General features: G+C 40.4%; 1 protein-coding gene and 3 long non-coding RNA genes across 4 annotated transcripts; 3 read left to right on the top strand and 1 right to left on the bottom strand.

The window, feature by feature from the left end:
• Nucleotides 1-7708: 7708 nt before the first annotated feature.
• LOC140629722 (cullin-4B-like) lies at nt 7709-70704 on the bottom strand. Its single transcript, XM_072819311.1, has 15 exons — nt 70599-70704; nt 68226-68444; nt 64429-64544; nt 51667-51740; nt 50833-50995; nt 50645-50734; nt 49422-49504; nt 48614-48681; nt 46440-46558; nt 28411-28603; nt 27512-27616; nt 26676-26786; nt 8944-9029; nt 8678-8785; nt 7709-7834 (listed from the first exon to the last, which is right to left on the bottom strand). The coding sequence occupies exons 2-15, from the start codon at nt 68428-68430 to the stop codon at nt 7709-7711; spliced, it is 1647 nt and encodes a 548-aa protein (XP_072675412.1). The 5' UTR covers nt 68431-68444; nt 70599-70704.
• A 29-nt stretch (nt 70705-70733) lies between these two features.
• LOC140629724 (uncharacterized) lies at nt 70734-71297 on the top strand. The gene is made up of 2 exons (XR_012027530.1): nt 70734-70770; nt 70937-71297. It is a non-coding gene; the product is annotated as an uncharacterized lncRNA (long non-coding RNA).
• Nucleotides 71298-76933: 5636 nt separating this feature from the next.
• On the top strand, nt 76934-85570 carry LOC140629726 (uncharacterized). Its single transcript, XR_012027532.1, has 3 exons — nt 76934-77081; nt 80085-80185; nt 85326-85570. It is a non-coding gene; the product is annotated as an uncharacterized lncRNA (long non-coding RNA).
• A 23204-nt stretch (nt 85571-108774) lies between these two features.
• On the top strand, nt 108775-122066 carry LOC140629723 (uncharacterized). Its single transcript, XR_012027529.1, has 3 exons — nt 108775-109302; nt 111897-112017; nt 121677-122066. It is a non-coding gene; the product is annotated as an uncharacterized lncRNA (long non-coding RNA).
• The last annotated feature ends 7128 nt before the right edge of the window (nt 122067-129194 follow it).

Here is a 129194-nt window from a genome sequence, read left to right as displayed (position 1 = left end):
CACTGAGCCATCTCGGAGTCCCTAGAACAATATATTCTATAATCCAACAATTCCACTTCTGGGTTTCTATTTGAAAGAAAGGAAATCACTATGTAAAAGAAATCTGTGCACCCTCATGTTCTTTGCAGCACTATTTACAACAGCCATGACATGGAAACAACTTAAGTATATATGAATAGAAAAATGTGTAAGAAAATGAGACAGATTAGATTAAATAGATACACAGATTAGATAGGTTTATGTAGGTATACAGTTTTTATATACATTAATTATACATAGATACAATGTGTATTTATCAATAAGAAAATAAAATTCTACCCTTTCTGACGATGATGGACGGAAGGCATGAGGCTAAGTGAAATAAGTAACAGAAAATCAAACGCCATACGATCTCATGTTTTACATTATACTATGCTAATATATATTCCCATCGGTCTGAGAGCATAAGTGCCCAACTAATATCTCAAAACTAATTCCCATCTGCTCATGAGTGCTAACATCTGGCCTATTTAATATCCCTAACTGAGCTGCCTTAGTGAAGGTGTTTTTCTGCCAAAACAAACCTGTAAAGGCTTTAGAAAGAACTGCGTACTCAAATATACAGATAACTCAAGGAATCAAAGATTCACGTGAACAGTACACGGTCAAAGTATACCAACAAAGCACCAAAACTGATGTCAAAAAATGAATATGAATTCTGACAAATAATTCAGAACAATCCTCTTAACAAAATTTAGTGAACTACAAATAATGAAAGACAACTAAGGGGAATTTAAGAAAACAATGCATGAAAATAATTGCAACAAAGATACAGAAATGACTAAAGACAAAAATTCGACAGTGGAAGAACAGAGTGAGTGAATTCAGTTTAGAGCTTATTCAATAGCTATCTCATTATGCAGAATAAAATTCAGTGAACTTCTGGGGTTATGAGAATCCTAGAAAAAGAGGAGAAAGACAATGTGACAGAAGATATATTTAAAGTAATAAGGACTGAAAACTTCCTAAACTAGACAAAAGAAATGTATGTCCAGACTCATGAGCCCCAAGAGACTCCAAATAGGTTAAACTTTTAAGGAGTAAACTCATTACAATGAAATTATCAAATGTGTAAACCAAAAGAGTTTTGAAAGCAACAAAAGAAAATTCGCTCATCATATACAAAAGTGAGACTACAAGAATATGAGCAGAATTCTCACCAAAACTTTGCAAGCCAGGAGAGAGCAACCTATACAGTAATAAAAAAAAAAAAAAGAAAAAATAAGATCCAATGATATGGTGCATATCAAAAACTGCATTTTAGCTTTCACAGAATGTACAGGAAGAGGTGAAAAGATTTTGCCTAGTTTATATTAATAGCCAATTAATTAATAATTAACAGAAATTAGACAAAATACAGATAAGGCCAAGAATGGACAAAGAAAGGTGATTATATAATGAAAGGGCAATCCAAAAAGAACACAGAAATTTTAAATACATATGCTGTCAACATATGTATTTGACAGAAACTTTAAATACATAAATATATATGCTGTCAACATTGGGGCACTTAATATATAAAGCAATAGTAATAGAACTAAAAGGAGAAATAAATTAAAAAGTGACAAGTTAACAGTTAAGGACTTTCCATACACTATTCTCACGAACAGACCGTTCATCCAGATGCAAAATCAATTAGTAGGGAATGCTGAAAAATACTGTAGACTCAAGGACAAATAGAGCCTTTTTTGGGGACAGATAATATATGCCATTTAAATAATTTTAAAAAGCAGGAAGATAGAAATTCTATCAGGTCTATTTTCTGACCACAATAGTAAGAAATCAGAAATCAGTAACAAAAGGAAAACTTGCAAATATATGGAAGCTACACGACACAATAATGGTTCAAAGATCTTATAAATATACTTACTTGAGACAAATGATAAGGGAAATGAAACTGATGAGTTGTAGCAAAAGCAGTGGTTAAAGGGATTATTTTTACAGCAATAAATATCTACATTTATTGTATTACCTCAAATTCACCTAATTTATATCAAGTAGGAACTAGAAAAGCAAAAACAAACTAAGTCCAAATTAGTAGGAGGAGAGACCTGGTATCAGAGCAGAAATACATGAAAGAGAACAGAAAAAAAAAAAAACATTAACAACACTAAAAGTTGGCTCTTTGAAAAGAAGAAATTTGCAAAACTTTACACAGACTCATCAAGAGAAATGACAAAAAATTATAAAGACAAGACACTACCACAGAAACCACAGAAATTCAAAGATTCGGAAGACTACTATATACAATAATACACCAAAACATTAGATGACCTAGAAAAAATAACTGAATTTCTAAAAATACATAACTTACCATCACAGAAACATAAAAAAATAAAAAACTTGAACACAGCAATTAGTAGTAAAGAGATCGAACAGGTAAATCAAAATCCTTCTACAAAGAAAAATACAGACCCTAACTTCATAAGGGGTAAACTACTTAAAAAATAATACCAACTCTTCTCAAACTCTTATAAATAACTAAGATGAGGGCAGCCCTGGTGGCGCAGCGGTTTAGCACTGCCTGCAGCCCAGGGCGTGATCCTGGAGACCCTGGATCAAGTCCCACGTCGGGCTCTCTGCATTGAAGCCTGCTTCTCCCTCTGCCTGTGTCTCTGCCTCTCATTCTCTCTCTGTGTCTCTCTGAATAAATTAATAAAATCTTAAAAAAATAAAAATAAAAATAAATAAATAAGATGAGGAAACAGTACCAGGTTCATTTCAGTAGGCGAACATTATTACACTCATAATAAGGCAGATAAAGACACTATAAGAAAACAGCAAGATACCTTGAATACATGTGCAAAAATTCTCAAATACTGGGTAAGTGAATTTAACAGAACCTTAAAAAGATCTTCTACCATGACCCAATGGGATTCATCCCCATGATACAAAGGTGAGTCAACATATGCAAAGCTATGTGACATATTACACTAACAGAATGAAAGATACAAATCACATGATCATCTCAATAGTTGCAGAAAAAGCACTTGAAAATAATTCACGTGAATTCATGACAAAAACTCTCAAACAAGTGGTTACAAAATAACATACCTCAACATAATGAAGGCCACAAATGAGAAGCATACAGCCAACATTTAGCTGAACAGCAGAGGTTAGAATTTAATCTTAACTAAATGGTTTCAGCTGCAGGCTTACATATTTTTATTTTCTCCATTTTTCCCACCAATTTTATTTTTTTTCCTGTTTCAAACTCAGCTCCATTCCTCCAACTTCAAGCCATCTACTTATCAATTACCTCAGTCTTCCCTGTTCTTCCCCATTCTCCACTTAAAGCCTGTCCTCTAAATGTCTTCCTATGAAGTTTAGACTTTGGTCCATTAACAGGAGTAGATCCAGCTTTTGTGGCATCGGAATCTTACACAATTTGGAGACCACTCTCAATAAAAATGATTTAATTCGAAATGAAAACTTATACAGCTAAATAACTATGTACTGAAAATGAATAAACATATTTATGGCTGGAAAGTAACATATATGGTGATTACATTATCAAGATTATAACTGATTATGACTTCATAATTTGCATTCACAGCTAAATATTACATTTCTGTTTTTGTATGGTTTTTTTTCTGTGCTTTTATTGGTTTTCCCCAGGTACATATGCATCATCTAGTTTTCAACAGGTGTTATTTCCTTTCAATGTATTAAAAAAAGGCAGAATATAGTCATAACTTTTTAATACCTATAGTTATTCATATTATCCTGAATGCAGGTAAATAGCTTCCAGGGAGTGAGATACTAATGATTAATTCCAGCAAATACTGCACTAGTTCCCTTTTATCCCAACCTTTGTTCATTCTGGGATGAAATTTTGAAAAAGTACGTGTCTGTGCATGAATACACCTGAAAATAATTAAATTATCTGTAATATAGTTCTCAAATTTGGTTATGATGTGAATTTACAAAGTAATTAAGCAGAGCTGTTTTTTTTTTTTTTAACATCATTACGATATGATGAAAAATGCTCCACAATAATGGAAGGTATTTCCCTAATAAAGAATCCATTGTGTATAATTTGCTGAATAACAAAACCAAAAAAAAAAAAAAAAAAAAACAACAAAGAAAGGTCTTAAAATTTTTACTGGGAAACAAGTAACACTTCTGAAAATATGTACTTGCAGAATTTTTAATTTAAAATAGATGTCACGAAATCCCTGGGTGGCTCAGTGGTTGAGCGCCTGCCTTCGGCCCAGGGCATGATCTTGGAGTTCTGGGATTGAGTCCCACATCAGGCTCCCTGCATGGAGCCTGCTTCTCCCTCTGCCTGTGTCTCTGCCTCGCTCTCTGTGTCTCTCATGAATAAATAAATAAAATCTTTAAAGAAAATACGTGTCACATTCAGGTGGGATGCAGGATTTTTACAGCCTGAAATTATTCAGTGTGCTAATATGTGTCCTAATACACTTTCCAAACCCGTAAGCTGCAACATATCAACCTTGAACACTAATACAATATAAAGACTTTGGAAGATAATTATGTGCCAATGGAACATTGTCAAGCATGATAAATGTATCAGTTTGGTGGGAGGTGCTGATCAAGGGAGACTTTGTGACTTCTGTTCAATTTTTCATTAAATCTTACACTGCTGGATTGAAGAGAATGCATGTATAGTTTAATTTCAAATCATTTTAATGAAAAAAGGAGTTATGAAAATATTATAATTTCTCAAATAATGAGAGTCCAACCAGCAAGAAGACTGGTCCTATCTAACTCAATCTGGTATTATCAGCATATAGAATAATTCAGGAAAATATCACAGTCTTTCTTGATTCCCTTTTCCAATTGTATTACAAATGTTAGTGTCACTAATAATTAGCAGTGTTTTCTTTCCTAAGTGAAGGACTTTGAACTGTTAAGAAGATTCACCATAGAAAGCAATTAAAATTTGACTTTTCATTTATTAATTAATATAGATGCTCATGATGAATCCAGAAGAGTAAAATGAAGTGAAAATTGCACATTAGAAATCTCTAATATTAGTGAAATTAGTAAAAATCAGTAAAACGAATTGTATTGTATGTTTGCAGCATGATAGAAGACAAAATGGTTGGAGGCAAATTCTTTATCTTTTCAGGCTTCCTGAAGTGAAAGAAGTATGATTAAGTTTGTCATTTTTAATGACATTTCTGTACTATTTTACTTGTTATCAGGTATACATTGAGTTTCCCATATGTATGTAAGAGCAAGCATAATAATGCATTCATACATATCATATAAAAATTAGTTGTAATTATTCATCCTCTTGTGTAAGTTCTTTCAATAATATTAAATATTCAGATGTAACCTGAGAATTTACATCATCTAGGTCCAACTTTACCTTGGGAAATCAAGTGTATCTTATATTACCCTGAGACCCTTAAGGGTCTAACTATTATCACTCCTGAAATGTAAACATGGTTTACATTTTCCTAGGTTCAAATCAAATGTGAGTTATTGCTTTTCAGCATGGCCTTTCCCAAACTGGCAGAGACAGAATTAAAGACAAAATCTCTCATCATCTCTTAATACTTTGATCACTGAGCCACCATACTCAATTTATACACTTAAGGAATAGATTCAGTCTTCTTTGAAGGTAGAGAGAAACATGTTGGAGATATTTATCTATGGATTGTCAATGCCTGGGGCTTCTATGAAAAGAAAAAAGTGTCACACAGTGAAGTGCTCTGGAGGATATATAAACTTCTTGTGGCTGCTATAAGACTTACCACAAACAGTGGCGCAAAGTGAAACAAGTATATATTCTATCACAGTTCTGAAGGTCCGGAATTCACATGAGTATCACTGGGTAAGAATCAATGTGTGGCAGGGTTATACTCTCTTCAGGGAGTTTACAGTATCCTCCAGCCATTTTCACAATACCATTCCTCTCTCTCTGTCTCTTTCTCTCCGTTTGTGTGTGTGTGTGTGTGCACGCGCGCGTGCACATGCATGTGTGTGTGTCTTGGGAAGGGGGTGAGGGAGAATGGTGTGTGAGTTTGTATGTAACCTTTGGTATGGCATTTAGGGCCCATTCAGATAATCCAGGAGGACTTTCTGGATTACGGATTAAGACTTTACCTCAAGGTCTTTCATCACATCTGCAAAGACCTTTTTCTTCTTTTCATATAAAGAAATGTTACAGTTCCAGAGAATAATAAGATATTATCTTGGGGACCCAATCTTCAACCTACCACCGGGGCAAGAGTTAAAAGTACTGATAAGAAAAGAGAGCCAGCTAATTGCTGTGTCATTATCTCAGAAGTTCAGGCAATGAATGGCATTAAACACACAAGGCAATTAATTGCCTATTTTGTCCCAAATCAATTCCTAAGTCCCAGGCATCAAGAACTGATCTCTGAGAGCTCAGTCAACATTTTTCTTCTTTCCTTCATTTTTTTCATTGCATCAAAAAGTTAATGTGCTACACAATCCAAGGAGCTTTGGTGCTGGTCTTATTTTTTTCCTTTAATCCTAATAGTTTCAATAAAACACTCCACACCCAACTATGTCAGAATAAATTTCACACTGTGCTGATTAAGTGCAAGCTTCCATCAGGCTTGTGAGGTCAGAGTGGTAAATGGCCAGGGCTCTAATAATTACTGATAGTGATTTTGAACGATCAGAGAGCAAAGAGTGTGGTTTAATATCACAGAAATCCAAGAGTGGACAAAAAGGAAATTAAAATTAATGTTTTAAAAGTAATGTTTAAATAAGTAATGTTTTAAAAACTGATTTGGCATCACTTGCCATCAGGGAAATACAAATCAAAACCACAATGAGATTTGACCTCACACCAGTGAGGATGGGGAAAATTAACAAGGCAAGAAACAGCCAATGTTGGAGAGGATGTGGAGAAAGGGGAGCCCTCCTGCACTGTTGGTGGGAGTGTGAAATGGTGCAGCCACTCTGGAAAACTGTGTGGAGGTTCCTCAAAGAGTTAAAAATTGACCTGCCCTATGACCCAGCAATCTTTACCCCAAAGATACAGATGCAATGAAACGCCAGGACACCTGCACCCCGATGTTTCTAGCAGCAATGTCCACAATAGCCAAACTGTGGAAGGAGCCTCGGTGTCCATCAAAAGATGAATGGATAAAGAAGATGTGGTTTATGTATACCATAGAATATTACTCAGCCATTAGAAAGGACAAATACCCACCATTTGCTTCAACGTGGATGGAACTGGAGGGTACTATGCTGAGTGAAGTAAGTCAATCGGAGAAGGACAAACATTATATGTTCTCATTCATTTGGGGAATATAAATAATAATGAAAGGGAATATAAGGGAAGGGAGAAGAAGTGCATGGGAAATATCAGGAAGGGAGACAGAACATAGAGACTCCTAACTCTGGGAAACGAACTAGGGGTGGTGGAAAGGGAGGAGGGCGGGGGGTGGGGGTGAATGGGTGACGGGCACTGAAGGGGGCACTTGACGGGATGATCACTGGGTGTTATTCTGCATGTTGGCAAATTGAACACCAATAAAAAATAAATTTATTATAAAAAAATAACTGATTTCTACAAAAATGATACATGCATCAGCATATTCAAATTCAAACACTTCATCATTAAATAAATGAACTTCCTTCATAAGAAAAATATGTATTAAAATATTCTTTATGAAGATAAAACTATTATTTAAAAGTAAAATGCTATCCTTAAAAATCACTTGCTTACCTTTTTAAATTCAGCTTTAAGAACACAGTGTCCAAGAGTTGACTGCCACTGAAGTTTCCGGCCACTGTGTTTGCTTAAGTAGAAATTTTTGAAATTTTCCTGAAGTCTTTCCATCTGGAGGAAAGAAGTAAAGCATCAGTATTGAAACTTATGCTAGCTATCGTACCAGTGGCAGCCCTAGAGTATTATATTTAAAATTGTATATCACCACCTCACACAGGACTATGTAAGAGACTTTTAGGGAAAGGACTGAGTGAGAAAAATGAGAGCTCTGAAAGTAGAAAACAAACCATTGTTATTTTCTTCTAGTTTATATGTATGTGTTCAATAGCTTACATATGCTCTTACGGAAAATGACAAACATGGTAATATAATTATGAAAAATAAATCCATGTAGAAAGAAAGTAAAGATAATAGCAACTGAGTTGCCAACATTAATAAAAGGGGACCATTAAAAAGATGATGGGTAATTGATTTAGCAGAGAAGAGAAAGCTAAAACCAAAGCTGCATGCTGAAAATTGGTGGTACATGGACACGAATTTCCATGATTACTAAATGGAATGAGTAGAACAATGATGTGCTGAATCCTTTTTCCATCATATATTTACATGATACATGAATAAATAGTTATATTAAAACACTGTAAAGAAAATAGAAGCCAATACCAGTAAAAAGCACAGCCTGAAAGCAGAAGGAAGCCAGGATGATAGATTTAGAATCTCATCTGACTACATAATAACAACAAACTAAACTATTAAATTTCTTGAATACTGAACTGTTTAATCTGGTTGCCAGATTAAATCTCCATCCTAAAACCTGAAAAAATACCTTTCAAAATGGGCAACATTAAAGTGATACTTATATTAACATAAAAAATGGCACAGAAACTTAAAAGGTTACATTAAAACTTATCTGCTACGGGATATATTTATAGTCATAAACAACGAATTTCTTACCTCTGGGGGTAAATGGATCTCCTTAGGGATATAGGTTGGCCAAAAACTTGTCGTCAGAATATTCACAGTCAATTCAATGTTTCCTGGTATATTTTGGTTCTGCATATACTGTAAGAATAAAAGAATGCAATCAAATAAGAATTTAAAAACCCCTACATGGTTATAACTCTGTAATAGAAATTCATTACTAAAAACAACTTGATAAATTAATGATAAATTACTCACTAAAGATATACCCTGCATTCAAAATGAAATTAATTAAATACCTGTTTTAACTGAATCATGGTATCTTTGGAAAGCTCCATGTCTTTAAACATTCCTTGAAGTTTATTAGTGAAAGCAGTTCCACATTCTGTAAAATATTTTAAAACAATTATAGGTGACATTGAGGAATACTATAGATCGGGAACTCTGAGAGCCCAGCTCCCTGAAATATACACTGAGAAACCTTACAGAAGTATCAGAATTATACCTTACCAAAATTCTGAGAGATATTCGAAGGTTCTCATAAACCAACTGATTAACCAGTATAAAGGCAACATAAATTTAAGTATGCAGTATTTTACCTTACTATATTCTATCCAATTTCCTGTCAAAAAGAAATCTTGTGCATCACTGTTTATGGTTCCAATTGAATATCTGGTTCCCAAGAAACTGTATTTGTCTGGACTCAATTCAAGTCTCCCAGAGTAACTAACCCAGGACTCTATCAGAAAGTTCCCCAGAACATTCAAAGATAAATAAATAAGCTCTTCCAGCCTAAACAGAAGTAATGGTTTGGGGCAAAAAAAAAAAAAAAAAGACATGCCAAAAGACTGGGAACAGTAGTCATTTTCAGGAATAAAAAATTTGAGATAGGGGATCCCTGGGTGGCGCAGCAGTTTAGCGCCTGCCTTTGGCCCAGGGCGCGATCCTGGAGACCCGGGATCGAGTCCCACATCGGGCTCCCGGTGCATGGAGCCTGCTTCTCCCTCTGCCTGTGTGTCTGCCTCTCTCTCTCTCTCTCTCTCTCTCTCTGTGACTATCATAAATAAATAAAAATTAAAAAAAAATTGAGATAGAGGCAAGATGGCAGAGGAGTAGGGGTCCTCAACTCACCTGGCCCAACCAACTTACCTAGATAACTTTCCAATCATCCTGAACACCTATGAACTCGACGTGAAATTTAAAGAGAGAATAGCCTGAATGCTACAAAGAGAAGGGTTTTCCCTTCTAGCAAGGTAGAAGGTGGAAAATAATAAAAGAAAAAATGATCAAGTTGGGGGGGGGGTGGTATGTGTGAAGAGTCAGGCTAAAGCCAGGCAACAAAAGCCTCCAAGACAGGAAAGCCCAGCCTTGGAGAAGGAGGAAGTTTAAAATTCCACCCCTGATTCTTCCCAGAAGGAAAAGTGCTTAGCACGGAAATTGGGCAGAATGGCAAGAGGACCAGTGAAGCCTCCAGTTTTCTGAGTCACAATGAGAGAAGGGGCTCCGTGATGGTTCATTCTGGGAAAGTGCACCATAAACTGTGGACAAATCTCGGTAATGGGCTGGAGTGTTTGGCCAGCGGGGCATTTGGGAGAAGCCAGTGGATTAGGAGGGCAGCTCCAGACGGAGGTGTCTGTGCCCTGCTGCGTTTTCGGGAGCCCTGCCACTGGGACCACGATCCCAGCAGCACAGGGCCCCGGATCCCAAAGCACCACGATCCTGCACTCCCCTGGGACAGGCGAAAGCAGGGAGGGCACAGGACAGTGAGGACTTTCCTGAAACCTGGCCCCTGCAGGCTGTGAGATCACTGCACCCACACCATCCCAGGAAGAATCCCAGGAAGACTGGGAGACTGCGGCAGTTAGTGCAGGGAGCTGACTCCAGAGCTGGAATTCTGGCCACCTCCCTTGTTGTTTTCCTCGTGCCTGGGGGGAAAGCACTGCCAGGGAACAGAGGTCTCACAGGGTAAACAGCTCCCACTGAGCCCTGCACCTGGCAGGGGGTGGGGCAGCTCCTCCAGGTGCACACACCTGAGAATCAGCACAGCAGGCATCTCCCCCAGATGACCAGCTGGAAGAAGAGATGGGAAGAGCAAGTTCTTGACCAAGAACTTGATTTCAATTTCTGGTCTCTGAACTCGAAATAATAATCTATGGTGAACGTAGGTCGTGGTTGACATTCTTGACTCAATCCACTCATACAGCCACTCTGCACTGGAAAAATGACTACAAAGAATAATTCACCACGGGAGAATCTGCCACAGAGTTACAGAGTTTGGATTACAATTCGAAGTCAGAAAGCCAATTCACATGCACAATTATAAACTACTTGTAGTTCTTGAAAAAAGCATAAAGGATTCAAGAGACTCCATGACTGCAGAACTTGGATCTAATCAGCAAAATTAAAAATCAATGAAATGAGATGCAATCCAAACTGGAGGTCCAAACGACGAGGGTTAATGAGGTGGAAAAAAGAGTGAGAGACATAGAACACAAGCTGGTGGCAAGGAAGGAAGCTGAGGAAAAAAGAGAAAAACAAGTGAAAGACCATGAGGAAAGTGTAAGGAAAATAAATGACAGCCTCATTAGGAAAAATATACATATAATTGGGGTTCTAGAGAGCACCAACAGGGACAGAGGGCCAGAAAGCATATTTGAATAAATCATAGCTGAGAACTTCCCTAATTTGGGAGAGAAACAGGCATTCAGATCCAGGAGAGAGGGAGGTTCCCCCCAAAATCAATAAAAAACTTTCAACACCCTGACATTTAATAGTGAAACTTGCAAATTCCAAAGATAGAGAGAAAATCCTTAAATCAGCAATAGACAAGAGAATTCTAAGTTATATGGCAATAAATATTAGATTCACAGCATACCACTCCAAAGAGACTTGGAAGGAAAGGAAAGGGCTGGCAAGATATACACAGGGTACTAAATGAGAAGACCATGCAACCAAGAATATGTTATCCAGCAAGGCTCTCATTCAGAATAGAAGGAGAGAGAAAGAATTCTAAGATAGGCAAAAACTGAAAGATTATGTGACCACTGAACCAGCTCTGCAAGAAATATTAAGGGGAACCCTGTAAAAGAAAGAGAAAGCCCAAAGAAATAATCCACAAAAACAGGAATGGAATAGGTATTATGATGAAACTAAATTCTTATCTTTCAGTAGTTGCTCTTAAGGTGAATGGGCTAAATGATCCCATCAAAGGATGCAGGGTTTCAGAATGGAAAAAAGCAAGAAGACCCATCTATTTGCAGTCTACAAGAGACTCATTTGAGACCTAAGGACACCTCCAGCCTGAAAATGAAAGGTTGGAGAACCATGCAACATTCAAATGATCCTCAGAAGAAAGCCGGGGTAGCAATCCTTATATCAAATAAATTAAAGTTTATCCCAAAGCCTGTAGTAAGAGATGAAGAGGGACACCGTTTCATATTTAAAGAGTCTATCCAAAGGAAGACCTAACAGTCATGAAGAGTTATGCCCCTACTGTGGGAGCTAACAAGTACATTAATCAAGTATTAACCAAAAACTACATACTTAGATAATAATACACTAAATAGTAAGAGATATCAACATGGCACTTTCTGCAAATGACAGATATTCTAAGAACATCATCATCAAAGAAACAAGGGCTTTAAGGGCTTTAAAAGATATGCTGGACCAGATAGATTTCACAGATATATACAGAACTTACCATCCAAATGCAAATGAATATACATTCTTCTCAAGTGCACATGAAACTTTCTCCAGAACAGACCACACACTGGGTCACAAATCAGGTCTCAACCAATACCAAAAGACTGGGGTTGTCCCCTACATATTTGCAGAGCACAATGCTCTGAAACTAGAACTCAGTCACAAGAAGAACTCCGGAAGAAACTCAAGTATGTGGAGGTTAACGAGCATCCTACGAAAAGATGAAAGGGTCAACCAGGAAATTAGAGAAGAATTACAAAGATTCATGGAAACTAATGAAAATGAAGATACAATTGTTCAAAATCTTTGGGATACAGCAAAAGTAATCCTAAGAGGGAAATATGTTGCAATATAAGCATCCTTCAAAAAATTGGAAAAACCCAAATACACAAGCTACCTTCCCACCTACAGGAACTGGAGAAAGAATAGCAAATAAAACCTACACCAAGCAGAAGAAGAGAGATAATAAAGATTTGAGCAGGACTCAATGAAACAGAGGCCAGAAAAACTGTAGAACAGATAGGCGAAACCAGGAGTTGGTTCTTTGAAAGAATTAATAGGACAGATAAACCATTAGCCACCCTTATTAAAAATAAAACAAAAGACAATTAATAAAATCATGAATGAGAAAGGAGAGATCACTACCAACACCAGGGAAACACAAATGATTTAAAAAACACAGTATGAGCAGCTATACACCAATAAATTAGGCAATCTAGAAGAAATGGATGCATTTCTGGAAAACCTAAATGACCAAAACTGGAACAAGAGGAAATAGAAAACTTGAACACGCCAATAACCAGCGAGGAAATTGAAGGAGTATCAAAAACCTCCCAAGACACAAAAGTCCAGGCAGGGCCAGATGGATTCCCAGGGGAATTCTATCAAACGTTTAAAGAAGAAATGATACCTATGCTACTAGAGCCGTTCAGAATGATAGAAAGGGACGGAATAGTTCCAAGCTCGTTTTATGAGGCCAGGATCACCTTAACTCCAAAACCAAAGACACCACAAAAAAAAGAGAACTATAGACCAATATCCCAGATGAACATGATGCAAAAACTCTCAACAAGATACTAGCCAATAGGACTCAACAGAACATTAAGAAGATTATTCACCATGCCCAAGTGGGATTAATCCCTGGGATACAAGGCCGGTTCAACACCCATAAAACAATAAAAAAAATCAATCTATAGATCATATCAACAAGAGAAAAAACAAGAATAATATGATCCTCTCAACAGATGCAGAGAAAGCATTTGACAAAATACAGTACCCATTTCGGGAACAAAACGCTTCAGAGTATAGGGATAGAAGTAACATTCTCCAGCATCTTAAAAGTCATCTATGAAAAGCGCACAGCAAATATCATTCTCCATGGGGAAACACTGAGAGCCTTTCCCCTAATATCAGGAACAAGACAGGGATGTCCACTCTCACCACTGCTATCCAACACAATATTAGAAATCCTGGCCTCAGCAATCAGGCAACAAAAAGACATTAAAGGCATTCGAATTGGCAAAGAAGAAGTCAAACTCTCCCTCCTCCCAGATGACATGATACTACTGTACGTAGAAAACCCAAAAGACTCCACCCCAAGATTGCTAGAACTCATACGGCAATTTGGCAGTATGGCAGGATACAAAATCAATCCCCAGAAGTCAGTGGCATTTCTATACACTAACAATGAGACTGAAAGAAGAGAAATTAAGGAATCAATCCAATTGACAATTGCACCCAAAACCGTAAGATACCTAGGAATGAACCTAACCAAAGTGGTAAAGGATCGATACCCTAAAAGCTATAGAGCACTTCTGAAAGAAATTGAGGAAGACACAAAGAGATGGAAACACATTCCATGCTCATGGATTGGCAGAATTAATCTTGTGAAAATGTCAATGTATTACCCAGGGCAATTTACACGTTTAATGCAATCCCTATCAAAATACCATGGACTCTATTCAGAGAGTTAGAACAAATTATTTGAAGATTTGTGTGGAATCAGAAAAGACCCCAAATACCCAGGGGAATTTTAAAAAAGAAAACCATAGGTGGGGCCATCACAATGCCAGATTTCAGGTTGTACTACAAAGCTGTGGTCATCAAGACAGTGTGGTACTGGCACAACAAAAACAGACACATAGGTCAATGGAACAGAATAGAGAATCCAGAAGTGGATCCTCAACTTTATGGTCAACTGATATTCGATAAAGGAGGATAGATTATCCACTGGAAGAAAGACAGTGTCTTCAATAAATGGTGCTGGGAATACTGGACATCCACATGCAGAAGAATGAAACTAGACCACTCTCTTTCACCACACACAAAGATCAACTCAAAATGGATGAAAGATCCAAATGTGAGACAAGATTCCATCAAAATCGTAGAGGAGAACACAGGCAACACCCTTTTTGAATTCGGCCACAGTAACTTCTTACAAGATACACCTATGAAGGCAAAAGAAACAAAAGCAGAAATGAACTATTGGGACTTCATCAAGATAAGAAGCTTTGGCACAGCAAAGGATACAGCAACAAAACGAAAAGACAGCTGACAGAATGGGAGAAGATATTTGCAAATGACATATCAGATAAAGGGCTAGTTTCCAAGATCTATAAAGAACTTACTAAACTCAACACCATAGAAATAAACAACCCAATCATGAAATGGGCAAAAGACATGAACAGAAACCCCACAGAGAAAGACACAGACATGGCCAACACACACATGAGAAAACGCTCTGCATCACTTGCCATCAGGGAAATACAAATCAAAACCACCATGAGATACCACCTCACACCAGTGAGAATGGGGCAAATTAACAAGGCAGGAAACCACAAATGTCGGAGAGGATGTGGAGAAAAGGGAACCCTCTTACACTGTTGGTGGGAATGTGCAACGGTGCAGCCACTCTGGAAAACTGTGTGGAGGTTCCTCAAAGAGTTAAAAACAGACCTGCCCTTAAACCCAGCAATTGCACTGTTGGGGATTTACCCCAAAGATACAGATGCAATGCCATGCCGGGACACCTGCACCCCGATGTTTCTAGCAGCAATGTCCACAACAGCCAAACTGTGGAAGGAGCCTCGTTGTCCATTGAAAGATGAATGGATAAAGAAGATGTGGTTTATGTATACAATGGAATATTACTCAGCCATTAGAAATGACAAATACACAGCATTTGCTTCAACGTGGATGGAACTGGAGGGTATTATGCTGAGTGCAATGAGTCAATCAGAGAAGGACAAACATTATATGTTCTCATTCATTTGGGGAATATAAATAATAGTGAAAGGGAATGGAAGGGAATGGGAGAAGAATTGGGTAGGAAATATCACAAAGGGAGACAGAACATAGGACTCCTAACTCTGGGAAATGAACTAGGGGTGGTGGAAGGGGAGGAGGGCGGGGGTGGGGGTGACTTGGTGGGGGGCACTGACAAGGGCACTTGATGGGATGAGCAATGGGTGTTATTCTGTATGTTGGCAAATTGAACACCAATAAAAAATAAATTTATTATTTTAAAAAAAAAGAAAATGCTCCACATCACCTGCCATCAGGGAAATACATACAAAACCACAAGGAGGTACCACCTCACACCAGTGAGAATGGGAAAAAGTAACAACACAGGAAACCACAAATGTAGTGGAGGATGTGGAGAAAGGGGAACCCTCCTGCACTGTTGGTGGGAATGTGAACTGATGCCACCACTCTGGAAAACTGTGTGGAGGTTCCTCAAAGAGTTAAAAATAGATCTGCCCTACGACCCAGCAAGTGCACTGCTGAGGTTTTACCCCAAAGATACAGATCCAGTGAAACACCAGGACACCTGTACCCTGATGTTTATAGCAGCAATGGCCACAATAGCCAAATGTGGAAGGAGTCCTGGTGTCCGTCAAAAGATGAATGGATAAAGAAGATGTGGTTTACGTATACAATGGAATATTACTCAGTCGTCAGAAACAACAAATACCCACCATTTGCTTCGACGTGGATGGAACTGGAGGATATTATGCTGAGTGAAAATAAGTCAATCGGAGAAGGACAAACATTATATGGTCTCATTCATTTGGGGAATATAAAAAATAGTGAAAGAGAATAAAGGGGAAAGGAGAAAAAATGAGTGGGAAATATCAGAAAGGGAGACAGAACCTGGGAGGCTCCTAACTCTGGGAAAGGAACAAGGGGTGGTGGAAAGGGAGGTGGGCGGGGTGTGGGGTTCCTGTGTGACGTGCGGTGAGAGGGGCACTTGATGGGATGAGCACTGGGTATTATGCTATATGTTGGCAAATTGAACTCCGATAAAAAAAAACAAGAATACATAACTCAGAAACGGGCCCTCAACTCTCGGGTCAACTAATATTTGACAAAGCAGAAAGGAATTTCCCCTGGAAAAAGGACAGTCCCTTCAATAAATGGTGCTTGGAAAATAGGACAGCCATGTGCAGAAGAATGAAACTAGACCATTCTCTTATACCATACACAAAGATTAACTCAAGGTGGATGAAAGATCTAAAAGGAGACCGCAATCCATCAAAATCCTATAGGAGAACACAGGAAACACCCTTTCTGAACTTGCCCACAGCAAGTTCTTGCAAGATACCTCTATGAAGGCAAGGGAAACAGAAGCTAAATGAACTATTGGAACTTCATCAGGATAAAAAGCTTTTGCTCAGGAAAAGAACAATAAACTAAACTAAAAGACAACCTACAGAATGGGAGAAGATATTTGCAAATGACCTATCAGATAAAGGGCTGGTATCCAAGCCCTTATTAAACTCAGCAGCAAAGAAACAAATAATTCAATCATGAAATGGGCGAAAGACATGAACGAAATTTCACCAAGGCAGACATAGACATGGCCAACAAGCACATGAGGAAATGCTCTGCATCGCTTGCCATCAGGGAAATACAAATCAAAACCACAACGCAGTACCACCTCACACCAGTGGGAATGGGGAAAATTAACAAGGCAGGAAACCACAAATGTTGGAGAAGATGTGGAGAAAGGAGAGCCCTCCTGCACTGTTGGTGGGAATGTGAGGTGATACAGCCACTCTGGAAAACTGTGTGGAGGTTCCTCGATGAGTGAAAAACAGAACTACCTCAGCAGCCATGGTGGCTCAGTGGTTTAGCACTGCCTTCACTTCAGGGTGTGATCCTGGAGTCCTGGGAACAAGTCCCAGGTCGGGCTTCCTGCATGGAGGCAGCTTCTCCGTCTACTTGTGTCTCTGCTTCTCTGTTTCTTTCATGAATAAATAAATAAAATCAAAAAAAAAAAAAAAACAAAAAACGAATAGAACTACCCTCTGACCCAGCAATTGCACTACTGGGTATCCCAAAGATACAGATGCAGTGAAACAGCCGGACACCTGCACCCCAATGTTTGTAGCAGCAATGTCCACAATAGCCAAACTGTGGAAAGAGCCTCAGTGTCCGTCGAGGACAAGAATGGATAAAGAAGATGTGCTCTATGTATATAATGGAATATTCCTCAGCCATTAGAAACAACAAATAACCACCATTTGCTTCAACGTGGATAGAAATGGAGGGTGTTATGCTGAGTGCTTAATAATCTGAGAAGGACAAACATTGTATGGTCTCATTCTTACTGGGAACATAAAAAAACTGAAAGAGATTAAAGGGGAAAGGAGAGAAAATAAGTGGGAAGTATCAGTGAGGGTGACAGAACATGAGAGACTCCTAACTCTGGGAAAGAACAAGGGGTGGTGGAAGAGGAGGTGGGCAGGGGGATGGTGACTGGGTGACGGGCACTGATGGGGGCACTTGATGGGATGAGCACTGGTTATTTTATTAGATGTTGGCAAATCGAACTCCAATAAAAATATACAAAAATAATAATAAATAAAACAAGCCATCCCTGCAAGAAATATTAAAGTTGCCTCTTGGAGGGCAAAGCAGAAACAAAATGTTACATAAAACAAGGAAACACCAGAAAAAAGATCTCCAGAACGGAGAAAACAAGCTATACAATGAGAATATACATTTTATATCAATAATGAATTTGAATGTAAGTAAACTAAATGCTTCTATCAAAATACACAGAGTGTTAAAATGATTAAAAAAAAAACAACAAGATCCAACTGTAAACTGTCAATAAGAGACTTGTTTTAGAGCTAAAGACAGCTGCAGATTAAATGTTGGGGGCGGGGGTAAAAATATTTTTCATGCAAATGAAAGTCCAAAGAAAGCTGCAGTAGCCTTACTTCCCCTAGACAAACTAGACTTTATTTGTATGTTTTAAAGATTGATTGATTGATTTTTACCAACAGTGTGTGAGCAAGCAGAAGCAGGGGAAGTGGAAAGCAGAAGGAGAAGCTCTCCACAGAGCAGGGAGCACATGTGCGACTTCTAGGACCTGGAAATCACCACCTTAGCCAAAGGCAGATGTTTAATTCCCTGAGCCACTAACGGTTCCCCCAAACTAGACTTTAAACCAAAGACTGTATTAACAGATGAGGAAGGGCACTATACCAAAATAAAGAGGTCTATCCAACAAAAAGATCTAAAGATTGTAATCATTTATGTCTTCAATGTGGCATGTTAATACATAAAAACATGTTAATATATAATACAATAAATGATTACCATAAAGGTACTCATTAATAATAATACAATAGTAGTAAGGGACTTAAATACCCGACTTACAGCAATGTGGAAACAGCATAAGTTCACCTTGACTAATGGATAAAGATGATGTGAGATATATACATTAAATGGACTGTTAGTCATCAAAAATAATGAAATCTTACCTGTTGCAATGATAGAGAATATAGGGCTAGTCAAAACATGTCAGAGAAAAACAAATGACACATAACTTCACCAAATGTGGGATTGAAGAAACGAAACAGGAGGGCCTGGAATGCTGTGAATCCTCTTCTAAGTAGGAAGATTGCAGCAATACAGGCCTAGCTTAAGAAGTAAGCAAAACAGGGATGTCTAGGTGGCTCACCTAGATGCACCCAGCAATTGCACTACTGGGGATTTACCCCAAAGATAGAGATGCAGTGAAAAACCAAGAAACCTGCACCCCAATGTTTATAGCAGCAATGCACTGAGCATCTGCCTTCGGCTCAGGGCATGATCCTGGAGTCCCAGGATCGAGTCCTGCATCGTGCTCCCTGCACGGATCCTGCTTCTCCCTCTGCCTATGACTTGATTCTCTCTCTCTCTCTCTCTCTCTCTGTGTGTGTGTGTGTGTCTCGTGAATACAGAAGTAAAATAAAAAATAAATATATCCAAAAAAGAAGCAAGCAAAACATAAACCTTCAACCCAACAGGAAGAGAAATAGAAGAAAAAAGATAGTAAGAGGGAGGAAATAAGATCAGAGATGAAATAAATTGAATATTGATTAACAAGGTAACAGAAAAGATCAATGAGTTGGTTCTTTAAAAAATACCAACTGAGGGAAGAAGTAAAATAGCAGAGCAATAGGGGGACCCTAAGATTGCCTTATCCTTTGAACTCAGCTAGATAAGTAGCAAATCATTCCAAACGCAATCTGAATGCTGAGAAAACAAACTGCACAACTGGCGGGGGTGGGGGGGAAGGCCATACTATGAAAAATTAGGACATACAGAGATGAGATTCCAAAGAGAAAAGAATCACAGGAGCTACAGCAGAGAGCCTTGCTCTCAGAGAGAGGATAGAGAAAGAAACAGAAAAAAACAGGGGATACAGATTGCCCCAGAGAAACACTTCCACAAAACCAGGGGAAAATTAGAGCAGATGATTATCGACAGATTTTACAGGCAGGGGAGCAAAAAAGCTGAAGGTTTAGAAGACCACAGCATGTTCCATCGCATATTTCACATCTTCTTAATCCATCTGTTCATGGGCAGCTTAGCTCTTTCCACTGTTTGGCTATTGTGGACACTGGGGTACATATGCCTTCACAAATCACTATTTCTTGTATCCTTTGGAATAAATACCTAATAGTGCAATTGCTGAATACTTCTATTTGTAACGTTTTGAGAAACCTCTATAATGTCTTCCACAATGGTGCACCACTTTGCATTCCCACCAACAGATTCTCCTTTCTCTGCATCCTCACCAACATCCATTGTTTGTTGACTTGTTTATTTTAACCATTCTGACTGGTGTGAGGTGGGATCTCATTGCGGTTTTGATTCGTATTTCCTTGATGGCATGTGATGTGGAGCATTTTCTCATTTGTCTGTTAGCTATCTGGATGTCTTCTCTGGAGACATGTCTCCATGTCTGTTCACATCTTCTGCCCATTTCCTAACTGGATTTTGTATTTTGGGGGTATTGATTTTGAGGAGTTATTTATAAACTCTGGATACTAGCCCTTATTCTGTTATTTCTGGATATCTTCTCCATTCTGTAAGTTGCCTTTTAGTTTTGCTGATCATTTATTTTCCTGTCCAAAAGCTTTTTATCCTGATGAAGTGCCAATAGTACATTTTTGCTTTTGTTTCTCTTGCCTCTGGAGACCGTTCTAGCAGGAAGTTGCTGTGGGGGAGGTCAAAGCGGTTGCTGATCGTGTTTTCTTCTACGATGCTGATGGATGCCGGTCTCACATTTAGGTCTTTCCACCCTTTTTGAATTTCTATTTGTGTATTATATAAAAAGGGGTCCAGCTTCCTTCTTATACGTGTGACTGTCCAATTTCCCCAACATCATTTGTTGAACAGAAGTCTTTTTCCCCATTGGATTTTCTCTTCTGCTTTTTTGAAGATTACTTAAGCACAGATCTGAGGTCCATTTCTAAGTACTCTATTTTATGATCTATGTGTCTGTTTTTATGCCAGTAGCATACTGTCTTGATGATCACAACTTTAACACACAGTTTGAAGTCTGGGATTGTGAGGTCTCCTGCTTTGTTTTTCCTTTTTCAATGTTCCTTTGGCAATTCACAGGGTACTTTCTGGTTCCATACAAATTTTAGGAGTGTTTGTTCTGGGTCTGTGAAAAATGCTGGTGAGGTTCTAATAGAGTTTGCCTTCCATGTGTACGTGGCTACAGCCAGTCACTTAGACACATGTTAACAATATCTGTTCTTCCAATCCATGAGGAAGGAATGTGCTTCCATTTTTTCATGTCTTTCTCAATTGCTTTCATTAGTGTTTTATACTTTTCAGAATCCTGATCTTGACCCTCTTTGGCTAGGTATATTCCTAGGCAGAGCACATGGTTTCTGATGCAACTGGAAATGGGATCAACTCCTTGAATTCATTTTATTGTTGTTGTGCAGACTTCTGTAGTTGAGTTTGTATCCAGCACCTGTGCTGAATTCCTTTCTCAATTCTAGCAATGTTTTTGGTGAAGTCTTTTGGGTTTTCTATATAGCATCATGTTATCTGAAAACAGTGAAAGTCTGACTTCTTTGCCAATGTGAGTGCTTGCCTTTTATTTCCCTTTGCTGTCTGATTGGGTTTTTAAATATATATATTTTATTGGAGTTCGATTTTCCAACATCTAGTATAACACCCAGTGCGCATCCCATCAAGTGCCCCCATCAGTGCCTATCACCCAGTCACCCCATGTCCTTCCCCACTTCCCCTTCCACTACCCCTTGTCCTTTCCCAGAGTTAGAGGAGTCTCTCGTGTTCTGTCACCCTCACTGATATTTCCTATTCATTTTCTCTCCTTTCCCCTTTAATCTCTTTCACTATTTTCTATATTCCCTGTATGAATGAGACCATACAATGTTTGTCCTTCTCCGACTGGCTTATTCACTCAGCAAAATACCATCCAGTTCCACCCACGTTTTGAAGCAAATGGGTATTTGTTGTTTCTAATGGCTGGGGAATATTCCATTGTATACATAGACCACATCTTCTTTATCCATTCATCTTTTGATTGACAACGAGGCTCCTTCCACAGTTTGGCTATTGTGGACATTGCTGCTATAAACATTGGGGTGCAGGTTTTTCACTGCATCTGGGGTAAATCCCCAGCAGTGCAATTGTTGGGTCATAGGGCAGGTCTGTCTTTAACTCTTTGAGGAACCTCCACACAGTTTTCCAGAGTGACTGTACCAGTTCACATTTCCACCAGCAGTGCAGGAGAGATCCCCTTTCTCCACATCCTCTCCAACACTTGTGGTTTCCTGTCTTGTTAATTTTCGCCATTCTCACTGGTGTGAGGTGGTATCTCATTGTGGTTTTGATTTGTATTTCCCTGATGGCAGGTGATGTGGAGCATTTTCTCATGTGCTTGTTGGCCACGTGTAGGTTTTCTATGAAGAAATAAATGTTCATGTCTTCTGCTCTTTTCATGACTGGATTGTTTGTTTCTTCGCCATCGAGTTTAGTAAGTTCTTTATAGATCTTAGATACTAGCCCTTTATCTGATACGTTATTTGCAAATATCTTCTCCCTTTCTGTAGGTTGTCCTTTAGTTTTGTGTGTTGTTTCTTTGGCTGTGCAGAAGCTTTTTATCTTGATGAAGTCTCAATAATTCATTTTTGCTTTTGTTTCTCTTGCCTTCATGGATGTATCTTGCAAGAAGTTGCTGTGGTCGAGTTCAAAAAGGGTTTTGCCTGCGTTCTCCTCTAGGATTCTGATGGAATCTTGTCTCACATTTAGATCTTTCATCCATTTTGAGTTGATCTTTGTGTAGGGTGTAAGAGAGTGGTCTAGTTTCATTCTTCTGCACATGGCTGTCCAATTTTCCCAGCACCATTTATTGAAGAGACTGTCCTCTTTCCAGTGGATATTCTTTCCAGCTTTGTCAAATATTAGTTGACCATGGAGTTGAGGGGCCTTTTCTGGGTTCTCCATTCGATTCCCCTGATATGTGTTGTTGTCTGATTGTTGAGGCTAAGAACTTCCCTTACTATGTTAAACAACACTGCAGAGAGTGGGCATCCCTGTGATGTGTCTGTCCTTTTCCTTAGCACAAAAGGTCTGTTTTCCCCACTAAGGATGATATTACTTGTGGGTCTTTCATATATGGCCTTTATGATGTTGAGGTATGTTCCCTCTATCCCTACATTGTTGAAGGCTTTTATCAAGAAAGGATGTTGTTTTACCTAATGTTTTTTCTGTATCAGTTGAGAGGATCATAAGGTTCTTGTCCTTTCTTTTATTAATGTGCTGTACCGTGTTGATTGATTTGCAGATGCTGAACCATCCTGGTAGCCCAGGAATAAATCCCACTTGGTCATGGTAAGTAATACTTTAAATGTAACCATTTCATCTGATTAGTTACTACCTTGTGAGAATTTCTGCATCATTAGGGATACTGGTCTATAATTCTCTGGTAATGGCTTTTTTATGTACCATAAACTTTGAGCCAGTGCCCTGTCCTAAGAGTAAATGGAGGTCCACACTGTGCCAGATCCATAAATTTGGAGTTATAAAACTCAGGCCCACACTTGAGATAAAACACAGGAAGAAAATGCTGCCTGACAGGTATATAGCTATGGCATAGAGTGAAGGCAAGAATCTGATGGAAATCTGGGACACAAGAGGGAAGAATGTTTGCTTTTCTCTAAGGGATGAGGAGTGGCAGGTAACATCTGCTCCAGGGATGAGAGAGTGGGGTGACACCATTTCCCTTACCCATCAATACTGATCTACTCTCTTGAGCAATACAGCACTCCAGTGGAGGATGGATCCACTTACAAGCCCCACCACCATGTGCTCTGCAGTTTCATTTTTCCTCAGATTGTCTGCATGAGAACCAACAAGGCAAGACCTCAAACAGAAGATGAGAAAAAAAAACCCTTACAAGGACCAAGACTACTGATCACAGACTGCTGCAAGGGGTCAACTCTATTGGAAATAAGATCTAGCCTCTTTTAACAACCAGACCAAAACTCACCTCTTAAGACTGCCACACACTGGACAAGGTCCAAATACTCCCCACTGTAGGTGAAGAGAAATTCTGCGAAGGACTGACCTGAAGGTAGGGGCAGCCAATACACAACAGCACGGTACACATTATGAAACATTTCCTAAAGCATGAAGCCTAAGATAGTATAAGACTCTTCTTAACATAGTACTATTAATTATTAATGGATTATTACTACTATTAAGTTAATATATCACTATTACTTTCAGTACTAAGAATGTAACAGACTTCCACACACACACACACACACACACACACACACACACAAACACGGAGTGGCCTAGACAAAATGGCAAGATGGAGGATTTCACACCAAAGGAAAGAACAGTAAGACTCCACAGCCAGGGATCTAATCAAAACATGTGTGAGTAACATGCCTGAGCAAGAATTTAAAACAATCATAAGGGTACTAGCTGGGCTTGAGAAAAGCATGGAAGACACCAGAGAGTCCCTTCCTAGAGAGATAAAACAATGAAAACAAAAGGTTTAACTTTATAATGATACCACCAAGATCCATTTCATAGAGGAGTCCCAGAAGAAAAAGAGTGGAAAAGGGGCAGAATATTAATTTCATCAGGCAACCTCAGTGGCTCAGTGGTTTGGTGCCGCCTTCAGCCCAGGGTGTGATCCTGGAGATCCGGGATGGAGCCGGATTCTCTCCCTTTTCTCTTCTCCCCCTCTTCCCCTTTCCCTCTCATGATTAAATAAATAAAATCTTTAAAAAAATATTAATTTCATCAATGTACAGCTGAGAACTGCCCTAACCTGGGTAATGAAACAGACATCCAAATCCAGGAAGCACAGAGAAATCCCATCAAATTCAACAAACAATGTACAACACCAACACTTTTTATAGTAAACTTTGCAAAATACAGAGATAATCCAGAGGCAAAAGGGAAAAGAAATACCTAACCGATAAGGCAAGACACTGAAAAAATCAGGTTTGCAGTAGATCTCTCCACAGAAATATTACAGACCAGAAGAAAGTGGCAAATACACACAACATACTAAAGGTGGAAAAACGCAAGTTTTCCCACAACACTGTCATTCAGAATAAAAGTAGAGATAAAGAGTTTTCCAGGAAAAAAAAAAAAAAACGATAGGAGTTCATAACCACTAAACCAACCCTGCAAGAAATTCACAGGGGAATCCTTGAGTGGAGGAAAAAAAAGCCAAAACAAGAAAGAATATCATTAGAAACACCAAATCCACAGGTAACAAAAGGGCACTAAATTCGTATCTATCAATAATCATTCAGAATCTAAGTAGGCTAAATATTTCAATCAAAAGACATAAGATGTCACAATGGATTAAAAAAGAAAAATAAGACCCATCTATATGGCGCCTACAAGAGAGTCATTTTAGATCCAAAGACACCTGCAGATTAAAAGGAAGGAATTTAATGGTTTTCAAAAGGAAGCTAAAGTACTCATCTTTTCCATCAGGCAAACTGGATTTTAAAACAAAAACTGACAGATGAAGAATGGTAGTACATCTTAAGTATCCATGAAGAGGATCTAACAATTGCAAATATTTTTGTGTTCAACATGGGAACAGCCACATATACAAATCAGTTAATCACAAACATAAACTTAATGACTGATAATAATACAATAATAATAATACAGTAGGGGACTTTATATCCCACTCACAATGGACAGATCATCAAAGCAAGAGATCAACAAAGTCTGAGAGCTTTGAATTACACCTTGGACAGGATGTAGTCAACAGACATATTCAGAGCATTCCTATTGCAAGAGAATACACATTCTTCTCAGGTGCACATGGAATATTTTCAAGAATAGATCACATACTGGATCACAAATCGCCCCCGTTCAAGTACAAAAGTTTGAAATCATACCATATATATTTTCAGCCACAATGCTGTGAAACTTGGAGTCAACCACAAGAAAAAAATTGGAAAGATGACAAATACAAGGAGGGTAATGAACATCCTCCTAAATAATGAATGGGTTAACTCGATATTAAAGAAAAAATTGAAAAATACATAGAAACAAATGAAAATGAGAATATGAGAGTCCAAAACATCTGCAATGCAGCAAAGGCAGTCCTAAGAGGGAAGTAGATAGCAATTCAGGCCTGTCTTAAGAAAGAAGAAAAGTCTCAAATGCACAATCTCACCTTGCACCTAAAGGATTTAGAAAAAGAACAGCAAATAAAGCTTAAATCCAGCAGAAGGGAAATAGTACATATTAGAGCAGAAATAAATGATACAGAAACAAGAGAAAAGGTAGAAAGGACAACAAAGTCAGAGCTGGTTCCTTAAAACAAGAAATGAAATTGATAAACTTCTAGCTAAACTTATCAAAAGAAAAGAGAAAGGACCTAAGTAAGTAAAATCATGAACGAAAAGGAGATCACGACCAACACTGAAAGGAAATCATTGTTCTCCATGCAGATTCATGAAACACAGAACCAAAAAAAAAAGACTAAAATAAACAATATACATGTCAAGATACACACCTTGTTTCAGTTTGGACAGCATTGATTTTTCTGCATCAACTGAAGCACTCTTACCAAGCAAGAGACGTCTGGCTAAATCTTTTTTGTAGAAGGCTTCGAAAACATCTTTTCCTGTTTTAAGGAAAAGCACCTGAATGTTAGACTTGGAAAATGCAAAATGATAATACCAGATACCAATGAAATGACATGCTATATCCAATAATATTTGAAAATCATGTAAATATTAACAGCAAGTGAAACTAAACGGTCACACGTTAATGTGATTATATTTATATAAAATATCTGAAAATACATACATCCACATCATGAACAGTCAAATTATTGGTTGCCAGAAACTGAAAGCAAGAAAGTAATGATGAATGACTGCTTAATTTGCAGGGAGTTAGTTTATGATTAAAAAGTTAAAAGCCAGGTAATTGTGATGGCTGCCCAACAATGTGAACATACTTACCATTACTAAATTGTAAACTGTTTTAACTTACCAGTTTTAGAACCATAAAAACTATTCAATTGCAATTTATGTTGGGATTTGCACATAATTCTTTAATTTCTTCTACAAATGCTATTATTGTTTTAAACACTATTTTTAAAAGAATTTATTTATTTGAGAGAGAGAGTAGGCATGAGAGATACAGCCAGAAAACACAAGCAGGGGGAGCAACAGGCAGAAGCAGAAGGAGAACCAGGCTCCCCATTCCAGCAAGGAGTCCAATGCAGGGCTCCATCCCAGGATCCTAGGATCATGACTTGAGCTGAAGGCAGACACTTAACTGACTGAGCCACCCAGGCGCCCTGTTCCAAACTTTTAAATACACATTTTAAACCAGTCTACTCACCATTAATGAACCTAAATAAAACTATTACTTTATCTAGTAATTCTTCAAGTTCTTCATCTGTAGCTTCTTTGTTACCTGCACGAAGTTTTGAATCCACATACTTTGCTAAAATGTAAAAAATAACTTTCTAAGTAATGCTACATTTTCAAATATATACTACAAACAAAAAAAAAATTTCCTTTCAAATAAGTATTTTCCTCCAGAGCAAGGCGCATTTTCATAAAACAGAAAACCAATAATTGAGCTGATGGATAGAGAAATGGAAGGAAAATACGAGAAATAAATATTTCTTCTAAGTGCTTTTAATATTTCTATAACCTCAATGTCCAAATGTTGTAGCCATTTCTTCATACGATATAGTCCCATGTCCCCAATCTATTTTTAAAAATCGCAAAAAAGTAACGTGTTACATAAAACAGATTATATCAATCCCCAAATCTTAAATATTAAGTGATTTATTCATTTCAAAGAACAAGAGAATATCAATTTGACATTTTGTTTCAACTTTCAGAAAGCATGTCAATAAAAAAATTACCTTAAAATATAAAATCATTAGGTTTCTTGTAAGAAAAGCTTTCGTTTATTTTATAAGAAATAAATAAGAACGAGAAAAAGAAGTAGGCCTATCTATAATTTTTTGTTTTATCTACTGATTTAAAAAATGCTGAATTTAAAACAAGCTAAAGGAACAGAAGTTTCTAAAGTGCTAGGTTACTATTAATTAAACAAATGAACAATGCCTTGTGAAAACTAAACCTGAGAAAAATAGTTTATTATAATCACTGATAGTCAATCTTATAATTATGATGAATTAGGAGGTCAAACTGAACTCCCGTCACATATTTAAATGAAATGCAATAAAGAATAAAGTACGTATTTCATAAAATTGAAAACCATACCTAGAAGCTGGGCGGGCTTGTTAGATCTTTTATTTATAAATGTTTCAAAAGCGTCTTTCATAGCAACAATAAACTTCTCATTCTTCAGAAAAGAAGTTGCAATAATAAAATCGATCTTATCTTTAAAATCCAGAAGCTCTTGCACCATTGTTTTATCTTTCACAGGATTAGTAACTATGCTGTTACCAAATTTCTGAAAAATACAATTACCTTAGATGGTGATGATAATTATTATTAAAAATAGCAAGTAAAACAACATAAATTTAACTTCAGTTACAAGACTGAGAATAGCAAATGTGCAGGATAGAAAATATGCAGAAAACATCACAAGGAAAAGATAGCACTAGATAAAAGGTAAGGTGCTCTAGAAATGAAGCCAAGAGAAATAAAGGTAAACTGATTATTTGAGTGGAGAACTATTTTGAAACATATTAGTAATGAAAGTCTATGGTGCCAAAACAATAAATCAAGTAAGGAGTATATTAGAGTCACAGGAATAAATAGAAGAAAATATCGGAAAAAGAAGAAAGCAATTGGGCTCAAAAGGGTTTATTTCATCTCTGTGCATTAAAGAAATGATTAAGCTACCAGAGCTTGTCAGCATCAGATTTTCAGAATTCTGGAATACAATGAGAAACCTACTAAAACCAAAGTGATGCTTACTGAAAAAAGTTGTGAAATAAGACAGTGTGCTATCCTGGGTGTTATTCTGTATGTTAGTAAATTGAACACCAATAAAAAAATAAATTAAAATAAAAAAAAAATAAAAAAAAAAAAGACAGTGTGCTATCATCTCCTCTTCAACTGCTTAAATGGTCTTAAAAGCAGTGAGAGAAAAGCAACTCATCCTGTGCAACAGATCTTCACTAATAATAAAGTCATTAAAAGCTATGATTAAAATGCTGGGTGAAAAAACTGTCACCAAAAGCTCTATAGCCAGAAGAACCTGAATCCTTTAATAGTGAAGGAAAATTAAGAAATTGTGAGATAAGCAACTGCTGAGATAGTTCTTTGCTAACAGACCTGCCCTATGTACTAAAGGGCGGAGACAGTCCAAGACGGTGGGGGAATAGAGGACCTTAGTTTCTTCTGCTCCCAGGAATTCACCTAGATAGCTATTACATCATTCTAAACACCCGCGAACTCAGAAGGAGATCTAAGAAAAGAATTGCTGCAACAAATAGTGAAGTGACCACTTTCTACAAGGTAAGAGGTGAAAAGAAGTGAATCTGAGGCGATATACTAAAAGATAAACTGGGGGCAGCGGAGGAGCTTCGAGAAGCCAGCTGCTGGAAAGGGATATACAGGGGAGTGCAAAATTCCAAGAACCCTGCTGTGGTGGAGACATCGTTGCCTGAAACGTGCTCAGGTGGCGAATGGGGACAGTGTCTTAGATGGGACACTGTGGTCTCAGGATCCCTGGGGTCACAGGAAGAACAGAGGTGCCTGAGTGTGGCAGAATCCCCAGGTGGAATTCACTGGAACAGGGAAGCTGCCTGCAGTCAGCAAACCTATGAGTGGGCTGTCAGTTCATTGCTGCCATGAACAGTGAACGAGGACCTGGTCCAGCAACCACTTTGAAAGCAGGGGGCAAGGGATGCCTGGGTGGCGCAGCGGTTTAGCACCTGACTTTGGCCCAGGGTGCGATCCTGGAGACCCGGGATCGAATCCCACGTCGGGCTCCCGGTACATGGAGCCTGCTTCTCCCTCTGCCTGTGTCTCTGCCTCTCTCTCTGTCTCTGTGTGACTATCATAAACAAATAAAAATTTAAAAAAAAAAAAAGAAAGCAGGGGGCCAGCAAGCACCAGCACCCCAGGGAGACAACCATTGTCCCCAAGAGGAGACCTGCTGGTGCACACCATTAAAGTCTGCAGTGTTTGGAGACTTGAAATGGGATCACGTGCCTGAGATAGAAGAGCTCGGTCACAGGGTGGGTGAGTAAGGAGTGTGGACAGAGATCAGGGAGACAGGAGTGACTGACTGATTTTCCCTGAGGGTGCTCTGAGGAGTGGAGGCTGGAGATGGGGAGGCCTCCATTTTCACTCTCATCCTCTAAAGCTGCGTGGAAAGCCCACAAGAAACAAAAGCCACCTACACCAATTCAGAACTGCTTACTTAGCCTGGCCCCCTAGCAAGGGTGGTCCAAATCTACTCAGAACTAACAGAGCCCTCCCAAGATTATCAGCAAGAACATCCAATCAAGACCAAGTTTACCAATCATTGAGAACTGCAAAACCCAGCACGATAGGAATATAGCATGTAGAATTCATGTTCCTTTTCCCCATAATTCTTCACTCTTTCAATTTTAATTTTTTTCTCTTTCCTTTTCAATTTCTTTACTTCAACACTCTTACATCTTTTTTTAACTCTTATATTCTATCCTTTCATTGTATTTAATTTCATTTTTAGAAGTTTTTCTTTCTTTACTATTTTGGGATGTGTTTTCTAAGACACCAAAATATACACAGGATTCGGTATATTGCTCTGTTCTGTTCACTTGTCTGATTATATTCTTTTTTTAAAAAACTTCCCTTAGATTTTGGGTCTCTTTCTAATTTGTTTATAGTGTTTATTTACATGAGGTCATTGTTGTCATTTTAGAATTCTGTTTCTGGGGATGCCTGGGTGGCGCAGCGTTTTAGCGCCTGCCTTTGGCCCAGGGCGCGATCCTGGAGACCCAGGATCGAATCCCACATCGGGCTCCCGGTGCATGGAGCCTGCTTCTCCCTCTGCCTATGTCTCTGCCTCTCTCTCTCTCTTTCTCTGTGACTATCATAAATAAATAAAAATTAAAAAAAATAAATAGAATTCTGTTTCTGTTCATCTATTCTGCTCCAGACAAAATGACCAGGTGGAGAAACTCACCTCAAAAAAGAGAACAAGAGGCAGTACTGACTGTCAGGGACCTAAGTCAATATGGATGTAAGTAAGATGTCGGAACTGGAGTTCAGAATAACAATTATTAAGATACTAGCTAGGCTTGAAAAGGGCAGAGAAGACATTAGACAATCCTTTTCTGGAGAAAAATAAAACTACAATTTAATCAAGTCAAAATCAAAACGGCTATTAAAGAGATGTAATGAAAAATGTAGATTCTAACTGCTAGGAAAAATGAGGCAGAAGTGAGAATTAGTGATATAGAAGACAAAACAATGAATAATAAAGAAGCTGAGAAAAGAGCAACTACTGGATCAGGAAGGGTGAATTCAAAAGATAAGTGATAAAACAAAACTATATTAAAATAACTGGGACCCTCGAGAAAAAAGACGGGACAGAAGGTATGGGGAGCAAATTATAGCTGAGAACTTCTCTAATCTGGGAAAAGAAATAGACGTCCAAGTCCAGGAGGCACAGAAAACTCCCCCTGACAAAATCAATTTTAAGAAAAGGTCAGCACCCCAACATGGAATAGCGAAGCTGGCAAATTTCAGAGACAGAGAAAATCCTGAAAGAAGCTCAGGATAAGACATTGATAACCTACAAGGGTAAACACATAAGGCTAGCAACAGACCTCTCCACAGACACCTGGCAGGCCAGAAAGGACAGGCATGACATATACAGCATACTGAATGAGAAGAACATGTAGCCAAGAATATTTATCCAGCTAGGATGTCATTCAAAATAGAAGGAGAGAACATGGATGCAAAAATTCTCAACAAGATACTAGCCAATAGGATCCAACAGTACCTTAAGAAAATTATTCACCATGACCAAGAACGATTTATTCCCGGGACACAAGGCTGGTTCAGCACTTGTAAAACAATCAATGTGATTCATCATATCAGCAAGAGAAAAACCAAGAACCATATGATCCTCTCATTAGATGCAGAGAAAGCATTTGACAAAATACAGCATGCATTCCTGATCAAAACTCTTCAGAGTGTAGGGATAGAGGGAACATTCCTCGACATCTTAAAAGCCATCTTCAAAAAGCCCACAGCAAATATCATTCTCAATGGGGAAGCACTGGGAGCCTTTCCCCTAAGATCAGGAACACGACAGTGATGTCCACTCTCACCACTGCTATTGAACATAGTACTGGAAGTCCTAGCCTCAGCAATCAGACAACGAAAGGACATTAAAGGCATTCAAATTGGCAAAGAAGAAGTCAAACTCTCCCTCTTCGCCGATGACATGATACTCTACATAGAAAACCCCAAAGCCTCCACCCCAAGATTGCTAGAAATCCTACAGCAATTTGGTAGCATGGCAGGATACAAAATCAATGCCCAGAAATCAGTGGCATTTCTATACACTAACAATGAGACTGAAGAAAGAGAAATTAAGGAGTCAATCCCATTGTCAATTGCACCCAAAGCATAAGATACCTAGGAATGAACCTAAAAAGAGGTAAAGGATCTATACCCTAAAAGCTATAGAGCACTTCTGAAAGAAATTGAAGAAGATACAAAAAGATGGAAAAATATTCCATGCTCATGGATTGGCAGAATTAATATTGTGAAAATGTCAATGTTACCCAGTGCAATTTACACGTTTATTGCAATCCCTATCAAGATACCATGGACTTTCTTCAGATAGTTGGAAGAAACCATCTTCAGATTTGTGTGGAATCAGAAAGACCCCAAATAGCCAGGGGAATTTTTAAAAAGAAAACCATATCTGGGGGCATCACAATGCCAGATTTCAAGTTGTACTGCAAAGCTGTGGTCATCAAGACAGTGTGGTACTGGCACAAAAACAGACACATAGATCAATGGAATAGAATACAGAACCCAGAAGTGGACCCTCCACTTTATGGTCAACTGATATTCGATAAAGGAGGAAAGACTATCCACTGGAAGAAAGACAGTCTCTTCAATAAATGGTGCTGGGAAAATTGGACATCCACATGCAGAAGAATGAAACTAGACCACTCTCTTTCACCATACACAAAGATCAACGCAAAATGGATGAAAGGTCTAAATGTGAGACAAGATTCCATCAAACTCCTAGAGGAGAACTACTCTAATCTGGGAAAATAAATTGGCATCCAACACCCTTTTGAACACCCTTTTTGAACTCAGCCACAGTAACTTCTTACAAGATACATCCACGAAGGCAAAAGAAAGAAAAGCAAAATGAACTACTGGGACTCCATCAAGATAAGAAGCTTTTGCACAGCAAAGGATACAGTCAACAAGACGAAAAGACAACCTACAGAATGGGAAGCAATATTTGCAAATGACGTAGCAGATAAAGGACTAGTTTCCAAGATCTATAAAGAACTTATTAAACTCAACACCAAGGAAACAAACAACCCCATCATGAAATGGGCAAAAGACATTAACAGAAATCTCACAGAGGAAGACACAGACATGGCCAACAAGCACATGAGAAAATGCTCCGCATCACTTGCCATCAGGGAAATACAAATCAAAACCACAATGAGATACCACCTCACACCAATGAGAACGGGGAAAATTAACAAGGCAGGAAGCCACAAATTTTGGAGAGGATGTGGAGAAAAGGGAACCCTGATACACTGTTGGCGGGAATGTGAAATGGTGTAGCCACTCTGGAAAACTGTGGATGTTCCTCAAAGAGTTAAAAACAGACCTGCCCAACGACCCAGCAATTGCACTGTTGGGGATTTACCTTAAAGATACAGATGCAATGAAATGCCGGGAGGGACACCTGCACCCCGATGTTTCTAGCAGCAATGTCCACAATAGCCAAACTGTGGAAGGAGCCTCAGTGTCCATTGAAAGATGAACAGATAAAAAAAGATGTGGTTTATGTATACAATGGAATATTACTCAGCCATTAGAAATGAGAAATACCCACCATTTGCTTCAACGTGCATTGAACTGGAAGGTATTATGCTGAGTGAAGTAAGTCAATCGGAGAAGGACAAACATTGTATGTTCTCATTCATTTGGGGGATATAAATAATAGTGAAAGGGAATATAAGGGAGGGGAGAAGAAATGTGTGGGAAGTATCAGAAAGGGAGACAGAACTAAAGACTCCTAACTCTGGGAAACGAACTAGGGGTGGTGGAAGGGGAGGACGGCGGGGGGTGGGGGTGACTGGGTGGTGGGCACTGAGGGGTGCACTTGACGGGATGAGCACTGGGTGTTATTCTGTATGTTGGCAAATTGAACACCAATAAAAAATAAATTTATTATAAAAAAATAGAAGGAGAGGTAAAGACCTTCCAGGACAAACAAAATATAAAAGAATTTGTGATCATAAACCAACCCTGCAAGACATAATGAGATCCTCTCAGCAGAAATAGAGTTTGAAAGTAATACAGACCAGAAAAAAACAGAGACAATATACACAGAGAGTGACTTCACAAGTTATACAATGGCACCAAATTTCTATCACTCAACAGTTACTCTGCATGTATATGGGCTAATTGTCCCAATCAAAAGACACAGGGTATCAGACTGGATAAAAAATCAAGATCTATCCCTGTGCTGTCTGCAAGAAACTCATTTAAACCTAAAGACAAACTCCAGATTGAAACTGAGAGGAGGAGGTGGAAAAGCATTTAAATCATGCTAATGGACATCAAAAGAAAAGCTAGTGTAGCAATCCTTATAGCCCACAAATTAGACTGTCAACCAAAGACTGCAGTAAGAATGAGGAAAGGACACTATATCGGAATTAAAACATATATTAAAAACATATATAAAAAAAAGATCTAACAATTCTATATACTTACATCCTTAACATGGGAGAATCCAATTATATAACACAACAATAAGATAAAACACAGTGATAATAATACAATGATAGTAGGGGACTTCAACACCCCTTTAACTGCAACAAACAGATGATCGAAGCAGAAGATCAACAACAAAACAAGGGGCTTCGAATGACACACTGGACCAGATGAAAATCACAGATACATTTAGAGCATTTCACCCTAAAGTAACAATTCACATTCTTCTCAAGTCCATATGCAGCATTCTCCAGAAGAGGCCACATACGGGTCACAAATCAGGTCTCAATGGTACCAAAAAATTGGGATAATTCCCTGCATATTTTCAAATGGCAATGCTTTGACACTTGAGCTCAATCATGAGAAAAAAACCTTGGAAAGAACTCAAATACATGGATGTTAGAAAAAGCATCCTAATGAATGTTGGCAAATCGAACTTCAATTAAAAAAAAAAGGAATGAATGAATTAGTCAACCAGGAAATTAATGAGGAATTTAAAAATTCATGGAAACATGAAAATGAAAACGTAACTGTTCAAAACCTTTGAGATGCAGAAAAGGTAATCCTACTAGGGAAGTACACAGCAATACAAGCCTTTCTCAAGAAAGAACAGCCTTAAATACACATCCTAACCTTATACCTAAAGGAGCTGGAGAAAGAACAGCAAATAAAGCCTAACGCAAGCAGGAAAAGAGAAATCATATAGAGCAGTAATCAATGAAACATAAACCAAAAAACCAGTAGAACAAATCAATGAAACTAAGAGCTGGTTCACTGAAAAAATAAGACTGATAAATCCCTGACTACACTTATCAAAAGAAAAGAGAAAGGGCCCAAATTAGTAAAATCATGAATGCAGGAGGAAATCACAATAAACACCAAGGAAATACAAACAATTTTAAGAACATACAACAAAATTAGGCCATCTGGGGAAACAGATGCATTCCTAGAAACATATAAACTACCAAAACAGAAACAAGAAGAAAGAGAAAAACTGAACAGACCCATTACCAGCAAAGAAATTGAAACAGTCATCAAAAATCTCCCAACAAACAATGGTTCAGGGCTGTATGGCTTCCCAATGGAATCTGAAGAATAATTAATATGTACTGTCCTGAAGCTATTTCAAAATACAGAAATGGAAGGAAAACTTCCAAATTCTATGAGGCCAGCATTATCTTGATCCCAAAAGACACAGACCCAACCAAGAAGGAGGATTACAGACTATATCCCTGATGAACGCTGGGTGATGCCAAAATTCTCACCCAGTTAACAGACAACAGGATCAAGCAGTAATAAAAGGATGGACACCACGACCAAGTGGGATTTATTCCTGGGCTGCAAGGGTGGTTCAACATTCACAAATCAGTCAATCAATGTGATATACTACATCCATAAAAGAAAGGACAAGAGCCATACGGTCCTCTCAGTAGATGCAGAACAAAGGCATTTGACTAAGTACTGCAGTCTTTCTTGATTAAAATTCGACACAGTACAGAGATAGATAAAATATACGTCTGTATCATAGAAGCTAACAACAAAAACCTGAAAGGTAATACCATTCTCAGTGGGGAAAAACTAGAGTTTTTCCTCTAAGGTTAAGAATATGACAGAGATATCCACTTTCACCACGGTTGTTCAACACAGTAAGGGAAGCTCCTAGTCTCAGCAATCAGACAACAAAGAGAAATAAAAGGCATCTGAATTGGCAAAGAAGAAATCAAGCTCTCAATCTTAGCAGACAACAACTTATTTTAAATGGAAAACTCAAAAGACTCCACCTTAAAATGCTTAAACTGATACAGGAATATAACAAGTGGCAGGATATGCAATCAATGCACAGAAATCAGTTGCACTTCTGTACACTAATTAGAAAAAAGAGAAATCAAGTAATGAATCCCATTGACAACTGCATCAAAAACAAAGATACCTAGGAATAAACCTAACCAAAGAAGATAAGGATCTATATCAGGGATGCCTGGATAGCTCAGTGGTTGAGAGTCTGTCTTGGACTCGGTGTGATCCTGGAGGCCCAGGATCCAGTACCACATTGGGCTTCCCATGGGGAGCCTGTTTCTACCTCTGCCTATGACTCTGCCTCTGTGTGTCTCTCATGAATAAATAAAACCTTTTTTTAAAGAAAGGATATATATTCAGCAAACTATAAAACCCTTATGTACTTGAAGGAACTTGAGGAAGACGCAAAAATGGAAAATGTTCGTGGACTGGAAGAATAAATATCGTTAAAGTGTCTACTATGCCACCTAGAGCAATCTATACACTCAATGCAATCTGTATCAAAATAACTTTTCACAGAGCAGGAACAAATAATTCTAAAATTTGTATGGAACCAGGCCAGGCCTGAAGATGGCAGAAGAACAGGGGTCCTCAAATCACCTGGCCCCACCAACTTACTTAGATAACTTTCAAATCATCCTGAACACCTCCAAATTCGACCTGACATTTAAAGGGAGAACAGCTGGAACACTACAAAGAGAAGAGTTTTCAATTCTAGCAAGGTAGGCAGGTGGAAAAAAATAAAATAAAAAAGAATCAAGTGGGGGAGGGGCACCAAGAAGAGGTGGGCTGAAGCCTGGCAGGCAGCAAAAGCCTCCAGGACAGGAAAGCCCTACCCTGGAGAAGGAGGAACTTTAAAAATCCGCACAGATTCTTTCTGGACAGAAAAGTGTTTAGCAGGGCAATTGGGCAGAATGGCAGGAGGGGCAGTGAAGACTCCAATTTTCTAAGTCACTTTCAGAGGAGGGGCTCCTAGGGGGAAAGCAAAACACAAACTGTGGACCATCTGGGTAAAGTGCTGGAGTGTTTAGCTGGAGGGGCATTTGGGAGAAGCCAGTTGGTTAGGTGGGCAGCTCCAGACGGAGGTGTCTGTGTCCTGCTGCCTTCGGGAGCCCTGCCACCAGGAGCACGATCCCAGCAGCACAGGGCCCTGGACCCCAGGGCACCATGCAGACAAAGCCCACGATCCTGCACTCCCCCTGGGACAGGCAGAAGCAGGGAGGGCACAGGACAGAGAGGACTCTCTTGCCAACAGGTGCCCTGCAAGCTGTGCAGATCAGGCCACTGCACACTGAGAGCCTGTGTTAGTTACTGCAGAAAGCTGACTCCAGAGCTGGAATTCTGGCCACCTCCATTGTTGTCTTCCTCCTCGTTTCCCCCTGTGCCTGGGAGAGGCAGCACTGCCAGGGAACAGGGGCCTCACAGGATAAACAGCTTCCACTGAGACTGGCACCCGGCAGGGGGCAGGGCAGCTTCCCCAGATGCATTTATCTGAGAATCAGCACAGCAGGCCCCTCTGCCAGAAGACCAGCTGGAAGAACAGGGGAAGAGCAAGTTCTTGACCAAGCAGAGCTGGAAAGCTCCAGGGGAAGTCGAAGGATTTATAGTATATAGAACTAGAAGATATACCGCCTTTTTTCCTTTTCCAGTACAACGCGTTTTTATATCAGACTAAAAATTTACAAAGTTTTTTCTCTTTTCCCACCTTAACTACAACATTGTACCACCTCTTCATTTTTGTTTCGTCCTTTTTGACTTTCATATCACTATAATTACACGTCTTAGATATATTTTTCCCTTCTAGAGTCCCATCAAAATACTCAGTTCAATTTGGGGAGACACTTGAGATTTCATTTTGTGTGTGTGTGTTTTTTTTTTCTCTGACTCGTTTTGTTCTACAATGGTGGAAATTAATACCTTCTAAAACATGACCAGCATGCACCCAGAACCAAGTGGTATACTGTGATGATTCATTCTGTGAGATTATATTCTCTCTTCATTCCCATTCTGCCCCCCTCTTTTATCTCGTTTATGTTTTGGTGGTCAATGCTGGGGCTTTTACAAGTATTGCTGGTTTATATACATTTGGGACTGAGGATCTTCTAACATACAGAACTTAATATACTCAGAACCAAGAGGATCACCTTCTAGGACCCCTTTTGTAGACTACATTTTCCCTTCACTACAACTTCTTCACCACCACTATCTCCCAGTATTCCTCCTTTTTTTTTCTTTTTTTTTCCACTTTATTTTTTTTCTTTCATTCTTTTTCTTTTTTCTTCTCCTTTGGATACCTGGCCGTTTATTTTCACTACGTCGTTTTAAATTTTGTTTCTCACTTTAGCGGATCTTTTGTTTTATTTTGTTCTGATCTTTGTTTTCATTTTTTGGTCTCTGACCTCGCCAGAATCACCTAGGGTGAAACTTAGGTTGTGGTTGACATGTTTGACTCAGCTGGGTCGTACAGCCACTCTGCACTGATCAAAATGACTAGAAGGAAGAACTCACTGAAAAAGAAAGAATCAGAAACAGTGCTCTCTCCCACACAGAGTTACAGAATATAGATTACAATTTGATGTCAGAAAGCCAATTCAGAAGCACAATTATAAAGCGACTGGTGGCTCTGGAATAAAAGCATAAAGGAGGAATCCAGAGACTTTGTTACTGCAGAATTTAGAACTAATCAGGCCGAAATTGAAAATCAATTAAATGAAATGCAATCCAAACTGGATGCCCTGACTGCTTTGGTTAAGGAGGTGGAGAAAAGAGTTGAGTGACACAGAAGACAAGTCAAGAAAGGAAGGAAGGACAAGGCAAGGAAGGAAGCTGACAAAAAAAGAGAAAAACAATAAGAGACCATGAGGAAAGGCTAAGGGAAATAAATGACAGCCTGACAAGAAAGCATCTACAAATAATTGGGATTCGAGAGAACGCTGAGAGGGACAGAGGTCCAGAAAGCATATCTGAGCAAATCATAGTTGAGAACTGCCTTAATTTGGGGAGAGAAGCAGGCATTCAGATTCAGGAGATAGGTCCCCCCAAAAATTAATAAATCAATTACAACCGCAACATTTAATAGTGAAACCTGCAAATTCCAAACATAAAGAGTAAATCCTTAAAGCAGCAAGAGACAAGACATTTCTAACTTATTTGGGAAGAAAGATCAGATTAACAGCAAACCTCTCCACAGACACCTGGCAGGCCAGAAAGGGTCTATATACACAGGGTACTAAATGAGAAGACCATGCAGCCAAGAATATTTTATCCAGCATTCAGACTCGCATTCAGAATAGAAGGAGAGATAAAAAGCTTCCAAGATAGGCAGAAACTGAAAGAATATGTGACCACCGAACCAACTCTGCAAGAAATGTTAAGGGGGACCCGGTAAAAGAAAGAGGAAGCCCAAAGGAATATTCCACAAAAACAGGGATTAAATAGGTATTACGATGACACTAAATTCATAGCTTTCAGTAGTTACTCTGAAGGTGAATAGGCTAAATGATCCCATCAAAAGACGCAGGGTTTCAGACTGGATAAAAAGCAAGACGCATCTATTTGCTGTCTACAAGAGACTCATTTGACACGTAAGGACAGCTGCAGCCTGAAACTAAAAGGTTGGAGAACCATTTACCATTCAAATGGTCCTCAAAGGAAAGCTGGGGTAGCAATCTTCATATTCGATAAATTTAAAAGTTTATCCCAAAGACTGTAGTAAGAGATGAAGAGGGACACTATGTCATAATAAAGGCTGTATCCAACAAGAGGACCTAACAATCATGAATATTTATGCCCCTTATGTGGGAGCTGCCAAGTATACCAATCAATTAATAACCAAAGGAAAGAAATACATAGATAATAATAATACATGAATAGTAAGAATTTTCAACACAGTGCTTTTAGGAAAAGACGGATGTTCTGAACATCACCAAGGAAATAAGGGCCTTCGATGTTGATAGCAGCAAGGTCCACAATAGCCAAACTGTGGAAGGACCCTCGGTGTCCATCGAAAGATGAATGGATAAAGAAGATGTGGTTTACGTATACAATGGAATATTACTCAGCCGTTAGAAAGGACAAACACCCACCATTTGCTTCGACGTGGAAGGAACTGTAGGGTATTATGCTGAGTGAAATAAGTCAATCGGAGAAGGACAAACACTATATGGTCTCATTCATTTGGGGAATATAAATAATAGTGAAGTGGAATAAAGAGGAAAGGAGATAAAATAAGTGGGAAATATCAGAAAGGGAGACAGAACATGGGAGTCTCCTAACTCTGGGAAACGAACTAGGGGTGGTGGAAGGGGAGGAGGGCGGGGGGTGGGGGTGACTGGGTGGCCGGCACTAAGGTGGGCACTTGATGGGATGAGCACTGGGTGTTATTCTGTATGTTGGCAAATTGAACACCAATAAAAAAATAAATTTATTATTTAAAAAAAAGAAATAAGGGCCTTGAATGATACACTAGACCAAGTAAGGTTTCACAGATACACACAGAATTTTTCATCAAATGTAACTGAATACGCATTCTTCTCAAGTGCACAATGAATTTTCTCCAAAATAGACCATATACTGGGTCACAAACCAGGTCTCAACCGATACCAAAAGAATGGGATTGTACCCTGCATATTTTCACGGCACAATGCTTTGAAACGAGCTCAATCACAAGAAGAAATTTGGGAGAAATTCAAAGACATAGAGGTTAAGGAGCATCATACTAGGGATCCCGGGGTGGCGCAGCAGTTTAGTGCCTGCCTTTGGCCCAGGGCACGATCCTGGAGACCCAGGATCGAATCCCACGTCAGGCTCCTGGTGCAGGGAGCCTGCTTCTCCCTCTGCCTGTGTCTCTGCCTCTGTGTGTGTGTGTGTGTGTGTGTGTGTGTGTGTGTGTGTGACTATCATAAGTAAATAAATAAATACATTTTTTTTAAAAAAAAAAGGAGCATCATACAAAAGATGAATGGGTCAACAAAGAAATTAGAAAAGAATGAAAAAGACTTATGGAAACTAATGAAAATGAAGGTACAACTCTTCAAAAGCTTTGGGATATGGAGAAAGCAGTCCTAGGAAGGAAATACATAAAAATAAAAGCATTCCTCAAAAAATTGGAAAAAACTAAATACACAAGCTAACCTCACACCTAAAACAACTGGAGAGAGAACAGCAAATAAAACCTACACCAAGCAGAAGAAGACAGTTAATGAAGATTCGAGCAGAACTCAATGAAATAGAGACCGGAAGAACTGTACAACAGATCAAAAAAAAACAGGAGTTGGTTCTTTGAAAGAATTAATAAGATAAAACATTAGTCATCCTTTTAAAAAGAAAAAAGACTCAAATTAATAAAATCATGAATGTAAGGGGACAGATCACAACCAATAACCAAGGAAATACAAATGACTTTAAAAACATATTATGAGCAGCTATACGCCAATGAATTAGGCAATCTAGAATAAATAGATGTATTTTTGGAAAACCACAAATTACAAAACTGGAACAGGAAGAAACAGAACCTTAACAGGCCAGTAACCAGCAAGGAAATTGAAGCAGTCATCAAAATCCTCCCAAGACACAAAAGTCCAGGGCCAGATGGCTTCCCAGGAGAATTCTATCAAATGTTTAAAGAAGAAACCATACCTATTCTACTAAAGCTGTTCTGAAAGATAGAAAGCGACGGAATACTCCCAAACTTGTTTTATGAGACCAGCATCACCTTAATTCCAAAACCAGACCAAGACCCAACCAAAACGAATTATAGACTGATATCCCTGATGAACAAGATGCAAAAATTCTCAACAAGATACTAGGCAATAAGATCCAATACTACATTAAGAATTTATACACCATGACCGAGTAGGATTTATCCCCGGGATGCAAGGCTGGTTCAACACTTGTAAAACAATCAACCTGACAGATCACATCAGGGGTAAAAACAACCCTATGATCCTCTCAATAGATGCAGAGATTTGACAAAATATAGCACCCATTTCTGAACAAAAACCTTTCAGAGTATAGGGATAGAAGGAACATTCCTCAACATCTTAAAAGCCATCTACGAAAAGCCCACAGAAAATATCATTCTCAATGGGGAAACACTGGTAGCCTTTCCCCTAAGATCAGGAACATGACAAAGATGTCCACTCTCACCAGTGCTATTCAACATAGTCCTAGCAGTCCTAGCCTCAGTAATCAGACAACAAAAATAAATAAAAGGCATTCAAACTGGCAAAGAGCGAGCTAAACTCTCCCTCTTTGCAGATGACATGATATTGTAAATGGAAAACCCAAAAGACTTCACCCCAAGATTGCTAGAACTCATACAGCAATTCAGCAGTGCGGCAGTATATGAAATCAATGTCCAGAAATCAGTCCCGTTTCTATACACTAACAATGAAACTGAAGAAAGAGAAATTAAGGACTCAATCCCATTCACAATTGCACCCAAAAGCATAAATACCAAGGAAGAACCCTAACCAAAGAGGGAAAGGATCTATACCTTAAAAACTACAGAACATTTCTGAAAGAAACTGAGGAAGACACAGAGATGGAAAAATATTCCATGCTCATGAAAGATCTAAGTGTGAGACAAGATTCCATCAAAATCCTAGAGGAGAACAGAGGCAATACCCTTTCTGAACTCGGCCACAGTAACTTCCTGCAAGATATATCCACGAAGGCAAAAGAAACAGAAACAAAAACGAACTATTGGGACTTCATCAAGGTAAGAAGCTTTGGCGCGGCAAAGCTTACATCAACAAAACTAAAAGACAGCCTACAAAATGGGAGAAGATATTTGCAAATGACCTATCAGATAAAGGGCTAGTTTCCAAGATCTATAAAGAACTTATTAAACTCAACAGCAAAGAAACAAACAATCCAATCATGAAATGGGCAAAAGACATGAACAGAAATCTCATAGAGGAAGACACAGACATGGCCAACACGCACATGAGAAAATGCTCCGCATCACTTGCTATCAGGGAAATACAAATCAAAACCACAATGAGATACCACCTCACACCAGAGAGAATGGGGAAAATTAACAAGACAGGAAACCACAAATGTTGGAGAGGATGCAGGAAAGGGGAACCTTCTTACACTGTTGGTGGGAATGTGAAATGGTGCAGCCACTCTGGAAAACTGTGTGGAGGTTCCTCAAACAGTTAAAAACAGACCTGCCTGACGACCCAGCAATTGCACTGCTGGGGATTTACCCCAAAGATACAGATGCAATGAAACACCGGGACACCCATACCCCGATACTTCTAGCAGCAATGTCTGCAATAGCCAAAATGTGGAAGGAGCCTCGGTGTCCATCGAAAGATGAATGGATAAAGAAGATGTGGTTTATGTATACAATGGAATATTACTCAGCCATTAGAAACAACAAATACCCACCATTTGCTTCAACGTGGATGGAACTGGAGGGTATTATCCTGAGTGAAATAAGTCAATCGGAGAAGGACAAACACTATATGGTCTCATTCATTTGGGGAATATAAATAATAGTGAAAGGGAACAGAAGGGAAGGGAGAAGAAATGGGTAGGGAATATCAGAAAGGGAGACAGAACATGAAGACTCCTAACTCTGGGAAATGAACAGAGTTTGTTCGTTGAGTTTGTTCCACCAGAGAACAAACTGGTGGTCGAAGGGGAGGAGGGCGGGGGGTGGGTGAATGTGTGGCGGGCACTGACGGGGGCACTTGACGGGATGAGCACTGGGTGTTATTCTGTATGTTGGCAAATTGAACACCAATAAAAAATAAATTTAATATTAAAAAAAGAGAAAAAGAAAATCAGAGCCAGAGGCATCACAATGCTGGATTTCAAGTTGTACTACCAAAGCTGTGATCATCAAGACAGTGTGGTAGTGGCACAAAAACAGACACATAGGTCAATGGAACAGAACAGAGAACCCGGAAATAGGCTCTCAACTCTATGGTCCACTAATTTTCAATAGAGCAGGAAAGAATACCCAATTGAAAAGGACAGTCTCTTCAATAAAGGGTGCTGGGAAAATTGGACAGCCATGGGCCGAAGAATGAAACGGCATCATTCTCTTACACCATACACAATGATAAACTCAGAATGGATGAAAGATCTAAATGTGTTACAAGAATCCATCAAAATCCTAGAGGAGAACACAGGCAACACCCGTTTTGAACTTGACCACAGCAACTTCTTACAAGATACATCTATGATACTTCTATGAAGGCAAGGGAAACAAAAGAAAAACAAGCTATTGGGACTTCACCAGGATAAAAAGCTTCTGCACAGCAAAAGAAAACTAAAAGACAACCAAACTAAATGACATATCAGTTAAAAGGGCTAGTATCCAAGATCTATAAAGAACTTACTAACCTCAACACCCAAGAAACAAACAATCCAATCATGAAAGGGGCAGAAGACATGAACAGACATTTCTCCATAGAAGACCTACATATGGCCAGCAAGTGCATGAGGAAATGCTGCACATCACTGGCCAACAGGGAAATACAAATCGAAACCACAATGGGATACCACCTCACACCAGTGAGAATGATGACAACAAGACAGGAAACCACAATGCTGGGGAGGATGTGAGAAATGGGGACCCTCCTGTGTTGCTGGTTGGAATGCAAAGTCGTGCCACCCCTTTGGAAAACAGTATGGCAGCTCCTCAAGAAGTTAAAAATAGAGCTACCGTATAACCCATGCAGCAATTGCATTACTAGTTATTTACCCCAAAGATACAGATGCAGTGAAATGCTGGGACAGCTGCACCCCAATATTTATAGCAGCATTGTGCACAACAGGTAAATTGTGGAAGGAGTCATAATGTCCTTCGACAGATGAATGGATGAAAATGATGTGGTCTATATATCTAACGGAATGTTACTCAACCACCAGAAGAGACAAATACCATTTGCTTTGACCTGGATGGAACTGGAGGGTATTATGCTGAATGAAAAGAGTCAACTGGAGAAGGACAATCATCATATGGTTTCACTCATAGGGCAATGTAAGAAATAGTGAAAGGGATTATCGGGGAAAGGAGAGAAAATGAGTGGGAAAATTTAGAGAGGGTGACAAAACATGAGATTCCTAACTCTGGGAAACAAACAAAGGGTTGCAAAAGGGGAGGTAGGCAGGCGATTGTGTAACTGGGTGTCGGGCACTGAGGAGGGCACTTGAGGGCATAAACACTGAGTATTATAGTATATGTTGTCAAATTGAATTTAAATAAAAAATAATAATTTTTAAAAAAGAAAGCCGCCTTTCTCTCTGCTTCTCTGAGACAATTTATGTTTACGGTCTCTTTCAATAATAATTTGTTGTTATCAAACAAAAGGCCTAAACTCAAATACTATACCATAAATAATGTACCCGTCTTTTCCCTTCAAATGAAAATATTATTGGGGGATTTGGAATTTATGAACTGGGAAAAAAAGAGTTTTAAAAGAACGTTTAAAATATGCTTTATGAATTTCAAGTTAATTAAGGTAAAAAAGCACATTATTAAAGTGGGAAAATAAACCATTAATAATCTGTTATTTTTCAATGATATCTTCTTTAAATAATACCTTTATATAATCAATCCAATGTTGAAGAAGAACTTGAACTCCAAACTCTACCCTACTAAACAGCTGGTAGAGTACAGACAGATCCTCAACCCTGTTTTCATCAAGAAGATAGCTTAAGCCTGAATATTAGAAACATGAAGGCAAAATGAGCAATACAAATATCCTCCTCAAGATATACATTCAGTGAGGCATTATTTTGAGATTAAAATATTTACTTGATCAAAATAGTACGGTACTAAACTTTACAAATGAAAGTAATATCAGTAAGTTTTAAATTAAGTAGTAATTAGAGGATAATGAAAAAAATAATTATGCCTCTGGACTACTACTTTTTTCATTCTTCTAACTGTGGTCTTTATAAACACATTTCAAATTATTACCCCAAAATCTAAATTAAAGAAAAATATAGTAAACAAATTTGTAGGACAGACATTACTAAAAAGAAAAAATTATGAATTTTAATTTATAATTTAAAATGAATAACTGAAAACATTAAATATCTAATTAAGAGGCAGATATTAATTTTCACATGAGAATAAAATGATTCAGTTAGAGATAATTAAGTCCAAAACGATGTTATACGATACGTCCAGATATGTCGACAAATCTACTAATTCAATAAGTAAACGTAAAAACCCCCAAATGCAAAAGAAAAAAGGAATATGTTACTAAAAAGTCATTTATTCAGCATCAGTATCAACATGTTGCTTTTCTGAGCTCATCATTAACAGAATAAGCCCTCACTATTCAGAGAAATTTTCTGCCGACTCGGTTTCCTGGAATTACATGTTCCATACTTAACATATAAATCAATAATTAATAATATAAAGCTTCAAACTTGATCAACATTCTTCGACTTCAAATATTTAAAAATCTGTTTTACATTAGTTCACCTCTCACTTCCCACTAACTTGTTACTCTATATACTTTTTCCCCGTGATTTTGTCAAACTGAGTTTTTTTAGCACCTAATTCTATAAAATTGAGGATGCTTTTTAAAGTTGCTGGATTTTATTCTAAGAGTTGGCAAATGTTATAAATCCTACTGGAAAAGAATAAGGAAGTCCTCCCATTTTGGTAATCAAAAAATTTAAGGAGCAAAATTGATGAAGATGTGGAGATCTAGCTGAGGTCAAAGCACAAGCTGACACCCCACAGAGGACCTGCCTGCCCCTCAGAGATGGGATGTGTTTGACATTTCTCAGGCACTCCTGGCTGCCGTAAAACTAAGGGAAGGAAGGAGCAAATAGTTAATTTTTAGAGATTACAGTCCTATAGACAAGAGTCTCCCTCCATTTACCAGAAGTCTTAGTGACTTAACAAGGAAAAAGCATTCTTAACAATAACCTAGCTTCCAGAAGGAAGCTCCCAACTGTTAATGCTTTACTAGAAGGAAAAACAACCTTACCTTGGCAATGGTAAGGTCTTTGGTAAGTTCTCTTTAGCGTACAAAAATCCTTTTGAAACCTCCTTTTCCTATCTACCCCAAACACACGGTATATAGTCCCAAACACATAGTATATAGTCAGCCACCTCTCACAACCCTGGGGCAGCAGCTCTTTCTGCCTATGAGTCCTGTCCTAGTGCTTTAATAAAGCCACCATTTTTGCTCCAAAGATGTCACAAGAATTCTTTGTTGGTCATTGGCTCCAGACCTTACCCCATATCAAGCCTCACTTATATTCCAAAACTACATCAAACAGAAAAAAAGGTTCAGTATTTGTGTTCTTATTCTATGTTAGATCTCTCTTGTCCAAAAAAAATAGTTAAATTTTAGTTTACATGCACTCACTTTAATAAAGGCTTCTAAAGAAGCATTCACCCTGTATCAAATCTACTTGTTTTGCACCAAGAAGTAAACATTCAATACGTATATGTTAAGCAAATGTTAACCTTATGTGAAGAATGGGAAAATACCAGAAGTAAAGCAAAACATGTGCTCAAGAGCACTTATAATCTAAAATTTTAAAACATCAGGAAGATGTTTTAAAGACTATTTTTAAGAACAGCCAAAAAAACTTTACCACATTACTGTTTTTGAGATGTATGTATACCTTCATTTTATGTATCATTTTAAAGGAAGACATCGCACAGAACACAGAAATTAAAATTACTTAAAAATTGAAAATTATTTTCCTTAATACTATTTAGCTAAACGTATCTATACTTGTTTACCTTTCTGAAGAACTGCTGATAAATGTTCACCTAGAAGTTGCTTTTCTACAATAGCAATCAGTAGCTTCCTGTTTTAAAAATAAAGTTTTACATCACTAAAAGATTCTCATACTGGAGTGATAAAACTGCTTTCCAGAATGCTAGTGCATATATTACTGTTATCAATCTTGATTTCTTGTTCCCACTATAACTTATGCCATAAAATTAAAATTGCTACTGATGGTCTTCAGGAAGACTGAATTTTATTCATAAACTTCTCCTGATTCAATTTAATTTTATTTTAAAATATTTTATTCATTTATTCAGAGAGACATGGAGATGTAGGCAGGGGGAGAAACAGGCTCCCCACAGGGAGCCCAACATGGGACTCGATTCCAGGACCTGAGCCAAAGGCCAACATTCAACCTTTGAGCCACTCAGGTTCCCCTGAACTTCTACGATGAGTTATAATTATCATTACTTAATTGGAGAAAATTAAATAATAGCAGATGTCTATCTAACAAAAAGACCATTCTTTCATCTATAATTCAAAAAGATCAACAACCTATTTTCCAAACTTAGTTTCTTTACTTTGGCTCATCAAAAACTTGAAAAATAAACTTATGAAGAAATTTCTATTTGTCAGGAATTTTCATTACTTTGATACAAATGAAGAAAAGAGGGAGAGAAGAACTTAGCCAAAAAGGGAAATAAATTTATAATTTCATCATATCCCACGGTAATTATTGATGTGTTTAAATAGTTGCAATCTCAAAGCGTAAAAAACATATAATAATCCTATGTGTAATTATACGATATATGTTCTTACTGTGTGTTAAGGCTTAGGTAGGCTCTAACTCTGTCTACTTCTTCTTCTAGGAGATTCTTGATATGGTAAAGACACCCAGGAATCTGAAAAGAATATTTTAAACTTATTATGTCTAAAAATTATAGGACTTAAAGCACAAAAGTTACAAACAAAACAAGCAAGCAAACAAAAACATGTCTGGCCTAAATAAATTTAGTTTGATTAAGACCCAGCTACATCCTCAGTTCATTTCCATATGGCCAGAATACCAAGAATTATAAAACTGAGTTTAATTTGTAACTGGAAACACTGTGGCTTGAAATTTTAATATAACTAAAACAAAACCATACAATACTGGAAGCAAAGGGCTGTCAGAAATGAAAAGAGAAACTGAAAATTCAACAACAGTTGGTGACTTCAAAAGCCAATGACATATATGTAAATCATATATAAGATAAATAATGGCTAAAATGCTAAGACCAGAACCAGCAAAGAAACAGAAGGCTTTAACAAAACTAAACAAACAAGAACTAACAAAACATTTGCAAAACACCACTGAATAATACAATACATGGTCTTCTTAAGTGTATAAGGAACATTCTGCAAGACCCCATCAAACCACAAAACAAGTGAAAATATTTTAAAAGAATGAAATCATACAAAATGTGCTCATTTATTATAATGAAGTGGAAATGGGGGGAAAAAGAAAATTTCAGAAATTCACAAATATGAGGAAATTAAACAAGACATTTCTTAAGAGCGAAAGTAGGACATACTTTACCATGTGAAAAATGAACCTAGAACATACCAAAATTTAAGGACTGCAGCTGACATATGCTGAGTGGGCAACTTATATTTGTAAATAGCTACACTGGAAAAAGAAAGATCTTAAAACAATAAACTAACTCTTTCTGTTGTTTTTAAACCTAATTTTCCGCATAAAGACTGTGGGAAAAGATCAAACTAAACCTGAAGCAAGTAAAGAAAGTAATTGTGAGAATTTAGTGAAACAGAAAGGAGAAAAACAATAGAAAAAAGAAAAATCAGGAACACCAAAAACAGGTTCTTTGAAAGGTCAACAAAATTGACAAACCTTTAGCAAATGCCCAAGAAGAGAAAAAAAATAAGTATTAGCAAGAAAAGTATGTCAACATTTAAATAGGAATTATAAACATGGTTCTCCACCAAGTATTTAATGATCTGTTTTACAGATAACGTTAGAGTTTATAATTGTCTTCAAATACCTCTTTTTTTTGCACCAGCTTCCTTCCCTCTGCTGCATAGAACCTGTTTGTTTCTTCTAGGAATTTATTCTCAAATGATACTTGGTAAATCTAAAATGCAATATATTTTTAAAACTCAGTTAAAACTGATATTTAGAATACCAGATTAGAAATTAGCTGCAAAGTAATAGAAGTTAAGCATTACTTACCTGCAAATCAGAAAGCATACTTAAAAGCCTCTGAATCAGACATCTATCAATCATCTCACCATTTCTTTCTTTTTCAATTAACAGAAGAATTCCATCTATGGTCCTACTCTGAACATTCTGATCACGAATTATATATGATTTAAATAATTCAAGGCCCATGTCCCTGAAACAACAACAAAAAAACCTATCTAAATAAATATATTTTTAAAACTGTAAATTCTAGGGGTCTTTTTGCCATTATACTTTGATGTAATAATGCATTATCCATAGTTCAAAAAATTATACTTTGATGCTGAACTCTATCTACAGTTGGTTAAATTCTTCTACTTTGTCTTTTGATAGTCTGAAGTCAACTAAAATAAACGTAAGATTTCAGAGTATATAAAGACAACTGGATGACATGCATAATTCCATAATTTTTAAAAAATAAATCAAAATTCAGGGTGACTCTAAAACTGTTACACTTGCCTTTAGATTTTTTAGCCTTCATTAGCATAATTTGGTATCAATTTACAACTTCCCAGTGTTTCCATCATAAGTATGAAATATGATTCATTATCTAGAATTAACTTAGAAATAATATGTCTCCTAAACAATTATTAACACTGAGTAATATAATTTTATAATAAATTATCCCATAAGCTATGTTACCATGCGCTCTAACATGATTTTAAACATTTCTAAGTTTCATGATACACATAGAGAAAAACGGGTTTTCAAAATTATATTTGAAAGTTTATAAATTCATCTTATTATGTCTTCTTTCAGTTAGGAGATAAAAAAGTGATCATAAGTCACACATAATAATTTTTCAAGTAATGATTGAATCCTTACCAAATGGAAGACAACATCGAAATTTGAAAAACGTAAGTTCTATCTAGGAACAGAAAGATGTTCCTAATCATGCTCTGTCAGAAATAAAACAAGGTAAAACATTACGTCTGAAAGATTCTGGGGTTAAACTATTATTCATCTAATAAAATCTTAATTCTTAAGAAAAGTACATTATATATAAACATTGCTATCAATCTTTAAATCAAACATAGGCAGCAACATATTTATTCCAGAAAGATAACTTTCCAATTTATCACCCTTTTTCCACATTGCTAGTTTTTAAATAGTAAAGATTAATGGAGATACATAAATAAAATTTATCCACGTAGATTATTCTCACTTTGTAAAAACTGCTAAAATATTAGTTATTAGTAAGAAGTACAGTTTGCTTAACAAATCTTTTTAAAAACTATAGAGGATTAGAAGACTAAGAGCTAGAGTTGTAAAGAGTAAACAAAAAGAAATAAGAAGAATTAACAGGAATATGCACTACGACAAAATCTACGTACAAATATAAAATCTTATGCTTTATATTTGAAGACAAAGTACCAAGGGAATTTTTTACTATGAATACATTGGTTATGTACAAATTAACTGCAATGTAAGCATATACAAGAACAGCAGTTCTCAAACATTCTTATGTCAAGTACCCTCTATATTTTTAAAAATTATTGATGAAATCAAATAATTTTCACTAGTGTGTTATCTAGTAATACTGCACTAGAAAATTCAAATGAGAAACTCTAAGTATTAGTTATATTAATTTCATAATAAAAAGTTAATTTGTTAGGAAATGTTTTTATATTATTTTAAATTTATTTTTTAAATATTTAATTTATTTATGTATTTATGTATGTATGTATGTATGTATGTATTCATTCATGAGAGATACAGAGAGAGAGAGACAGAGACAGAGACACAGGCAGAGGGAGAAGCAGGCTCCATGCAAGGAGCCTGATGTGGGACTCAATCCCGGGTCCCAGGATCACACCCTGGGCTGCAGGCGGCGCTAAACCGCTGCGCCACCAGGGCTGCCCATATTGTTTTAAATTTAAAACAGTAATTGGTGAAAGTATGAGCTTTCACTTATAATATGAATAAATTGGGGGGGTCTAATATAAAGCTTAGTGATCAAAATTAATCACCCATATACTTGAAAAATATCTGAAAGGTACTGAGAATAGATCCTTAAATGCTCTTACTACAAAAAACAAATAGTAATTATGTGAAGTGATGAAGGTATTAATTAGTTAATGCCACTCTGGTAATCATTTTGTAGTATATAAATGTATCATATTATCACATCATACATCTTATACTTGCACAATGTTATGCCTCAATTATATCTAAAAATTTTTTTAAAGAATTTATAATCTAAGAATAAGTAGAGCATTAATAATTTAAACACACCTTTAAAGTATAATACAACCTTATTTATATAAACAGGAGAAACTAAAAGAGAAGAGAAAACCAGAGCGGTATAAAGAGATAACAGCACAGAAGTGATAACATGTGAACTTTATGTAAAGCAGTAGGAATTTTCTAGAAAGTATATTCCAAACTGACTGGTTAAATACCGCATGGAATAATTAACATACAAGTCATGCATGTTTTCCTTGACACACCATCCTTTAATCAGGATCAAAACCACAAAGATATCCTCAATATGGTTTTATAGACTTTTACTTTTGTGGCAATTTTACGGTCACTATAAATAATGTAATTACATTTATAAGATTTTAAAATGTGCTTGTACAACCTTAACATTGTCAATCATTGTATTCATGGATATTCTGTTTCTAGAAAATATGTGTTTTTGCTTTAACTTAAACCATTTACAGCACCTCTCTGCTGATTCCACTTGGAACTCTGCACAAAATATTTCGAATTGTTATAGGAAGAGTTAATTATGAGGTCCAGAGAAACTTGTCATGCGACAGTGCTGTGGGAGATTAAAGGACACTGATAGTTGCAAAGCTCACAGCCTTGATTTTGAGCCAGTTTAAAAAACTCACAGCCAGTTTTTTAAATAAAGGTGAAAAATAGAAAGTTGTGATATGGTAGCCATGTATGACTAACGAGGACATGAGTTAGAACTGGAAATGAGTGAGAATGGATCTTAACTCCAAATACAAAGAATTAAATCAACCAAATATGAAGGGCAATTCATTTAAACAATCAAAGTTCATATCGCCTTCCCTTTCCCTTCCCTTCCCTTACTATCGCCTGTAGTAAGCTACAGAAGAAGCATAGATTAGCTCTTTCTTCTCTTAATGGAGGCAGCCACAGATTTTTCTTTCAGAGTGAGGGGACCCATGTTCAGTTCCTGTTCTGTTTCAGAGGCAGGGATGACCAAGGATATATATGTCAAAACTTATTGAACTGTATAGTCAAGTATCTGTGCCTTATTGTGTATCACATTATACCCCCAAAGAGATGTTTTGTAAAAGAACCATAAAAAAAACAATCAGTCACGAATGAAAAAGGAGAGATCACAACCAATATCAAGGAAATACAAATGATTTTAAAAACATTTTATGAGCAGCTATGTGCCAATAAACTAGGAAATCTAGAAGAAATAGACACGTTTCTGGAAAATCACTAAGTACAGAAACAGGAAGAAACAGAAAACCTGAACAGGCCTATAACCAGGGAGGAAATGAGGCAGTCATCAAAACCTTTTAATCTTTATGTACGAAACTGAGAAATACACTTTTCATTAGTGAAGATTTGAATTCACAGCATTGCTTCTACACATTAAATAAAAATTCAAAACTTATACTAAGAGTATTAACACATTATATTATCTTATACTTACTTTATCATGCCAAAATTAAAAAGCAGCCATAATTTGCATATTTTCATATTCAGATATACATGGAAACATTGATACATTTGAAAATGTCATTTTCAAATATCGTTGAGATATTTAAAATGCCTATTTACCTAATTTAGTATAATTCCCTTTGTTATAGCTCCAATGCCTTTATAGCACAGTCCCTTGTATATTCAAACCTCAAATGACAATTACTAATTTATAGTAGTATTTATTTAGTGAGACTAAATCTGGCATATATATTGTAGCTCTTCTTTAATCTTAAATTTATGTTAAATATTATAGTTGTCTATATCTAAAATATAATATCTCTCTTAAAAAAACCCTTCCTAATTTTATGCACACCAATAAACTAAAACAAATCTTAAAGAACTAAGAATAGACTTCTACCATAAAAGCATTTCCAAGTATGTTTTTAAATAGTGTGAGTTAACGATATTGTTTGATTTTCTTTTAGAGACCACTTAACACATTCCATAGTAGTCCTTTTAGCTAAAAAGTACAGTTTTTATATACTACCATTTGTCTAGCATGATCTTGCCAGCATTTATCCATTTTCTTTAGAAAAGGGCCAGTATCCAAAGAATATATGAGATAATGTTAAGAAAAAGTTTATATTCTAAAACTAACAGAGATCTTGCAAATGCAAGATAAGACTACTAAAAGACAGCATTTGGTAAAACTGAATAATGCTAACCATTAAGTCCAAGCACCCCTCATTTTTAAACAGAACATAAAAATACAAAAACAATATTAACCCCGTATGCCAAGTTAGTATTTTTACTCAGATATCGATATAGAAAATTGGACAAAAGAAGATAAACAACTCAAAGGGGAAAAAAGGATGAATTTCTGCTCTGATGTGCTGTTCACAAAGCTGCTTCAACTGCTTATATAAGTTTGCAGATAAATTGTAGGAGCAAAGGTTTTTAACACTCTGAAAAATTAGAAACATATATGCGTAAGTTGAAAATAACCAAGCTCACTTCTTCTGCGTTTATTGATAAAACTGGCTAGTGATCATGAACTTATTTCTTATGAATATGTAAATGAATAGGAACAGTTTAACATATTAAGGACTATTAAATAATAAAAAACAATCTCAAAATTTATAGTATATGAAGAAAATGTTCTTAAAATTCTTCCATCCAAGTGAGTATATACAAGCCTGTTGTAAGCAGTAATTCTAAGTACCCAGACATTCACCATAATTAACTTTTTAAAATTTAAAATAATTCCATGAAACTAGTTGGCTAAACAGTAAGTTAACCTATATCTTACCTTCGGGAATGTTTAAAAGATAATAATCTTTGTTTAAAATTTAAAAATTAAGAAAGGAATTTAAAATAATGCGTACAATAACAACAACCAATTTTATTTTATTTTTATTAAGTGTGGCTTAAAATGCCTGCAATAAGCAATAAAATAAACCATTTTGCTTATATTAAAATATACCCCACATCACTAGAGTGATGTGACCAAACATGGTATTAAAAAAAAAAAAAAACTCTAAAGAAAAAATTAGGTCAGCAAAACCGTAGAACCAATTTTTTTCAGAGCTCTGGAATTTTACCAAAACCCTTACAATTAAAGGAACATTTAATGAAGAAAAAATCCGGTACATTTCAGTAATAGCGCCTTTTGGTATTAACATAACCCATTTACCACGGTGAAAATCTAATCCAGTATAGTTTAGAAAATCTAATCCAGTATAGTTTACTGGTTATGGTGGGGGGTAAATACAGACTTTGTTCTCAAAGAGCTATAAATGTATTTGACTCTGGAATTTGCCTTTATGCTTTCTGGCTAGAGCTTAGCAACAGAGAACATCACCAGAAACATCAACTTTACAGTAACACAATGGCACTAAATTCGTATCTTTCAATAATTACTCTGTAAATGAATTAAATGATCCAATAAGAGATACGGGGTATGAGGACGCTTTAAAAAAACAAGATCACAATGCCAGATTTCAGGTTGTACTACAAAGCTGCGGTCATCAAGACAGTGAAGTACTGGCACAAAAACAGACACATAGATCAATGGAACAGAATAGAGAATCCAGAAGTGGACCCTCAACTTTACGGTCAACTAATATTGGATAAAGGAGGAAAGACTATCCAAGGGAAGAAAGACAGTCTCTTCAATAAATGGTGCAGGGAAAATTAGACATCCACATGCAGAAGAATGAAACTAGACCACTCTCTTACACCCTACACAAAGATCAACTCAAAATGGATGAAAGATCTAAATGTGAGACAAGATTCCATCAAACTCCTAGAGGAGTACACAGGCAACACCCTTTTTGAACTTGGCCACAGTAACTTCTTGCAAAATACATCCAGGAAGGCAAAAGAAACACAAGCAAAAATGAACTATTGGGACTTCATCAAGATAAGAAGCTTTGGCACGGTAAAGGATACAGTCAACAAACCTCAAAGACAACCTACAGAATGGGAGAAGATATTTGCAAATGACCGATCGGATAAAGGGCTGTTTCCAAGAACTATAAAGAACTTATTAAACTCAACACCAAGGAAACAAACAATCCAATCATGAAATGGGCAAAAGACATGAACAGAAATCTCACAGAGGAAGACACAGACATGGCCAACACGCACATGAAAAAAGTGCTCTGCATCACTTGCCATCAGGGAAATTACATATCAAAACCACAATGAGATACCACCTCACACCAGTGAGAATGGGGAAAATTAACAAGGCAGGAAACCACAAATGTTGGAGAGGATGCGGAGAAAAGGGAACCCTCTTACACTATTGGTGGGAATGTGAACTGGTGCAGCCACTCTGGAAAACTGTGTGGAGGTTCCTCAAAGAGTTAAAAACAGACCTGCCCGACGACCCAGCAATTGCACTGTTGGGGATTTACCCCAAAGATACAGATGCAATGCAACACCGGGACACCCATACCCCGATATTTCTAGCAGCAATGTCCACAATAGCCGAACCGTGGAAGGAGCCTCAGTGTCCATCGAAAGATGAATCGATAAAGAAGATGTGGTTTATGTATACAATGGAATATTACTCAGCCATTAGAAATGACAAATACGCATCATTTGCTTCAACGTGGATGGAACTGTAGGGTATTATGCTGAGTGAAATGAGTCAATCAGAGAAGGACAAACATTATATGTTGTCATTCATTTGGGGAATATAAAGAATAGTGAAAGGGAATAGAACGGAAGGGAGAAGAAATGGGTAGGAAATATCAGAAAGGGAGACAGAACATGAAGACTCCTAACTTTGGGAAACGAACTAGGGGTGGTGGAACGGGAGGAGGGCTGTGGGTGGGGGTGAATGTGTGGCGGGCACTGAGGGGGTCAATGACGGGATGAGTGTCATTTTGTATGTTGGCAAATTGAACACCAACAGAAAATAAATTTATTATTAAAAAAATCAAAAAAGAAAGAAAATGAAGCCATGAAAGGGTAAACTGTTTCTATGATATATGGAAATTTCTTTAATGTCCCTCACAATAAATTCAATAACTTTGCAAAAAAAAAAAAAAGAAGAAGAAGAACTGAGTAGAAGATGCCTAGATGGATAGCAGACAAATCAAAAGACAATCAACATCACTCATTAACAGGGAATACAAATCAAAACTACAATGAGACAGCTCCTCATACCTGTCACAATGGCTAAAATTAACACAAGAAATAATAGGGGCTGGCAAGGATTTGGGAACCAGGAACTCTCTTATGCTGTTGGTAAGAATGCAAACTGGTGCAGGCACTCTGGAAAATACGATGAAGGGTCCTCAAAAGTTATAAATAGAACTAACCTGTGACCCAGCAACTGCACTATTACCCAAAGGTACAATAATACAAATTTTAAGAGGTACCTGCGTTCTGATGTATTATCAACAAAAGCCAAGCTATGGAAAGAGCACAACTATGGAGATGGTCCAAAAGTGCATGGACTGTTGAGTGGATAAACTGGTGTATTTACAATAGAATATTACTTAGTCATCACAACATGAAATCTTGCCATTTGCAACTATGTGGATGGAACTAGAACACACTATGCTAAGTGAAATAACTTCAGAGAAAGACAAATATCATATGATGTCACTCATGTAGAACTTGGGAAACAAAACATATGAAGACGGGGGGGGGGGGGCGGGGGGGGGCGGGATGGGGCAAAAGGTAAGAGGGAAACCGCAATAAGAGACTCTTAGTAATAAAGAAAAAACTGAGAGTTGATGGAAGGAGATGGGTGGCAATGGGCTGGATGACTGATAGCCATTAAGGACAGCACTTGATGTGAGGGGCACTGGTGTATTTAAGTGATGGATCATTGAATTCTACTCCAGAAACCAATATTTCACTGTATGATAATTAACCAAAACTTAATTTTTTAAAACTTTAAAAAAAATTGTGGGGGCATGGGGCAAGATGGCGGAAGAGTAGAGTCCTCAAGTCACCTGTCCCCACCAAATTACCTAGATAACCTTCAAGTCCTGAAAATCTACGAATTCGGCCTGAGATTTAGACAGAACTGTCGGAATGATACAGTGAGAAGAGTTCACGCTTCTATCAAGGTAGGAAGACGCGGGGGGTGGGGGGGGAGGGGGGGAGGAGGGGGTTAAAGAAACCATAGGCATCCGAGGGGGAGGAGCCCCTCGAGGAGCCGGGCTAAGGCCGGGGTGAGTGTCCCCAGGACAGGAAAGCCCCGCCTGGAGAAGCAGGAGCTTCAACAATCTTCCCGGGCGTTAGAGCAGGATCCCTGGAGGGCGGGGATGCCCTCAGGCTCCCTGGGACACTAACAGACACCTGAGCCCCGGGGAGAGCCCCACAACCCGTGGCCGAGCTCCCTAAAGGGCTGCAGCGCGCGCATGGCTGGACCCGGGAGCAGGTCGGAGGGGCTCGGGCGGAGGCTCCGCGGAGGCGGCTGCGCGGCCCGGAAGCAGCACAGGCAGCCGCTCAGGCGGCCGCTCAGGCGGGGGCTCTGCGCGGCTCAGGCGGAGGCTCCGCGCATAGGGGGCTGCGCGGCCCCGGGAGGGGAGGGGAGGGGCGGGGGCGGGGGAGGGGCGGGGGCGGGGGCGGCTTCGGTGGAGGCTTCCAGGATTGGGTCCCAGGTCGGGCTCCCTGCATGGAGCCTGCTTCTCCCTCTATCTGTGTCTCTGCCCCCCCCCCCCCCTCTCTCTCTCTCTCTGTCGCTCATGCATAAATATTTAAAATCTTAAGAAAAAGAAAATATGGCCCATTCTATGAATACAGAAATTAACGAAAGCTACCCACAAGGGAGCAAAGACTTGGACTTACCACAATCAATACATTTTATCATATGCTAAAATGACTTTTATATTTTGGCCAAAAAAAATCCCAAAGGAAACAAGCTAAATCACGTCTCAATGAATGGAGAATTTCAATAAAAATATATCATAAGAACAAGCAAAAACCCAAAGCTGAAAATAACAGCTGAAGTTAAAATCAGCAAACATGAAATTAAGGCCAATTAGAATTATCTGAGGAGGAGTCTGGGGAAATAGGAAAAGCAATAAAGCCTAGGCTATGATAAAGCCTAGCATAATCAAAAGAGTATAATTTTGGAATAAGGACAGGCATACAGCTAAAAAAACCAGAAATACACTATAAATACACACATACATCCATAATTCCACTGGTACTTGGCAAGGATACTAATACCACTCAACAAGAAGAGAATAATCGGTTAAATGAATTGATACCACATGTAAGCAAAGTTGGAACTTTTTCTAACAGTATATATGAATGGAACCCAGATCTAAACAGCATGTGCAATGGAAGAAGGACAGGCAAAGAGGGTGGAAAGTAGAAGAGGAGGAAGAGAATCCTCAACAGATTCTGCCCTGAGCCAGAGCCCAATGTCTCAGAACGTTGAGATTATGACTGAGCTGAAACCAACTGCATATTTTTAAATGGGAAATTTTGTTATGTTAAATTTAATGTCTATTAAGTACTTCATTTTTTATTAAGGTGATATTATTAATATAAGTACTTAATAGACATTTCTCAAAAAAATCAAATATACAAATATCCCAAGCCTATATAAACATATTGAACATCATTAGTCATTTGCGAAATGTAAATCAAACTTCAGTGTGAACTACTTAAAATCCACTCTGATGACTATTATCAACAGAACTAAAAAAAAAAGTGTTGAAAAGGGTGTGGAGAAATTAAAACCTTCATATATATGGACAATACCATGTAAAGTGGTACATCTACTGAGGAACAAATGTTGCGGCTTCTAAACAAGTTAAACATGGAATTATCACATGATTTCTCAATTCTCCTTTAGGTATACACAAATGAATTGAGAACCCCACTCAAACAAGTACACGTACATTTGTGTTCATAAAAGCACTATTTACAACAATCAAAAATGGGATCATAGCTCTATCAAGAGATGAGTGAGTAAATAAATTCTGGCACATCCATATTATGAATTATTATTCAGTCTAATAAAGTATGATGTATACTGTATATGTATGATGTATACTGTATGATGTATAGGTACATGCCACAACATAGCTGAATCTTAAAAACATAATGCCAACTGAAAGAAAACTGACATGAGAGACATACTATTTAACTGCATTTATATGAAATATCCTGAACAAGATAATCCTTAAAAATGAAATTAAAAAATTGAAACCAAATCAGTGTTGGCCACAGGTGGGGAATAAAAATTGAAATGTAACTGTTTAATTTCCATCTGGGTGATAAAAATTAAATTTAGTAAGATACTGCTTATCCAATACAACATTATAAATACGCTATATACCAGTAAAAATGTTAGTATCCAGAATCTATAAACAACTGCACAAAATCAACACCTCAAATATAAACAATCCAGTTAAGTAAGAAACAGATAGAAGAAGACATTTATCCAAGAAAGAAACACAAATGGCCAACAGACATATGGAAAGATTCTAAACGTCACTCCAGCATCAGGGAATACAAATCAAAAACACAATGGTAAGGATGGCTAAAACGAACAACACGGGAAACCACAGGTCCTGACATAGGTGTGGAGAAAGGGGAACCCTCTTACACTGCTGGTGGGAATGCAAACTGCTGCAAACAGTATGGAGGTTTCTCAAGAAGTTAAAAAGAGAGCTACCATATGACCTAGCAACTGCACTCTTAAGCATTTATCCAAAGAATACAAAAATGCTGATTTGAAAAGGCACACATGCACCCCAATCTTTACAGCAGCATTATCAACACTACCCAAACTACAGAGAGAACCCAAATGTACGCCAACAGATGAAAAGACAAAGAAGAAGCGATGTATACCTGTAATGGAATATTATTCCTATCAAAAAGAATGAAATCTTGCCATTTGCAATCATGTGGATGGAACTAAAGAGTATTATACAAAGTGAAACAGGTTAGAGAAAAACAAATTCCATTTATTTCACTTATGTGGAATTTAAGAAACAAAACTGGTCAATACTGGGGAAGGGAAGAGGAAATAAGATAAAAATAGAGAGGAAGACAAATCACGAGAGACTCCTAACTCTGGGAAACAAACTGAGGGTTGCTGGAGGGGAGAGAGGTGGGACGATAAGGGAACTGGGTAATGGGCATTAAGGAGGGCATGTGATGGAAGGAACACTACATATAAGTGATGAATCACTAAATTTTACTTCTTCTGAAACGAGAAAAAGTTAATTTTTTGTTATGTAAATTTCACTTTCAAAAATCTCTTCTCATAAACAGTAGAAAGACAATCCAGAGAATGGTAAAAAAAAAAAAATACTTGCAAACAATATATCTTAAAGTCTAGCATCCAGAATATATCAAGAGCTCATACAATTTAACAAAATGACAAATACAGTTTAATAAAAGGCAGACTTGAAAAACACATTTTCAAACAATCTTCAAAGGACACACACAAGGAGACAAGCTCAGGAGAAGACAGATGTTTCATGTCACTGTCATTCAGAAAATGCAAATCACAATGAGTACCACTCCATGTCTGCTAGGATGTCTACAGTGAAAAAATGTAAAATAACAAGTGTTAGGGACGATGTGGAAAAACTGGATCCTGTACATTCCCTCACAGAGAATGTACAGGAAAGTACTATGGGACAGCCACTGTGAAAAACAATTAGACCATACTTCAAAAACTTAAGTATAGAACTGTGTCATGATTTAGCACTTCCATTTCACCATATAAAACCAAAATAATTGAAAGCCAGCAGTCAAAGAAAATTTTACACGCAAATGCTCACAGAAGACTTATTCACAACAACCCACAATTCAAATGTTCATTACTCGTAAAAAAGATGTGGTGTATCACATAATGAAATGTTATTTACCTATCTATAAGAGGAATGAAGTAGTATAACATGATACAATATAAACAAACCTTGAAAATATATACTGTGTGAAAAAAGGTAGTTCCAAAAGCTTGCCTGTTGCATAATTCCCACTATTCAAAATACCAAGATTAGGTAACTCTCTACATATAGAAAAGAAATTGAGAAGACGGGTGAGGTGGGAATGGAGACTGAATCCTTAATGGGCATGGGCTTCCCCTCTGGGGAATGAAAAAAGTCCTTGAACTAGGGTAGTGCTAGTAATGGCACAACACAGTGAATGTACTTGATGTCACTGAAACGTAAACCTAAAATGATAATATCTTATGTTTGTTTCACTGTAATAAAAAAAGGATAAAAGAATATGTATACTACAAAAACTTCACATTCAAGAGAGTAAGTACAAATACTTAAGTGTACAAGACTTATTGAGAATAAGTAATATCCTATTTATAAAATATACACATATATCTCTAAAAGGATAATTTTCTGACTGTACATATAATATACAGAAGGCATATATGAGTGTAAAACTATTCCACGTGTCCAAAGGAGGAGCTAGAGAAAAAAGAGTGACTGCTTCAAAATTACTTAGGTGCTCTCTATTAGATACTGTTTCAAATGATTTATCTCAATCATACATCATCTTATACCTAACAAAATTACACTGTGCTCTAAATACTACAGTGTTATTATTAGCACTTTAAAATATGAGAAAACTGAGGCCTGAAAGAATAGAATCTCCTGCCAAATGCTTTTATCAGGACTATCAGCTGATAGTGTGGATTAAAGTATTCATATAAAAGAACTGAGGTTCAGCATTTCAAATTGTGCACATAGGAGAATTTAAAACATGAGATCAAGGTATACAACTACCTATAAAACAGATGATTTGAGTAAAAAGGAAAACTAACCAAAAAATGCTAACAGCTTGTAATTTGTAAGAGTCCAGAAAACACAAAGAATGAAGCTAGGATCGTAACAAAAAGAAGGAAATGAATAGTGATTATGTTGTTATAAAAGAGTAAATCAAGTTAAAAAAATTAGTCTGAATAACAGCTCCAAAATTCTACTGTATTCCTTTGAGAAATATTTTTTGGGGGGGGGCTAATGTAAAGTTGTATGGAGAAAAAAGGTAAATATGCTACATAAAACAAAGAAAGAACTACTGGTATTCAACAATGTAGTTATCTTTCTAATATCTATTTATGGGGTAAACTACTTACAAGGTCCTGGATAGTCTTGACGTTCATTCGTCATTCGATGCATTTCTCTCCAATTTTAATAAAAAGCCATTCTAGATTATTTTTAAAGCAAGAGAAACTTACACAAAATCTTGCTAAATTAAACTGAATTAAAATAACCAAAGAATAAGAATATACATAAAGCAGAGTGTACACAGCATAACTGCAGCTAAATAAATCTACCAATTATAAATTCAGAAACTGAACTTCATGATTGCAATCTTCGATGGATTCTCTGATTATAATGCATAATGATAAAATAGATGCAAGCAAATATAATACAATTACTAATATATGTCCTGTCTCCATTACTAGTAATGAGTATTTATATATCCCAAAATAACACACACCTGATAGAGTTCTTCCAAGCTGTACTGAACAGAGGTATTGTTCTGGATAGCCTGCACAGCTTCTTTTAGTTTTTGCCATGCCTCTTCAGTGTAGTTTTCCAGTATCAAGGGTTTATCTAATAAATAAACAAAAGATTATGAATCAAATGTTTAGGAGACAATGGCCAAATACTAACGGTGTCCAAATGATGAAATGTAACATCATCATACACTTAAAACAAATTTATTTTAAACAGGTGTGTGGAGACCACTGAGCAGGTAAAAATGTGTCTCTCCAATAAATAACACTAGGACAACGAGATATCTACATTTAAAGAAATGAAGACAGACTGCTACCTAACATATTCAAAACATAATTCAAAATCAAAGGCCTGACTATAGATATGAAAGAAAAATCTATCAAAATTTTGGTACAAAATATAGGGATAAATATTCATAATCCTGGATCTTGCAATAGATTCATTCTTGACACCACAGTATAAGCAACAAAAGAAAATTTCTTGGAGCTCATTACTCTAAAATGTAAAAATTTTTGTGCACCAAATGAAAAACCAAGAAAGCAAAAATACAACCCTGAGGATATGAGAAAATATTTGCTAACCATACAACCGATAAGTATCAAGCACCTAGAATAAAAACTCTTGCAATTCAACTACAAAAAAAGATAAATGCAATTAATAACTAGGCAAAGAATGTGAAGAGACATTTTCAAGAATTTATACAAATGGCCAAGTAGCATATGAAAACTCAGTCAATATAAGTAAATAGATAAATGTAGGTAAAATTATGATAAACCACTTTACACCTACTAGGAAGCATACGACAAGTTTTTGAGAGAAGGTAGATATATCGGAGCACTTGTACATTTCTGGTGGGAATATAAAATTGTGGGAAACCTTAGCAGTTTTTCAATTAGTTAAACACAAAATTACCATGTAACCTCACAATTCCCTTCTTGCTATACAGCCAGAGAATTAAAACCAGGCATTCATACAAATATTAGACATAAATGTTCATAGCAGCATGAATGTCCATACAATGGAGTTTTATTTAGCCCATAAAAATGAAGCTATCACACATGCCACACAACATGAATGAACTCCAAAAGCACTATACTATGTGAAAGAAGCCAGACACTTACAGAATGATTTCATTTATATGAAACATCCAGAATATGTAATTCCATAGAGACAGAAAGCAAACTGCTGACCATCTGGTAGAGAGGAGATAGGAAAGCAAAAGGAAGGGGCAGGGAAACGATAATGTTTATGCTTATGGGGCTTCAGTTTGAGGTGATTACAAAGGACTAAATGAGAATGATTAAAATTACTTAGTTCAGAATCCGGGATGTCTGGTTGACTCAGTCAGTTAAACATCCGACTCCTGGTTTTAGTTCAGGTCATGATCTCAGGGTCCTGGGATTGAGCCCCACTCAAGCATGCTGAGAATCCAGTCTGCTTCTCTCTCGCTCTCTGCCCCTCCCCTTACTCACTCTTTCATTCATTCTCTTGGTATCTCCCTTCCCCTACCTCAAATAAATAAAATATTTAAAAGAATGTCTCAGGTTTAGACTCAGGTGGTAGTTACATAATATTGTCATTTACTAAACCCACAAGTGTCCATTTTAAAGCAGTTAAAGTCTAATTTTGTGTAAAGTGAATTTCACCTCAGTAAAAATATAAGCGCAGAACTAATAAAAGAGAGTCTACACACTCAGCATGGAGCCCAATGAAGGCCTGAACTGAAGACCCTGAGACCAAGACTTGAGATGACATCAAAAGTCGGTCATCCATCTGACTGAGCCACCCGAGTGCCTCAGGTTTTGTTTTGTTTTGTTTTGCTTTGTTTTTAATCATCACATTCACTCTCAAGAAATTTACTATTATACAAAATTTCCCCTGAAAGAATGAGTTATTTTAAAAGCCTAAAAACCATTATTAATTATATCATGAGAAAAGAAGAGGAAGTGTTGCTTCAAATCTACAAGTTCATATAAAAAAGTCAGCAAAAAAATCAAAAGTCCGTATGATGATACTCAAAACAGTAGAATACTATTTCAATCTTCCAACCCAATGCACTAGAGTATTTTCTAAATTTGTTTTTAGTGTTAAAAATGTGAAACAGAAAGGCATATTTTTTAAATCCTTCATGTAGGAATGTGAAATTAGTCAAAATTATTTAAATAACTTTAAGAGATATTTAATACAGCTAAACCTTAACTATGAAAAAAAAGCAGATCAAATTACTAATATCGACTAATACCGACTAAAAAACGAAAACAAAACAAAAAAAAAACGAAAACAAGAGGTATAGACCAAGGCATTTCAGTTGCTGAAATTTATCCTACAAATATTGAAATATACCAAAAGATATTGGAAGTCCTAATTTTCATTCATTCAACGACGCATGAATATAATATGAATTCATGTTATTTGAAATATTCCTAAAGATTGCTTTTTTACAGTTGCAACAACTGAAAGTCAAACTTCTGCGTAATACACCTAGTAGCATGCACTAGGTTCTAGACAGATAAAACAGAAAACCACTAGGGGGCAAAATATTAAAAACATTTTTGAAAAGTTCTACAGAATGTGGGGTGTTCTACAGAAATTCTGTAATATTTGAGATTTTCCCTACAATCAAGAGTTGTACTTTGTAAGCAGACAAGAAGTGAATATGAGAATTTCTAAACAAACAAAATTCCTCACAGTTAAAGATAGTAACAAGGCTGGAATACATCCTTTAAACTGTATAAACAATGAGAAACCTAATGGGATATCAAAAATGTTGGTTTTTAAAATACAAATGTGGGGATCCCTGGGTGGCTCAGCACTTTGGTGCCTGCCTTTGGCCCAGGGCATGATCCTGGAGTCCCGGGATCAAGTCCCGTGTCGGGCTCCTGGCATGTAGCCTGCTTCTCCCTCCTCCTGTGTCTCTGCCTCTCTCTCTCTCTCTCGCTCTCTCTCTCTCTCTCATAAATAAATAAATCCTTAAAAAATAAATAAAATAAAAAAATACAAATGTAAGGATTTACTTTTAAAAACCTTACGTGAAAAAACTTGATTCAGTAATTGTTGAGTCTCTAATTTTTATATTAATATTTCCTCAAAAATTTTATTTTTTTATTTTTATTCTTTTTAAAGATTTTATTTATTCATTCATGAGAGAGAGAGAGAAAGAGAGAGAGAGGCAGAGACGAAGGCAGAAGGAGAAGTAGGCTCCATGCAGGGTGCCCGACATGGGACTCCATCCTGGGTCTCCAGGATCCCACCCTGGGCTGAAGGCGGTGCCAAACGGCCTAGCCACCGGGGCTGCCCTTCTCAAAAATTTTTAAATGCATAAAATCCATTTATTCTTACTACTAGATCTTATTTATTATTTTATTATTCACATCCAAGTGTATTATTTTTACCACATATTTTATGTCAGCAAATAATTAAATTGTTGCTTTTTTGACTATCTGTGTAAGACCACTTTTCACTATAACACAGATCTAGTCACTAAAAAGATGGGAAACTAATCTACAAAGGTTTGGAAGTCTAGAATGTATTTCAAAATCTAAGAGAGAACTGAAAATGTATTTTAGAGGGAAACAAAAAAGTGAAGCACGGAGCAAATTTCCAAAGGTCACGGGTTACGATTATATCGTGGCTGGGAAAGCAATGTTCCTAAATCTTCTAAAATTTACCTGTGCCACAAAAAATAAAACTTTATCTCTCAGAATTCAAAAATCAAAAAGCAGCAATAGGAAATGTGGAGCTAAAACTGAAATCTTTATAAAATGATCATTATGTTACCTTTAAAGTTTCTGATTACTAATTTCTTGACAGAGCCTGTGCCAAGCTTGACACCGGCAAAACCAGACAGAGTTGTGGAGGCTTCAGTCAAGTCATCTGTGTGATGGTCTGCAGCCACAGAGGGAACTATCAAGTTTCTGTTTTCAAGTTGTTCTTGTTCCTGAGAGGTAGTAGCAGATGATGAGAATGAGTCTTCCTCAGCCATGTTCACATTAAGTCCTGTAAAAAATAAATAAATAAAAATTCCAGTTTATAATTTTGTCTGCTGGATTTAAGAAGTCTGACTTAAGGAAGGAAATTTAGGAACAGCAGGAGATAACAGCAACTTGGATGCTCAGTTAAGTATCTGCCTTTGGCTCTGGTTGTTACCCCAGGGTCTCAGTGTGAAAAAATGAATAACCATCTAAACAAGAGAGAAAAATAATCAAGAGCAAAGTCAAAAAAAAAAAAAAAAAAGGAAGAAGAAGAAGAAAAAGAAAACTGAAACAAGAAGTGGTAATGTAGTAGTAAATGAGAAAATAATCCTGAATATTTTTTAGAGTAACGTGTAGAGGGCATATATGCCAAGGAAAGAACAAAGATCAGAGAACAAGAGAAAACGGGAAGTAAAAAGGTAAAAATAAATAAATACATAAAAAATAAATACATAAATAAAAGAAACTCCAGACAGAAAATGGAAACAGACTCAGAAAGAAAGAAAAGTGCAAGGCACCCATAAATGTAAATTTCAGAACCTGTTGCAACAAAGAGCTACCCTGAGAGGAAAAGAGACAAAGACAAACCATAGGAATGGCTAAAAAATATTAAACAGACAAGAAGAAATGAAGTATAGAAAGTCAGGAAAGGCAGAGCACAAGATTTTTATTTATTGTGTACCATTCAGGTGTTTGGAACACATGAGATATAGGGGTACACAAAAGACACAACGCTCTGGACTCTCATGAAATATTCATCATAAAGGTGCAGAAAATATGGCAAGTCTGAGAGATAAGATGGAAAATGAGAAAATAGTAAAAACTGATGCATGGGCAGAAAGTTGCATCTAGTAAGGGTTTAAAGGCGGGAAACCAGTAGAAGCAGTAAGAAAGGGGGTTGTACAATATGGTGGGGAAAAACCAAAGAGAAAAAAGAATCAGGCAAAGAATATTTACTCACATAATGAGAAAGGCATAAAGAAACTATGATAGAAATGAATATATGGATAAACACGAGAGAAATTCAGGGGAAGAGAGGGAAGCAATGGTGGACGCTAACAAACGTGCAATGTACGAGAAGCTCAACAAGACATTTTTAAAAGCAGGCATGAAGAAATAAAGACATTAACACAAAGAAAATGAAAAGACAAAAGACTCAGAGAATGAAATGCAGGCTATATTTCTGAGGGATAAAAATATGAAAAGTCAAAAAAACAAATAAAATAGTACTTGTGTCATGAAGATACAGAGACACAAGGTAAACATTCTATATTTGTAGAACTCTTTTCCCTAACATAGAAGTAGGGAAAGAATAGAAGTAGGGAAAAACAAAGTACTTCAAGAACTGGAGAGGACACGTATATGAACAAACTAAATGACATCAACAGAAAGAAACCAGTGATGATTACCACATAAAAGCATTAAAATAAAAAACAGGACATCGAAAAATGGAAACAGATGAACATAAAAAAAAAAAAAATGGGTACATAAAAAGTCAGAGATTTAAAACTGGATTAAAAAGAAAACCAAAATGGGGATCCCTGGGTGGCGCAGGTGGCGCAGCGGTTTGGCGCCTGCCTTTGGCCCAGGGCGCGATCCTGGAGACCCGGGATCGAGTCCCACGTCGGGCTCCCGGTGCATGGAGCCTGCTTCTCCCTCTGCCTGTGTCTCTGCCTCTCTCTCTCTCTCTGTGTGACTATCATAAAAATAAATAAATAAATAAATAAAAAACCAAAATGTACAAATAAAAGTAACAACTTGTGTAAATATGAGAGAAACCACACCAAACTGTGGAAACCTAAGAAATACAAAGTGAAATACCCGTATAAACTGCACTAAAGGCACAGCATGGACGGGCAAACTAAGAGTCGAAGACACGCTCAAATCAGATATAATGAAAAACAAACTTGAAAAGGCGCACAATATAGAGAGAGAGGCAAAGAAAAACGGAAAGGAGAAAGGCTGAGAAAAATAGGATGTTCACTCGAAAACGAAAAGATGGAAGCAAGGTCAATAAAGAAAATAAATATTCACATTCTTAAAGAGTCACTTACAAAGCCAACGACAGAAGCCTGTTAACCACTGTGACCTAAAATACCAACAAGTTACTCTCAAGATTAAGGCATAACGAACTAGTAATAATTTACACATTTTGGATGCTGGGGCGCAAAGTACTTGCCTCTCTAAAAGATGGAAAACTACCTCAGCAACGACCGCCGGTGGACTACCCCACGGCCCCACGGTCTCGCGATGCGAGACTTCAACCGGTCTCCACCGGAAATGACGGGAGTCTAAAATCCCATTATGACCGACGGATGGTAAGCAAAGTTTTATCCTGGGCACTGCAAGGGGTAAGAGAGAGGCGCTATAGCCATGTCTATGGAAACATAGCCTACAATTACCAGATCATTAGTCTTGGGGGGAAAAAAAGGAAAGCACCTTGGGGTACATTACTGAGCCCCCAAATGTACACATTTACTTATTTATTATTTTTAAAGATTTGTTTATTTATGATAGACATGGACAGAGAGGCAGAGACACAGGAGCAGGGAGAAGGAGGCCCCACGCAGGGAGCCTGATGGGGGACTCGATCCGGGACTCCAGGATCACGCCCTGGGCCGAAGGCAGACGCTCAGCCACCGAGCCACCCAGGGATCCCCCTCGCACTGACTTATTTAAATGACCAGAAACAGAACAGAAATGTAGTGGAACAGAAATGAATCAATTGCATATCCTAATGCTTCAGCCTCTCCATCCACTGCTTTCTTAGACAGTATCTAACGAAGTTATCAGTGATGATACAGGGAACAATTACCATCTCGCAGCTTAATTAAAGATATAAACTCCTTCACCCTTAAAAAAAAAAAAAAAAAAAGAATTATTCTGATTAGCTTTTATGTGTGTTCTCGAAGTCCTGGTAATTTTGTTATTTAAATTAACCTCTATTAGGACCACAATAAACAGTATGGGTAAACATTGTGAATTTTCATGTACGTGCGTAAATGAAACATTTCATTTCTATTATTAATTCATTTTGCTAGAAAACGTAATTAACATTTTCCCCAGGTGCATCTGAATGCCTGCCAGTAATTGCTACTCTCACCATTTTATATTGCTACTTTGTGTTACTAAATCCTTTAAATCAATGAAAGTTAATGTATCTAAACATAAGTACATATCCACTTATGAAAAAAAAAATTTTTTTACTTTTTTTAAAGATTTTGTTTTTATTTATTCATGAGAGAAATAGAGAGACAGAGAGAGAGAGAGAGAGGCAGAGACACAGGCAGAGGGAGATGCAGGCTCCCCGCAGGGAGCTCGACGGGGGACGCCATCCCTGGACCCCAGGACCCCCGCCCTGGGCCAAAGGCAGGCGCTAAACCGCTCAGCCACCCAGGCAACCCCTTGAAAAAATATTTCAATCAATATATTGTACACCTTAAACCAATATTACACTGTCATGTTAACTAACTGCACTCTAAATAATACCAATTTTTTTTTCTTTCTTTTCACATAACACATACTACTACTCTGTACCTTTGTTGACCTTAAAAATGTTATGGATTATTTTAATTCTCACTCCTACATCCCTTCATAACAGCAAAGGCATTATAGAAAATGTGAGATCATAAAGCTCAGGCCTTTTATCTCTTTTTATTGCCATCTATATTCCCATCCCTCAAAATCTTACTTAGCACAATAAATATTCAATAAGTGAAGTGAATCATGTTTCCAACCTTGAGGAAGATGGAATGAAATACTGACCCTCATATTTCCCAGGGAAAACAAGAGTCAGGTTGAAAAACTTTTGACTTTTTCACCAAGTCCGCCTCAATTTCTGTTAGGCTATTAAATCTCTAAATTGTTAATATTAATGTCCCTTAAGGGAAAGGAGAAAAAATAACTGGGAAATATCAGAAAGGGAGACAGAACATGAAAGACTCTTAACCCTGGGAAACGAACTAGGGGTGGTGGAAGGGGAGGTGGGCGGCGGGGGGTGGGGGGGGGGTGACTTCACAGATCGATACAAAGCATTCCATTCTAATGCAGCAGAGTTTACATTCTTCCTGAATACACACAGGATATTCTCCAGAATAGATCAAATACTGGGTCACAAATCAGGTCTAAATTATACCAAAAGATTGGGATTTTTCCCTGCATATTTTCAGACCACAGTGTTTTGAAATTTTAACTCAATTGATCACAAGAGGAAATTTGGAAGGAACACAAACACTTGGAGGTTAAAGTCCATCCTAGTAAAGAATGAATGGGTTAGCCAGGAAATTAAAGAAGAATTAAAAAGATTCATACAAACTAAGGAGAATGAGAGCACAACTGTACAAAACCTCTGGGATATAGCAGAGGCGTCCCTAAGACGGAAGCACATTTCAACACAAGCCTCTCTCAAAAAAATTAGAAAAATCTCAAATACACAAGCTAACCTTACACCTACCTGTGCTGAAGAAAGAACAACAAATAAAGCCTAACCCAAACAGGAGAAGACAAAGAATCAAGATTAGAGCAGAAATGAGTGAAATAGAAACCAGATCAACACAACCAGGAGATGCTTCTTTGAGAGAATTAATGAGATAGATAGACGCTGAGCCAGAGTAATCAAAAAGAAAAGAGAAAGGACCCAAATTAATAAAATCATGAATGAAAGAGGAGCAATCGTGACCAACACCAAGGAAATACAAATGATTTTAAGAACCTACTGTGAGCAACTACATGCCAACAAAATAAGCAATCTGGAAGAAATAGATGCATTCCTGGAAACTTATAAACTACCAAAATTGAAACAGGAAGAAATAGAAACCCTGCACAGGCCAATAACCAGCAATGAAATCGAAACAGTCATCAGAAAACTCCCAAGAAACAAAAATCCAGGGTCAGATGGCTTCCTAGGAGAATTCTACCAACATTTAAAGAAGAAGTAATACCTATTCTGCTGAAGCTGTTTCAAAAAGTAGAAATGGGAGGAAAATTTCCAAACTCATTCTATGAGGCCAGCATTTCCTTGATACTCAAACCAAAGACCCCATCAAGAAGGAGAATTACAGACCAATATCCCTGATGAACATGGACGTCAACAGTCTCCCCAGGATACTAGCCAATAGGCTCCAATAGAACATTCCAAGGATTATTCACCATGAGCAAATGGGAGTCATTCCTGGGTAAGGATGTGGTTCAGTATTCACAATAAGTCAATGTGATAACTCACATTAATAAGAGAAAGACAAGAACCATAGGATCCTCTCAACTGATGCAGAAAAAGTATTTGACAAAGTACTGCATCATTTCTTGATCAAAACTCTCCACAGTGTGAGGATACCTCAGTATCATAGAAGCCCTCTATGAAAAGCCCACCATAAGTATTATTCTCAAAGTGGAAAAACTGAGAGCTTTTCCCCTAAGGTCAGGAACGTGACAGAGATGCCCACTCTCAGCCCAGTTGTGCAACATAGTGCTAAAAGTCTCAGCCAGTCAGACAACAATCAGACAAGTCAGCAATCAGACAACAAAAAGAAATAAAAGACATTCATGTTGGGCAAAGAAGAAGCAAACTCTCACTCTTTGCACACAACATGATACAGCATATGGAAAACCCATAGGACTCCACCCCAAAACTGCTAGCACTCATACAGCAAAGTGACAGGACACAAAATCAATGCACAGAAATCATTTGGATTTCCATACATTAACAATGAGACAGAAGTCAGAGACTTTAAGGAATTGATCCCATTGACAATTGCTCCAAAACCCATTAGATACCTAGGAACAAACCTAAATAAAGAGGCAAAGGTCCCCTAAAAACTACAGAACACTTCTAAAAGAAATTGAGGATGACGCAAAGAGATGGAAAAACATTCCACACTTACGGATTGGCAGAACAAATGTGAAAAGGTCTGTGCTGCTCAGAGCAATCTACACGTTCAATGCCATCCTTTTCAAAATACCATGGACATTTTTCACAGACTTGGAACAAATTATCCTAAGATTTACATGGAACCAGAAAAGACCCTGACATAGCCAGAGGAATGTTGAAAAAGAAAAACAAAGCTGGTGGCATCACAATGCCTGGCTTCAAGCTGTATTACAAAGCTGTGATCATCCAGACAGTAGGGTAGTGGCACAGAAACAGACACATGGGTCAGTGGAACAGAATAGAGAACCCAGAAATGGACCCTCACTCTATGGCCAACTCATCTTTGACAAAGCAGGAAAGAATATATGATGCCAAAAAGAGAATATTGAACAAATGGTGTTGGGGAAATTGGATAGCCACTTGCAAAAGAACCATTCTCTTACACCAGGCACAAAGATAACCTCAGAATGGTTGAAAGACCTAAATGTGAGACAGAAATCCATCAAAATCCTAGAGAAGGGGATCCCTGGGTGGCGCAGTGGTTTGGCGCCTGCCTTTGGCCCAGGGCGCGATCCCGGAGACCCGGGATCGAATCCCACGTCGGGCTCCCGGTGCATGGAGCCTGCTTCTCCCTCTGCCTGTGTCTCTGCCTCTCTCTCTCTCACTCTCTGTGACTATCATAAATAAATAAAAATTTAAAAAATAAAATCTTTAAAAAAAATCCTAGAGAAGAACAGAGGCAACAACTTTATAAAAAAAATTTTAACGAGGGCATAACGCTTTTTATTTTTTATATAAATTTATTTTTTATTGGTGTTCAATTTGCCAACATATAGAAAAACACCCGGTGCTCATCCTATCAATTGCCCACCTCAGTGCCCATCACCCAGTCACCCCCACCCACCACCCACCTCCCCTTCCACCACCCCTAGTTCGTTTCCCAGTGTTAGTAGTGTTAGTAGTCTCTCATGTTCTGTCTCCCTTTCTGATATTTCCCACTCATTTTTCTCCTTTCCCCTTTATTCCCTTAGTGAAATAGTGAAAACTATTTTTATATTCCCCAAATGAATGAGAACATATAATGTTTGTCCTTCTCCGATTGAATTATTTCACTCAGCATAATACCCTCCAGTTCCATTATGTAGAAGCAAATGGTGGGAATTTGTTGTTTCTAATGGCAGATTAATATTCCATTGTATACATAGACCACATCTTCTTTATGCATTCATCTTTCGATGGACACCGAGGCTCCTTCCACAGTTTGGCTATTGTGGACATTGCTGCTAGAAACATCGGGGTGCAGGTGTCCCCGTGTTTCATTGCATCTGTATCTTTGTGGTAAATCCCTAGCAGTGCAATTGCTGAGTCGTACGGCAGGTCTATTTTTAACTCTTTGAGGAACCTCCACACAGTTTTCCAGAGTGGCTGCACCAGCTCACATTCCCACCAACAGTGCAAGAGGGTTCCCCTTTCTCCACATCCTCTCCAACATTTGTGGTTTCCTGCCTTGTTAATTTTCCCCATTCTCACTGGCGTGAGGTGGTATCACATTGTGGTTTTGATCTGTATTTCCCTTAAGGCCAGTGGTGTGGAGCATTTTCTCATGTGCTTCTTGGCCATGTCTAGGTCTTCCTCACATGTCATTTGCCCATTTCATGATTGGATCGTGTGTTTCTTTGCTGTTGAGTTTAATAAGTTCTTTATAGATCTTGGATACTGGCCCTTTATCTGATATGTCATTTGCAGATATCTTCTCCCCTTCTGTAGATTGTCATTTAGATTTGTGGACTGTTTCTTTTGCTGTGCCAAAGCTTCTTGATGAAGTCCCAATAATTCATTTTTGCTTTTGTTTCTTTTGCCTTCATGGATGTGTCTTGCAAGAAGTTGCTGTGGCCAAGTTCAAAAAGGGTGTTGCCTGTGTTCTCCTCTAGGATTCTGATGGGATCTTGTCTCACATTTAGATATATCATCCATTTTGAGTTTATCTTTGTTGAGAGGATCATATGTTTCTTGTTTTTTCTCTTGCTGATATGATCAATCACATTGATTGTTTTACGAGTTGTTGAACCAGCTTGCATCCCAGGGATAAATCCTACTTGGTCATGGTGAATCATCTTCTTAATGTATTGTTGGATCCTATTGGCTAGTATCTTGTTGAGAATTTTTCCATCCATGTTCATCAGGGATATTGGTCTGTAATTCTCCTTTATGTTGTTGTCTTTGTCTGGTATTGGAGTTAAGTTGATGTTGGCCTCATAGAATGAGTTGGAAGTACTCCATCTCTTTCTATCTTTCCAAACAGCTTTAGTAGAATAGGTGTTGTTTCTTCTTTCAATGTTGATAGAATTTCCCAGGGAAGATGTCTGGCCCTGGAGTTTTGTGTGTTGGGAGGTTTTTGATGACTGCTTCAATTTCCTCCCTGGTTATTGGCCTGTTCAGGTTTTCTATTTCTTCCTGTTCCAGTTTCGGTAGTTTGTGGTTTTCCAGAAATGCATCCATTTCTTCTAGATTGACTAATTTATTGGCATATAGCTGCTCATACGATGTTCTTAAAATTGTTTGTATTTCCTTGGTGTTGGTAGTGATCTTCCTTTCTCATTCATGATTTTATTAATTTGAGTCTTCTCTCTCTTCTTTTTAATAAGGCGGCAGCAACTTTTATGACCTCAGCCACAGCAACTTCTTGCTACACACCTCTCTAAAGCCAAGAGAAACAATAGCAAAAATGAACTTTTGGGATTTCAACGAGATAAAAATCTTCTGCACAACAACAGAAACAGTCAACAAAACTGAAAGGTAACCTACAGGATGGGAGAAGTTATTTGCAGATGACAGATCAGATAGATGGCTAGTATCCAAGATGTACAAAGAACTTGTTAGGGACACCTGGGTGGCTCAGTGGTTGAGCATCTGCCTTTGGCTCAGGGAGTGATCCAGGAGTCCTAGGGTTGAGTCCCACATTGGGCTCCCTGCATGGAGCCTCCCTCTCCCTCTGCCCCTCTCTCTCCCTCTGTGTGTTTGTGTTTGTGTGTGTGTGTGATATGAATAAATAAATAAAATTCTGAAGAAAGGTACTTATCAAACTCAACAGCCCTGAACCAAATAATCCAGTCAGGAAATGGGCAGAAATGAAGAAGACAGGAACAGGCATTTCTGCAAAACAAACAAACAAACAAACAAACAACCGACAGATGGCCAACAGAAACAATGGCCAACAGGTACATGAAACAATGCTCCATTTCACTTGCCTTCAGGGAAATACACATCAAAGGCACAGAGATACACCACTTTATACCAGTGAGAATGGCTGAAGTCAACAGACGGGAAAAATAAATGGTGGCAGAGAATGTGGGGAAAGGAATCCTTTTGCACTGTTTGTGGGAATGCAAGCTGGTGCAGCCACTTGGAGAGCAGTGTGGATATTACTCAAGTTAAAAATGAGCTACCCTACCACCTAGCAATTGCACTACCACTTATTTACCCCAAAGATACAGATGTAGTGATCCAAAGGGGCACGTGCACCCCAGTGTTCATAGCAGCAATGTTCACAATCCAAACTGTGGAAGGAGCCATTATGTCCATTGACAGATGAATGGATAAAGAAGATGTGGTGTGTCAGAGTGTGTATATGTGATATGTAGATGTATATAATGGAATAGTACTCCTCCATCAGAAAGAATGAATACCTCCCACTTACACTGATGTAGATGGACCTGTATGGTATTATGCTAAGTGAAATAGTCATTCAGTGATAACCACTCAGTTATCATATGGTTTCACTCATATGCAGAAGATAAGAAACACTGCAAGTGATTATTGGAGGAGAGGAAACTGAATGGAGAAAAATCAGAGAGGAAGACAGACCATGAGAGACTCTTATTCCTGAGAAGAAAACTGAGGGGTTCCGTAGGGGAGATGAAGGGGGGGGGAGGTAGGGTAACTGGGTGATGGGCACGTGATGTAATGAGCACTGCATGTTATACACAACTGATGAATTCTTGAAAGCTACATCTGAAACTATTGATGTACTATATGTTGGCCAATTGAATTTAAATTTTTTTTTAAAAAGTAATTTCATCTCACACCTGCCTAAATTTCCACAGCCTAAAATTAACTCCACAAGAACAAACAGGTACTGGCATGGATGTGTAGAAAAGCCATATTCAGAATGAAAAGCTAACGTGGAGGTATCTCCCTCTTGGATTTGGATATATACTGCAATACTAATAGTGATTGTAGCAGTATGATACTGGCCCAAAAAACAGACAGCTCAAGAGTACAGAGCCCAGAAATTAGTTCACACTTATATCATCATTTTATGTATGGCAAAGGAGGTAAGAAAATACAGCTCAGAAAGATACTTTCTTCTCTAAGTGGTATTGGGAAAAGTGCGAGGTGCACGCAAAAGAATGAAACTGGGCTATTTTCTTACTCTATACACAAAAATAGAATAAAAATGGATTAAGAAATAAATGTAAGACTGAAAACTATAAAACTCCGCAAGGAAACATAGACTTTAAGCTCTTTGACATTGATCTTAGCGATGTTTTTAGAAAATGTTTTCTCAGGGTAAACAGAAGGAAAAATAAGCAAATGGATGTATCTCAAAACAAAAAGATTTTAACTGAGAGAGACCATCAAAAAGAAAGGATAGAAGGAAGGGAAGGAGGGAGGGAAGGGAGGGAGGGGAGGGAGGGAAAGGAGGAAGGGGGAGGGAGGGAAGGGAGGGAGAGAGGAAGGGAGGGAGGTAGGAGGGAGGAAGGGAGGGAGGATGGAAAGGGGGGGAGGGAGGGAGGGAGGGAGGGAGGGAAGCGGGGAAGGGGGAAGGGAAGGAGGGAGGGAGGGAGGGAGGGAGGGAGGGAGGGAGGGAAGGGAGGGAGGGAGGAAGGCAGACAAGCCAGTGAGCCAAGCTGCCAATAAATGCATAAGTCATTCAGAGATCATAAACACAAAAGCTTGGATCTGAAAGATGCTGTAGACCCAGTGGACCTAGCAGACATTTATAGAACAATCCATTCAACAATAGTGGAATACACATTCTCTTCACGTTGGCATGGAACATTCTCCAAAATAGTTTGTATGAGAGGCCACAAGACAATTCTCAGCAAATTTAAGGAGATTGAGATCATATGAAGCTCCTTTTCTGACCACAAAGCCATGAAATTAGAAATCAATAACAGGAGATAGACCAGGAAATTTACAAGTATGTGGAAAACCAACAATATTTGCCTGAACAACCAGTAAGTCCAAAAAGTACTTATAAGGGACATAGGAAATATGTTTAAACAAATGAAATACCAATAAAGCATGTTTCTATTCTAAACCTAGGGAATGCAGAAAAACAATTCTAGGAAAGAATTTTTCTGCAATAAATACCAATTTTTTAAAGAGAAGATCAATAAGCAACCTGACTTTATACCTCAAGAACCTAGGGACTGAGGGGGGGTACTGGACAGGATGAGCACATCACAGGATGAGTATAGTGTTATACTATATGTTGGCAAGTCAAAATCAAATTTAAAAATATACTAAAAATAAAAATAAAGGCAAGGCAAGAAGGAAAAAGAAGAACCTAGAAAATAAGAAACAATCTAAGACCAAAGTTAGAAGGAAGAAGGTAACAGTATTCAGAAGAAATTAATGAAATGGAGATTGGAACAATAGAATGAACACTGAAATTAAGGGTGTTGTTGTTGTTGTTGTTGTTGTTGTTTGTTGTTTTTAAAACAAAGAAAGTGGAGAAAGAGCTAAGATGATGATGATATAGGACCCTAGGGTTTTCTTATCCTTCTACCACAGGTGGATAACAACCAAATCATCCTAAATACCCTAGTATGGACCTGAAGACAGAAAGAACAAACTCCACAACTGAAGAGCAAGAAGAAGGTACACTGAAGAAGGTGGGAAATGTAGAGACATGGTGTGGGGAAGAAATGCTTCAGTCCCACACACCTGTGATTTGACATGACTGCCCTTCTGTCTGAAACCTCCCTCAGCCCCAGAAAACCAGTGAAGATCCTTGCCCACACCATGTCCCTAAAATCTAGAGTTTTGTTATTATTTTTTGTTTTTAAAAAATATTGTATTTACTTGATTATGAGAGACACACAGAGAGAGAGGTAGAGACACAGAGGGAGGGGAGTTCTGCGGGGAGCCCCATGAAGAACTCAATCTCAGACCCCAGAATCACTCCCTGAGCTGAAGGCAGATGTTCAGCCACTGATCACTCAGGGGTCCCAAACCTAGAATTTTACAAGCCACTATGCTGGGCTGGGGGATGGGATCCAGAGGACACTGTTCTGCTCCTGGAGAGAAGGCAGGCAAAGAGCAACTGGAGCCAGATAGCACAGGAACAGTGATCTGAAAAATACTTGGGACACACAGGAGACAGATAATTTGCTCTCCTTGGAGTGCTTCTCTGAGAGCAGCAAGCACCAGAGATCCATCTCCAAGGACAAAGGAGCTAGCTGGGACCCTTTCCCTCCCCTGTACCTCTGCATAAACACAGAGCCACATACCTCCAGTAAAGCACAATGCCAACGACTGCCTTACTTGCTTATAATAGGTCCCACACCCAAGCACACCAGCAGTATTACCCTTCTGGCTCAAGTTTGCCTCAGTCCCAGTGTGGGAGCCCCTTCCCAGAGGACCAGCAGAAAACTCTGCCCACCCCACGTGTCCTGACCAGACAAATTTGCTGTGTAAAATATCCCCTTTGAACATCCATTGGATAAGAATTTCCAATCTCTCCTGTTCTGTTTTTTTCTACATATAATGCATTGAGAGCTTAATGGGTGTTCTTCTGTAGTTTATTCCTTGTTTCCCTGGATGCTTTTATAAATCTTGATTTATTCTTGCTTTTTAACGTTTCTAATATATGCATTTTGAAGATGGTATTTTCACATTGACATAACAGGGTGTTCTAGTAGATTCACGGACTTCTCTGTTCAATTCTTGTTTTTGGATTTGTAAAGTTTCAGCACTTATTTCTCTAAATGAGTTTTCTGCTTTAACCTCTATCACATCTCCTTTGGGAACACAAAGTTTTCCTTTTGTAAAAATTTTATTTTATGTTTAAATTAAATTTAATTAAAAAGTACTGTTATATTAGCTTCAGAGGTAGGTCTTAATGATTCATCAATTGCATACATTAAAGTACTCTCTTTACTGCCCATCTCTTCAGTTATCCCATCCCCCATCCACCTCCCCCCCTCCAGCAACCCTCAGTTTGTTTCCTAGAGTGCGGCCTGTCTTGGGATTTGCCTCCCTTTCAGAATTTGTTTTACTTTATTTCTCCCTCTGTTTCCCCATGTTCATCTGTTTTGATTCTTAAATTCCACATATGCGTGAAATCATATGATCATATGTCATTCTCAGACTGACTTACACCTCTTAGCATAATGCCCTCTAATTCCATCCACATCATTGCAAATGACAGGATTTCTTTCCTTTCACTGACTGAGTAATATCTCATTGTATATGTATACCACTTCTTCTTTATCCATTCATCTGTCATTGGACATCTGGGTTCTGCTCATAGTTTGGCTATTGTGGATGTTGCTGTAGAAACACTACAGTGCATGTTCCCCTTTCAAAACTCTATGCTTGTACCCTTTGATACCTTAATATTGCAACTGCTGGGTCATAGGGCAGCTCTATTTTTTACTATTTTTGTGGAACTTCCACACTGTTTTCCAGTATGGCTAGACCAGCTTGCAATCCCACCAACCGTGTAAGAGTGTTCCTCCTCTCCACATCCTTGCCAGTGTCTCTTCCTTCATGAATTGTTGATTTGAGACATCCCGTCTCGTGTGAGGTGGTAACTTAACTCACTGGTTTTGATTTGGATTTTCCCAACTGGGAAACTGTTTCTCCTCACTGGGAATGATATTTGCTGCGGGCTTTGCATAGAGGGCTTTTATGATATGGAGGTAGGTTCCTTCCATCCCTAGACTACAGAGAGTTTTTATCAAGAAAGGATGCCGTACATAGTCAGAGGCTTTTTCTACATCGATTGAGAGGATCAATGGTTCCTGTCCTTTCTCTTATTAATGTGGTGTAACACATCGATTGAAATGGAGGTGTTGAGCCACCCTTGCAGCCCAGGAATAAATCTCAGTAGGTCGTGGTGAATAATTCTTTTAAAGTACTGTTGGATCCTTTTGGCTAATATCTTGGTGAGAATTTTTGCATCCATGTTCGTCAGGGTTATTGCTCTGTAATTCTCCTTTGTGGTAGGGTCTTTGGTTTTGGGAGGAAGGCAATGCTTGTCTTCTTGAATGGGCTTGGAAGTAATCCTTCAATTTCTATTTTTTGAGATAGTTTCAGAAGAATGGGTATTAGTTCTTCTTTAAATGTTTGGTGGAATTCCACTGGAAATCCATCTTTTCTTGGACTCATTGGTTGGGAGATTTTTGGTTACTGCTTCAATTTCTTTGCCACTTATGGGTCTGTTTCAGGTTTTCTACTTCTCCCTGTTTCAATTTTGATAGTTTGTATATTTGTAGGCATTTATCAATTTCTTCTAGATCTAATTTGTTGGCATATAATTGCTCATAATATTCTCTTCTAATTGTTTGTGTTTCTTTGGTGTTGGTTGTGATCTCTCCTCTTTCATTATTTTATTAGTTTGGGTCCTTTCTCTTTTCTTTTTTGATAAGTCTGGCTAGGGGTTTATTGAGTATTAGTACTTGTTTCAAAGTAATAACTCCTAGCTTAGTTTATCTGCTCTTGCTTTTCATTTTTTTAAATATTTCTATATCATTGTTTTCTATATCTCTCATCTTTATAATTTATCACTTTTCTGCTGGATTTAGGCTTTATATGAGTTTTCCCATAGCTCCTTTTGGCTAAGTTTAGATTATGTGCTTGAGACTTTTCTTGTTCCTAGAGAATGCCCTATATTGCTATATACTTCCCTCTTAGGACTGCATTTGCTGTATCCCAAAGGTTCTGAACTGTCACATACCCATCTTTATCTGTTTCTATCTACTTTTTAAATTCTTCTGTAACTTCCTGGTTGATCCATTCATTCTTTACTAGGATGCTCTTTAGCATTCTGTATATTTGTGTCCCTTTGAAATTTCTCCTTGTCCTTGACTTTAAGGTTTAAAGCATTGTGGTCTGCAAATACACGTAGTACAATCTCAATATTTTGTACGGGATTGAGAGCTAATTTGTGGCCCAGTATGTGATTTCATCTGGATAATTTTCCATGTGCACTCAAAAAGAATGTGTAGTCCTCTTCTTTATGATGAAATGTTCTGAATATATCTGCAAAGTCCATATGGTCCAATGTGTTATTCAAAGCCTTTGTTTCCTTGTTGACATTCTGCTTAGATGACCTCTCTATTGCTCTGAGTGAATGTTAAAGTCCCATACTATTACTATATTAGTGTCAGTGAGTTTCATTAATTTTGCTATTAATTGGTTTATAAATTTGGCTACCCCCTAATTAGGGACATAAGTGTATTTACAATTGTTACATCTTCTGGTTGGATAGACCTCTTTAGAATGATATAATGTCCTTCTTCATCTCTTACTACAGCCTTTGGTTGAAAGTCTAGTTTGTCCGACACTGCTGTAGCTTTACGTTGATGTCCTTTGCATTATCAAGGTTCTCTACTCCCTCACTTTCAATGTTTCACATTGAAACAAACATTTTGTTTGGGTACAAAATCATTCTCTAGCAAAGAGGCATATTGCTGGGTCTCCTTTTTTTAAAAAAAAAATTCATTCTGAGGGTGCCTGGCTGGCTCAGTCAGCAGAGCATGTGACTCTTCATCTCAGGGTCATGAGACAGGAACAACTTCTTGTGTTGTTTTGAAAGTAGTGACTTTCTGAAGAAGAGATCACGAGTGTCCCGCAGTGCACTGTCCCCTGTTCCAGAACATGACAAATCAGGAGAGAATTGTATGTTAGCTGCTCCCGGCCTACTGTTGTGTCTGAGTGGCTTTTGTGTTCAGTGCCATTGGAGGCAGTGACTTTCTGCCTGTTGTGCACTGTGCTTGTTCGTGGTGCACTGTTCGTAAGACCCAGACAGGCTAGGTCTTGGCAGTCAGGGGGTTCCTTTCGGGCAACTAGGGAGCAGAGTGGTTGTGTTGTCAAAATTCATGCTGGGCCATTAGTCGTTTTTTAAAAAAGATTTTATGTATTTATTCATGGGAGACACAGAGAGAGACAGAGACACAGAGGGAGATGCAGGCTCCCCAGGAGGAGCCCAATGTAGGACTCCATCTCAGGAACACAGGATCACTCCCTGATCCAAAGGTCGACGCTCCACCACCGAGCCACCCAGGCCTCCCTGAGCCATTGGCCCTGTGCTAGATGTCCTGAAGCACACTGTGGCAGCTGGCACCTGAACACAAAGGTGTCTGGTGCGCGGCACCAGGGTATGAGGCCAGCTGCAGCATGGTAGCTGGTCATGGCATGTGTGGCAGCTGTGTGCCCAGCAGAGGGGCATGGTACCCATATGATTTCAACAACATTTGCCCTAACCTCAGGCTGAGGTGCTTTGCATGCTTGCAGTATGCAGTCCCCAGGAGAACTTGGGGATGAAGCACTATCAGCAGGTCAGATAGCCAGCGTCTGTGCAGTCCTTCCCCTGCAGGCATCTCGGTACCTATGTTGCCTAGTGGGAGAGCATAATGGGGCTGCCAGCTCCTTGTTTTTGAAATCAGTTGAACAGATCTATGCCCTGTTTGCCCATGACACTGTGTAAACTGCTTTGTGTATGCTGTCTCTCCATGCAGGGTCTGTCTCCTTAAGCACAGTAACCTAGCTATCACTTGCCCATCCAGCTCTCCCAGTGCCACATCTACCAACCTCCAAATCTCGAGGCTCCCAGTCCCACTGGTTATATGAACTAATGGAATTTAGTCCCTCTGGTGTTTAAAGCCCAATATTATGGGATTATTAATCCCCGTTGAGTCCCCTGGTGGGAGGGTCCATTTCTCTGCCTGCACCTCTTGCGATTCCCTCCCTCCTCCTGCCCGCAGCAACCCCCCCACCACCAACTTTCTGACATCCCTAACCTTTCAGGTGCAACTTCTCCTCTGTATTTCGTTGTGGAGTACACTCTGCCCTGCCAGCCTTCAGACTGCCCTCTGGTTTATGGACTTGGATGCGGGTGACACCTGATTGTAAACATGGGACGCAGTGAACTCGGAAATCCTTCTTGGTAACTTCCCTAAACTGCCCCCATCACCTCATTTAGAATATCACTCCATGAAGAGGCATATTAATTAAGCATGCTGCTAGGACATGATGGCATTGAGGAACCCTCAGTCTTACCTGTGTCTTGCCCACTGTGTCTTGTCGTCTTGTAGACTCTGCCCACTTCCAAAGCACTGTGCCTACGACAGCCCTCATTTGAACCCTAGGGAAGATGGTTTAGAAGGAGTACAACACCCACAAAGAATCACTCCTTATGATAGTATGTAGATTTGAAGGGATACTAAGGTTCAGGCCCCTGTTTGGTAAACAGACAGACAGCCTCTGGGACCTCTTTGGCTTCATGCGCTGAACTTGGCTGAATCCAGGCCCGTGTTGCTGGTGATGACAGCATTAGCTGCGGCTTTGCTGCTTTGTAGCTTTGGTTTATGACCAACAGAAAGACTCACATTGGCCTGTGCATGGAGTAGCAGGAGAATGGGGCCCCTAAAGCCCAAGAGAAACTTCTGTGGAAGAAGGATGGACTTCAGGAACCCTCTGACATGTATATATGGGCCTAGGAGCCAGGATGCCATTTAAGAGGATGTCTGCCTTGGAGAGGATGTGTAGTCAGTGTGATTTGGGGACTTTCAGGTGGAAATTTGGGATATTTTTGGAGGCCCACCCTACCAGGGGTAAGATTAAGAGATATTTGGTAGGAGATATTTACTGTTCATGTTTACTTAGCATACAGTGTTAGGGTTGTTCTCCAAAGTGGAGGTGGAGGGTTCCTACTACAACCTCACCAGCACACTGCAGCTGACACTCACACTGGCACTTGATCACCTACCCGTTACAGCTCTCTGACACCAGTTCCTAACAACACACACTCTCTCCCTCAAATGGACACCCATTCCCATACTGTCTGTCACACGCTCAAACCAACAAACACACACACACTGGCCCTTGGTGAGTGACACGCTTTCCCATACTGGCACTCACTCACTCACTGGTACGGACCCACACGCTCAAACTTACCAGAGGCGCCCGCACCGGCACACGCACACATACGCACACAAACCACCCACACACATGGCTATGGTTACACATACTCGCACATCCTGAAGTACACACTCATACCTTCAAACATACACACATGGGCGCCTGTGTGCCTAACACACACTCCCCTGCTCCTGTCGACATGCATAATCGCATGTACTGCCGGACACATTCATACACGCCAACTGACCCTCACACTCACCTGCTGGAACTGACACACATGCTGATATGCTCCTAGGACACACCTGCTCACTCACCTGTACTGACGCATAGCTTTGCATGTAGCGACAGACCCATTGACATGCTCCTTCCCACACTCTCACTCACCAGCATATACTGAGGCATCACTTAAAGCTACTATCACACCGTCCTACAGGCACAACCACTCGCGAGAACCAACACACACACACACACACGCCTGCCGGCACTTGTGCTGCCTGTTCAGAGAGGCCCACCATAGGAATTGGCAGGCTTATAGGGCTCTGGGGTTCGGCAGCACGTGAATGTACCCCAGCCTCTCGGGTTCTTCATGTTCTTCTCCAGATAGAGAAAGGATTTTGTCTGACCACAGCCCCCCGCCCCATTGCTTCCGGGTCCCTGATTCCCTGACCATGCCCTTGCCTGCCTCTGTCTGCTTATGCCGTTCGTCTGCAATCTAGCAGCTGTGCCTGTGCACAGACATGCACAGCTGTGCCTTCGAAAGTGCCTTGGGCTTGGCGAGTCTCTGCTCTGCCACAGTACCTCTGGGGGGACCTGTGGCTTTAGGTGTAAGAGCTGCTGCCTCTGAGTCTGTGCACCTCTGAAGGAGACCCTGATGGTTTCCTTCGTGACCAGGTGCCTCTCCTGTTCCAACGGGGTACACCACTTATTTTGTTGAGCCCCAAAGAGGCCTCAGAGGACTCAGAAGGCCTTGCAGCGTGCAAGTTGTCTGGCCCATATGTCCCTACAGGGTCCGCACACCCCAACCCCACCCCGAGTCCCCACCCTCCTGGCCCCCACCCTCCACTGTTTTGTGGCCTCAGGCCTAAGAGGTTTGTCTGCTGCTCCCAGCCTGGTCGTCGCCAGGGTTTCAACAATGTGGGGCCCTCCTATGCACCTTCCTCCATTGCTGCCTCATGTCTTTGCTGCCTAAGGTCTTTGCTCACTGGGACAGACTCTCGTGCCACTGTGTTGTTTGTGTTCTCTGTACCCTGCTCCTGTTTGAATCCTTAATAGCCCCAAGGCTTCCCACTGAGGTGTCTGATTCATGACTTGGGGAACACGCTGATTTCTGTGACACCAGTGGGTTATGCTCCCCTTGGCTGGTGACAAGTGGTAGGTAAGGGGGGAACGTGATGGTCATCCCACATGGGCCCGCATCCATCACCTCTCGGAGGTCCTTCTGCCCCTTCATTCTGAAATGTCTCTGCAGACACCTGGCTAATCAAAAACGCTAAGTAGGCAGGGAAAGTATTCCGTACTGCTTGCCCCCCCGCCCCGTGCTGGTTAGGTGTGCACAACCGCGTCATCCTCTGCTTGGGTCCCGCCCCTCCCCACCCCCCACACACACACCAGGTAACCACTGCTCTCCCTTCTGGCTCATTGCGCACCTTTGACACTTTTACCTTCCTTCCACATGGGTGCTCAACTCCAGCACACATCGTTCTGGGGTTGGCTTCTTCTGCTTCAGCACAGTGCTTTACCATAATGACGCTTAACAGGCCTTCTTGAGGGCTCTCCCCACAGAGAGTTCCAGTGAGCGTACTACCCCGGGGGAATGCGGGGTTGCTGCTCTGTGTACTTGTAGTTAGCACAGTGCATGGGGAACCGGCCCCTGTGTGTCTCACATTACTCCATGTATGTTCCTTCGCTTTACTAGATGTAGCTTTGTGTGAGCCGAGCCGAGGAAAATAAATGTACGTCTGCTTGGACGCCCTTGTCTTTCAGCCCACGTAGGCAATGCAGACTACTTCCAAACGCAGGTCCTGCTCTCCTGTTTCTGCCAGTACTTTCTGGGGAGGCGTTAGTTCAGGCCAGCACTTTCAGTTAACCGTCTCACCAAGGCTCTTTTCAGCATGACACAGTCCTTAGCATAGAGGCCCCCTGGGCTCATTCTCTTGCTCCTTGACCTTGCATCTGGTGAGCATTTTCTCAGTCATTCTTGCCCAACATCACCTATGTTCATGTAAGTTAATGTAACGTATATTACAGCATTCTACTTTGAACTTGGTGAACACTCAACCACTGCCTTCTGGCCTCCAGGCATCCCACCAGAAGGTTGTCTCTTCCTCCCGCTGAGGGTCTTCAGAAGGACCTGGCTGAGTTCTGGGTCACTGCTGCCCATGCAGATTCTGAGAGTCGTTCTTTGCCTTTCAGCCAGCTGAGGTGAGCCCGTTGCACAGGGCATCTCTTGGGATGGTAATTCCCTCAGCCAGGAGCACACCGGGGTCCTTGGATGGGCAGACTCAGCGTTTTCCAGAGAATTCGCAAAGCTTCGGCACATTAGGTCTTCACGCACATGCTGCCCTTTCCTCTTTCCCATCCCTTTCTGGCAGTCCTGTTTTCCCAAGTGCTCATCGTAGGCATGAGGTGATCCTGCAGACCTTGGAGGACACGTGCGCTTCATGTCCTTGTCACCTTGTTTCTCCTTCTCATCCTCTTAAAGTCTCGCAGGGGATGGTTCCTATCATTCTCTGTCCTTGGCAATGTTCAGAATTCAGCCTGCGGCCCTCCACCCTGCGGGCCTGCCCTCCCTCTGCCCTGCTAACCTGCCATCCACCATCCCTCCTCTCCACAGTCCCCTCGTGCATCCATGCCCCTCTCTTCCCCTCTTCCCTCCCTCCGTCACTACTATCCTGCTTCCTTCCCCCACCCTCCCTGCCTGCTTCCATCCTCCTCTGTCTCACAGCCTCTTGCCCAGCCTAATCCTCCTCTCCATTCCTCCCACCCTTTCCCTATTTCTCCCTCTCTCTCCAACATCCCCAAACCCCTTCCACTCAGACAAACACACACACACACACACACACACACACACACACACACACAATCAAAATCACTCTTCTGGCTCCCCAAGGTAGTGCTGTTTCAGGTGCAATATTTCCTCAGGACCCTCCTTTCTGGAGGCTGTGTGGGGCACTCTCACAAGAGCTGCATTGGTTTTCATTGTATCAGCACTTCCAGAATCTGGGCTCTCCCAGGGACAGTGTCAGAAATATTCCCATTTGTCTTGCAGGAGTGTGTCAGTTTTCCTCCCCGCAGGCTTCCGCATTTTCGTTGAAATTAGATTTTTATTTAATTGATTAATTTATTTAAGATGTTATTCATTTTATTCATGAGAGATACAGAGAGAAGCAGAGACACAGGCAGAGGGAGAAGCAGGTTCCCACAGGGAGCTCACTGTGGGACTCAACCCTAGAGCCCAGGATCACGCCCTGAGCCAAAGGCAGATCATCAACCACTGAGCCACCCAAGCATCCTGGAAAGCAGATTTTTAAACTAGTGACATTGTGACCCTCAAAAATGGTGCACTGGATCCCAGCTAAGTCCAAATCCCCCAGGCATCCTGGCCCATTCCTTTGAAATGAGGTCCTTCTATGACAAACGTGCTTTCCAGTAACCACGGGGCCTTCCTTGCAACTCACGAGGTGTGCATCCTATGCCTCTACCTTCGCTGCTGCAGCGCACCGTCATGGGCTGTGTAACAGTCCTGAAGGCCCTGAGAACCTCAGAATGGCAAGTGTGCTGCAAATGCTCCCTTTGCCATCCCGCCCGTCGGTGATCCTGCATTCCATGGCCGAACCACTGTAGGAGAACTTGCAGGACAGGGGAGGAACAGAGAGGGCAAAGGTGCTCCTCAGGAAGGTGGATGAAGTGGGCTCTGTGCACCAGGATGCTGGAGGTATATCATAACTGGTAATGACCCAGAGGAGAAGCCTAGTGTGAAAGTCAGACAAGGAAGGAGGAACCCAAGTCTTTCAAAAGGGGCAGACAGAAAAGGAGGTGGTATTAGCCAGTCCTACCATTGGCTTTGAGGACAAGTATCCAGAATGACGCTTTAGGTGACATATCCTGCCCTTTAATTATGCCACTGATATCCAATCGCCAACCTCAGTGGGGTTATGTTACTAGGTTTCTAGGCAGCCCGCTGGCCCATGGACCTTGCTCTGGGTTTGCTCTTCCTAATTTCTGGCCAATTATTTCTTTGCCAGGGGTGCTGGTGGCCTGGAACCTGGGACCAGGGGCTGGGGACGGTGGACAGCAGGGGAGCCTGCGCTGGATGGGGGAGCGTGTCCCTGGATGCCAGATCCTGCCTGGCTGCCTGTGACACCCCCTCCCAGCCGTCCCCACCCTATGCATGTCCAGGAGGGATACACGTGTGCGCAGCGAGGTGCAGTGGCCGGACCACCCCTGAGTGAATCCAGAGCACACCCCCAGGCTCAGTAAGGAAGGGCCTGGTGAGGCTCCTGGATGGCGGGTGGCTGCCGCCGAAGGGACCTCCTAGATATGAAGTCTCTGGTGGCAGCATGTGGTTGGGGGAGTTGATGAGGGGCTATGCCAATAACAACACCGCTCGCCTGCGGCATTAGGCCATGAGCCACTGTGCGGGTGCGAACATTCCGGCCTCGCGCCTCTGCACAGTGCTACGAATGGCAGGGTTCCAGTTGCCAACCTCCCCTTAGTTACCGGGAACCAAGAACTTGCACCTTCAGCTCCTGCGCTCCAAGGGGTCCAGGTGCCACCAAACATTTGACTCGGGATTGGGAAGGGGGCAATGGAGAGCAGGGCAGGGTCCAGGGAATTGGGACCTGCATGAGAATCCTGGCCCTCCTTCTTGGAATTGGGACATCAGGTGACCTGGGCCCAAGGGGTTGTAGCCCCCCAAGGGAGGTTGGGACGCTGCAATCCCTAGGGGTTGGGATGACACAGGAGCCCCAACCAGAAGCCAGGGTCGGAGAGGAGACAGAGGAGGCCCGCCCCAGTGAGGACTTGGTGCCGGAGGTTGAAGAAATAATCAGGGAAATGAACTTGGTGGTAGTGGAGGATACGGAGTCTGCTGAGGAGGTGGTGGAGGATAGAAGTGTACAAGAGGACAAGGAGCTGCAGGCTGAGGAGGGACAGGAACAGGAAGATGGAGATGAAGAGCAGGGTGAGAAGGAAGAGTTTGAGAAGGCTGGGGAGAAGGCTGAGGAGGAGATGAAGGTGGAGGAGCCTGAGAGATGAAGAACACTGAAAAGGAGAAGGAGGGTGAACAAGAAGACAGGAAGAGGACGAACATGAGGAGGAGGTCACATTAGAAAAGAGGGCAGCTGTGGACCCAGCTAAGTTTAAGCGGGAAGTGGCCGATGAAGAAGCTGAGGAGGAGGAAGAGAAGCGGGAAAAGAGCACCAAGGAGGGCATGAGGGAGGAAGGAGGACAAGAGATACAAGAGAAGCTGGAAAGCTCAGAGCATCCGGAGGCAGGTCTGAGTCCCTTGGAGTCCCCCCTGAGGCAAAAGAGGCACTCCGGGGAGATGGAGCCCAGCAATGAAAAAGGCAGGCACTCCCTTACACGGTTCAAATCAGACCCAGTCAGAGATGGCAACATTCCCTGGAACACGAAAGCGCCCATATCGGGGAAACCGTGGCTTCTGGGGCAAAGCTGTATCCTTGATGCTATGTGCAAGAATGCCAGGATGACAGGGCTGTGCAAAGCGGGATGTGAGGAGGGCAGGGGCGCTGTGGGGTATGGGCATCCCTCAGACAGCATTGGTGAAAGCTCCCCGCCCGTCCAGGGGTGGGAGTGGTGACGACACTCATGCCCCGGTGATCGCCACAGCCTTGGGAGCCCCCTTGAGGGTGAGGCAGCGAATGTCAAGTGCACGGGACTACATGCGGTCTGGGTCACTCGTGGGAATGGGAGTAGGGTCTCTGCACTGACCACGGCAACCCACAAAGCCCCTTTTCGCCACGACACACTGCGCAACCAGGGGGCTGAGTGTGCCCACCTCTGACCTGGTCGGCCAGAACCAAGGACATGTGCCATCCTGGGAGCAGCCCACTGTTCCTTGCCGTGCGCGCACAGGCATGTGCAGTGGACAGGGTGCGGGGAGGGGTGTGTCTCGATATACACAGCTCCTGTCCTGTGGCAGTGCTCACATGGGCAGCAGCCCGAGGCCCAGCGGGCCGTGCTCGGTGCAGCCTGTGCGGATGGCCCGGGAGCCGGCGGGAGGGCAGGGGCGCCAAGGCCACGCTGCTGTGCGGGCCTGCGGTGTTGTTCTAGCTCTCGCATCTCCAGCCCCGGAAGGCTCCTAGACCTAAAGCAGTTTGGGAACCACCCCCAGCTGTCAGCCGTGATCAGTGAGCAAGATCTGCGCATGCTTCGCTTCATGACGAACCTGAAGGTCAGGCCCAGGGCGCGGAAGAGGGTCCTGGGTCGGGAGGCGAGAGGCTAGGACACGTGATTGGCAAGCTGAGGCTGCAAGGGGGAGGCCTCAGCACAGAGGTGTCACCACGCTCCCCGGGAACCCCCAACCCCGTCCCCATGTCCCCCATTTGTCGGCAGGTGCAGGAAGTCACCTTTCCCAGTGCCTGCCGCAGGATCCTGCTGTTCTTTGGCAAGAACTCCTACTTCCAGAACGAAGTCCTCGTGAAGGAGTATGTCGTCAGTGCTGCTGGTAAGACAGCTCGGCATGACTGCCTGCCGGCCGGCCTGCCTGCCTGCCTGCCTGCCTGCCGGCCTGCAGGCCTGCCTGGAAGCGGCGGGTGGACGGTGGAACCGGGTTCACCGTGCAGCACCGTCTCACGTGCCCGTTGCCCTGCAGGCTACAGAGCGTCGCACTCCACTCCCATCCAGTGGTCGCAGCACTACGAACGGGAGGCCTACCGCCGCCAGACCCACGACAACGGCCTTAACTTCTTCAACTGGTTCTGTGGCCACCACCTTGCCGGGTCAGGCAGGATCGCTGAGGTGGGGCCCTGTGACAGACTGGGTCAGTGAGCTCGCTGGGTCCCCCAGCTGCTCCGGGTGGGGATGTGAGTCCCGCTCTCTGTTTCTTGCCAGCTCATCATGGATGACCTGTGGCCCAATGTCCTCAAGTACTACGAGAGGAAGAAGGCGCCGGGAGAGGGAAGCCACAGGAGGACAGGTGAGGAGCCGAGGGTGTGGGCGTGGAAAGGGGGGATCTCGGGGGACTTTGGCTGACACACTGAGGCTGCGGGTGGCCCTGACGGGGAGTGACCCCAGGTCAAGTTGGCATCATCCCCCTGAACCCGGGAGGCTGGGGAAGGGCCGTGCCAAAGGGCTCGTGCCTGGGGAAGCTCAAGACATTGGGAAAGGGCTCTGTCATTGCAATGAGCCGTGCCAGAGAAACAAAGCCAGCCGAGCCGCACCGCCTGTGCGAATGGTCCTGGCGGGGCCCTGAACCCCGTCCCCCGGTGCCCGAGTACCGCCGGACGTGTGGGCACGGCCAAGGTGTCCCTGCCGCCCTTGACACCGTGCGTAGGCGAAACTTTGCAACGAGGCGCTAGGCGGGGGTGGAATCACTGCAGCGATCCCCTCAGTCTCCATTGGCGTCCCCTCCGCCGCCCAAAAGGCACACAGAGAACCCTGGCCAGCATGCCGACATTAAGGAGCACGAGTTTGAATTGCGTGGGCGCGTGCGTGGAGGAAACCTAAAGGCAGAACCCCCCGTGCTCGTGGGGGCGCTGCGGGGGCCAGGAGAATCATAGCCATTGGAGCCAGGCCGAGAATCACTCGTGCGTCGGCCCCTTGGCCCAGAGACCATACAGACTTGTGTCATGGCCGCCTGGCTGTCTGTGTCTCTGCGTGTACCTGAGGCCCTGGGTGTTTCTGTCCCTGCCAGGGAGCTTCAAGATGCCGAGATGAATATGAGGCGACGGCACACTTGTCCACAGCCGTCGCACACATACAGATGGATGCCAGCGGTCAACAGGGCTCTCTTGCAGAGGAGATCACTGAGGACAACGCTGTGGTGCTGACACGTCAGACACATGATGGGGCTCCAGGAGCCATGTAACTTTCATTAAAAGTTAGAAACACAAGATCCTGTGTGTGTTTGTGTGTATGCATCTCACTAATCAATCAATCAATCAATCAATAAATAAACAAACGAACGAGAATTTGAGTAAATAAAAATAACCAAGATGAGCTGGGCGTCTGAGTCCGTCTGCCTCTGAAGGAGACCCCAATTCTTTCCTTTCGGGACCCAGTGCCTGTACTGTTGCAACAGGGTGCACTACTTGTTTGGTGGCGGCCCGAGGCGTCCCATATGGTTCCAGTCAAGGAGGGGCAGGGAGCATAGAGGCCTCAGGGACTCAGCAGACCTTGCAGAGCGCACAAGGTCTGGCCCCCGATCCCCCTGAAGGTCCGCACACTCCACACCACCCTGGCTGTGTGGCTGAGGGTGGTGAGTGGCAGGAGAGCCTGTGGTGGATGGGGGACTGTGTCCGTGGGAGCCAGATCCTACCTGGCTCACTTAGGACTGCCTGCCCCATCGTGCAGGTCCAGGAGGGGTACACAACCGCACAGCGTGGCGCAGGGGCCGGGGCACCGCCCAGTGAATGCGGGGCCCTCCCCCAGGCCTAGTAAGGAAGGGCTCCTGCATGGCCTGCCGCCTGCCTCCGGCCAGACTTCCTCGATTGACTGACTGACTGATTGGTTGATTGATTGATTGATTGATTGATTTTTCCATTCATTCATTCATTCATTCATTCATTCATTCATTTTTTGGTAGATGAGTGCTTTTATTTCCAACAACAGAGAAAGAGCAGGTAACCTGAACAGCCACCCTCTATAAAACATAAAAAAATGCAAGGCAGAATCAACCCAAACCCTTGAAATACATACCTGAGACCACAAGGTACTGCATATGGTCGGGATGATTTTCAAAGTACAGACTTGTAAACGCAGTGCAGAAAGTTTCTGTACACCCTTCATCCGTCTCCCTCAGAGGTGAACATCTCCTGACCATGCTCCAATGATAAAAACGAAGAGACCCACATGTGTACACTAGGACTAAACTACAGACGGCACTCAGATTCCGCCAGGTTTTCCAAGGAAGGTGCTTCTTCCGCGGGACACCTGTGTGTGATAGCACATTACACTTAGTTGTCACATGGCTTTCGTTTCCGTGACACTTCTTCTGTCTTTCCTAATTGTTGAAGATGTTGACAATTTTGAAGAATACTAGCAACCGATAATTGTAGACTGTCTCTCAGTTCACGTGTATCTGATGCTTTCTCGTGTGTAGATAGGAGTTGTGCTTTTTGGCTTTTTGGAGTTGTGCTCTTTTTGGGCAAAAACGCCAGGGATGGGAAATTGATCACGTCATACCCTGCTCTGTGCCTCCCAGGCAGACAGCGTGGTCAGCTCTCAAGGCTCTGGACTGAGAAGTCTCCTGATTCTTCCTCCAACGTTCCTCCAACAACGGCACTCATGCCTGTCCCTCCCCCTGAATAGATTTTTTACAAAATCTCTTCCTTTTCTTCAACAACAACACATTTTCACCAATGCCCTAAGTTTCAGTGCGTTATTTATCTTTCGGCCTAGACATGAAGGATGTTATTCAATATGGATAATAGGGGTCATGATCTGAGCCTTGCTCCGGCTCCTCTCGTGGTGGCTGCTGTTCCTTTGCTCCTGGTGTGTACCATCAAGGGAACTTTACACGGCAAGGACTCTCTCCAATCCTCTCTGTGATGCATCTTTAAGGTCCATGCCAGAAAAGCCTTGTTCCGGCTCCTCTCATAGTTCTGGAGTAGAAGGAAACTGAACCACTCTCTTTCAGCATACACAAAGATAAACTCAAAATGGATGAAAGATCTAAACGTGAGAAAAGTTTCCACCAAAATCCTAGAGGAGAATACAGGCAACACCCTTTTTGAACTTGGCTACAGTAACCTCTTGCAAGATACAACCATGAAGGCAAGAGAAACAAAAGCAAAAATGAACTATTGGGACTTCATCAAGATAAGAAGCTTTTGCACAGCAAAGGATACAGGTAATAAAACTAAGATACAATCTACAGAATGGGAGAAGATATTTGCAAATGACCTATCAGATAAAGGGCTAGTTTCCAAGATCTATGAAGAACTTATTAAACTCAACACCAAAGAAACAAACAATCCAATCATGAAATGGGCAAAAGACATGAAGAGAGATCTCACAGAGGAAGACATAGACATGGCCAACATGCACATGAGAAAATGCTCCGCATCACTTGCCATCAGGGACATACAAATCAAAACCACAATGAGATACCTCCTCACAGCAGTGAGAATGGGGAACATTACCAAAGCAGGAAACAGCCAATGTTGGAGAGGATGCGGAGAAAAGCGAACCCTCTTACACTCTTTGTGGGAATGTGAACTGGTGCAGCCACTCTGGAAAACTGTGTGGAGGTTCTTCAAAGAGTTACAAATAGACCTGTCCTCCGACCCAGCAATTGCACTGTTGGAGTTTACCCCAAAGACTCAGATGCAATGAAACGCCGGGACACCAGCACTCCGATGTTTCTAACAGCAATGTGCACAATAGCCAAACTGTGGAAGGAGCCTCAGTGTCCATCGAAAGATGAATGGATAAAGAAGATGTGGTTTATGTATACAATGGAATATTAGTCAGCCATTATAAACGACAAATACTACCCACCATTTGCTTCAACGAGGATGGAACTGGAGGGTATTATGCTGAGTTAAATATGTCAATCAGAGAAGGACAAACAGTGTATGTTCTCATTCATTTGGGGAATTTAAATAATAGTGAAAGGGAATATAAAGGAAGGGAGAAGAAATGTGTGGAAAATATCAGAAAGGGAGATAGAACATAAAGACTCTTAACTCTGGGAAACAAACTAGGGGTGGTGCAAGGGGAGGATGGCGGGGGATGGGAATTAATGGGTGACGGGTTCTGAGGGGGGCACTTGATGGGATGAGCACTGGGTGTTATTCTGTATGTTGGTAAATTGAACACCAATAAAAAATTAAATTATTAAAAAAATAAAAATAAATAAAATAAATAAAAAATAAAAAAATAAAATAAATAAAAAAACCTTGAATCCAAAAAAAATATTATACCTGAATAGACAAAAATGTATATATATGGACTAACTGGTCAGGCAACAAACCTAAGGCTTATTTATAGTTGTCAACCTGGACTACAGTCCTGCATCAGCTCTTGCTCAATCTGTTCTCCACACTGATAGGAGCACATAGAAAATGTATTTGTAGCAAAAAGAAAAAAAAGAAAAAGAAAGAAAATGAAGTTGTCAAAATGGCAAATGTCATGGATCACCATGAGCTGGGGAATTGCAAGTTGCAGCTTGAGTTTGTGCATGAATTACACTAGACTTTTTATCCAAAATGACAGTACAGACATACCTCGGAGATATGGAAGGTTTGGTTCCAGACCACTGCAACAAAATAAATATTACAACAAAGCAAGCCAAGTGAGTTTTTTGGTTTCCCAGGGCACATCAGAGTTATGTTTATGCTTCTAGTCTATTAAGTGTATCATAGAATTATGTCTTTTGTTTTTTTTAAAGATTTATTTATTTATTTATTTATTTATTTATTTATTTATTTATTTATTAATGAAAGACAGAGAGAGAGAAAGAGAGAGAGAGAGAGAGAGAGGCAGAGACACAGGCAGGCGGAGATGCAGGCTCCATGCCAGGAGCCTGATGCGGGACTCGATCCCAGGATCGAGTGGGCCAAAGGGAGGTGCCAAACCTCTGAGCCACCCAGGGATCCCCTTAAAAATAATGTGTGCAACTTAATTTAAACGTGCGTTAGGCTAACAGTCGCTAACTATCGCTGAGTTTTTAGTACGTCACAATCATTAAAAACAGATGACCATAACAAATATAGTAATACTGAAAAAGTTTGAAAGGTTGCACAATTAACAAAATGTGACACACACAGATACATGATGAGCAAATGGTATTGGAAAATTGGTGTGCAAAAGCTTCTTATCTTGATGAAGTCCCAATAGTTCATTTTTGCTTTTCTTTCTTTTGCATTCCTGGATGTATCTTGCAAGAAGTTACTGTGGTGAGTTCAAAAAGGGTGTTGCCTGTGTTCTCCTCTAGGATTTTGATGGAATCTTGTCTCACATTTAGATCTTTCATCCATTTTGAGTTTGTCTTTGTGTATGGTGTAAGAGAAGGGTCCAGTAGTGAAAGGGAATATGAGGGAAGGGAGAAGAAATGTGTGGGAAATATCAGAAAGGGAGACAGAACGTAAAGACTGCTAACTCTGGGAAACGAACTAGGGGTGGTAGAAGGGGAGGAGGGCGGGGGCTGGGAGTGAATGGGTGACGGGCACTGGGGGTTATTCTGTATGTTAGTAAATTGAACACCAATAAAAAATAAATTAAAAAAAAAGAAAATTGGTGCTTGTTAGACATCTCAACACAAGATTGCCAGAAAAGTTCAATTTGTGAGGAACACAATATCTGTAAAGCACAATAAAAAGGAGTGCAATAAAACAAAACCTGCCCATAAAGTATATGAAGTATATGCCTACCTAAATGATCAGAAAGTTGTGGACTCTGATACCTGGCTTCTTCTACCTTAAATGCCAGGAAAATTACAAATTCCGGATCCTTTATCATAAGGTAACACCACATAAATGTCTCAGGTAAGAGACCCAGTTGAATATCACAATTCCATCATATTTTCAATGTTTTCCAAAGCTTTGGAAAGTATGAGTTGGAAGACTGTCCTAAATCTCCCCATGGTAGTAGAATAAGAGTTCAATATCACTACACAAATGCCGGTAACAGTCCAGTCAGAAGTTAACAGTTTAGTCTCAGATGTGCTCAAAAATCACCATGCCAAGGATATGGTAGCTGCCCAGCACGGAGGAGCTTGTGCAATCATTGGAAAATGCAGCTTCTGAATAGATTGGATGAGACAAATAGTGTCTAATTATACCTTTAAAAAGACAAGATAATCACACCCTATTGGCCATTTTATGGGACTGACTTATCTCCAAGATTGGGAAGTTGGTTTAATGAAGTGTGGGAAACTCTACTTGAATTCGTTCTTTTCTGCCTGTTATTCTTGTTCTATCCTATATTCTTCTCTTCCTTTACAGTTCTCTTCCCACCCAAATCTTTTCTCCACAGTCCTTGACTGGATTTTTTAATATGTGGACTTCATGAAGTTTCAGCCAGGAGAACTGTGAGAGATCGGAATATGCCACCCCAAAATATACCACCCTGGCATGAGTACTAGCTTGAATTGAAGGCAATGGAGCAAAGGTAGACATAGGATGAGTTCTCTGGCCTCCCCCATCTGCCTGAAAACAGATCATAAATCTCTTTTGTGATCCTGTCCCTGCCAAGCTGTCACACTTACCCCCGGAGAAGAGCCGGCACTGAAAAAGAGCCTATGTGGGCAAACCTTACTAATGAGCCCTTGTCTACCATGAGTTAACCAATATATTTGCCTTTCCATAACCTGTCACCCTTTGAAGCTCAAAGTCCCTTTCATTTGTCTTGTCACTTTTCTTTAAATTGGATCCTCTTTTGCCCTAATGATGCATAAAAGCCTCCAACCTCAATGGTTTGCTGCTTGTTTTGTTTTTGTTTTGTTTTGTTTTGTTTTGGTTTGGTTTGGTTTGGTTTGGTTTGGTTTTGGTGTGTGTGGGTGGGGGGGGAGAGGAGGTCCTCTTCTCTCTAAAGCTCCCCCTCATGAGATAAACCTTTAACATTAATTAAACCTGTATGCCTTTTCTCCTGCTAATTGTGTGCTGTCAGTTTACTTTGTAAATCTAGACATTGAACAAGAGGATAGAGAAAACATTTTCTTCTCCTACAGGATCAACCAGCCAATCCCATTAAACTAATTAGTTTGGCAAAAAGTCTTCAAAGGTATCAGAGCTTGGTCATCAGGAATCTTGTTTCCTATAAGTATCTGATTAAGAGTACTCAGTGAGGGTATTTTCCATATCTCTCTTGCCACTTTATTTGTGCTCTCTTTCCCACTGGAAATAGTCATTATTGCCTTCAAATCTAATCTCATTAGGGAACAAACTTTAAGAAACATCTTTAAGGTTCTAGTCCTCTATGTCTACACTCATTACCCAAATTTGTATTAGTCAGTCAGAAACACTGTGCTAGTAGGATGTGTTTACGGAAACAAAGAGGGGGTGGGGAGAGAGAGATTTTAAGAATTGGTTCACATGATTGTACAGGCTAGCAAGACTGAAGAGACCAAAATGGTTCACATGATTGTACAGGCTAGCGAGACTGAAGAGACCAAAATCTGTGGGCATGCTGGAGACTGAGGGAAGTCTGCACCCAAAAGTAGCCTGGAGGCAGAATGCCTTCTTCTCTGGGGAACCTCTGCCTTTTTTCTTTAGGCTTTCAGCTGACTAAAGGAGACTTGCTCGTTTAATGGGTGATCATTCAGAGTCTACTGAGGTAAATGTAAAAACTAAAAATGTAAGAAAGGTAAATGTGTAATCATAACCAAAACATTCCTTCACAGCAACATCTAGGCTAGTGTTGATTAAACAGCTGAGTACCATGGCCTCCTCAAGATGACACATAAGATTAACCATGACCACATTCATCTTGATAAGTGAGGTTTATGGAGGAGGTTGACCTGGGAAGAGGATTATGCGACGTGTACTAAAACCTGGTTGGCAGAAGCAAGCCCAGCATGTGGAGAGATTTGCTACAGTAAGATGTCATGAATACAAAGCCAAAGCTGAGTTTCTGGTGGGAGTGTGAGACAAGTCTCTATGTTCTGTCTCCAAAGCCTGTGTGCAATTGCATGATCACTTAAGTACCCCCCTTAGAGAAGCAACAAAAGATTGTGTGTTAACCCCAAAGGTGAAGATGAATTGTAGTTGACTTTTGACACTTTTTTTACTGACTGAGCAGACCTGGTTAGCCAAGTCTGTAACTCCAAGCCATTTAGTACTCATGTCATTGTGAATGCATTTGATTAGGGACCATATCTGGTTAGAGTTGCTGTAATAAAGGGAACATGTTTTTGTTGTTGTTGTTGTTTTTGTTTTGTTTTGTTTTGTTTTTCAACAGCTACTTCCAGTTGTTAGCATGGCTTCAAGTGCAGGACTTACAAAGGAATTGGAGGTTGAGATTTAGGAATCCGTAGCCTTCCTTAACTAAGTGAGCTGTGACAGGCTATAATTTTTTAGTGCCTTGTTTCAATCAGTTCTATGGAGTGTTGACCTTCTGCATCAGTAAGCGAAGGTTCATTGGTCCCGCTGGGTGGAGCCCACCAGTACTGTAGAGCCATAGTTTTACTCCATGAAGTTACCTGCTGGGTGAGTAGGCAAAAAGGGTCAGTTTCATGGATGAACCAGGAGAGACACATGTTTTAGCAAAATCAGGTGCATTTTCATACTTAAGAGGATGATTACTCCTTTAATTAGTCTTTCTTTTTTAAAATAATAAATTTATTTTTTAATTGGTGTTCAATTTGCCAACATACAGAATAACACCCAGTGCTCATCCTGTCAAGTGCCCCCCTCAGTGCCCGTCACCCATTCAACCCCACCGCCCGCTCTCTTCCCCTTCCACCACCCCTAGTTCGTTTCCCAGAGTTAAGAGTCTTTATGTTCTGTCTCCCTTTCTGATATTTCCTACCCATTTCTTCTCCTTTCCCTTCTATTCCCTTACACTATTATTTATATTCCCCAAATGAATGAGAACATATAACGTTTGTCCTTCTCCGATTGACTCATTTCACTCAGCATAATACCCTCCAGTTCCATCCACATTGAAGCAAATGGTACGTATTTTTCATTTCTAATGGCTGAGAAATATTCCATTGTATACATAAACCACATCTTCTTTATCCATTCATCTTTCGATGGACACCGAGGCTCCTTCCACAGTTTGGTATTGTGGACATTGCTGCTAGAAACATCGGGGTGCAGGTGTCCCGGCGTTTCATGGCATCTGTGCCTTTGGGGTAAACCCCACCAGTGCAATTGCTGGGTCGTAGGGCAGGTCTATTTGTAACTCTTTGAAGAACCTCCACACAGTTTTCCAGAGTGGCTGCACCATTTCACATTCCCACCAGCAGTGTAAGAGGGTTCCCCTTTCTCCGCATCCTCTCCAACATTTGTGGTTTCCTGCCTTGTTAATGTTCCCCATTCTCACTGGTATGAGGTGGTATCTCCTTGTGGTTTTGATTTGTATGTCCCTGATGGCAAGTGATGCAGAGCATTTTCTCATGTGCGTGTTGGCCACGTCTATGTCTTCCTCTGTGAGATCTCTCTTCATGTCTTTTGCCCATTTCATGATTGGATTGTTTGTTTCTTTGGTATTGAGTTTAATATGTTCTTTATAGATCTTGGATACTAGCCCTTTATCTGATAAGTCACTTGCAAATATCTTCTCCCATTCTGTAGATTGTCTTTTCATTTTGTGGACTGTTTCTTTGGCTTTGCAAAACCTTCTTATCTTGATGAAGTCCCAATAGTTCGTTTTTGCTTTTGTTTCTCTTGCCTTCATGGTTGTATCTTGCAAGAAGTTACTGTGGCCAGTTCAAAAAGGGTGTTGCCTGTGTTCTCCTCTAGGATTTTGATGGAATCTTGTCTCACATTTAGATCTTTCATCCATTTTCAGTTTATCTTTGTGTATGGTGAAAGAGAGTGGTCTAGTTTCATTCTTCTGCATGTGGATGTCCAATTTTCCCAGCACCATTTATTGAAGAGACTGTCTTTCTTCCAGTGTCGAATATTAGTTGAGCATAAAGTTCAGGGTCCACTTCTGGATTCTCTGTTCTGTTCCATTAATCTATGTGTCTGTTTTTGTGTCAGTACCACACTGTCTTGATGACCATATAATTAGTCTTTCTGAAAAGTTGTTCGCAACATTTCTCACAAGATGTTCTTAAAGACTGAGTGCTTTCTGGGATTGTGGAGGTTTGGGATCCACGCCCAACACAATGACACAATGTTGCTTATTTTTTGGAGCCAAAATGTACAGTTGATGTGGTTTAGAGGGAAAAAAGTCTGTGTGGCCACCAAATTCCTGTGTGCAGCCGGTCCCCATCCCTGGCAAAGATCAGGTCCCTGACACTGATGCAGAATGTAAGGCTGCCTCTAAAGGAGGATCCTGTCATGGATTGCAATGTAATCATAGTAAATATTGGAATTGCTCCAATGATTTACCAGAGATCATCCAATCTCGAACCCTTCTCTCCCCCAGGACCCAGGATAACCTCTCTTATTATTCTCAGGATTCACGCTTAAGTGGGAACTTGACTGGTATGTTTGGTCTAGGAGGAAGGCAGCAGCACTTTAGAGAGTAATTTTGATTTAGGCTGGATGAGGTATTGTTGTAGAATTAACAGGCAACATTTGTCTCTGATTTTGTCTTTCATGAGTTTATGAGCAAAGGGGGGAAAAAACAGACTTCACTGCACTTCTAGGGTTTCATTTTGTTCTTTTTTTTATAAATTTATGTTTTATTGGTGTTCAATTTGTCTACATATAGAATAACACCCAGTGCTCATTCCGTCAAGTGCCCACCTCAGTGCCCGTCATCATTTTGTTCTTCGTTTTAAACAAACAAAGAAACAAACAAGCAGATAAACAGAGACCAACAAACAGAACACGGCAGATAGATATTGTGTCAGTAACAATGGGAGTTTTCTTTGGAAAGTTTGGTCTCTTGAATTGTATCCGCATTAGCCATCATTGCCAGGAAGAGGAACTGTATCAGGCGCCCCCAATGAGAAACAACTGCTTGGACTCACGACTCATTTAAGCTTCCACTAACTTGCCTGTCTGCCTGCCTGCCTCAATGTCCACCCAGATAAGCCCACTCTAACTAACATCCTCAGCTGACAGAGATCAGGAGATCTTTGGCCTGAGCTACTACTTTGCACTGCCTGCACCATTATGAGGATTTTAATGGACTTTAGTGGGATAGGTAACCAAGTCATAGAAAGCCACATCAATGAATTAAGTCTATATCAGGGTACCCTGACATGTACCATGTCTACCTGATCTGGGAAACAGAGGCAAAAGAAAACTCAAGTTTCCTTACTATTTACAGTCCACTGACAAGTCCTTAAATGTTTCAAGGCAGAGTGACCTTCCTCTAGGAACTCAGCTGCCTGCATGTCAATTCCTGTGTAAGGGCAAAAGACAGTCCGTAGCCCAACCCCCAGGATCCTGTAGGCCTCCTTTAACATATAAAAGTTCCTTTGGAGACTTCCTTTATCTCTACTCCCCAAAATATATGTTGGTGATCATCCCCCAAGCATTTGACCCAGTGATATACATCTGAAAGGTCTCATCACTAAGGGTTTATTAGACAGTAATAAATGACACTTTCCCAACAATAGCTAGTCCCTCAAGGTCTGGAATCTTTGCTTCCAAAATAACTTACTTATGCTCTCCCTAACCTTTTCCTCACTTGAAGTATATAACAGGTCACTCCTCATGACCCCAGTGCAGCTCTTTCTGCCCATGGGTCCTGTCCCCATGCTTCAGTAAAACTACCTTTTTGCACCATAGTTGTCTCGGAATGCTCTCTTGGCCCATAGTCCCAAATCGTAACATCTTTCCTACATCGTTTGGCACCCAAACTTGGGGCTTTGAGTCTTTTCACCTGGACTCTGAGCTCTGGTGTAAACTTGGTGGTACTTTCTCTCCTCTCCTCTCCTCTCCTCTCCTCTCCTCTCCTCTCCTCTCCTCTCCTCTCCTCTCCTCTCCTCTCCTCTCCTCTCCTCTCCTCTCCTCTCCTCTCCTCTCCTCCCCTACCCTCCCCTACCCTCCCCTACCCTCCCCTACCCTCCCCTACCCTCCTCTTCTTCTTTTACTCTCATTTCAGGGACTTTCCAGGGAGTACAGTCTTATGGTCTTATTGGAACCCTTTCACATTGATTGTTCAGGCTACAAACTTCTACCCCAAGACTACTCGGTGGGGAGGAGAAAGCCTGCCTTTTGGCTGGAAGCGAGTACCGTGGCTGGGATGATAATAAGACTTACATACTTGATGCTCTCTCTCTATTCCTTGTCCTTATACAAAATTGTCTGTCTTGGGCACAGGACAGCCACTTAAATCACCAGGATACCTGCCAATCTTAGGACTCCTGTGTGAGGTTTCCTCCTCATTTGGTCCAATGTGATCCCTTTCACATCCCTGGTCTAGCTGGTTCTGACCACAGGATATCCACTCAGAGCTGGCTGAAACCAGTACTGGATTGAATTAAAACCTGACTAGGGACCATTTCCTAGAGAGGTTGACTGTAAAGACCACAGGTGTTGGAATGTCCTTTAGACCATGATGGATTTCTAATTCTACTGTCTTCTGTCAATGTCCTCTACTAATAACTACTAAAGCTAGAAAATTGGGTGATTTCTCCTTATAAAAGTTTCCCAATATTTTCCATGGGCTCTTGAAGGCAAGGAAAAGTAAGGCACAACCCTCCTGGCCAGGCAATAACAAGGCCTTCTGGCATGGATTGGGTGGTAGTTCAGTCCATTCACCAGGCACCCACCTGTAGCCTGGGATGCGATGGGGAAGACCTATGGGGACTTTTATGGCAGGATGCCTTCACGGTAAGGCAGGATGGTGATCCATAGCAATTTTTGGTAAAGACACACGTCCAGTTGCTTTTGACACATGGAACCTCTGACCTATCCTTCCTGGAATGCCATGTGGGAGTTGGGAGGGATTTTTGGTAATAGACCTTCTCTACTTCTCTAGGAGCATGACCTCAGTAGGCTTCTTCCTCAGTCCCCAAGGACTCTCTCTTGGGATGCCTTTTAGCCCCCGGGGAAACAAGTCAGGTTGCAAAATTTAGGAAAGGACTGATCTCCTGTAACACAGTAGCATTTTTGGTTAGATCCCTTCTGCAGGCAACAGGGCTCTAATTCATGATCTGGACCTAAGGGCTTGTAGAAGCCCTTGTTTGGTCAGTAACCAGTCTAGTAAACTCCCTCCTGACATACTGGATGATAATTATCTAAATAGGCCCCCTCCTGATAGATCCCAGGTTGGAGAAAGCACAGGCCATCCACAATGAAGGGGACACTGGCGCTCTGGCACTCTCTCTCCCACCCTCCCTCCCTCCGCCCCCCCGCCCCCATCTCTCTCTCACTGTTCTTCCTCCTAATAGATGTGGGGGCTTCTCCCTAATTTCCAGGCTAATGGCTATAATTGGAGCCAACTGTGGTTAGTCTATCTTGGGATAGGGACTTTGTGGAATATTCCCAAGCAACTGCCAAAACTCCTCTTGTTTCAGGGAAATTCCCTGTCTTCTCTGGCCTGATATGGACCACATATTTTCACTTTGGTGGAAAACAAAAACAAAAACAAAACAAAACACACCACAAACGACATCTACCAATCTGTCAGAGCTGATGAGGTTTTGAAACCAGACCCTCTTTCTCTGACTTCTGGCAGCACTCTGCCTCTTCTGTCTTCCCCTTCCCCTCCTCTTGTTTCTGCGCCACTTTGGTTGTGGCCTGCATACATCGCTCACTTCAGATTTCCCCACTGGTGCCCCAGGTAAAAACTGACAATGGGGAGTAAATTGACCTTTTAAGTGGACCCAGGTGGAATATATTTGGCCTTTAAACTAATTTAGGTTTGCTGGTTTAATTAAAATAGACATGTCTTTAGAGTTATCAGCATTAAATATGACACTTGTATTCTATCTAGATTTGCTGAAGATCAAATAAGCTTGTGTTATCTGCATTGCAATTTGTTAGCACACTTAAAGTGGTGGTTACTCTGATCTGCCTCAAAGTTTTCATGGGTAATTGTCAAGATAGCTTTCAAAGTATTTGGTAATCTGAAACTTTAAAGTTTTGCTTGGATGATAAATGGGACCAAATTCATTGGACATTTAGGTCTTTCCCAAATAGAACAAAGTGCTAAAGCATTGATTAAAGGATGTAAGATTTGTGCTTTTGACTTCGTATTGTAAACACACTAAGGATATTGGAGGCTATTGGCAAAGATGCTTTGTGCTTAACTGATTCATAAATTTGCCATCTAGGGCAGCCCCGGTGGTGCAGCGGTTTAGCGCTGCCTGCAGCCCAGGGCGTGATCCTGGAGACCCTGGATCAAGTTCCACATCAGGCTCTCTGTATGATGCCTACTTCTCCCTCTGCCTGTGTCTCTGCCTCTCTCTCTCTCTCTCTCTCTCTCTTTCTCTCTCTGTCTCTATGAATAAATAAATAAAATATTTTTAAATAAATAAATAAATAAATAAATAAATAAATAAATAAATAAATAAATAAATTTGCCATTAAAGAGATCTGGGATAACTGTCCACAGCTGGTTACTACTTGGTTTTCACTGGAGACTAAGGTTTCTAAGAGTTAAACTTCTGCTAATTAAGACTGATGGGCATCAGAGAAGCAGCTCTGTATGTGTAAGAACAATCAAAGGAAAGGGAAGACACTCTTGTTGAAGGTAAAAGAAAGTAGTTTTGTCCTGAATGAGACTGGTTGTTTGGAGAGAAGTGGTTTGGGACAAAATCTGGATGTAAAAAGGTTTTTGTGAAGGGCAATCTTTGGGAAGGAATTTTATGTATGGTCAGGGCAGCACTAAGATCAAAATGAATGGATTTAAAAAGTACAGTGGTATAAGGTTGAAAGTCTGCTTTCTCTGTGTTAAAAATACAAAATTTTCTTGAGTTGTGGGTTTGCTCTTGATATGAAAATGTAAACAAAGTTGTTTTCTTTTCCCTTTGTCCTCCCAGAAAAAACAGTTTCTGTTTTGCCTTTATCGGGTCCTTGGTGATCTCTAATCTGGCTTAGGCTATGCTTTAAAACTTTCTAAGGCTTTTTTTTTTCAATAAAATTTTTATTTATTTACTTGAGAGAGAGACAGAGAGTGAGCATGAGTGGGGCAGAGGCAGAGGGGGAAGGACAGGGAGAGGCAAGCTCCCCGCTGAGCAGGGAGCGGATTGGAGCTCCATCCAGGACCTGAGCCAAAGGCAGATGCTTAACCAACTTAGCCACCCCGAAACGTTCTAAGGTTTTTAACAAGCTTCCCCAAGATTTAAATCACAGATGAAGTCTCCTTGACTAATCAGGCTTGTTTATTTGGCATGTTACGTTCTTGTATAAAGTCATCACTTGGTATACTGATTATTGAAGTGTTATGTGTCACAGAAATAACTGTATTTCCTTGTCAGTTGCATCATAATGAACAGACCATCAACAATGGCCATTTCTGAGTTTTTGTCATTTATAATTGTTTCTATTCTCTTGCAAAATGACTTTTATCTTCAAGGGGATTCATAAAAGGACTTTGGGACAAATATAGGTATTTGATATCTTTAAGACCAAACCTGAAATGGGTAAGAATTTTCCAGAACTAATTAATAAGCTGCATTCAAACTGAACAAGAATTAGTAATATGGGACTAAATGAACTAGGAAGAAGATTACAGTTTTGTAGCTCTTGCTTGAAACATTGCTGGCTCTCTGTTTACACTTCCAGATTAAGGAAAACTTCTCTTAAGCTATCTGTGATGTACAGAAACCTGATAATTCATTTGTGAACAAATGGAAGCATTTAACTTTTCTCTCTACCTGAACCCCCTGAGATCCGAAAGGTCTCAATAATTTTTCTTTCTTCCATGGCAATCATAGTCATTTGCATAAGCTCTCCAGGAATCTGTTCTCTTTGTAACAGGACACCACTGGAAACATTGGTTATTCTACAAGACTTTGCCTGGAATGTCATATTTCAGAGAGACAGACATAAACTCATATATGACTACACAGTTTATGACTTTATGAAACCTGGAGCCATAAAGCCCCCTTGGAACTGTTGGCCTGATACCTTGTGTGCAGAGTTCCCAGCAGCCTCACCAGGTGAGTAAAGAATGTCACTTTCTGGCAGGTGCAGCAGGAACCTCAGGATACTTTGGGAGCCTTGTGAACACAAAGCCGCCCAAGTCTACAGGTATTGCAGGCATGTCTGACAGCAAGCACTTATCTTGGCTTCTGGCCTACAGGGGCTACTAAAAGTTCAATCTAGATTCCTTGTAAAAGTTCCAGCAAAACAGACTCTAAAAGATCGATATGGGCAGTTGTTGAACTTATGTAAATGATTAGGTCAGCTTTGTTAAAATTCTATTTGTTTTGCAAACAAATTAGTCTCGAGTTGGCTATCTCTGAAAATAAGGATGATTTTAGACAGAAAAATTAAGTTTCAATAACACATCTTTGCAGCTGTTAAATCCTAGTTAAGATTGTCTTTAAAAGTTTGTTGTTTGCCTACACTAGACAACTTGAGGCAAACTTCAGAGAAATTGCCACGATAGCTCACGTATACACAGTCCTCTTGTTTGTTACTCTGTGGGGATAATAACACCGCCCCATGGGCATATGATTATTTGAAGAGCTGAAAATGTGATTGACTCCCCAACAATCGTATGATTCAACTAGCACCTTGACTAAATCTGTGTGGTTACGATGACAAAAATCACTCCTCAAAAGCCACTGCATACCCCACTCCCTAGGGTTAACTATGGACTTCTGGAGATAATGGATGACCTCTCCTTCTTTATGATTGGATTGGATGATGCACTTGGGGATGCCCTTATTTCTTGAGACAAGTTTTCTCCCACTTGCCAGTGATTCCTTGTAACTAAGATATTGTTAAGGATAGACCTCAAACAAAGAAGATTCCATGATGGTTTTATCCCTCAGCCACTTCTGTTGATACAAAAGTGCTGAGTGGAGGCTTTAGCCAAGCATACAACATCCCTCCTGGTGGAAGGATCCTCAAAGGGCACTATGAGACAGTCCATGACTCTAATGACTTCACCTCAGGTCCAGAATGTCTTAGATACCAGAGGCCACCAATGGATGATGAGAGGCCGACTTATTAAATACTAGGCTGTGCTCATAGATATGCCTGAGATACTGTCAAACTTTAAACCCAGCTACCTTTATGTCTGGACCTGACCTTCGTACTTCTATAGAGCATAACTGTTCACAGGTTATTGATCTTGTTTATTCTAGTCGACCAGATTTAAAAGATTCCCCTATCGAAAATGCAGATGACAACCAGTTTACCAATGGCAGCAGTTTCATGGAAAAGGGAATAAGAAAAGATGGGTAAGCTATAGTTGGTCTAACTCAGACTATTGAGGCCAGAGCAAATAGGAGCCAGGAAAGCAGAGTTAGTTAGTAGTGCTCACTTGTGCTTTGCAATTTTTAAGACAAAGCCTTAAAAAATATTTGTACTGACTCCAAATATGCCTTCCTCATCCATGGAGCAATTTAGAAGAAAGGGGATCATTATCAAGCCAGAATTCCCTAATCAAATATTAAGCCTGAAAATACAACTGTTCTCGACCCTGTACACTTACCTGAGGAGGTAGCTGTAAACCACCTCAAAGGACAGCAGAAAGGATATGACCCTAGAATGTAAAAAAAACAATTCAGTAGACCACATGGCCCAAGCAGGCAGCACAAATAGGCAAATATTCTGTCTTTTACCAATCTTACCTCCAATAAGGTCCATGAGGGCAGTCTATTCAGACCAAAAAATTCACATAGCCCAGGAACAAGCATATTCAGAAATGCTTTATAATGAGGGGAAATTTTTTATACCCAAATAATAACCAGGGAAAGATAATACAGGGAGTACTCCATTCATTTGGATAAAAAGGCCACTGGAGTGACAAAAACTTTGCTAAGAGAAATTGCCCCTGGATTTGGACTCCTTTGATCCCTATACAAATTCAAAAGATGGCCCTACAAGACTGACTAGCCCTTGATATCTTAAGTGCAATTCAAGGAGGCCTAGAATTAGATGACTGACTCCTAATGGGACGCAGTGGTTCTGTGACTCTAACTTGAGTCACAAGTTCCTTCCCCCGTTGGTGGATAGGCCACTGAAACCTGGATTTTGCCTGGATGCATGGATGCACTGTTAAAACCACTGCCAACTGAGCCAACCTTCCAAATTTAAAATGATGGTAGACACGGCTGTGTCTCATTTGTATGACCACCTAACATCCATTTTTCATCCTTCTTTTGGACTAGAGTGATGTAGGAGAGACGTTAGGGTTGAAATCCAGTGGCCAAGAAGGAATTCTTGAGATGTCTTTGGTGCAAAAAGGTGGTTTTATTGAAGCTGTCCCACAGGACAGGCCCTGTGGGAGAGCTACAATAGGATATTAAGGGGTGGTTATTATATAGTTGGGAGTTGGGAGAAGTTAGGAATACCATAAATCTCTGAGGAATTTTGGAAACAGGTTTCCAGGACCTTGAGGGGGCTAGCTATTGTTGGGGAAAGGTCACTTATTACTGTCTAATAAGCCCGTAGTTTTGAGACCCTTCAGATGTATATCGGTGGGTCCTATGCTTAGGGGAATGATTGCCAATATGTGTCTTGGGGAGAGGAGATACCGGAAATTTCTAAAGGAATTTATAATGTTAAAATACACCTACAGGATCCTGAGCGTTGGGCTAAGATTGCCTTTTGTCCTTCACAAAGTATTAACATTCAGGCAGCTGGTTCCTACAAGAGTGTCACTCTGCCTGTTTCAAAGACTTGTCAATGGACTGTGAATGGTAAGGCCATTTAATTTTTCTTTTGCCTCTGTCCCCCACATCATTTCCCCTCTGAATTATTTTGACCGTTAAATCTTCAAGTTGACTGGGAGTGGAATATCATCTTCTATAACTTCTTCCTGCTGAATAGGGGTCTAGAGATGTCACCACCTATGGTCTGTTTAGAGATGATAGGTAGATGATAGATGATAGATAGATATAGATAGATAGATAGATAGATAGATAGATAGATAGATAGATAGATAGATAGATAGCTGTGTGTGTGTGTGTCTGTGTGTGTGTAAACCTCAGTGTGCACATAGCAGCTGCTTTTCTGTGGTAGAAACTAGCTGAAAGCAGAGAATGGAGCAGATTGCAGAAAACCTGGCTGTTGCTTTTCGCTGTCTGCCACAATAGGTTCAAGCCTCTGCGATGGCTTTTCTGGGACATAAGGGAGTAAGAGACTGAGTCAAGTACAGACACCCGATAACCAGGCTGCAGTTTTTTGCTGAGTGCTACAATAAACTCTAGCCTGCACCCCCACTGTGCACCCCCACTGTGCTACTGCTTTTCAGGGATGGGATGGTGCTGGCCATGCCCCAAGCCTCTTATCTGGGATAGAGGAATGGGTCTGCACCTTACCAGGCCCTATAAAACTTGGAGTTTGGAATCCCAGCCACTGGCCAGAGATAAAATACAGATCTGTGGCTCTGGATGTGCTGACAGGCTAGGCACAGGCAGGTTAAAGGTAGTGAACTGACAAAAGCTAGGGACACGGGAGATTGTTTGCTTTCCCAAGAGGGCTTCCTGAACAGCAGTGGCTGGAAATTCCATCCCCAGGGACAAGAGGGCAGGGTGATGCCATCGACTACGTACTTCACCACCACTCCCTCGTCCTGCCCACCAGCGCAGTTTGGCTTCGGAGGCAAACACAGCACCTCCAAGGAAGGCTGGAAACCACTATGCTAAACCCCACACCTTGACCTGGCATCTTTAGAAGGACAAGTCACCTCCTGAACAAGTCCAGCAGACCTCTCTCACAGAAAACCAACGTAGGCTTGCATCTAGCAAATCTATGGAGCAAAGAAAGGTCCAAAACATCAGACGAGGGGCGGGGCAAGATGGCGGAGGAGTAGGGTCCCCAAGTCACCTGTCCCCACCAACTTACCTAGATAACTTTCAAATCATCCTGAAAACCTACGAATTCTCTCTGAGATTTACTTATTTATTTTAATTATTTTTATTTATTTTTCATTGGAGTTCAATTTGCCAACATATACCATAACACCCAGTGCCCATCCCATCAGGTGCCCCTTCAGTGCCCGTCACCCAGTCACCCCAACCCCCCACCCACTACCCTTCCACTACGCCTTGTTCATTTCCCAGAGTTAGGTGTCGCTCATGTTTTGTCACCATCACTGATATTTTCACTCATTTTCTCTCCTTTCCCCTTTCAGTATTTTTTATATTCCCCAAATGAATGAGACCATATAATGTTTCTCCTTTCCAGATTGACTTATTTCACTCAGCACAATACGCTCCAAGTCCCTCCACGTCGAAGCAAATAGTGGGAATTTCTCGTTTCTAATGGCTGAGTAATATTCCAGTGTATACACAGACCACATCTTCTTTATCCATTCATCTTTCAGTGGACACCGAGGCTCCTTCCACAGTTTGGCTATTGTGGGTATTGCTGCTATAAACATCGGGGTGCAGGTTTTTCACTTCATCTGTATCTTTGGGGTAAATCTCCAGCAGTGCAATTGCTGGGTCATAGGATAGTTCTATTTTTAACTCTTTGAGGAACCTCCACAGTTTCCAGAGTGGCTACACCAGGTCACACTGCCACCAACAGTGCAAGAGGGTTCCCCCTTCTGCACATCGTCGGCAACATTTGTTGTTTCCTGCCTTGTTAATTTTCCCCATTCTCACTGGTGTGAGGTGGTATCTTATTGTGGGTTGGATTGGTATTTCACTGAAGCCCAGTGGTGTGGAGCATTTTCTCATGTGCTTGCTGGCCATGTCTAGGTCTTCCTCTGTGAGATTTCCGTTCATGTCTTTTGCCCATTTCAAGACTGGATCGTTTGTTTCTTTGATATTGAGTTTAATAAGTTCTTTACAGATCTTGGATACTAGCCCTTTATCTCATACGTCATCTGCAAATATCTTCTCCATTCTGTAGGTTGTCTTTTAATTTTGTGGACTGTTTCTTTGCCTGTGCAAAACCTTCTTATCTTGAAGAAGTCCCAATAGTTCATTTTTGCATTTGTTTCTCTTGCCTTCAAGGATGTATCTTGCAAGAAGTTACTGTGGCCGAGTTCAAAAAGGGTGTTGCTTGTGTTCTCCTCTACAATTTTGATGGACTCTTGTCTCACATTTGGATCTTTCATCCATTTTGAGTTTGTCTTTGTGTATGGTGTAAGAGAAGGGTCCAGTTTCTATCTTCCGTGTGTGGCTGTCCAGTTTTCCTAGCACCATTTATTGAAGGGACTGTCTTTTTTCCAGTAGATAGTCTTTCCTCCTTTGTTGAATATTAGTTGATCATAAAGTTGAGGGTCCACTTCTGGATTCTCTGTTCTGTTCCATTGATCTATGTGTCTGTTTTTGTGCCAGTACCACACTGTCCTGATGACCACAGCTTTGTAGTACGACCTGAAATCTGGCATTGTGATGACCCCAGCTATCGATATCTTTTTTAATATTCCCCTGGCTATTCGGAGTCTTTTCAGATTCCACACAAATCTGAAGATGGTTTCTTCCAACTCTCTGAAGAAAGTCCATGGTATTTTGATAGGGATTGCATTGAACACGTAAATTGCCCTGCGTAGCATTGACATTTTCACAATATTAATTCTTCCACTCCATGTGCATGGAATATTTTTCCATCTTCTTTGTGTCTTCCTCAATTTATTTCAGAAGCGTTCTGTAGTTATTAGGGTATAGATCCTTTCCCTCTTTGGTTCGGTTTCTTCCTAGGTATCTTATGCTTTTGGGTGCAGTTTTCAATGGGATTGACTCCTTAATTTCTCTTTCTTCAGTCTCATTGTTAGTGTATAGAAAGGTCACTGACTTCTGGGCATTGATTTTGTATCCTGCCACACTGCTGAATTGCTGTATGAGTTCTAGCAATCTTGGGGTGGAGGCTTTCGGGTTTTCTAGGTAGAGTATCATGTCATCTGCAAAGAGGGAGAGTTTGACTTCTTCTTTGCCAATTATTTCTTTCTGTTGTCTGATTGCTCAGGCTAGGACTTCTAGGACTGTGCTGAATAGCAGTGGTGAGAGTGGACATCCCTGTCTTCTTCCTGATCTTAGGGAAAAGGCTCTCAGTGTTTCCCCATTGAGAATGATATTTGCTGTGGGCTTTTCATAGATGGCTTTTAAGATGCTGCGGAATGTTTCCTCTATCCCTACACTCTGAAGAGTTTTGATCAGGAATGGATGCTGTATTTTGTCAAATGCTTTCTCTGCATCTATTGAGAGGATTACATGGTTTTGTTTTTACTCTTGTTGATACGATTTATCGCATTGATTGCTTTACGAGTGTTGAACCAACCTTGCATCCCAGGGATAAATCCCCTGTGGTCATGGTGAGTCATCTTCTTAATGTAATGTTGGATCCTATTAGCTAGTGTCTTGTTGACAATTTTTGCATCCATGTTCATCTGGGATATTCATCTATAATTCTCCTTTTTGGTGGGGTCTTTGTCTGGTTTTGGAATGAAGGTGATGCTGGCCTCATAGAATGAGTTGGAAGTATTCCATCTCTTTCTATCTTTCCGAACAGCTTTAGTAGAATACTTATGGTTTCTTCTTTACACGTTTGATAGAATTCCCCTGGGAGGCCATCTGGCCCTGGACTTTTGTGTCTTGGGAGGTTTTTGATGACTGCCTCAATTTCCTCCCTGGTTATTGGCCTGTTCAGGTTTTCTATTTCTTCCTGTTTCAGTTTTGGTAGTTTGTGGCTTTCCAGAAATGTGTCCATTTCTTCCAGGTTTCCTCATTTATTGGCATATAGCTGTTCATAATATGGTTTAAAAACCGTTTGTATTTCCTTGGTGTTGGTAGTGATCTCTCCTTTCTCATTCATAATTTTATTAATTTGAGTCTTCTCTCTCTTGTTTAATAAGGCTAGCTAATGGTTTATCTATCTTATTCTTTATTTCAAAGAACCGAATCCTGGCTTTGTTGATCTGTCCCACAGTTCTTCTGGTCTCTATTTCACGGAGTTCTGCTTGAATCTTTATTAAGTCTCTTCTTCTGCTGGGTGTAGAATCTATTTGCTGTTTTTTTTCTCCATCTCCTTTAGGTGCAAGGTTAGCTTTTGTATTTGAGTTCTTTCCAGTTTTTGAATGGATGCTTGTATTGCGATGTATTACCCCTCAGGACTGCGTTTGCTGTATCTCAAAGAATTTGAACGGTTGTATCTTCATTCTCATTACGTTCCATGAATCTTTTTAATTCTCAGGACTGCGTTTGCTGTATCCCAAAGAATTTGAACGGTTGTATCTTCATTCTCATTAGGTTCCATGAATCTTTTTAATTCTTCTTTAATTTCCTGGTTGACCCTTTCATCTTTTAGCAGGAGGGTCCTTCACCTCCACATCCTTGGAATCCTTCCAAAATTCTTCTTGTGATTTATTTCTAATTTCAAAGCATTATGGTCTGAAAATATGCAGGGGACGATCCCAATCTTTTGGTATCGGTTCAGACCTGATTTGTGACCCAGTATGTGGTCTATTCTTGAGAAAGTTCCATGTGCACTTGAGAAGAATGAGTATTCAGCTGCGTTTGGATATAAAGTTCTGTAAATATCTCTGAAATCCATCTGTTCCAGTGTATCATTTAAGGCTCTTGTCTCGGGCAGCCCTGGTGGCGCAGCGGTTTAGCGTCGCCTGCAGCCCAGGGCGTGATCCTGGAGGGCCGGAATCGAGTCCCACATCGGGCTCCCTGCATGGAGCCTGCTTTTCCCTCTGCCTGTCTCTCTCTCTCTGAATGAATGAATGAATGAATGAATGAATGAATGAATGAATAAATAAGGAAAGAAAACTTTAAAGTTCTTGTCTCTGTATATTGTTGTGCTTGGGAAATCTGTCGATTGTAGAATGCGCTAGATTGAAGTCACCAAGTGTAAGTGTATTATTATCTAAGTATGTCTTAACTTTGCTGATTAATTGATTGTTATACTTGGCAGCTCCCACATTCGGGGCATAAATATTGATGATGTTACATCCTCTTGTTGGATAGATCCTTTAAGTATGATATAGTGCCCCTCTTCATCTCTCACTACAGACTTCGGGATAAACTTTAGTTTATCTGGTATAAGGATGGCTACCACTGCTTTCTTTTGAGGACCATTTGAATGGTACATTGTTCCCCAACCTTTTATTTTCAGGCTGTAGGTGTCCTTCTGCCTAAAATGAGTCCCTTGTAGACAGCAAATAGATGGGTCTTGCTTTTTTATCCAGTCTGAAACCCTGCCCCTTTTGGTGGGGTCATTAAGCTCATTCACGTTCAGCGTTACTATTGAAAGATATGGATTTAGTGTCATCATGATACCTATTCAGTCCCTGGTTTTGTGGGTTGTTCCCTTGGACTTCTTCTTTCTATTACAGAATCCCCCTTAGGATTTCTTGCGGAGCTGGCTTGGTGGTCACATACTCTTTCAGTTTCTGCCTATCTTGGAAGCTCGTTATCTCTCCTTCTATTCTGAATGAGAGCCTTGCTGGATAAAGTATTCTTGGCTGCATGGTCTTCTCATTTAGGACCCTGAATATATCCTGCCAGCACTTTCTGGCCTGCCAGGTCTCTGTGGAGAGGTCTGCTGTTAATCTAATATTTCTCCCCATAAAATTTAGAGATTTTTTTGTCTCTTGCTGCTTTAAGTGTCTTCTCTTTGTCTTTGGAATTTGCAAGTTTCACTATTAAATGTCAAGGTGTTGAGCAGTTTTTATTGATTTTAGGGGGGTATCTCTCTATTTCCTGGATCTGAATGCTTGTGTCCCTTCCCAGGTAGGAAAGTTCTCAGCTATGATTTGTTCAAATACGTATTCTGGACCTCTGTCCCTTTCGGCACCCTCGGGAGCCCCAATTACATGTAGATTTTCCCTTCTGAGGCTGTCATTTATTTCCCTTAACCCATCCTCATGATCTTTTAATTGTCTCTTTTTCCCTCAGTTTCTCGCCTTGCCATCAACTTGTCTTCTATGTCACTCACTCATTCTTCTACCTCGTTAACCCTCATGGTTAGGACCTCCAGTTTGGATTGCATCTCACTTAATTGATTTTTAACTTCTGACTGATGAGATCTAAATTCTGCAGTCATGAAGTCTCTTGACTCCTTTATGCTTTTTTCTCGAGCCAACAGTATCTTTATAATTGTGCTTCTGAATTGGTTTTCTGACATTGAATTGTAATCCAGATTTTGTAACTCTGTGGGAGAGAGGACTGTTTCTGGTTCTTTCTTCTGAGGGGAGTTTTTCCTTCTCGTCATTTTGCTCAGTCCAGAGTGACCAAAAGCAAGTTGTACTGGAAAAAGGAGAAAAAGAGAGAACAGAAAAAAGAAAAATAACAACGGAAGAAGAAGAAGAAGAAAAAAGAAAAAAAAATGGGGTGGGGGGAACAGAAGACAAAGAACAAGGGGGAGTATCCTCTGATTCTATATACTGTAAATACCTCGACTTCCCCGGGACTTTCCGGTGCTGCTTGGTCAATAACTTGCTTTTCCCTCTTCCCTCTAGCTGGTCTTCTGGGGGAGGGGCCTGCTGTGCTGATTCTCAGGTGTGAGTACCTGGGGGAGCTTCTCAGCCCCCTGCCTGGTACACGGCTCATTGGGAGTTGTTTAACCTGTTCATCCTGTGAGGCCACCGTGAGGCTCAGTGGAGGTTGTTTATCCTGTGAGGCCCCAGGAGGAACAGTGGCAGCGGCCAGCTCTCCAGCCCTGGAGTCCAGCCCGGTAGTTACTGCTACCGCAGCTCCCAGTCCGCAGGGTTCTGGATTCTCCGGGGGCGGGGCCGCTGATCTGCACTGCTCAGGGTAGTGGCGGCAGGAGTGTCCTTGCTGTCCTGTGCCCTCCCGGCCTCTGCCTGTCCCGCGGGGAGCGCCGGATCCTGGGCTGTGTCCTCCGGCAGCCTGGGCTCTGGGGCCTGCACTGTTGGAATCCCCCTCCCTGGCGATACAGCCCTCTCCACGCGGAGCCTCCGAATTCCTCTCAGGTGGAATTTATAGGTTTTCAGGATGATTTGAAGGTTATCTAGGTCTCACTCTGAGATTTAAAGAGAAAACAGCTGGAACGCTCCAGAGAGAAGAGTTTTTGCTTCTAACGAGGTAGGAAGGCGGAAAAAAATTAAAAAAAAGAATCAAGCGGGGGGGGGGGGGGGAGCCCCCCACGTGGAGCCTGGCTAAGTCCGGGTAGCAAAAGCCTCCTGGGACAGGGAAGCCCAGTCCCTGAGAAGCAGGAACTTTAAAAATCCGCACCAGGTTTGTCCCAGATGGAAAGGCGATTAGTAGGAACTTGGGCAGAATTGCAGGAGGGTCAGTGGAGCCTCCAGTCTCCCAGAGTCCCTAACAGAGGAAGTGCACCCTGCGGGAGAGCGTTCTATAGACTGTGGGCTGAGCTCGGTAAAGGGTTGGATGGAGTACGGGCCGGCGGGCCTCGGGAGAAGCTCAGGCAGAGGCTCCCGACGGAGGGGACTGTGCCCTGCTGCTTTCGGGAGCCGCTCCCTGAGAATATGATTCCAGCAGCACAGGCCCCAGACAGCAGGGCACCGCGGAACTCAACCTAGGATCCGGTGCTCCCCCCTCCCTGGGACAGGTGGAGGCAACGAGGGCACAGGTCAGTGAGGATTCTCCTGCCCCCCGCCCCCGGGCGCCCCTAGCTGTGCAGATCAGCACCACCCGCCCCCGGAACATGAGGCCAGTGTGGACTGGGAAATTGTAGTAGTTACTGTGGGAGCTGACTCCAGAGCTGGAGAACTGGCTGCCGCCAGTATTGTTGTTCCTCCTTGTGTCACCCTGTGCCTGGGGCGGAGTGGGGTCGCCAGGGAACAGCGGCCTCAGAGAATAAACAGCTCCCACTGAGCCCTGCACCTGGCATGGGGCCGGGTAGCTACCTGGGTGCACACATCTGAGAATCAGCACAACAGGCCCCTCTCCCAAAAGACCAGCTGGAAGGACAGGGGAAGAGCAAGTTCTTGGCGGACCAACACTGGAAAGCTCCAGGGGAAGTTGAGGGATTTACAGTTTATAGAACCAGAGTATACCCCTCCTTTTTAATTTTTTTCCTCCCTTTTCCAGGAAAGCATTAGATCAGACTGTAAGTTTCCAATTTTTTCTCTTTTCCCACCTTAACTACAATATTTTACCACCTCTTCATTTTTAAGATTCTTCCTTTCTGACTTTCATATTTCTACAGTTACAGACCTTGATGTATTTTCCACTTCTAGATTACCTTCAACATACTCAGTTTAATTTTGGGAGATATGCAAGATATGTTTTCTTTGTTTTGTGTTTTTGTTTTCGCTGCCTCATTTTGCTCTACAATGGCAGAAGTTAATACCTTCTAAAACATGACCCAGTATGCACCCAGAACCAAGTATTATACCATGCTGTTTCATTCTGTGAGATTCCTCATTCCCATTCTGCCCCCCGCCCCCTTTATCTCATCTATGCTTTGGTGGTCAATGTTGGGGCCCTCTACAAGTATTTCTGGTTTATATAAATTTGGGACTGAGCATCTTCTAATAATACAGAACTTAATATATCAGAAACAAGAGAATCACCCTCCGGACCCCTACATTCTCCCTCCACTACAACTTCTTCACCACCACCATCTCCCAGTCCCGCCCTCCCCACCTTTTTTTCTTATTCTCTTTTTCTTTTTCTATTCTTCTTTTTCCCTCCTTTTTTCTCTTCTTTTTTAGGTTCATGGCCTTTTATTTTTTACTACTTTTTTTTTAAACTTGTTTTTCACTTTAGTTGTCCTTTCATTTTATTTTGTCTGATCTGTTTTCAATTTCTGGTCTCTGACCCTCGGCAGAATCATCTGGGTGAAATTTAGTCAGGTCATGGTTGATAGTCTTGACACCGCCCGCTCATACAGCCACTCTGCACTGAGAAAAATAACTAGAAAGAAGAACTCCCCCTGGTGAACATAGATGCAAAAATTCTTATCAAGATACTAGCCAATAGGATCCAACAGCCCATTTACCTGGATTATTCACCACGAACAGGTGGGCATTATTCCTGGGATGCAAGGTGGCTCAACATACACAAATCAACCAGTGTGATATGCCACATGCGTAAAAGAAAGGACAAGTGCCATATGATCTTCTCAATAGATGCAGAAAAAGTGCTTTACAAAATAGAGCATCCTTTCTTGATAAAAACTGTCCACTGTGTAAGGCTAGAGGGAACATATCTCATTTGCATAAAAGCCATATTAAAAAAAACTCACAGCAAATATCATCCAAAACAGGGAAAAACTGAGATCTTTTACCCTAAGTTCAAGAACACGACAGGGATGTCCACTCTCACCACTGTTGTGCAACATAATGCTAGAAGTCTTAGCCTTGGCAATAAAAATTTTAAAAAAATAAAGAAATAAATAAAAACTTAAAAAACCCACAAAGAAATAAAAGGCATCCAAATCAACAGAGAAGAAATCAAACTCTCCCTTTTTGCAGATCACATGATTCTCCACGGAAAAATCCTAAAGGACTCCAGCAAAATATTGCTAGAATTCATACAGCAATTCGGCAAACTGGCAGGATACAGAATCAATGCACAGGAATCAGTGCATTTCTGTGCACTAACAATGAGACAGAAGAAAGAGAAATGAAGGAATTGATCCCATTTACAATTCTACCAAAAACCATAAGATACCTAGGAAGAAACCTAACCACTTTGGTAAAGGATCTGTACTCTGAAAACTGTAGAACACTTAAGAAAGGAATTGAGGAGGACACAAAGAAATGGAAATTCCCATGCTCATGGGTTGGAAGAACAAATATTGCTATAATATCTATACTACACAGAGCAATCTACACATTCAATGCAATCCGTATCAAAATACCATCAGCATTTTTTCATAGAGTTGGAATAAACCATCCCAAAATTTGCGTGGAAACAGAAAAGACCCAGAATAGCTGAAGGAATGTTGAAAAAGAATCCCAAAACTGGAGGCATCACAATTCCTGACTTCAAGCTGTATGACAAAGATGTCATCATCAAGACAGTGTCCTACTAGCACAAAGACACACAGATCCTTGGAACAGAATATAGAAGTCAGAAATGGACCCTCAACTCTGTGGTCAACTAAACTTTCACAAGGCAGGAAAGGATATACAATGGAAAAAAAGCCAGTCTCTTCAACCAGTGGTGTTGGGAAAGTTGGACAGACACATGCAAGAGAATAAAACTGTACCACTTTCTTACACCAAACACAAAAATAAGTTCAAAGTGGATGAAAGACCTAAATGTGAGACAGGAATCCATCAAAAAATGCAGAGAATGCAGGCAGCAGCCTCTGTGACCTCAGCCATAGCAAAGAAATGGATGCAATTGATTGCCTCTCCAGAGGCAAGAAGAACAAAGGCAAAAGTGAACAATTGGGACTTGATAAAGATTTAAAAAAGAACAAAAACCCAACAAACTTTGTACAGAAAAGGAAACAGTCAACAAAACTAAAACTTTTTTTAGTTTTAGATATTCGTAAATGTCGTATCAGATAAAGGGCTAGCATCCAAGATCTATAAAGAACTTATCAAAATCAACACCCAAAAAACCCAAATAATCCAGTCAAGAAATGAGCAGAAGACACGAACAGACATTTCCCCCAAGAAAACACACAAATGGCCAACAGGCGCATAAAAAAGAACATTCCGCATCACTGGGCACCAGGGAAATCCAAACCAAAACCACAATGTGATCCCACCTCACACCACTCACAAGGGCTCAAATTAAACTCAAAATTAAACTAAGGGGCACATGTATGTTTATAGCAGCAATCTCCACAATAGCCAAAATATGGGAAGAGCTAAGATGTCCTAATCAACAATCCAATGAATGGATAAAGGAGCTGTGGTATATATCCATTGTGTGTGTATACTCAGCCATCAAAAAGAAAGAAATTTTGCCACTTGCAATGGAATGGGTGGAACTAGAAGACATTCTGCTAAGCAGAATAAGTCAGTCAGAGAAGGGCAAATACCATACGATTTCACTCATATGTGGAATTTAAGAAACAAAACAGATGAACATGGGGGAGGGGAAAGAAAAATAAAACAAGATGAAAATTGAGAACCAGGCAAACCATAAGAGATGCTGAGCTTTAGGGAACAAACTGAGGGTAGCTGAGGGATTTGGGTGAGAGGATGGGCTAACTAGGTGATGGGCATTAAGGAGTGAAGTAGTGGCACTGGGTGTGGTGTGCAACTGATGAATCACTTAATGCTACTTCTGAAACTAATAACACGGTATGGGGGCGGGGCAAGATGGCAGAAGAGGAGGGGTCCTCGACTCACCTGGTCCCACCAACTTACTGAGATAACTCTGAAATCATCCCGAACACTGACAACTCCGACCTGAGATTTAAAAAGAGAACAATCAGAATGCTCCAGAGAGAAGGGAGCATTTGCTTCTAGCAAGGTAGGAAGGTGGAAAAAAATAAAAAAAAAATAAAGGAAATAAATAAAAATAAATAAATAAATAAAATAAATAAAATAAAAATAATAAATAAATAAAAGAAATAAATAAAAAATAAAAAAATAAATATAAAAAATATAAAATAAAATGAAATAAAAATATAATAAAAAATATAAAAGAATATAAAATATAAAAAAATAAAAATAAATAAAAAAAAAATAAAGGTAGGAAGGTGGAAAAAAATAAAAGAAAAAAGATCAAGTTGGGGAGGGGCACCACGAGGAGCCCAGATAAAGCTTCCTGGAGGGACAGGAAAGCCCAGCCCTGGAGAAGCAGGAACTTTGAAACTCCACCGTGGACTTTTCCCCCGAGGGAAAAGTGCTTAGCAGGGGAATCAGGTAGAGATAAGTGCTTAGCTTCCTTTCCTTAGCAGGAAGGGCAGTGAAGCCTCCAGTTTCCCAGAGACACGAATACAGGAGGGGCCCCTGGAGGGAAAACACACCACAGACTGGGCAGATCTGTACAGGGCTGGCGGCACGTGGCAGGGCATCTGGGAGAAGCCAGTGGGTTAGGCGGGCGCCTCCAGACGGAGGTGTCTGTGCCCTGCTGCCTTGGGGAGCCACGTGCCCCAGAGGCGCCATCCCAGCAGCACAGGGCCCTGGATCCCAGGGCACCGAGCAGACAAAGCCCACGATCCTGCTCTACCCCTGAGACAGGCGGAAGCAGGGAGGGCACAGGACAGTGGGGACTCTCCTGCCGCTCGCTGGGTGCCCTGCAAGCTGTTCGGATCAGTGCCCCCCACACCGCCCCGGAGGTGTCGCACTAGTCCAGTGCGAACTGGAAGACTGCGGTAGTTACTAGCAGGGAGCTGACCCCAGAGCTGGAATTCTGGCCACCTCCATTGTTGATTTCCTCCTTGTTTCCCCCTGTGCCTGGGAGAGGCAGCACTACCAGGGAACAGAGGCCTCACAAGGTAAACATCTACCACTGAGCCGGCAACTGGCAGGGGGCGGGACAGCTCTCCCAGGTGCATGCACGCACATGTGAGAATCAGCACAGCAGAACCCTCGCCCAGAGGACCAGCTGGAAGAACAGGGGAAGAGCAAGTTCTTGACCAAGCAGCACTGGAAAGCTCCCGGGGAAGTCGAGAGATTTATGGTATATAGAACTAGAGGGTACCCTCCCTTCCCCCCACCCCTTTTCCCAGTACAACTCGTTTATATATCAGACGAAAAGCTTCCAATATTTTTTCTTTTCCCACTTTAAATACAATATTTTACCACCTCTTCATTTTTTTCTTCCTTTTTTGACTTTCGTATGCCTACAATTACATATGCATTTGTCTTAGATATATTTTTCACTTCTAGATTCCCCTCAACAAACTCAATTCAATTTTGGGAGATATGTGAGATCTTGTTTTGCGCTTTTTGTTTTCTCTGTCTTGTTTTGTTCTACAATGACAGAAGTTAATGCCTTCTGAAACATGACCAGCATGCACCCAGAACCAAGTGGTATAGTGTGCCGGTTCATTCCGTGAGATTATATTCTCTCTTCATTCCCATTCTGGCCCCCTCTTTTTATCTTGTTTATGTTTTGCTGGTCACTGCTGGGGCTTTCTACAAGTATTGCTGGTTTATATACATTTGGGATTGAGCATCTCCTAACACATAGAACTTAATACAATTGGAACTAGGAGTATCACCCTCCAGAACCCCTAGGGTAGACTACATTCTCCCTCCACTACAACTTCTTCACCACCACCAAATCCCCATCCACCCCCTCTTTCTTTCTTTTTCTTGTCTTTTTTTTCCTCTTTTTTTCTCCCCGCCCCCTTTACTTTTGCTTTTTTTTCCCCCTCTCTTTTTCTTTTTTCTTTTTCTTCTTCTTCTTTGAGATTCTTGGCCTTTTACTTTTTACTGCTTTGTTTTAAAATGTGTTTTTCACTTCAGTGGTCCTTTTGTTTTATTTTGTTGTGATCTTTGTTTTCATTTTCTGGTCTCTGACCTCATCAGAATCCTCTAGGGTAAAATTTACTTAGGTCGTGGTTAATACTCTTGACTCAGCCCACTCATACAGCCACTCTGCACTGAGCAAATGACTGGAAGGAAGAACTCACTACAAAAGAAAGAATCAGAAAGAGAACACTCTGCCACAGAGTTCCAGAATATGGATTACAATTCGATGTCAGAAAGCCAATGCAGAAGCACAATTATAAAGCAACTGGTGTATCTGGAAAAAAGCATAATAGATTCAAGAGACTTTATGACTGCAGAATTTAGATCTATTCAGGCCATAATAAAAAATCAATTAAATGAGATGCAATCCAAACTGGAGGTCCTATCAAGGAGGGTTAATGAGGTGAAAGAAAGAGTGCACGAACATGAAGGCTCCTAACTCTGGGAAGCGAACTGGGGGTGGTGGAAGGGGAGGAGGGCGGGGGGTGGGGGTGAATGGGTGACGGGCACTGAGGGGGGCACTTGACGGGATGAGCACTGGGTGTTATTCTGTATGCTGGCAAATTGAACACCAATAAAAAATAAATTTATTATAAAAAAAAGGAAAGAAAGAGTGTGCGACACGGAAGACAAGTTGATGGCAAGGAAGGAAGCAAAGGATAAAAGAGACAGACAATTAAAAGACCATGAGGAAAGGTTAAGGGAAATAAATGATAACCTCAGAAGGAAGACTCTACATATAATTGGGGTTCCAGAGGGCACTGAGAGAGACAGAGGACCAGAAAGCATATTTGAATAAATCATAGCTGAGAACTTCCCATAGCTGGGAATTTGGGCATGGAAACAGGCATGCAGATCCAGGAGACAGAGAGGCCCCCTCCCCCTCAAAATCAATAAAAACCATTCAGTATCTCGACATTTAATAGTGAAACTTGCAAATTCCAAAGATAAAGAGCAAATCCTTAGAGCAGCGAGAGACAAGGGATTCTTCTTTTTTTTTTTTTTTTATTAAAGTAGTGGGGTTTTTAGTTTATTTTTTTATTTTTTTATTTTTTTATTTTATTTTTTTTTATGATAGTCACAGAGAGAGAGAGAGAGAGAGAACTAGAGACATAGGCAGAGGGAGAAGCAGGCTCCATGTACCGGGAGCCCGACGTGGGATTCGATCCCGGGTCTCCAGGATCGCGCCCTGGGCCAAAGGCAGGTGCTAAAGTGCCGCGCCACCCAGGGATCCCGAGACAAGGGATTCTTAACTCATATGGGGAGAAATATTAGATTAACAGCAGACATCAACACAGAGCCAGAGCCAGCCCTTTCTGGCCTGCCAGGAAATATTCAGGCTACTAAATGAGCAGAACATGCAGCCAAGAATACTTTATCCGGCAAGGCTCTCATTCAGAATAGGAGGGATAAAGACCTTCCAAGATAGGCAGAAACTGAAAGACTATGTGACCACTGAACCAGCTCTGCAAGAAATATTAAGGAGGCCTCTGTTAAAGAAAGAGGAAGCCCAAAGAAATAATCCACGAAAACAGGGACTGAATAGGTATTGTGATGACACTAAATTCATATCTTTCAGTAGTTACTCTGAGGGTGAATGGGCTAAATGATCCCATCAAAAGACACAGGGTTTCTGACTGGATAAAAGAGCAAGACCCATTTGCTATTTGCTGTTTACAAGAGACTCATTTGAGACCTAAGGACACCTCCAGCCTGAAAATGAGAGGATGGAGAACAATTTACCATTCAAATGGTCCTCAAAGGAAAGCTGGGGTATCACTCATCATACCAGATAAATTAAAGTTTATACCAAAGACTGTAGTAAGAGATGAAGAGGGACACTACATCATACTTAAAGGGTCTATCCAACAAGAAGACCTAACAATAATGAGATGTTTATGCCCCTACTGTGGGAGATGACAAGCATATCAATCAATTCATAACCAAAGGAGAGACAAAATTAGATAATAATACACTACTAGTAGGAGACTTCAACGTGGCACTTTCTGCAAATGACAGATGTACTAAGCACAACATCACCAAAGAAACAAGGGCCTTGAATCATACATTGGACGGCATGGATTTCACAGATATATACAGAACTTTCCATCCGAACTCAAATGAATACACATTCCTCTCAAGCGCACATGGAACTTTATCCAGAATAGACCACAGGCTGGGTCACAAATCAGGTCTCTACCAATACCAAAAGATTGGGGTCGTCCCCAGGATATTTTCAGAGTATATAATGCTTTGAAAGTAGAGCTCAATCACAAGAAGAAATTTGGAAGAAACTCAAAACACGTGGAGGTTAAAGAGCATCCTATTAAAAGAGGAATGGGTCAACCAGGAACTTAGAGAAGAATTACAAAGATTCATGGAAACTAATGAAAATGAAGATACAACTGTTCGAAATCTCTGGAATACGGCAGAAGCAGTCCTAAAAGGGAAATACATTGCAACACAAGGCTCCCTCAAAAAACTGGAAAAAACTCAAATACACAAACTAACCTTGCACCTAAAGGAACCGGAGAAAGAACAGCAAATAAAACATACACTAAGCAGAATAAGAGAGTTAATAAAGATTTGAGCAGAGCTCAAGGAAATAGAGACCAGAAGAACTGTAGAAAAGATCAACAACACCAGGACTTGTTTCTTTGAAAGAATTCATGAGATAGATAAACTATTAGCCAGCCTTATTAAAAAGAAAAGAGAATAGACTCAAACTAATAAAATCATGAATTAAATAGGAGAGATCACCACCAATAGCAAGGAAATACAAATGATTTTAAAAACATATTATGAGCAGCTATACGCCATTAAATTAGGAAATCTAGAAGAAATGGACGCCCTTCTGGGAAACCACAAATTACTAAAACTGGAAAAGGAAGAAATAGAAAGCCTGAACAGGCCAATAACCAAGGAGGAAACGGAAGCAGTCATCAAAAACCTCCCAAGACACAAAAGTCCAAGGCCAGATGGCTTCCCAGCGGAATTCTATCAAACGATTAAAGAAGAAATTATACCTATTCTACTAAAGATATTCCAAAAGATAGAAAGGGACGGAATACTTCCAAGCTCGATCTATGAGGCCAGCATCACCTTAATTCCAAAACCAGACAAAGACCCCACCAAAAAGGAGATTTATAGACCAATATCCCTGATGAACACAGGTGCAAAAATTCGCAACAAGATCCTAACTAGCCAATAGGATTCAACTAATACATTAAGAAGATGACTCACCATGACCAAGTAGGATTTATCCCCAGGATGCAAGGCTGGTTCGACATCGGCAAAACAATCAATGTGATAGATCATATCAACAAGAGAAAAAACAAGAACCATATGATCCTCTCAATACATGTAGAGAAAACATTTGACAAAATATAGCATCCATTCCTGATCAAAACTCTTCAGAGTGTAGGGATAGAGGGAACATTCATCAGCATCTTAAAAGCCATCTACAAAAAGCCCACAGCAAATATCATTCTCAGTGGGAAACACTGGGAGCCTTTCCCCTACGATGTCGACAGGGAAGTCCACTCTCACCACTGCTATTCAACGTGGTACTAGGGCAGCCCTGGTGGCCCAGCGTTTTGGCGC

The sequence above is a fragment of the Canis lupus genome, assembly GCF_048164855.1.
Source record: "Canis lupus baileyi chromosome Y unlocalized genomic scaffold, mCanLup2.hap1 SUPER_Y_unloc_8, whole genome shotgun sequence".
NCBI classification, from domain to species: domain Eukaryota; kingdom Metazoa; phylum Chordata; class Mammalia; order Carnivora; family Canidae; genus Canis; species Canis lupus.
Note: the sequence above shows the minus strand (reverse complement) of the source record. Positions and strands in the feature narration are given on the sequence as shown.

What these genes read in the sequence shown, in the direction of transcription:
- LOC140629722 (XM_072819311.1), bottom strand. Translation starts at nt 68,430, where the DNA reads ATGGCTGAGGAAGACTCATTCTCATCATCTGCTACTACCTCTCAGGAA. An exon ending in GCTGTCCAAACTGAAACAAG is followed by an intron (nt 9,030 to 26,675) that starts GTGTGTATCTTG and finishes AATATTTTACAG; the next exon opens with AATGTGGAACTGCTTTCACT. An exon ending in AGATCCATTTACCCCCAGAG is followed by an intron (nt 7,835 to 8,677) that starts GTAAGAAATTCG and finishes TCTTTCCTCCAG; the next exon opens with ATGGAAAGACTTCAGGAAAA.